At 40.8% G+C, this 144,179-nt stretch overlaps 1 protein-coding gene across 1 annotated transcript; it reads right to left on the bottom strand.

The window, feature by feature from the left end:
• Positions 1-37,665: 37,665 nt before the first annotated feature.
• LOC126249320 (uncharacterized) lies at positions 37,666-127,671 on the bottom strand. Its single transcript, XM_049950974.1, has 5 exons — positions 127,541-127,671; positions 92,785-92,869; positions 52,950-53,095; positions 52,336-52,549; positions 37,666-37,776 (listed from the first exon to the last, which is right to left on the bottom strand). The coding sequence occupies exons 1-5, from the start codon at positions 127,669-127,671 to the stop codon at positions 37,666-37,668; spliced, it is 687 nt and encodes a 228-aa protein (XP_049806931.1).
• Between the last annotated feature and the right edge of the window lie 16,508 nt (positions 127,672-144,179).

Here is a 144,179-nt window from a genome sequence, read left to right as displayed (position 1 = left end):
TATTACACTCTTTCCGACCCAATCGCTGACCATCGAGGCCAAAGGGGGTGTGACACCGTGCTGTTAAGTGGGCTGATAGTGTCCAATTCTTACTAAATTTGACTCGATACTGTAAGCAGTGAAATGAAATCACATATCCTCTCAGCCCGTAAAGTTTTATTTTGTTTTCTCTTTGCCTTCTGGCTGCTTCACTTTTTCTGTCAACCGGTATAATACGTAATTATCTCCAGATAAGATGATGGTTCCATAGACAATTTTTTACAAATAATTAGCGAATGTTCACAAGATATCTAGCTTTGTTAATTTGATGAAAGCCAAATCGGAATGAAAGAAACTTATTAGAGAATAAATTTAATACATTACAAGTATATTTACCAAAATATGAAGACAGGTATAATAAGCGTATCCGCATTGTGATTATGAATTTCTTACAATGCTAACTATTATGGAAGATGTGATTTTTGAAGAGGATAATTTATTGTCATACAGGTATGTGCAGTATCTTACATAATAATATAACGAACGCTGTCCACTATATGAAGTGAGCCTTAATAACGTCCCTTGAACTGACTAGTCACTACCCTGGATCAGGACCACATTTATGCGCAGGCTATGTAGATTGCATTCTATGGGACCGCATCACGAAGGCACCCACACGACAAACATATGAAACACAAAAACTGTCGTTGTAGAACGAATTTTCTCTCTGAAGCAAATTGCACACTCATTAGAAATTTCCTGCCATATTACAACTATGTGACATACCAGGATACGAATTAGTGGTTGTAAGTCGTTCTTGGGTAGCTAAGTTGGTGGTTCACCTGCCCACGAAAGGGAAAGGTCCCAGATTATAGTAACAGGTTGGTAATACCCTTCAATCAGCCAGTTAGTATTGTAAAAAAGTTCACGGTTTCACACTATGATGCGTGTATTCTTACAAACATAAAAGACGCAGAAGAAATTGCTTTATATGGAACTGTCCTTCTGAAATTTTCAATGGACAGCTGATACGAATTTAGTCAGCATTCATCCCCCGCACTCGCTGGTGTCAAATTCTAAGAAGCGGCTGGTCAAATGCGTAGCACTTAAGTCGGAAAAATCGACAAGACTTAAAGAGAAATGCTTAACGGGTGTTTTACAGTTTCAGGTGAGTAAGATCTTGCAGATAGCCGACTTCTTCCGTACCTCATTTCAATCACCCAAACCTATCTGCACAGGCCTCGGAGCACCCAACGGTACCGACAGACCGCCATGACATCCTGAGCCTATATGCGTTCAAATGGCTCTGAGCACTATGGGACTCAACTGCTGTGGTCATAAGTCCCCTAGAACTTAGAACTACTTAAACCTAACTAACCTAAGGACATCACACACATCAATGCCCGAGGCAGGATTCGAACCTGCGGCCGTAGCGGTCGTGCGGTTCCAGACTGAAGCGCCTTTAACCGCGCGGCCACTCCGGCCGGCCCGATATGCGTCACTGGAAGTAGATATGGTAAGTATGCGGTCAGCACACCGACCGCTCTCCTAGCCGTTGTCAGTTTTCCTGACTGGAGCCGCTACTACTCAATCGAGTAGCTCCTCAATTTGGCTCGGTCGCTCTGAGTGCGTTCCTCTTGCCATCAACGCTCGGCAGACCTGAACGGTAATCCATTCAAACGCTAGCAAAACCTGACACCACTTAACTCCGGTGATCTGATGGGAACCGGTGTTACCACTGCGTCAAGGTCGTTGGCTAACGAGTCGACGGCACCCGATATTGTACAAGGTCCGGCAGAAAAACCTCCCCTTTAAGGAAAGCTAATAAAAACAAAACCAAATAAGGTAGAACAATTTTATTTATACTAAATAAAAGTACATATTATGCCATTTTAGAAAATACTCTTATGGTCTTACTTTTTAAATAAAACATCCCTTAAATGGCTTCCTGCACTGTCGACACACTGATTGAGTCTTTCCCTGAAGTTATTCATTACTCTTTGAGTCATTTCAGGTGGAATAGCTTCAACCTCTTGTGTAATTGCTTCTTTCAGGGCTCGTAAAGATTGTGGACGTTGTTCATAAACTTTTGCTTTTAAATAGCCCCAAAGAAAGAAATCACAGGGCGTTAAGTCTGGCGATCGTGGGGGCCAGCCAATGTCTCCACGCAACGAGATCACATGTCCAGGAAACATTTCCTTCACCAATGCCAGTGACTGCCGCGCTGTGTGGGCTGTAGCACCATCTTGCTGGAACCACACGTTCTCTATTTCACCAAAAAGCTCCCTTAGTTGCGGTTGGAGAAAGTCGCGGAGCATGGCACAATAGCGTTCACTGTTGACGGTTAAATTCCTGTCATTTTCTTCGAAAAAGTAAGGACCGATCACTCCGGAATTGTAAAAAGCACACCATACTGTTACTTTAGGGCTATGAAGTGGTCGTTGATGAAGTTCTTGGGGATTGTGTTCACACCAGTACCTGCAATTTTGGCTGTTCACTGTTCCGGCAAGGTGAAAGTGTGCTTCATCAGAAAAAATCACAATATCGTTGGGACGAATGTTCCGAAGAAGGTCTTGGCACAAACTTACACGGACACCACAGTCTCGTTCACTCAGTTCCTGCGTAGTTACAATTTTGTAAGGATGCATTTTAAGATCTCGATGCAAGATTCTTCTCACACTTCGATCAGATATCCGTAATGCTGCCGCATGCTTTTTAGCGGATCGTCGAGGAGATTGTTGAACTGAAGCTCTAACTGCATCAACATTTCCGGGGCCTGTTGCAGTCCGTGGTCGTCCAGGTGGTTTCCTTTTTAATGCGGAACCTGTCTCACGAAAGTTAGCAACCCAAGAATAAATTGTTTTCTTATCGGGAACAGGGTCCCGTCGTCCGAGCGCAAAGCGAACGCGAAAAGCACGTTGAGTATTAATAGGCGATTCGCCATTTCGAATAAAATCTTCCACTACGAAGGCACGATGTTCACCAGACCACGCCATGGCGTACACTGAAAACGGCACGTAGGCAGCTACTTAACGACGCGCCCTCCACCACTCTGCTCCTTCTACTGTCCGCTGCACGTTACTTTGTAATCGGGGAGTTTTTTTATGCCGGACCTTGTACTTCCCATCACCAGACGTGGATTCTTGAGCTCTTAAAGCTGGTGAAAAGTGTATCCACAAAATTTAATTCGTTAACGAGATATTGCGGGAAATGTACGAAACGAGACGCCTTAAGAACCCAGTCTGTCATCACCAGATGGGATACTGACTCGTTGCGACATAATGCGACAACCGTGAGTGTTTTAACACGAATTTCGAAAGTAAAATAAGAAAACTCGTTTTTTAAATTTAAATCCATTGTTACAAAAATAATTAGTATTGGAGGGCAGCGTGGAGGGTAAAATTCGTAAAGGGAGACCAAGAGATGAATACACCAAGCAGATTCAGAAGGATGTAGGTTGCAGTAGGTACTGGGAGATGAAGAAGCTTGCACAGGATAGAGTAGCATGGAGAGCTGCATCAAACCAGTCTGAGGACTGAAGACCACAACAACAACAACAATTATACTACAACCAACTGAGAACAGTTCCAAAAATTTACCAAAATCCATATTACAGCATTATGAGTGCTGTACCAGACATAGTAAGCGAATAACAACAATCTAACTGGGAAGATTAGATATCACTGTAATAACACATTTGGTACATCGTTCAGTGCAATTTGTTATTTTGGACCACCATAAAGTAAAAATCATTCGCTATGAAGCTAAGAGCGACTCAAAAACAGAAATGTCCAATGAAATTACTTGTCGTTTCTATTCAGTGCTCTCAAAAATTAATTACATTATAAATTTTGCATTAAAATTTTATAAATTAATTAATAAACCTCAGATGATGTTTTACAATCTTTCAACTCGCAAAATACGCTGAAACGCTATTTTTTGTGATTTGTCACAGTATATCCTCTGGGAGGGTCCACACTACAGATTGAGGCTAGGGATCTATAGATTCTAAATATGGCCCTGCCCGGAATCCCTCCTACTTTTTTAGCCTTATTACAATTGAAAACTACAAAAATTAATAAGCACATGCGTTACAGATTTAGAGTGACTGATATGGTGGTCTACAGTAAAGAATTGCTGCTGCTTTGTTCCTGATAAGATGAATTAATCACACGTAAAAACTGACATATTTCATTTTAAGTTACAGATAGAAATGGAATTACAGGACTCACTTTTTGACAATTGTGTACTCTTGATTGCAGGAAAATGTTCATTGTGCTAAAGAAATAATATAATTTCCTAAAATTATGCTAGTAAATGTGGTTAGTTTACACAAATACGACTAAATGAAAATATGGTAAACTCCTAAGATTGGGTGCCTTACATAACTTACATACAGATTATTACTCATTGAATGAATGTTGCTATCTAGCTATCTGTTACATCTTGGCACTACAGCACAGCTTAAAGGAAATGAGTAATACAGATTACTTAAAAAATAAAAATTTCTTCTATCATATCTTATCTTTGTACTTTGTGGGGTATTCAACACTCTATATCATTGCACCAGTTCACTTCGGAAATAGAAGTTTAAGAGCGAATAATGTAAAACTACCATTTACCTGCAAATATTACGTTACCCACTGCAAGTATCATAATGATATGTTCAGTCTGTGTTTCAGATAAAAAATTGTGTGAAAGGGAAATAGTATGGTCCCTTATCAAAGGGAGAACTTAACGAATATGCCCTTATAAAGATGCTGTTACTGTACTACTAATCTCATCAAATTCCTTCAGCCCAGTAGCTTCATTAACTATTCTTTTGTCTTACAGCAAAATTTATGGTCTGTACAGGATATGTAAGAACACGCCATTTTATAATAGAACGTTTCTAATTCTGCTAACACATTTTAGCAAAATGTCAATAGTAATGTACAGTAGTTGTACACATATGAGTAATAGATCTAAATAATACGTATTTCATCTGACAAAAACAATTTTATGGATATCTACAACTTAATGCAGCAAAGTGATGTGCATATTATGTTTCCTTGTTCCATCTTCTTATTCAAGTGTCAGAAATTTGTGAGCCCAAATACGCAATACCAGGTTCTTAACTATTCTCAGTTTGCACCTCTCATGAATGCTATTGAATTCTATGGCAAAATGGTGTTTTTACTTCTCTTTTGCTGTTAATAACACATACATTTTAGAGAGATTTAGCAGGTCACAACTTAACATCGGTTTTTCCCTCATGTCACAACTTAACTTCGGTTTTTCCCTCATGTTTTTCGGTCTTCCTCAGTAACCTCCAACGAAACGAAATTTGTCTAGTGAATTTGGAGCTGCATCTATTCCAGCCAGGGAAAACGTAAACCTTAACAAAGATGTGGAAGAGAGGAAAGTTAATATTAATTATATAAAAATGTGAGCTTTAATGAATACAGCCTTTCTTCTGGATAGAGGAAACAAAACTACACAAAGAAAGACCTCAAAGATTTATACGATTCAATGTATTGTGTGAGTAATTTTATAACTATCTCAAGAAAATTGAAGGCAGTGAATATGTTGTTGACCAAATTGATTTTAAATACAAATAGAAGTCTTTATCAAAACTGACAAAGCTAGAATTATGTGTATGGCCATGTACTCCATATCTGCTTGTACTAAGACACAAAGTATCTCTATGTTGACGGCTTTTTTCTTTGAAAAATCAATTTACAATCTACAATGAATCTTATGTATAGTCTTTATCAAAATTGACAAAGCTAGAATTATGTGTATGGCCATGTACTCCATATCTGCTTGTACTAAGACACAAAGTATCTCTATGTTGATGGCTTTTTTCTTTGAAAAATCAATTTACAATCTACAATGAATCTAATGTATAGTCTTTATCAAAACTGACAAAGCTAGAATTATGTGTATGGCCATGTACTCCGTATCAGCTTGTACTAAGACACAAAGTATCTCTATGTTGATGGCTTTTTTCTTTGAAAAATCAGTATACAATCTACAATCAATCTAATGTATCTTTAAACGTTTCGGTTCCTTATTGACAAAACGCTTTATAGCCACATCGATAAAAATGTATCAGAACATCTAATATTCTGAGTGTATAATGCTCTAGCAAGAAAACGGTTTTGTTATTGAGGAAACAATAATTTGTGTGCTGCATACTAAGAGCACAGATCAGGCCATAAATTATTCAATTAACTCATGTAACTGAAATCACTTTTCAGAGCTCAGATAACAACACAGTTTTTAGCCATTATTCTCCACAGAAATAAACGTATTTCAGTGTATCTATAAATCAGCTGCCCATCTCCAACATCCAGTGTTTGAAAAGAACTCTTTCATTGTACAAAAATGGTAATAAATGTTCCTCAGCTAATATCATTTCACCATGAAAGCACTGATCCTCCAACAAAACGTTACTAGCTTGCATTTAGCCTTGACATTACTTCAACTACTAAAGTAGCTGCACTTTTTCCTCAGTAACAATGTTGACATCTGTCACTTACATATGCCTCTATTTAACAATTAATCACATTCTGTCTACCAGTTTCTTATTATAATCAAGAAAATCGTGCATATTCTGTTCACAGAAGAGACTCTTGGTCCCAAATCAAGCACTCTCACATCACAGCATTCTAAGTGGCTACCATCTGAATTAGCATAGCTTACTCCATTCCCTATTCTTTTCACTCTTGAAATTTAGATTCACCTCTAACTAATCAACCAACGACAGGTGCAGCTTGAAATCCTTTGCCTGTATGAACTATCCCAGAAAAAAGCAATTTGTTGACCTACCTAATCCCCTCTATTTGTTATGCTAGTGTCACATATGTCTACACATAGAGAAGACATTGAGCGCCATACTTTGTCATTTGAAACAAGACTGTTGGTTATTATTCAGCTTTTATCTTTCATCACACACACACACACACATACACACACACACTACGCACAACTCACTTACTCATGGCCACTGCCATCTCTGGGCGCTGTGACCCCACTGCAGTGAGTCAAATGAAGGGGGTAGCAACGGTGTGCCAGCCATTAGTTTTTCATCTGGAACAGTTATGTAGATAAGCATGGGTGTCCACAGAAATTTATCCAGGAGGGGACAAGATTCAAAAACTGCCGTCTTTATGTAACTGAGTCCTGAATTGGAGAATGTATTAAATCGCAAGAATTAAAGTTGGTAGGATGAACACAGCAGTTTCATCTGTTTGAATCAAGGATCTGGAATTACCTACTTCTTATAATAAGGTCCAGGGTCTTAAACTAGTTACACTAGTAAGCATTTTTATTCACAGAAAATTAAAAATTTTATCTACAAAGTAAGTTAGGATGACAGAGAAATTCGTGATGGACCGGAAGAAAGATAATACGCAAAAAAAAAAAAAAACGTTAATACTTAAACATAGTCGACTACAGGGCAGCTCTTTGTGCCAAGAAAACTGCATTTTTCCATGAACAGAGTGACAACCAAACAAACACAACTTATATGTATATTGTTACTGAGGCTACACAACTGCCTAAAGTTTTCCGAAATGCTAATCTGTGGTCTAATAAATTCGCAGAAAATCAGTTATAGAAATGGAGAAAAAATTTTGTAAAGAATATGAAGTCAATCTCCTCCCTCCCTCCCCACTTGCAGATGCCTATGTAGATAAGTGACAGTAGAATGTACTAGGCCAATACCTTAATTTAACGCTTTTTATAAAACTATATGGGAAAGTAACAGTTTTATGTTTTGACAAGGTAAACTGTAATTTCGATTGTACAAATGTTAACAGTGTAACACTGTTTACTAAACAGTTTTTGGACTACGAAAGTTGGTTAAGGAGTTCTTCGTTTACATAGATGAATAGGGAAATTGTCCTGTGCAGAACTTTACTTCTGAATGTTGGTGTCATGAATAATTACGTGAGAACATTTGAGTTCCATGGTGTGTGACCAATTTAGAAAGATGGAGTCAAACAGTAAAATGGCATATAAAATGGGTTTTTGCCAGTTATCATGAGTATTACGTATGTGGATAAATTGAGAATTGAAGTCATTGTTTTCGTGGATGAAATGGGTATAATTTAGTAAATGAAAATCCTGACCAAAGAAAGCCATCAGTATACATACAGTCTATGGAATAACTGTTACAGATCGCTGGCAGTTTTGAAAAACAGTAGTATGTGTGGTAAATTACTTTGTGAACTGAAGACTAGCCGATAGTAGGTGGCAAAATGCACTTATATTTTCTTAATAAAATTTATATGTGTAACAGCTTGTGATCTGTGTCGCTAGTATTGGTTAAATGAAAAAGTATTAAATCCTTGTTCTGTGAATCAGATCCTAACAGTTTATCTGCCGTATACTAGCTGAAGTTACTTTCAGCAAAACTGGATATGTCAAAAGGATCTCATTTAAACAAAATTTTGGGTAGGACAGCTACCATGATATAACGAAAGAGAAAAAACGATTGAGCTGAATGTTTTTCGCTGCCAGCACAAGTATTGTCATACGCATTTATAACTACTGGGTGAAGACTGTGTGAGTGAATAACGATGACAAACACAAGAAGCTTTAAAATATAGATTGTAGCTTTTCTCAAGACTCATCCATTAAGTGTGCTTAGCAGCTGCATAGTTGAGAACCTATCAATATGTAAAGGACATGTGTAGAGTCTCTAGCTCGACTTAAAGTTAAGGCATAGTGCTGCATATTAATTTTACTACAGGCACTAATTTTACAGATTGTTGCAGATGTTTTTCTTCACGATGTGAAGATCGTGGGAAATGTAGTATGCTGACGACCAGATTGTAAAGACTGAAGAGTTTTCTTGTGTTAAAGTCATATATGTATCATGTGATAAGACATTTATGTGTATAGATGACTAGGTACACTTATGGACTATGTTACCAGGATTTAGTAACTGTGTCACATTTTTGGTAACCAGCAGAAGTATGAATGAGCTGTGATGAAGGCCTGTATAAAACGTAGGTAGTTACACATGCTCATCTTATTATAACACTCAAAATTATTGGTCTCAAATGTGAATTCTCTATTTGTTGCCATTAGTGTTAACTTTAAACGTTCAGTTTCTCTTTGTGCCTTCATTGGGCTGTGTGAACCTTAGTAATGTTAGCAAACCCTACAATATCAACATACATTAGGCTATATACGATCAGTTGCTACCATTGGTAGTTGCACTCTTACAGTAGTTTCTAAGGTCAGCGAGAAATAGCTTTCTCTTGCATTTTGATTGGTTTCCACATATGCATCAAAACTATGAAAACTTAGTAACTCTAAGGTGATCACTAAGTGACAGTTTTGTTTGTATTTCCTTAATCTTAACTACTATTATTTTCAGTCAAGCACATTTTTCTGAAAGCTGTGCAAGGGTAAGCATATAAGCATAACACGGTGTTCTATTGAAACAGGACATGTCACACTGTATTTGAGTAAGGACGACCTTTCTAATTGAGATAATTATTGTTGTTAGAGAGAAAATAATTAACATGTAAATGAAAAACTTATGAAACAGATAATGGAAGGAGACAGTTGTGGATTAGGGGAGGGTACAGAGACCAAAATGAACCACAGGTGATAAATTCGGGAGAAAGTTACTACAATACCTGAGATAAGCAGCATGTTTAATTTACTGTTATCTGAATTCAGAATATGACAGAGTGATTTAAGCAATAAAATAGAAACAAGACACAACTGTTGAGAAGTGGGGTTAAAGAATTTGGGAACAGGATAGAATACCTTATAAAGGTGACAAAGTGATTTAGAGCACAAAATTAATGAAACTGAAGAGAAACTGGAACAAAATTTTATAGAGGTAAAGCAGAAATGTACTGCAAGACAATGGCAATTGGAACAGGTCTCTGAGGAATCAGAAAGCTTGAGTAATAAAATAAAGGTTCACGCAGAGATTTGTAGGAAAAATAGGGGAAAAGGTGCGAGTACATAGTTTTGCAGTGAATTTATTGAAGAACATTAGTGCCAGGGAAATAAGTGTGTGAAAGATATTCATGAATCAAGAGAGGTTACAAATGAAGTAAAAGACATGGTAGGCAAACTAGAAAGGAAAGTACGGGTATAAGTAATTTACATAATACCACAAATCATTGCAATTAGAGAAAACAATTTTAATACCTGTTGACATGCAGCTTCTGATCTGTGAGTCGGACAGTAAGTGTGCGTAGATGGCTGAGATGATTAAAACTACTAGTCTATAAAAGTGGAACATGTTATTGTGGGGGAAGTCCTGGCCAACCAAAAATTTTTAACCTTCACTATCGATCTGTTTCAGTGTCTATAGGCAGCTGAAATTCTGATTTCTCTCAATAAATTTTTAAAATCTTGAATATGATCTTACATGCAATTTGCACACCATAGCTTTTGAGGATGGTTTACAAAGTTGGTTTACTACAGAATAAATGGAAAGGTACAAGATAAGACAAGCAAGGAATTCACTGAAAGGTGACAGAATAGAACAAGGATACGATATATTAGAAAATGACACATTTTTGGAAAAATAACGAACTGAACAAAAATAGAAAGATGTAAGAATGGCATATATGAGGGTTCTCAAGTTTGAAGATAAAAGGCAAAGAATATGAAACAGTTTTATGTGGACATAACTAAGGGATTAAAGTATTTACACAATATCCTTGAGTATGGTCATATTACTGAAAACATATTGCCGAAGTAACCAGCAGGTGAGACGTGATTAATACTGTCAAATAATAAACAGTGGCAGGAGTTAGCTGATGGGAGATTCATAATACTAGATATGACCCTAGTACTGGTGTAGTAAATCAGGATTACCGAGGACTGACAAACCAAATGAATCGAGTTAGTGACAGAGCTAAGAGCAGAGTTAAAGTATATTTTAGAGAAAATAATCATTTTAGGAAATAAATAATCATTTCAGGAAAATGAAATTCCACATCAGTGAAGAGAGTGCTGAGGTAAGGTTTAACTCAGGTTCCAACTATTTAGTCTACAAAAAAATGGTCAAAATGATAATGGAAGACACAGTATTTTAGTACAGTAAGAGGGTATGTTAGTGGCAAACAGTGTGCAATGTACCTCATGTTATATGCAGGGAAGATGGGGTAAATATTGTTAAGGAGTATTTTGAGTAATTATGTGCCGTGCATGAAGGATTACAGAAATAAGAACATAAAAGGAAGATATGTGAAGAACGTGGAAATGCAGAAAGTAGAGAGAACATTAATAGTCAATAAAGTGGAAGTACAGAGTGTGCGGTAAACAGTAGTAACAGTAAGTTTAGAGGAGAGGATTCTGAAGGGAGTCACGATGAGAAGAACGTGGCAGAGGATACTTCACGTGAAAGATGACTGGAAACAACAAATGATGTTCACCTCTGCATAATTGTATGGGAAGTGTTGTAGGTGAGGAAGTTAATGTAGTTTTTTTCAGAAAGGCACTGAAGAGAGTATAAGTTAGGAAAATGAAGTTCATTTAGCAGAATCAAATGCAATAAGAAGGGGAAACGTTTGGGAAATATTAATCAAAGGAAACTGTGGACTCAGGGTACTACAGAAAGGGACTTGTTCGAAGAAGATGATCTGGATGTTGCACACTGAAGTACATGGTTTTAAATTAAAGGGGTTACCAGACACAAGAATTAAAGTGTCACTAATTGCCAAAACTGTATTTTAACCAAATAAAAATATTAACGATTTAGTTCAAATTCCTTTATTGGAATGAAAGTTGTAGGGTAACAGGTAAAGCGAGTAAATAGATTAAAAGGCAAGTATAATCGTTTTTTTTAATTGGATTTGTATTCTGATACTAGAGTGTGATTTTTCTGGTTTTTCTAATTTTTGCTTACACATGATATTGAGACTGGATTAGATGATTAAATGTGAAGTTTAAATAAATTGTAAATTGAATTATTTGACTAAGTAACATGAAGCATTAGTGATGAGTTTTAGGTTTGATGAAATGTAATTAGTGTAGGAACTATTAGTGCATAAATAAAAAATAAGTTTCAATATTCGATAGGGATGACATACAGAATTTGGGAAAAGTATGTGAAATTAACCAGCCAGGGGAAGACATTGTGAGTAATAAACAAAAATTAAACAAAGTAACTAAAGTACAGAGGATTACTGAAGATAAAAGAGAACAACAAAAACAGATTTTGTGGAACAGTAAAGCATTTTTGAAGAAGCTAGCAGAGATACTAAATTTTGACTGTAAATTGGTGGTGAAATCTCACACAACTTTTGCTTCAGAATCTAACCCTATACCATTGTTTAGGAGGGTTGGCTTGGCCAGGGAAATTGTATGATGGAGTAACATTTGTGGCTGATTCTAGGAAATTAAACACCTTTATAAGAGCACAGGCAGGTATGCCTGAAGATTAATAAAAAGAGGAAGGAACTCCATGATGCATAGTACAAATCCATCTGATGCATACTGACAAGTTCCTCTAGCTAAATAATTCTGGAATAATAATGTTTTTTGTGTAAGGGACATCATAACAATATAAAGTAGTATATATAGACTCAGTGAATTTTGGTCCGAATTTGTAATGTCTCTAACCAGATACTAGTGGAACTTCAAAATTAACAAATTATGTACCCTATCTTTTGTTTGCAACTAGTCACTGGGAAGAATATACTCAGATTTTTCATGATGTTTTTAAATCTGTACAGAACGGAGATATGATATTGAGATTGAAGAAGTCAGAATCTGTATAAAGTAAATGACATTTTGGGACACATAATTTGCACACGCGAGGTTAAAGAAGATCTTGAAAAATAAAATCTGTTCAGAAGTGTCTATCTCTCAAGAATGAGAGGCAGTTGAAATCGTTTGTAGGATTTTGTAGCTTTAATTGAAAATTTATGAAAGGGTAGTGTTTTAAAGAACTGTATTCAACAAATTTGTTAGAGTCTGAAGTTAGTTATGTTTAGGATGAAAACTGTCTAAAAGCTTTTAGGAACTGAGACGCGATTAATCTGAGAATGAAATTTTGAGAAATCCAGATTTAAAATATTATTTCTTTCCGGGCCAGATAGTAGTAGATATGGAATCAGGGAAAATTAGTTAAAAATTTAAGAATGAATGACAAGAACGATTTTTAGACTATTGCTTTTACCAGAATATTTTCTAGAAAATTTGAAAAGAATTAAGTATTTCAGATAAAAGAGGCTCTTGCAACAGTAGGAAGATTTATTACATTTAAAAATTGCCCACAGGGTACCTCATAAGTGTTCATACTGAACACAAATCGCTGAATATTATCGAAAACTATATGTTGCTACAAGGTACATTAACGTGTTGAGCTTTGTTCCTCCAGAAATTTCAATTTTGCGTTAAATAATTGAAAGGAGTTACATTAATAAACCTGATGCATTTCTAAGATTACCGTTTGAGGCAGGAGGGCATACTGAAATACAAAATGAGGACGAACACATTTCATTATTTTATGGAACAGGAATGCAAAGGGAAAGTGAAACTGAGAAAATATAAAAAAATGTGAGAAGAGAGTGATGTCAAAATCTGATAACGGATAAAACAAATTTATGATGATTTAGCAGAAAGTTACCTAATTTTTTAAAAAAGTCTGTAGAGTGGTAATTTTCAAAATGACAGATGGAAACTCAGCTGACTGGAAAGTGTGTTATCCCAAAAAGCATGCAGACAAAATATCTGATTATATACACTTTAGTTATGCTCATTTCAGTCCTAAAACATGCTTCGAAAAACTTAAAAAATGTGTTTACTTCGATACCAGGTCAAGAATCGTTTATAATAGAATAAAACATGTGACAAATGTCAGTGGGTTTACTTTAGCTACAAAAGCAGTAGACTACCAATACAGAATGTAAATACCAATGACTTTACAAAAGTAGGATTGGTAAGTGGACATTTGTATGGTTCACTGCCAAAACCAACAGAAAATGTTAGTTACGTCTCTGTGTTTCTTAAAATTATATAGAAATTTATGAGATTGTACCCTGAATGAAAACCAAATCGAAATCTTTGTTTAATCATTAGCAGAAATAGTATTTTGTCAAACATTGGTTCACAGTTCCCTCCAGAAACATGGAAACAAGGGAAGGAATCATACTGGGCAACTGTTGTTCATATATTATAATACATGCCAACTAGTAACCCATCAGTAAGATGCATAAGGGAAATCAACAGGTAATATGGGACCTATTCCTATAAAAACCACACCACTTTGATAAAATTTGTAAATTGTACAATAGTACCAACTTTACACCTTATGAGATAATGACTGCTAGAAAAACCAACTCATTTTCTTCAGGGAGAGATTTAGATGTAAATGAAAAATGAAAATAGTAAGAGACCACTGGGACAAAAAATTTTGGGAATGGGAATGAAACATGGAGACGAATGAAAAGTGACTGAAATCAAAGTAGAAGATACACTTTTAGTAAAAACACAAGTCTAACCTAAATATTTAAACTGACAACTTCCTAAATTTTATAATTTATGCTATGGGCATTTTAGGTTAGTCAATGTACCACATCCCAATGCTTATTTTCCTGTATACCCTAAATCGAAGAAAATGTTTGAGCTTGGAAGTGTTGTAGATCCTACACCTTACAAACACAGATTTGACAGAAGAAGTAATGTTTTGTTAAAACAGAAGTAATGTTTTGTTCAAACAGAATACTGACGAGGGAATCATGTATAGGACCAAGGAAAGCAGGAACTCCTATTATGCAGATAAGTCTAATAATAAGAGGCCGATGCTGGTACTAGTGGCAATAATACTAATAATGGTTCAAATGGCTCTGAGCACTATGGGACTCAACATCTTAGGTCATAAGTCCCCTAGAACTTAGAACTACTTAAACCTAACTAACCTAAGGACACCACACACACACATGCCCGAGGCAGGATTCGAACCTGCGACCGTAGCAGTCCCGCGGTTCCGGACTGCAGCGCCAGAACCGCACAGCCACCGCGGCCAGCGATAATAATACTAATAATAACAAGAAACTATGACTACTGAAACTATTTGCTTAAATTCAAGTAAGAAATATGGAAAACCACAAAATTATATTAAATACATGATGTATGATTATTGCAAATTTAGGAACTAATTTTGTTATAATCCATTTCTGAGTGTGACAACTACACCACCTGGTCAAAAGCACTGGGACACTGGTTAATGGTCAATAAAACTCAATATCTACGCAAGACTGCCTTAGCTCTGCTTGGAACACTTTCAGTAAGGAGTCTGAATATCTGTAGAGAAATTACAGCCCAGTTCTTCCTCAAGAGCTGAATCCAGAGAGACTAGTGATGTAGAAAACAGGTTTTGAGTGATGTACTGAAATCCATGTTCTAGTACTTTCGAGTTGACAAGTGATTCTTTTTGGTTATTTCATATGATTTTTTAAAATGACCCTCTGCAATATTCAACATTCACTGTCTGTTAGTACATGAGCTCTCCCTGTACTTGGTTTAGTTGAGATTTTACTTTGCATTTCCATTTCACAGTCACATCACCGATAGTTGATATGGACAACTTTATAAATGTTGAAATGTTCATGGTACACTTGTTGCTCAGGTGACAACCAGTGACTCGCCTTGTTCTAACTCACTGAGCTCGCCTGACCAACTCTTTTTGCTGTTACTGTTTGTGTACTGACAAAACAGTATTCCTCATCTCATTTTATACTGGCAGTTTCACTTTTCATGACATTGAGTGGTCAATTCCTTTCCACAGGCAATAGAGATACTTTTCATCCGATAGTGTACTTTTGCATATTGTCCTGAATTATGAAAAAGCACATACTTTACAAGAATAAGAATTTCAGTATACTTTAAAGATATAAGGTTTTCAATTTCTTTAAAAAATATATTGAAGGCATCACTTTAGAAATAATATTAAGGAATTTTTTGTTTCTAAGGACAATTATTTTTGTCTCATGTTATAAGGATAATATTCATACTTGTGATTATGCTACATCCATTTAATGTCTCTCTGGATGTTTTCCATTTTGTTTAAATTGATGTTTTGTGTTAATTATCTTTTCATTTCATTTATGTACAGTGTTAACTAAGAAACCTAAATTTTAAGAAATTTAATGCCAGTTATGGACAGTAGGTTGCTTTTAAAATATTTTCATATTTATATGATCTGAGGTGTGGTTCTTATGTTTGTGCCTGTAGTATTGAATGCGGATATTTTCTTTTTGATATTTAATGCTTAAAATTGCAATATGGGTGAAATGTTGATGACAACAGCATAGGTTCCAAAATTAATTTTTTCAATCTGCAGCAGAGTGTGTGTTGATATGAAACCAAAAAGATTGAAACTATGTGACAGATGAAGACTCGAACCCAGAACCTTTGCCTTTAGCCGGCCGGTGTGGCCGAGCGGTTCTAGGCACTTCAGTTTGGAACCACGCGACTGCTACAGTCTCAGGTTCCAATCCTGCCTCAGGCATGGATGTCTGTGATGTCCTTAGGTTAATTAGGTTTAAGTAGTCTTAAGTTCTAGGGGACTGATGACCTCAAATGTTAAGTCCCATAGTGATCAGAGCCATTTGAACCATTTTTGAACCTTTGCCTTTGGTGAGCAAGTGCTCTTAGTAAGGTTGGAGATGAGTTACTGACAGAAGCAAAGCTGTGAAGACATGTCATGAGATGTGCTCAGGTAGCTGAGCTTGTAGAGCACTTGCCCGTGAAGGCAAAAATGGTTCAAGTTTCAGTCTTGGACACAATTTTTACCCGCCATGAAGTTTCAGTGGCATGAGTCCTTCAACTTAATAAGTGTTCAAGCGTGTGAAGACATACACTTAATAAATTAGGAGTTTCATGTAATATATCAGGACACCAAAACACAAATGGAGTGATAAAAGGATGCCAGAGCTATCTAGAACAACTATATAGCTAAGTGACACTGGCGTTTTCCAGGCGAAATCACGAGTAATTTTTTAGAATATATTAATTTATTGGCTTCCATAGATGACTTTCATAACAGTAACTGTCTCAAGTTTTGAGAAATTTAGTTGTATATTTGGCTCTACAAAGGTTAATGTAGTTATTCTGTTTCGAGAACTGATTTTGGACAGACAGAGACAAAGCTGGTGAAAGAAATTCGGCTTATGAAACTGAAAACCAGCTGTGTCCCTTGCTCAGGTGAATGTTGGTAATACGAATAATTATGGTAGGTCATTTGCATTTCAAGATGTGTGAGCGATTTAGAAAGATGGACCACAAACAGTAAAATGGCACATAAAATGGATTAATCTGTTATTGTTAGTATTCAGTAAGTGACTAACTGGGTATTTGAAGTTAATGCTTTGGTCGGAAAAAATGGTCATAATTAGGTAAAGGGAAAATCTGAGCAAATAAAGCCATCAGTAAATCTACATTCTATGTACTAACTACTTATAGATTATTTGCAATTTCACAGATACAGCAATATGTGCAGTACATTCATTTATGAAGGAAAGTAAAGGAAGAATCACCAGTAGTGCATTAGGTTACAAAAAGGAGTCTTCTTTTAAATTACGATTTAACATATACAAAAAATTGCTCTGAGCACTATGGGACTTAACATCTGTGGTCATCAGTCCCCTAGAAGTTAGAACTACTTAAACCTAACTAACCTACGGACATCACACACACCCATGCCCGAGGCAGGATTCGAACCTGCGACTGGAGCAGTCACGCGGTTCCAGACTGAGGCGCCTAGACTGCACGGCCACACCGGCCGGCTTAACATATAAAAGCTTGTTATCTCACTCGCTAAAATTGGTTAAATGCAAAAGTAATAAATCTTTGTTTTGTGAATCAGATTCTGACAGTTTTACACTAAGTGAAGTTACTTCCAGCTTACCTGCAGATGTTGAAATGCTCTCATTTAAATATAATTTTAGGAAGGACAGCTGCATTGAGATAACGGAAGACAAGAATCAAAAGGTCTTACTATTTACTCTGCAAGAACAGTGTTTGTGACACATATATCCATTTTCTGGATGAAGAGTGTGTGAGTGAATTGCGATGACAAACACAAGGAGCTTTAAAATAGAGGTTGTTGCTTGTATCAAGACTTATCCATTAAGTTTGCTAAGTAGTTCCATATTATAGAACCTATCAATATGTTAAGAACATGTGTATAGTCTCTAATTCAACTTCAAGTTAAGGCATAATGTTGAATATTAACATTACTACAAATACACATTTTACAGATTCTTACAAATGTCTTTCTACACTATGTGAAAATCTTGAGAAATTAAGTAGGCAAATGATCAGATTGTGAAGACAGAGCAGTTATCTAGTGTTCAAGTCAAATTTAAGTAATGTGATATGGCATTCATGTGTGTAGATTAGTAGGTACACTTATGGACCATATCATCAGGTCTAATGACTGTGTTAGAAGTTTGACAACCAGCAGCAATGTGACTTACCTACGATACGGGCCTGTATGAAACAGGGGATGTTGCACATGGTTCATCATATTACAACACTTGATGTCATTATTCTAAAAAGTGAACTCGTAATTGACATTTTCTGTGTTTACTATTAACTATTTTATGTTTATGGCAACCACAGCTCAGATTAAAAACTTTTTCTGTAAAGAAAGTTCCAAAATTCTCCAAAAAAGATCTTAAAAATACTTTACTTTTTTTTTTAATTAAGGAAAACTCGTGATGGCCGCATTAGCTATGTACTGGTTCTTTCATTAGGTGACACCACCGGTTTCACACAACTATAGGGGTATCTTCAGGTGATAACTCTCTATATCATAAGTGTAGGGAGAAAGTAAGATGTCCCAGGATTAAAGTTGTAAACCGATTAATTCTATAGCCTCTTAAAAGGTTGATCATTGAATGGCTGAACTTTTATTTATACACTGTAAGCTGAACGTCAACAGCATCAAACATTATGCTCCAAACAATTTATTGTAGAACCTCTCAGTGACCTCTTCTACTGGGTGACTGTGACAGCAGCCATCCGTAAGGATGTCACACAAGATGGACTCTGAATAGCCTGGTGCTGGAATCTATCACCAAATGATCACTTTAAACTTTTGTAGCTCCTCCACAGTTGTCTTAGGTCAGTTTTATTGGTGATCCAAATGAACTAGGGTTTTATCCACTTGGCAGAGATATTGCATGTGTTAACTGTATTCCTCTTTTGATGCAATTGCATTTAAAGTTTACATTTAATAACGAGTCAATGTTTTAGACACTGAGTTTGTTGCAACATGGCTTTGGTATTTCATTGGAACAAGACTTCTGATGTTTCACATTCACGTTACAGAGTCTAAATTCCAAGTTTTGCATTCTGGTAATAAAACTTCTAAGATTTATTCTATTAATCGGTTTACCTCTTGAAAATTAGGACATCATACATTCCTGCTAGTCTTATGGAGTGAAAAGTTATTTTCACCTGAAGGTGCACCTATAATAGGGTGAAACTGGTCATGTTGCTTGATAAAGGAAACTGTGTATAGCTAATAAAGGCATGAAGAATTTCGATCCACTTTAAAAATAATTTTAAAGGGTTTTTAAGATTATTTTGTAGAATTTTCAAATTTTATTTACAGTAACAATATATAATACTAACAATGAAGTTCTATTTGAGCCATAATTGAGCAGTTTGCACCTTAGTAATGCTACTAATTCCCACAACTTCAACATGCTTTAGGTTCCGTGTGGGCAGTTACTACCCACAGTACTTGCATTCCTACAGTGATTTCTGTGTCAGATAACAGCAGCTACTTCACGCATATTCTGTGAATTCCATGCCCAGACCCAAAATCCCTAAGAGATGTAGAGGTTATTTATTTATTTCATTAATTTTAATTGCTAATCTTATCAGCCAAATACATTTTTAAAGAAGAGTGAGTACGTGTAACAGCAGTGTGTGTGTGCATATATCTGTATATTTCTTCATCAACTGAAATATCTAACAGTTTTACTTTCAGTGCGCCTGTCAGCAGCTCAATAACGCCTATGTGTGGAAGTAGCATCCTATTCCAGTTCATATTGATACTGTTAATTCATTCAGCTTTTATGTTGCTAGAGTACATCAATGATTTTGGAAGAATTAGCATAATACTTCGCTTGTATCACTTTAAGAAACAGTATTTGAAAAATGTACATCAGGGTGATAAAATTTGTAATTTCTGTGAGTGGTACTGTTTTATAAGAAGAGGAAATTTTTTTAATGAGTTTCTGGTGACCAAAAGGTAACATGGTAAGGATGAATTTTTTTATTTGTTAATATTGTGACCAGGTAATTAATCTCATTAATAGAAGCAGAAACTGAATTAACAGTGACACATGAATTAATTTACAGTTAGACTTTCAGAATTATAAAAAAATACTGCACTGTTTTATGATAGAAGTGGGATGATGTACTTCAATGCGAACAGACATACTGTACTTTCAACACAGATGCCGTACAGGAATAGAATAACAAACTGATTTTCTGTGAGGGATAGCATTATTTACCAAACGAATTTATTACCAACATTAACTTAATCCATGTCTAAATTTTTAAATTTCCCATTATGTTCTTAACGAATGTAGTGATTCTCTGTGATACTTTTTCATTAATAATATCGAAAACTTCAAAGCTATGTTTGAATTCTTCTGTAAAATAGGTGAATTACACATGTAGGGACCTATAAACTGAAGTGGTATGTTCCAATGCTGTGGCATGAGGATATATGCTATTGTAGATATATAACATATGAAATATGGACATGTAGTATGTGTAGAGAAATGCCTTTCACGGACTGCCACACAAATTAGTAAGATTAATCAATCTGTTACATAGCTTAAAATAATGTAATTTTAGTGATATAACTCCTTCCTCCTCAAAATAAAAATAAAAATTATTTTTGAAGACATTCTTCAATATATATCTGCTGATAATTACATTAAGTTCACAGGAGAAAATAAAGATATTGCTGATAAAATTTCTATATAATTGTTCTAAAGCACGTGTAAATAAATACAGCAGTGGTATATTTAATAATCATGAAAACATCAAATGTAGTCATCACAAAATGACAGAGCACATATCCTGAACTGTGGCTTTGGATCTGAAGGACTGTTATTTTTAATCAAGAAGGGAGAAAACTAAAAGAAAATGATGTTTTCTCTTTGGAAATACAATGTATGTATCAGGATCCATACAAGATGCACAATAATGGAAAAGATGGCTGTTTATCACTGAAATTTCAGAAAAAAATTATAATATATTACAGGTATAAGTATGATATCCATTAGGCTGAAAGAATCCATTCATCTTAAATCTAATAAATACTTCATGAATTTCACTGTTATGGAGTTTATTTTATCCACCAATTTAAACATACACTTAGACACAGCAAATTCGTCACACAATAATAAGTATATCAATATAATAGTCATGCATGTACATGTACATTTAAACATTAATGTTATATTAAAAACATCATTTCTCAAAAGTAAGATATTTTACCTACACATCATTTCTTCAAGATTTTGTATCCAGTTTATGGACTGAGGGAATATGAGATGACTGGAAAATCTGTGTGCCAGGTACTGTTCAATACATACTCATATGCAAATTATGACTGAATAGCTATTTTAACAACATTTCTAAACAAACATGGAAATACCTTATCACTGAGTAGATACAGATATGTAGAATACTTTAGTACATTGTGTAAACATTGCTTGTTTTGAGCAATGCTACATCTGACATACAAATCATATACAGAATTAGCACACAGTTTAATAAAGTCACAGATTATAAATTTGTCATTAAACAGGATGAGTGAAAATGCTAAATATTTCATGTTTGTGCTGTTGTATCAAGACCCAATGTACATTCACATTACTTCTATCTTCCTTATTTTTGATGTGTTGCGATCAGTTTGGTGCTACACGACATTTAATAGGACATCCAATAAATGAAAACATTACGAAATTTTCTGATGTTCCCGTTGAGAGAAGATAATATTGTATCAAACATGAGCACAGACACATACATGCAATCACACACACTGTGGATAGGGAATGGGAAAAGCAGAGAAAGAGAGAGAGAGAGAGGTGGGGGGTTGAGTACATGTGTATTGTGAAGAAAAACACAGAATTTGAGAGGTCAGCAGTGATTTGATGTGCCTGCTCTTTACTATGCAACATTTCAGCTATGTGGTGTTGCAATTTTTCTTTGTTTTAATGTCTGTATACCATTCAGAATATCGAACTTATATAAAAATAAAAGTCATATGAAACATGTACCATCAAAGTGTGCAGTTTTATAATATCTGTTTTCTGAGTCAAGTGAGTATAGTGAGATGGTCGCTGTTATAGTTTTTATTATCCTTGATTTTGGGCAGTCAGTTAAATATTTCATTTGTATACATTACTTACAGTTCATAGCGATTCCACAGAAAAAAAACTATAGTAACAGAAAAGGAAATTAGGAAAACCTTGAACGAATGCACTTGAGTTACTCAAAAGGGGTATGACAAGAAAAACCTTAATCCATATATGGGCTGAGTTATCTATAGAAACCTAACTGGTTTCATTGTTTAGGAATGTCCTGCTTGTAGCAGTTGTAAAACATATTATTTATTTTAATTTCCACTTCCGAAGTGCGACTTTTTGTCACATATAATATGATGAATATACTCTTGTCATATGCTCTCCTAATAAGACTTTATCAAACAAGATACTACTTTATAACGTTAATATCAAACAAAATCTTAGTGTAGGATATCGAATCTGGAACGTCACTACATTAGGTGGCATTCCATTATATCACGAGTTGGAGAAATATTTAAGTATAATTTATTCATGAATGTAATGATTTTCTAGATTTTTCTGGTATACAAGAACAACAGAAAGACAAACCAATAAATCTAATAATTTGATATTGAACTTACACCTAAGTGTAAAATTCAAGGACTCACATTATCATGTTATAACCAGATTTGATTAATACTTAATACTGTCGAAATTATGTAGAATTTAAACTACAATGTAAGCAACTATATAAAATTTTGTTGACATCATACGCATCACTTCGAAAATATGCTCAAAATGGTTGCTCTGTTCAGTAATTTCTAACTTGTTTTACCATGTTTGAGGTCACTGTGCGTCGTATGTTGATACAGATGTTTTAGTACCGTTTTGTGTACAGCCTGATTCGTTTGCCCTACCTTTGAGATGCCCCACAGGAAGGAGTATGGAGGCATTAAATGGGAAGAACGTGTGAGCCATACTCATTTAGACGTGATTGGGTCACAAACCAGTTCACTTAAGAAATGATCTATTTCATTTTTAACTGATATTTGCAATCATCTGGCCCAAGAAGAGAAATAGGCTGTCTAATAATGTCTTGGTAAACAACGCTGTTCACTGTAATTAAAAAAAAAAGCAGTGTCCACTGTCCATTGACGTGTATGGCACACCACATCCCAATTTTCTGACAGTTTTCTTGAAATAGATGTGGACTTTTGTTGACCAAATTCTTGTGTTTTGACGATTCACTTCTCCACTAAGGTGAAACCACGTCTCATCAGTGAGTAAAAGGTAGTTAATGTATTAAGGTATTAACGGTACACTAGCCACATTTATTTCCCCAGCGCCTTCGGTTCCTGAACACTATGAGCATGATATGCATCACTTTATAAGTACTAATATACGAAATCTGAAATTGGATCGGTAGTCTTGTCAAATTTTTGGAAGGTGAACTCTACACCACATCCCTCATCTCAGACAGTTTAGCATCCTGACTCCTGATTTTCTTTTTGTCTGCCAATGATCTGCATTCCTGGAAACGGCCGTTTTATCTTATTATTGTCGAATTGTTTGGTACTGTGACTCCTAGATATTTCCCACGAAACAAGTCTTCAATACGTCCACACAAACGACTGGCAAAATACTTTCGAGGGATCAAAACCTCTTTCTCTTGGGAAGGCAAAATAATTAGGAAGGAATAAACCGTGCAATACTTTTTAGTTGGTAATACATGTGGTGCTATCTACCTTTTATTGCTGATCAAACGAAAGCAATGCAATGATTATTTAGAGACGCGTTTGTTTTCATGTGTGATACTTTTTTGATCACACTGTATTATTCATTTCTACAATTATCAATATTTCCATTTTAATAACATATCTCATTCTTTCATATTACCTCCGCACTGTAGATATGCAGCTGCTGTGTGATGACTGTTATACTCGGAACTTTTAATGTACCTGTACTAGTGTTGAGAATGTATCACTGCTCTGTATATTCATGCAGTGCATGGGACAGTGCAGTCTGTAAAGAACAGGCTATGGACTGAGATAAGGAAAGGTGGCAGTCACACGTTCTTTAGAGAAAAATATATTAATTTTTAATACAATTTCTTAAACAATTTATCAATGCAACTATAATGATAAAGTTAATCTACGACTGTATAGATAAGTAATTTTAATTGTATCTTTCTCTCTCTCTCTCTCTCTCTCTCTCTCTCTATGTGTATGTATGTGTGTGTGTGTGTATGTGTGTGTGTGTATGTGTGTATGAGTATGTGTGTGCATGGGCACTTTAAGCTCATTCACATTTTTTCCATTACTGCTACTACAATGACATCTAACTGCTGAAATTTAGATATGAAACTGATTTTGGAAAGTTTTCGAAAGTACACTTCCAGAAAACAATTCTATTTTAGTTGAAAATGATGGAGAACGGCCCCCTTTTATCTCCAGGTTACAACATATGATACTGGTTTCAGAGTAGATATTACTTAACTAAAAAGGTCTACATGGTGAACATATTTACAGATATTACTGACAGTCACCACTAATATCACATATACAATGATTTTTACTTACATTCATTAATTTATGGTATATTTACATACTGAATTAATTATTAGACAAACATCTCAGAAAGGAAGAACTACATTCTACTAATCAAAGCTACTCACTCTTATTCCATTACACCACATCTTGTCAATCCACATTATTTGAATATTTCATATATCTTCAATGATCTCAAATATGCCCTTAGCTAAGTAACATCACACCAAAAATTAGATACAAGCACGTTATGCTATTTTCCTCTTGTGAGTGCATATACTGAAAGTCTTTCCTTGGAGTTAACAATGACTTATGGATTGAGAACTAAGTATGGCACCTTAAAAAGGTTCACAAAGAGGAACTAAAATCTTTTTCACATGCTCTTTCACTCAACACCCCCCTCACTAAACACTCATTCCCACAAACATACACCAGTCAATAAGACAAACAAAGAGAAATATTGTCATTGGAATATGTTTAAATTTTGGTTAACTTCTGAGCTCAAGTTTCAATGGAGTGACTCCAGGTAACTAACGATTTATAAACCATGCATTGAGAGCATGGAAACTCAATAAATACTGATGATTAACCGCCCTTCTGATGAGGAATGTATGATGTTTCTGCTCTTTCAATTATTCTTTGATCTTTCATTGTATGGAAACAGTATTATATTTACAAACCCTAAAATGTATGAGTATCTACAATTGAAAGCACATCAAAAATATAATACTGAAAAAGGAGCTCTGTTTGTTGAGCTTCATACAATAATTGTATCATATATTCTATTTTATGTTCTCCCTAGCTTACAACATTAAAGCCATTTTACTCATAGATGTACATTTAACTGTACACTGTTATCATAAACAGAATTGTGGAAGTCAGTTACCACTGCCAAATGGTCATCATATCTCTGAATGACGTCTATTATTGATCCTTAACTAAGATATTATCATAAAACTTAGGATGTGATGCTTTATAAAACAATGAGTGATAAAAGCCAAATACTCTTTAGGGCACAGTACTAGTAGTAGATTTATACAGTTCATTGTTAGCCGCAGTTGGCAAATTTCGTAAAACTTAACTCAGATTTAAACAAATTTCTTGGCTCTAAGAATTACACTGCAATTTGCCAGCAGAAAAGAGGCATTTGAAATAAAGCTTTGGAATGGTGCAAAGCTGAATGAGTAACAGTAGCTCCTAAAGTTCCTTAAGCAATTTATATTTGTTTGCTAAACATCATCTATTCAAACTTCAAAATTTGATTATCGTCCTCCAGTAATGTATTTGTCTAACCGTACCAATAATGAGATCACTTGGAATTCAAGAACATGAAACGAATCTTTCCTTCCTAAAATAGAAAATTTGGAAGAGAAGAGAAATGACAACAGAGCATTTTTAGAAGTCTTATTCTGCTATGGCTTGGATATGCAAAGTGAGTGACATTAATGTGACAGAGAAGTGCTAACAAAGTACTGTAGATAGGTTTATTGGTTAAATCTGCAATTTTATGCACAGTATCTATCTTAAAACGTTTCTGACGCAATTGCAGGTCTTAGAGAAGTTTATATGAATGCAATTGGCGTTCAAATGGTTGCAATAAATGGAAAAGTTAGTAACAAATGTAGAAGACAGATGGAAGCAGGACAGTCTGAAGAGGCTGGACCATATGTATCAAAATATAAACAAATTCTCCAGCATGAAAGTATGTTTCATAAGACTGTATAGAAACTCTGAACTGTTGAGTTTCAGTATCTGCAGTAACATCAGCATGCATAGTTGATGGGAGAGGAGCAAGTAGCATTGGAAAATATAAACCGTCATTAGATGTATTTGCAAGTCAGACAGTTTTGTCCAGAAATTTCAAATAGTTGAAAAGTAAAACTCACATTAACAACAATTATGAAAATACACCTTCACTCAATCATCTGTTAGTCACGTTGCAATTAAAATAATATCCAGTCAAATCTAGTCTGAATAAAGTAAGCTTTGAACACAGCCCTAAGTTTCACTGTAGGGAACAGAATGTGTGGCTGAAATGACTCAAATTTGATCCCAAAAATGTCTGCAGAAACAAAAGCAATACTTTGCAAAGATACAAGCTTCTTTCGCAAACTAATATGAGATCTAAAAGTTGCAGAATAATTCTAGATTTATGTCGTATTACTAAACGAAAATGTATCAAAATATCAGTCATTGAAAATTAAAACGTTGTTTCTCTGGGAGTATGCTCCCAGATTCCTATGCATTCCCATATCCCAATACAGAAATCTATGCTGTGGCTAACAGGTATCAAAAAATCCATATATCTAGAAGACGTTTAATTTTGTGAGCAAAGGTCTGAGAAACTTGTGCACCACCGGTTCACCTAGTGTCTCGAATAATAGACTGTTTTCCAGAGATTTGATAATTATTCCGCAGTCATTACAATGCAGTCTTGCTGGGACATGAAAATTCATAACCAACAAAACAGCTGGGTTCCATTGCAACACCCACTTTCCTATTGCATTATCTCTACTATATTACTCTTAGAGTTATATCTTGAAGTATCGAATACTTTACAGTGATATTTCTCGCATATTGCAATATAATTATTAAACACTCCCCATTTATAAAAATTATATTTTTTCAGATAGTGCCTTACAAATGGGACAGAGTATTTAATCATAAATTTTTATAGTATAAACTGTACAGCGTCACTGATTTACATAATTTCGTCACACGAATTTAAGAGATCACATCCCAGACACTCTCATTTACAGAAACAGAAAACTTCCATAACTAAGTAACAGCTTTTGCTAATCCTCTATAATGAAGCTTCCTTCCACGTTTCAGCTTATACTGAAAATCTATACTTGTAATAGCTAATTGGTCCACAAATATTTTTGAGATGCACTAAGAAGCTATTTGCCAGTTGAAAAGCCAATAAACGTTCACAATTGACATAAACAGATCATGTCCTATACCTAAATCATTCAATAGCTGCACAAAAAGTACTTAACGTGACATAAGAAAATAGAAAAACTGTTGGTGGTCTACTACTTTCTTCTACTGGAAACAGCACTGTTTTCAGCAATAATTCAGTCTCGCAAAGTATTCACAGTAAAAAATACGTAATATCAAAGGAATAAACCCTAATTATTCATAAATATAACTAGTTATTCTCATGATATTGAGGGAGATATGATAAACAAGATTTTCTTTTCAGAAAATGACGTTATGCTGCCGAGTGCGTAGACAGAGTACAACACAGTTTTTCCCAGAGTGAACATCAAATACGTACAACTGATTATGACAGCGATATTTTTTTTACTTTTTAGTTTTACGATCTTTGTTTAAAAATAACTTCACTCCTAACTATCAAATGCGTCTGTCAATTATAGTATAACATGTATTATAGATCAACATTTAAGACAACTTCTGCCATTATTTGTTAATGCAGTCCACTGATGTAATATCAGCTCAGTTTGATTTGTGTTCTTCGTGATAGGATTTGTGAGCAAAAATTTCTCCTGCAATGATAGCTTTTTTCCTCGTTTGAAAGTTGCGACTTGTGTATAGATTACTGCAGAGTTTTCGTCAATATACTTCTTAGCTTTCATGGATAACAGTGTGATTCACATACACCAAAACATTTGTTACATGCATTACATGAATGTTAACTTATCATGCAATGTCTTAAATATTAATATAATAGCACTCGACTGATCTTAAACAACTATATCATTCAACTGTGTTGTTTTATCATCTTTTGATGAAAAAATTAAGACTAATCCTCAAGAGCATTTCAAATTTCAACTTTTTAGCTTTGTCAAAATATGACCATCTTGCAGTGATAGTGAGGAATCTATAAACTTCGAAAATACGAAAGACTTTCCATTTTTTATACCAGAGCAGCAAATACGGTGGAAAAGTGGGAGGTTATGGAGTGAAGATTTACCAGAGACACGACTTGCATGATCTCTTAAGAACATACTCGTTGAAGGGAAATTTAAGAAATTGTAGCATGACTGTTCAATATAAATGGTCAATATTTTGACTTATTTACTAAATGTTGGTAGGTTCATTTAGTCTAGAATTTTTACATCATATTTGTGCTGATTACTTAAATTTGGTAATCACAATCACAGCCCTTGTGCAGTTTGCAGCAACTTGAGAAACATGAACAGCATTTTTTTTTCCTTTAATATTTTGTAGACTACTTAATCAGACTTTCCTTACAAAAAAATTTCCTTAACAGGAAGCTGACTTTCACTGGTTTTCATTCCACAAACTGTTCCGTGAAGTCTTTGGTAGAGCTCATTCGGACGAATTGTCTTCTCCTGCAAGTGCTGAAGAACACTCTGAGACATTTTCTTCGTTGGGAAAGGGAATCAATAATTTTGTTCCTAGTGGTGGTACATCCGTCAAATTACCGTCATTCTTTATAAACTTCCTTGGAGATACTCTTGGAGGGAGAGAGGGAGACTGGTTAGGAGCTACATTTCGGGTTCGAGTAGTGTGTCGACGAATACCAGTTCTGCGTCTCCGCGGAAAAATTTCACCTTTGCCCTTTTCGTACTGACTGAACTCGCGAAAGAGGGCATCCGACTTCCGATCTACACTGTAGTCCCGTCGGAAACTTCTCCCTGACGAGCACTGGCTAGAAAGCAGCTGGTGGTCGTCATCTTCTAGATTGGCTATTGCAGCCATAACACGGTACAATCCGAGTGCCCTATGCCTACCCGAAGATGGGCTGCATCTGAACCTGCTGTCCCACGCGGGACCCGCTTCACCTTCTGGGCGTTGCAGTGCGGCTGCACCTTCGGCCTCATCATCACTGCTTTCAATGTCCAAATGCTTGCAGCGAGTGGTAGCGGCACCGCGGTCCCCTGCGTTAGCGCCTGAAGTTGTTGGCTGCTGATCTCTTACCTCACTAGCAGATGGGGCCGATTTACTTTCGTTGTTGTCAGATCCTCGACGTGAAGCCATGGCTCCGCATTCACTCGTTACTGGTACAACGGTATCTTCGTATGTATCGGAACTAACAAACTCCTTCTCCTTATCATCATCCCCCACGAGAGGAAGTCCTTGACCAGCCTGAGATGAGGATTCATCGGCGCCATGACTATCCTCGGTACGGAAATAGCTTAATGAGAAATTAGACACTGGTGAGTAGTCCATACTACGGCAGGCACTCTCAGCACGTAGCTGATGTAGTGCAGATGCTTGACTTTCTTCGACAGTAGCTGTGGCTGCTAGTTCCTTTTCTATATTCCCCGAAGCCTGAAAATATACGAAAAAAATAACAGTGTGTGACAACGAAATGAAAGATATGAGTGTAACCTGGACAAGGTGAATGTTTCTTGGTCAGACGCAGAAGTAGGTACTATAAATTAGATTTGGTTTGTGTTGCATCGATACATACTGCAAAATAATATAAACTCAGAGCGAAGCGTTTTGTTTCTATCGCGTTTGTACGTACACTTGTTCTGTGAACTTTGTGGGAACCGAGAATTTCAAAGCCATACAGTTATAAAAATTTATATGCGACAGTGTGTCGACAATGAACATACTTAAAAAGCTGGTGTAGGCGTGCAAGGAGTCTCCTCCGTAATTTTCAATGGATAAGAAATAGGAATCTGAATTCAGCATAGCTGTGCTTTTCTAGAAGATGATTCGCACGAAGGACGTGGCACAACTGTAAACATACACCAAACATTGAGAAGATGCCTAATATGGGTAATATTTTTGCACAACGTGGGTGTCGCATTTGTTAAAGGCAAATGCAAAACTTGATTTCTCAGCAATGCTTAACCACTTTTAATTTGTGTTATTTGCTTAGAAAAAAACTGTTTTGTACTCACGTTTTTTACTACGATCAATTTCATGCCAGGAACAAACAATTAATCAAAGCACTGGGTGGAAGTCGATGTCCCTGTACTAGAAAAGAAGAAGTTGACTTAATCTGCCATTGCTTTCCAAAATACTAGACCGTCTTCTAATTGACTACCTTGCAAAGGCTAAAACGAATAGGCCCACTACGCAAATATTGTTTACAAACAGTATTTAAAATAACATATAAGAAGGGGACTGGGCAGGAAAAGAAACTTTCCTTGCAACGATGCTGTTACACGTGATTTGGCAGTGGAAAAATACAAGTATTCGAGGTGTCAGTTGTTGTGTTGTGCGCCTTATTCATTAAATGCCTTATGACCCGAATTCCACCTAAACCCATACCTGAAGAAATTGTTAGTGGGTAAATGTTTTGAGTTCAGTGGAGAAGCCCGGTAGTCAGGTATTTTGCAAACCATCCAGAACTGTACGTCAGAGCTCAGAATCCGATGAAATGCATTAACCGAGCGAGTGCTACCTCGAAAAGTAAGTTCATTTTCATCCCTGAAACACAGTACTCTCTTACCAGATTGGGAAATTTTCACCTTGCCTTAGTGTTCATCTCATGTGATGAGTCAGTAAAACAGATATTCTCCGACATCTGACGGAATAGTACTAACCTGCAGCTCAAATGCTCCTTGAGCCTCACTGTCGGGTTCAGCAGGGCTGGCCTGATTACCCCTGTGTTGTGGTCGTCCTGGAAATTAAAATTTATGTTTTAAGATACTTCAAACATTAAAGTCAACGATAAAGAACGGTCTAGAAGAGATACCTACGGGTTAGTCTCAGAGGTGGTACTGATGCACGGGACGGCCAGCAGCTGAAAGAAGACCTACATCTTGGCAAAGTTTCATCATGTTCATACGCAGTCTCCGTTTCTGAAAAAAAAAAAAAATTATGATCACTGATACTGACAATTTAAACAAAAGAATGAAAACGAAGTACTTGACAGAATAAACACAATAAAACGCTGAATGATTAGAAAATAGTTAAAAAATTTCTTCGGGCGTTGAAAAAGTACCTGAAAGTATTTCTCATAGATCAACTTTACCTAAAGCTTTTGTTCTCTAGTTGCACGTTAATCTTCGATGTTAAACACCAGGAAAGGTCGAAGTTATTCATTAAATTAAGTAAAAAATTAAAATTCAGTTATCTAAATACAGAATATAATCTAACTTATATCACTGTGTAAAAAGATAAGATAAAACGTCCGTATAATGTTATATTCCTCCTAGCAACAAGTAATTGTAAACTAAGGTTTAAAAATGCACACGTAATACAGCTAAATTGGTATCTGTATTTAAAAAATATCTTGCAGATTACAGTGTTCATTAAATATCGTTTTCCACGAGTAGTTCTAAATTACAATTACGCTCCTTGTGCAAAACGTCATCCAAAGAAAATCAAAACATAGGCATTGGTAGACAAGTCAGGAAAATTCCTGAGCCTGATAGAGTTTTTGTGTAGGTCTTAGTCTTAAGTAACAGCTGTCAGTTTCCTCGCTGAAAATACTTTTCTTTTAAACAGATCTGAAGTATCATTTATCTCCTTAGAGTAACGACGTTCCATGGAACTTTTAACACGTATGACCATCAGTTTTATAGTTCATAGACCCCGTTTACTTCTGAAAGCGTGAAAAATAAATATCAGTTGTCGCACACTGCAGTAAACACCTTTAAAATTACTTTCTCGGCCACATTATCCCTTAAGGAATTGTAAGTCCGTGGCTCTTGAGTTTTTCATAATCTGCAAGGATGTGCGATCAGAAAGGTTGTAAACAATATCTATTCCATCACACAATGTCAGATTAGGTATTCAAGTCCTATCAACGAACAGGTTGACCGTCCACTCGAATATGATTTCAGTGCCTGACTAATTTCGCCTTCACCCTGTGGCTGGCGGAGTACATATGCTGATGAGCCAAAACATTACTACTACCTGCTTAATAATGTGTTTGTCCATCTTTCGAACAAAATATATCACAGACTTTGCGTATCAGGGATCCTACAGTTCGTTGCTACGTTTGTGGAGGAATGTGGCATTAGACGTCTACGCACAGGTCATGTAATTCGCGTAAATAATGGGCCGATGATTTGCGTAAGCGATGGTGGTGCCTGATAGCGACCCAGATGGGTGCCACAGGATTTACATCAGGTGAATTTGGCCACCGAGACTTCAATGTGAAGTCACTATAATGCTCCTTAAACCACTGTAGCAGGACAAGGACAAGGACAATTGTACTGCTGAAAGATGACACTGCAATCGGGTAAGACATCAAGCAAGAAAGGATGCAGGTGGTTCGCAGCTGTAAGTGTGTCTTCGATTACTACCACAGGTCCCATAGCATAATGTTGCTCTCGTCAGTCTCTGTCCGTGGTGCGCTACATATTTCGAACAGGCTTTCACCTCGATGACGGCGTTTATGGAGACGACCATAGATCTAGCGTAGCCAAAATATGCTTCACCCGAAGAGCCAGCACATTTGCACTGATCGACGGTCGAATCATGATGGTCCCGTGTCCACTGTCATAGTAACGGCGACGTTGTTGGGTCAACATGTGAACACGAAGGGGTGGTCTGCTGTGGAGCTCCATGCTGAACAATGTACGATGAACGGTGTGGTCCGAAGCATTTGTGCGTACCCCAGGTCTGTGATCTTTCGGCAGAGATGCCACAGACCACCATCTATCCTCCTTTACAGAGTAGACAAGCCTCCGAAGCCCGCGTTCTGTGAAGAGCTGTAGACGTCCAGCCATTTAGTGTCTAGTGTCTAGTGGTGTCGTTGTACCTCTTCCCGTAGATGATCAGGACAGTAGCCCGTAAATATTCCAATAGCTGCGCCATTATCGACATACTCGTTCACAAGCTCTGCGTAATAATAATCTGCCGTCTGCCATAGAAGCTTATCTCACTAGATTTCCAATTTGCGGCCCATACCTTCGGTAGGCTGATACACCGTCTGTGTCTGCTCCACTTACATATTTTTGTTACAGTGTCAAGTGCCCGCAACGCCACCAGGCTGCATCCCACATCGCGGTGGGCAGTGGTGATAATGCTCTGCCTTTTCGGTGTACGAGTGAAGAAATCGCCAGTAAGAGAGGGTGCTTGCTGCTCATATCAAAATTCCTATTTCATGTGTTTACGGGTTGCGGAGAGTGCTTAATAAACAAAGTTTTAATAAGGAACCCATGATCGTGAAAGTACCATTTTTAAATTCCTCTCTTCACAGCACACATACAGCGGACACAAGGAGCTCTGACCTGTGTATTCTACAGGAGCCCATGACATGGTCACTGTTTCGAGTCCTCGTTGCCGGGTTCTCTTCTACATGACGAATGACGTCCTCTTCCAAATCAATACTACAGAGTGACGGTGGAGCCTCACAGTCAAGCATCTCAGTTGCGAACGTACCACTTTCATGCAGCTGTTCCTGTAACCTGTCGAAAATGGTATGTGATGTCATACTTATAACAGGGACTGACGACGATGCCCACTTCTCACTTTATATGGCTTTGGTGAAACGGGAGTTCTGAACGTGATACGATCTTCACAATTATCTTATATCAACAAGATGCAATTTCGGACATGGGTTTCTGGCCAAGACTATCTACTACGTTCCCTCTCCTGACCCTAGCTGCCTGTAATAGGAATTTGAAACACTCGGTATATACTATATCATAACTCCCGAATAAAAAAGAAACCAGCTATCAGGCACTGTTTTAAAATGAACTACGAATAAATTGTTCGAAAAACACGGACGTAGAAGTACATGGTTAATTCCCGACGTCGGTTGAGCTCGGTCCTGTAAGACACATATGATGTAATGCCGTGAGGATCGTCGTATGAGTACCTCGCTGTGCATTTGAGAGATTGGGCAACAATAGTGGCTACACCTGATTAAACTGTTACCGTAGGTTGCAACTTCGATCTGTTTGCTTGCCACTACACAAATGTTCACAGAAATTGTAACAGCAGGAAACATACATTTGGCTGAAATGAACCGTGTATGACAGATTAGGTACATGATGTTACGCCAATGAACAGGAGTAAAGAACTATACGTTACGTATGATGTATGGCGTTCAACCACGACGTTGCAGTCAGAGTCTCCGAACGTTTTGGCATGGAATAAATGAAGTCCTGTATATAGTGGGGAACCTTCTCCAAGAGGTTTATAGGCGAACCCTTTAAGCAGAGATTTGGCTGTATGACGAATCCTTTTTTCAGAGCTCTATCACTGTCCCGTTCGAACTCATTGTCACTCATATATTGCACATCTCGTTACTGACGGGGTAACCTGCAACTCTCGTTCACGATTCTGAACCACTTCGTTTGGAAGCTATTAAGTGACAGTGCTTTGCATACAACAGAACTTTCCGGTCACATAGCTGCTATACTGCTTTACACGTCGTTTGAGGTTAAATTCATTCGTAGCATTTACTTTGTATATTTCAATCTGTACGTACGTTAGTGTATTCTGAGAGCTGCTGAGAGGCAACTGGTGCTTGTAGAATTGCATCTAACACGCAGCACGAAATGTCCCATAACACATTCAAGCGTTGGTCAGTAGCGCAAAAGAAGCAGGCTAACTGAATGTGGTTTAGAATATTGGGACTACATATTTAACAAAACACGTATATTTCTCTTACCTGGGGACTGAACAGGTGAAGGGTTATACAAATTGAGTGGTTTCGGCAGCGGAGAGACGAGATGTTCAAGCTCCTCGTCCTCTTCGAGCGTTGCTCTTAGTTCCCAGATCTTTCTGTACTGCGGCTATGCATAAAAAGAAAACAAATAAATATGTGTCACTAAGGTATTAGGCATCTTAAACAATTATTTAATCATGTGCTAATAATAAGAATAAACTGAGAATAATAGGTGCTGAAATATCGGAATGTTCTTAGTGAATAGCTATTTTGGTTTATAACACATTGCAGATAAATGAACTAAAGATTAGATATCTCAAAGGCCTTTTGGTCTGGCGCGTTTTATTAGTGCATCATTTATAGCTTGCTACTTTCTTTACTCAAGAAATGAGGATTAGAATATTTTGAAGGAAAAAAACAATGATTAGCTTTTAAAATCCCTTAGAGCACGAGGTTACCAGAGATGCAGCGTAAGTTCAGACTGAACAAGGATGGGGAACGAATTACGCGTGAAAGATTTACGAAATTCCCTGAAAACCTAAATCCTCGTTTTACTCATCTTGATTCATAAATATGGCTCCATGAATACGCCACAAAATTTCTGTCTTTGTCGTGAATCGAAGGCTATGAAATAACTTACAGTTGTCTTCCTGCGACGTCAATGAAATTCGAAACTATTAGCGCTTAGCCGGACGATGTGGTTGAGCGGTTCTAGGCGCTTCAGTCGGGAACCGCGCGAGCGCTACGGTCGCAGGTTTGAATCCTGCCTCGGGTATGGATGTGTGTGATGTCCTTAGGTTAGTTAGGTATAAGTAGTTCTAAGTTCTAGGGGACTGATGACCTCAGATGTTAAGTCTCATAGTGCTCAGAGCCACTTTCTTATTAGCGCTCATTTCGCTCCGATTCTCTTGTGTATTTTCTCACGCTCATGCCAAGCAACAGTTCTTGTACGATACAGTGTGTGAGAAAGACAGTCTAGACTGTACACTTCTAATTTAGAAAGCTATTGTGTGTTTTTTTGTTTTGATTCCTTATGTCACTGCATTCTTGTTAAGTATATTAAGTATGATCGGTATCTTCTTTAACTAGGCTGTGATTTTTGGGAACTGTACGTGTTTCTGGTAACTTACAGACTATTGTAAACTTGTTGATAGTTGTCTACTAACATGGCGTCTGCCATGAAAACTATATTTCTGTTATTTCCGCCAGCACAACGACCATAGAGTCTAGCTGCTCATGGTACTGTTAATGTTCCTGTAACGCTTCCATCTGATGATAAGCCTACGAGACTTGAAAACCAGTTGATGGTACTGAAAATATCGTATCAAAATTTAAGAAAAGTGACTAGTTGCACGTTTTACCTAGATAAATCACTACTATTTTTTAAAAAAATTATTAATAATTAATGTAAATATTTAGTACTATTTTTATTTAAATGTAAGACATATTTGTTGGAAAAAAGAACATACTTGTCTCTGCATTTTGCGCTGCAAGTAAATTAGAACCCTGTAAAAAATTTTGGCATTAAAACATTATCTCTATTAGAGATGTAATGGCAGTGTACAGGGTGGGGCAAATAAAAGTGGTCCGGACAAGTGGATACGATTGGACCTAAATGTATGCCTATAACCACAATCCCGTTACTTCCAAATGAAAGGAGCAACTACCTAAACAGCGTGCCGAACGTTGGAGCACGTTTGCACAATCTTCACGCCTGACAGAGTTCTTAGCAGAGGTCAGTGTTGTCGCGGCCCTAGCTGGCCACCCAGGTCACCTGATCTGTCAGTGTGCGATTACAATGTGTGGGGAGTCCTCAGGTCTAAGGCGTGTCGCAACAACCCTCGTAGTGTTCAAGAACTGCAGCAGAACATTTGGGATGAGACTGCAGCAATTCCAGCAGTCCAGCTTCGATCCGTCTTCAGCAACTTGCTGACACGGGCCAAACGTGCCAAGAGATGAATGGAGGTCACTTTCAACATCAGCTATAGTCACGTTAGTACTGTATTTACTTTCCCCTGCTTTGTATCTTTGTACCGTGGAACTCTGTTCTCCAGGTCGCTTTTATTTGTCCCACTGTGTATATTTCATAAAGTCGCTTGTTACCATTCCTGTTTCGAAACGAAAGTAATTAGTTACAGTCAATGGGTACCAAATTGAAATATATTTTAAAAAATGAGACTCAGTGTAGACTAAATGAGAAGCCCAAGTAATAAGCATATTAATTATCGATATTCATTTACCTATGTGAACCATAATCATTGTTATCTGATCTTTCTAGCATTTTTAAAACTAGAGAAACGATTTATTTAGTGTGTGTTGAATAACATAAAAAGCGTTACAATGCAATTAAATGCCATGTGGTGCGCACCTTTATCACCTCCTTTTCCTCTCCTGTTTCGTCACCTTTTTCTTCCTCGGATGATTCCACACATTTGTCAGTATTAACCTGCAACATGGGATGTTTATCACTGCAGTACATACGTCACGAACGACATGGTATACAGGTCGTCCCTCGTAGGAGTCACCATGCACATTTTCTCTGAAGTATTGACAGATATTTTCAATTAGGTTTTAGCAGTGTGTAGCTGGAGTCAGGCCAAACAAATACTACTCATCGGGTCTTCCACTGTCGACCGAAAGCGTTGGCTTGTTTCCCGTTATAAACAAAATGACTCTTAAAGCGGAAGCTCACGTGCATATTCGATAGAAGGTTCCCACATTAGCCTTGTGCGATATTCGTTTTATCGATATGTATTAACAGGGGCAGTAAAACACGAAGAATAGCCGGTACGCCAGCAGCGATGGCACCGTCCTCGCCGACGCTGACTGCTACCTCCAGGCAGGAGTGCTGCTCAGTCGCTGTTGGAGTACTCGTTACTTTGCGTGTTTTGCTGTCACTACTAACACATATCGCTAAAACGTATATCTCACTATACTAATTTGGAACCACTGTATCGAATGGTCACGGAAAATTCCTATTTAATATTTTGTTCATAACGGGTAACACATTAACGCATTCCGTCGACACTGTGCGTTGCATGAAAGGCATGATTAGCAGTACTGTATGGGCTTACTCCAGCTACACATTGCAAAAATGAGACTGAAAATATATATATTACCGAAACTTTGAGGAAATGCACCTGACGACTCTTAGGAGGGACACCCAGTAGAATCCAAACCACATTTCCTCCTTAAACTAACCGATAATTAATTATTAAGCAGCATCGTAGAACAATGTTTGCAACACACAAAATAGGTATGTCTTAAAACTATATGTTACTTACATATTGAAATCGAAATTTTATATTGCAACGAAGTTTCTTCCTTTTATGTCAGGTTAACTTATTTAGTCTTCAAATTACTTTTACTTCTACATAGCTAATAGTGTTTTCTTTCTGTTGTTTCATGAAATGGTACGTCAAAATCTCCTTAGTCTCACTCATCGACTCAAAAAAAATTTTCTGTCAAAGCGTATTGTAGTTTAGGGAATAGCCACCAGACTGAACTTCGCGTTTATATTTCTTCTGTAATAAGTCTAGTGGCAGCCTATATTGGAGGCGGTGAGTTTCACTTCTAATAAGAAATCTCCATACCACCTGGACAGTGCTGCTATATCGCTGCGACCTCTGTGATGAACAGGGACTGCCAAAAATAATAGTTGCCATTTTTTTCTATTACAGGTTAACGTTTCCACTTACGAATGGTGAGTCATTGGCTTCAAACAGACTTGCTGTAACCTAGGTTCCAGATAACCGCCGACAAGATCTTTGTAACATTATCTATTAAGTAACATTTTAATATTTTGCTACTAAATATAACTATATAAAACACAGTACAAGTTTTATGTTTTCTTACGGTGTGAAAGTTTACTGTGTGGCCTTCTCCCTACGTCTGGATTCCGACGCTGTACTAAACGTAGGTCCGGCAGCACCGTGTGTGGTTACGAACGTCTGTGTTACGTCAAGTTCACGCAGCGAGAAGCGTCACACGAATGAATGCCGTGGTGGGAAAGAACAAACCACGACGTTTATTTACTTTGATTTTTTTCTTTTCATAACCTGCTTCAGTACTCTTGTTTATCTTGACTTCACTTTACCACAAGGTTAGATAGCTTCACGATCTGGAACAAAAGGTACTTTGGACGACTTGCAGACTGCTGGAGTCAATGCTGACTATATTTCTTGCAGAAAGGGTAGGTAAATGGATCGGGACGTGCTAAGCGAAAACGCATAAAACAACTAGAACGAAACTGGTACTTAACATGGACCTCAAACCTCGCTGTACCCGAGCCTTACGATGAGTGTGAACAGGTAGTCGACTTTTGAAACATTTGCCTCCTCAGTCAGCAGGAACGAATATTCCAGAACATGCGAGAAACTGTTCACGAGATGAAAAGAAAAGGACCACGGTTATAATTAACAGGCGGGGTAGATACAACCCTTCATGAAGTTATCAGCTTCGAGCGGCGTAGGAAATGTTTTCAAGTCATGCAATCATTCAAAGTCTGTCCGTCCTCCTCAGCCAGCAGAGTAGCTTTCAACTGCCAATAACGTCGTAATCCACATTCGCTTAATGTAACAGCTCTCAAGTGTTGAATAAATAGTAATATTACCGGAAAACACGAGATTAAAGAAAACAACATTGCAACTGAGTCAGCCCCGGAAGGAAACTAGCATTGGTTCCGAAAATAATGCTATATGAGAACGCCAGCAGTTTTATGGAAACTAACGATATGACCATCAGACCGATTTCCCAATCATTAGTAGACACTCACTGTGCACTGAGTATTTTGCATGTTTCTTTACCTTACCAGACACCTTATAGACACAGCTATAAACTGAACAAGTTGTTAACCAACTCCATAAGGAACTGTTGCACACAGCGACCGTACACCATAAGGAAGGAGCGGCACACACCTAGCAGACGTTGTTTCCTTCTGCCTATACTCCAGTAAGATCGTATGGTGAAATGTACTGCCACGAGTTGGTTGGATTGTAAATCAAATGAACTGAAGATGGCTATTTATAACCGAAATCTAGATACGCAAGAGTAATAAAAACTAACTGGGTTGGCTCTGATTGCTGTGTGTCTCTCCTTCCTCAAACAAGTAATGTTATATTTCTTGTTGCCTGGATTGGAAGCAGTGAGTACTACTTGTCTGAATCTGTGAATATAGAGAAGAGTATTGATGCAACTGTAGGCAGTCTACTAGAGCAGTCTGGCGGCAACACTGCTATTTCACTGGTGACTTTGTAACTACAGAGGGAATTTATGGCTTATTATTCAGTGGCACTGAAGCCTCCTCAACGGCAAAGTCAAGTTGTATTGTAGGGAACTGGGGACCCAGAAACGACGGAGAGGCTTCGTCTCCACCGTAGCCCTCAGTGGTTCACAACCCCACAACAGGCTACAGCAGTCTACTCACCCTACCGCCGCCCCACATCGATTCTAGGGTTATTGTACGGGTTCGGCCCCCAGTGGACCCGATGATTTGCGTAAGCGATAATGGCACCAGATAACGACCCAAACGGGTTCCTTAGGATTTACATCAGGACTTTGGTCGCCGAGACATCAGCATGAGTTCACTATAATGCTCCTCCTCAAACCACTGTAGCACAGTTCTGGCTCCGAGACACGGACAATTACACTGCTGATGGTTCGAGGCTGTCAGCATGTCTTCGGTTTCTACCGCAGGTCCCATACAGGCGCAGGAGAATGTCTTCCATAGTGTACTACTGCTAGCACCAGCCTGTGGCCGTGGCGCGCTACTTGCTTCGAGCCGTCGTTCACCTCAATGACGGCGGTTATAGAGACGACCAAAGCCTAGTGTAGCAAAAATATGATTCCCCCGAAGAGCCAACACGTTTCCACTGATTGACGGTCGAATCATGATGGTCCCCTGCCTACTGCCATAGTAACTGACGACGTTGTTGGATCAACATGTGAACACGTAGGAGTGGTCTGTTATGGAGCTCCATGCTCAACAACATACGACGAACGGTGTGCTCCGAAACACTTGTGCGTGCATCTCTTTCGGCAGAGATGCCACAGATCACCATCTGTCCTACAGATGCAGACAAGGTTCCTAACCCCACGTTCTGCGAAGAGTAGTAGACAGCCAATCATTTAGCGCCTAGTGGTAGTTTCACTGTCCTTCTGCCTCCTTCCATAGATGATGAAGACAGTAGCACGTAAACATTCGACAAGTTTCGCCGTTTTCGAGTTAATCGTTCACAAGCTCGGAGTGATAACGATCTGCCATTTGTCAGAGGCGCTTATCTCAATGAATTTCCCCATTTGCAGCCCATATCTTTGCTAGGGTGATCCGCTGTCCGTGTCTGCTCCGCTTACATACTTTTGTTAACATGTCACGTGTCGGTAACGCCTCCAAGCGGCATGCAGCGTTGCGTTGGGCAGTGGTCATAGTGTTTTCGCTCATCAATGCATGTGTTAACTAGCTGAGTACCCAGTGTTGCCCGTATATGTATTTATTGGAGTTCTAATAGTCTATCTTCTCCCCCCCCCCCCGATCCCCCCTGTCTCTGTCCATATACCCCTATGCCCTCTCCTTGTCCACATGCTTCTCTGAACTCTCTCTGTCAGTCTCGTCCTCTCTCCTCTTTCTATCCACGTCCTTTTTCTGCCCATTTCCTCTCTCCCCACACTCATTCTCCATCTCCTCTTCCTCTGTATCTCTGTACATTTCCCTCTCCTCTTCTTTCTCTCTATCTCTTCTTTCCCCCTCTCTGTCTGTCCATCTGCTCCTCCCCCTTCTCGCTATACGTTAAGACCGCCCACACCACAAAGGAAGATGCTGGTTCTTACATTACAATATTTCTTTGCAGAAAGGAAGTAACATGTGTGCCAAGTTTGGCAGTAATCAATCCAGCGGTTCAGGAACAGCTCTTAATGCACCGCCTTGTCCGCATACCCATATGTCACACATATTTAACAAATTTCAAACATATTTGTACACACATTTCACCAGTATCTCTTGTAAATTTCGCACTGTAGTTTCGTTTTCAGTCTGTTCAGTGTTTATGACGTCACATCTTCTGAACTGTCTCGTACGATGATATAGTTTGGCAATACATCCAGCGGTATATCTGGATACCTTCTAGGAGATATGCTGCTGATAGAGTTACCAGTAAAGTAGTAATAAATTAAAACGTCATGCATGGTGCGGCAGTTTTTCAAGCATCGTAGTAGTTATGAAGTCGTATCTCCTGAATTGCGCGTCGTACAGTGATATATTTTTCGAGTACATTCACTGTTATTCATAAATAAGTTGTGCAAAATTCTCGCTAATATAGTAAAGGAATAATAAATTAGAGTCCTGCCTGATGCGGAAGTTCTACTGCATGAACAGTGAAGTGGGTGTCAGCGACAAAAATTCTCGAAAATGTTTGAAATGATGTGTTAAGTTAGTCGAGAGTTACTAAGTGCTCTTATTCTCAAACAGTCGATGAATATAGTCTGGCTATTTGCGTGTCACGAGCTACGCTTCTTTTCCAGCCACACGACAACCCGTTGAGAGGTAGCTGGTTCTTACACTCATAGTTTATCATTCAAGCCAGTAAGTGATATGTGTACAAACTTTGGTTGAAATAGTTACAGTGGTTTAGGAGGAGATATGGAAGATACATTCATACATACGCTTCTATATTACATACTAATAGTAAAACTGTAAAACCGTCATGTCTGTTCGTCCGTTGCAATACGCTAATCTCCAAATAATAAAAGATGAATTTTCATGCGGTTTTCACATGTAACTTGAGCATAGCTTGGGGAAACATACAGGCTTTATTTGAACAAAATCTGATTCTTAATATAAGGTGACATAAGGAAACATATTTACTCTTTGAAAAAAGGTGTTTATTCTTGGATGCTGTAACTGTATCATACTCGTGAAAATGCTTTTATTGGATGACTGGCGTTTTGCCTGTGAATTCAGCACGGTATACATTCGACACTTATACTGAACATATCTCCTCCTCCCCTTCTCTGCGTCCACCTCTTCCTCCCTTTGTCTCTCGACTTCATCCTCCCATCTTTACCTTCCTATCTTCCCCTCCCCACTCTCTCTAACTGTCCATCTTCTCCTCCCCACTCTTAGTCCACTTCCTCGACCCCCTCTCTCTGACCAAATGTTCCCTCCCCCATTCTGACCATATCCTCCTGCCGCACTCTCTTTCCATTTCCGCTTCCCCATCTTCCTTTTCCACCTGCCCACTACACCTTCGACCTACCTTACACGTATCCCCCTCCTCCCCTACGACTGTCCATTTTCTTCTCCCCTCACTCTGTCCATGCCCTCCTCTGTCCATCTCAGCCTGTTCTGAGTCATGCTCATTGGCACATGTTGCCTCTGCAAAAAAGTTGAATAAAGCAGACTGATACTACTCTCACACCATTCATGTCATGCAGGGCAGGGTACACATCTGGGGCTTGATAATCATTTATTTGTCCCTGAATTACAGCAGTCGAATACTACTCCAGCACAACATGCCTTTCGTGCAGGGCAGCCTAAATGTTGGGGGCCAGGAAAACAGTTTCTTGCCCATGACGTGTAGGCTGTCCTGTAAAGCAGATTGATTTGGCAGGCTGATACAGTTTCCACACAGTAGAGGCTGAAAAAAAAGCATGTTCTTGCCCAATCTCTGCTCGTACTGCAGATACTTATGAGACCTGCTGTTTCTCTGCTAAATCCGGCTTAAATCGATCCAGGGCTTTGAGAGACGATTCCTAACATACACACAAATGTGCACTACTTGATACAGGATGACTCAGCTGCCCCTGCCTATGGGTTTTATGCTACCTGAGGTGCTTTCAAATACAATGTGCAAGATTTTCATATTCTCTCAGTGACTGTTTGCAGCCTGTTACGCCCACAGCAGAAATAAAAGGACATTTTTATAGGAAATTTAATGTAGTTAAATTTTGTTCTGGGACACATATTCGCTATAGCCAGCAGTTTTCGAATTAACCAAGTAAAACGTATGAAAGTGACCTTCAAACGCGATTCTCTCGAATAACTCGAAAACTATCTACATAATACGATAAATGTACTGAATAGAGTGCTTCTGCAATCTCTATTTGTTTAGTTGATACTTCCATACTAACACTGTTAAAACGACTCAGTTACTGAATCGATTTCGATGATATCTGGTATAGAGATAGCTGGGATCTGCGGAATAATGTAGGATACTTTAGAAAGTGGACACAAGATTACAAAACGGTACCTAAGAATGTTTAATAGTGGATGGGACATGTCTTTTTTACATCAGTGAACATAAATTATATAAAAACTTACTAAGCAGCAACAATGCTCATGCCACGTCATCCGTTGGGGCAGTGGGGCCCTGGGTGGGTGGAAAAAGGGAGGTGCACATCACTATCTGACCATCAATGCTAATTAGGACAGGTAGATACGTGAGGGCAGTTGACACTTTTGTACATACAACAGCTTACGTACTCATGTTTAGTTATCAGAATAGAACTACTGATATGCGAGCATAGCCATGGGTAACTGCTAGTTTATAATATACTCTAAGAAAAAAAAAAGGTTACACCATGAAGTAATTATCCGAATGGGATGGAGATCAGTAAATGTGATGTACATAAACTGAAAAACAAATGCTACAATTTTAGAAAAAATGGATGTTTTATTCAGGAGAAAGAGCTTCACAAATCAAGCAAGAGAATAACACCTTGGTCCACCTCTGGCCCTTATGCATGCAATTACCCGGCTTGGCACTGATTCGTAGCTGTGTTGGATGTCCTCCTGAAGCATATAGTGCCAAATTATGTCCAACTGGCGTATTAGATCCTTAAAATCCCGAGACTGTTGGATGGCTCAGCCCACAATTCTCGAGAAGTTCAGAAATGGAGACAGATCCGGGACCTCGTTGGCCAAGGTAGGCTTTGGCAATCACGAAGACAAGTAGTAGAAACTCTCGCCGTGTGCAGGTGGGGATTATCTTGCTGGAATGTAGGCCCAGGACGGCTTGCCATGAAGGGCAACAAAACGGACCGTAGAAAACGTATGGACCAGATTATGCGTACAGATATAACAATGACAAAAGGGCAAGTCCCATTCTTCTGGAAATACTAAACTTTCTATGTTACGAGTCAGTTCATTGTTGGAAACTTGCACTTATGAATAAAGGAGACACATGGTTGTCTTTTGCTATTAACTGTCTTGATATTCAGATTTCCTCACATCTTATCCGTCAGTTGTTTCCTATCTATCTGTGTTCGTCACTCGTAAGGATGAAATACTTCACTGCTGCTTCTGAAGAGAGGACATAGGCACAGCTAGCGATGCTCTCTAAACGTACTTATTCGTTAGACACAATTCAATATTGCACATGTTTTATTGCACTATTAATATCAGAATTGATCGTTTGTGTAGGATAAAGATGATATCCTACTTAAACCTTCCCAATCCAAGCTTGTGCTTCGCCTCTATTGACCGAGCCGCCGACGGGACGTTGCTGCGTAGCCTTCTTTCTTTTCCTTCCTTAAATTTTTACCATTTATTTACCAAGTCATAAGCGCAGTTGTTACAGATTCAAGCAAAATATTGAATAACAACACAAATAACGCATCGGGGGAATCAGTCCATGGTTCATTACTGATAGGATTTCTTTCAACTGAAATAAAACTCAGGATATCCATCTTCTCACAAATTCCTTACAGTATGACTTGTGTTACTGAGGATTGATGATAATCTTCAATGTCAATCATCTGCTGCGGAAGCAGAACACAGCTACAATTACGTTCAGAATTTTATCCGCCATCGGGACGTGTGACACACTGGTGGAGTTGTTGGGATATGGAGTAACATTGCTGGAACAATCATCACACACCAAAAGGATGTTTTTAAGCCAAAAGTGTTGTATTCGTGTTATCGAGATATTAATATGAATCTCATGTAATACCCCATTGAATAAGGTGGGAATTGTTATACTGATTTCGCAGTACATCTCATTGAACTTGCTTTCAACGTCATGCAGTTTTTTTGAATGAAGAAAAAAATGCATCAATTGGCTGAAGACAGCAGAAAAAACTATTTTAATGTGGGGAGCTCTTCCGTATCCATCGTTCAGGGGAGTACATAACAACATGCGGCCTAAATTTTCTGTAGTGTTATGTTGTAATTGAAGGGGTCTGGCCGGCCGGAGTGGCCGAGCGGTTCTAGGCGCTTCAGTCTGGAACCGCGCGACCGCTACGGTCGCAGGTTCGAATCCTGCCTCGGGCATGGATGTGTGTGATGTCCTTAGGTTAGTTAGGTTTAAGTAGTTCTAAGTTCTAGGGGACTCATGACCTCAGAAGTTAAGTCCCAGAGTGCTCAGAGCCATTTGAAGGGGTCTGCCCCAGCCAACGCGAAGACCTGAAAGTCACCACGCTTATGTTTAATTTAGAACTCAGAAAGGAATTTAACTCCGCGATCAGGCCATGAGGACGCGATTTCAAGCGACTGCCGTGCGATTCTCTGCCACGTGGCGTCATGCCGACCTAGCGTGGAGAGGCAATGTATCAGCAAACCGCTCTCCCATCCCGTGTTGACATTTCAGACCCTGAGGCAGCTACTTCTTATTCAAGTAGCTACTCAGCTGGCATCACGAGCTTGAGTGCACACCGTTACAGTCCTCCCACCATCCCTGGCAGTACCAGGATACACTAGGTCCTCCACATTAAAGTTAGACGCACTGACCTCTCGCCTATTTATAATCACAGAATAGTAGTACTTTCTATATGAATATCGTAGCAAAGGAAGGGCATGTATTGCTTGTAGAACCAATCATCAGGATGAAGAACACGAATTCCACTACAGAAATGTGATATATTACACAGACCACTTACTATGGTTAACAATATTTCTATAACATCTCTACTTCCTAAATTTTGCCTACGAAATTTTTTATCAAGAACATTCATAAAAGCGATACTGGAATTATACACATCAAAAATTAATTGCGAAGGTCGTGGAGATTATTATCCAAAGGCCATATATATGAAAATTGGTGGGTGACGAGAATTTATACCACAAAATGATCTCTATTAGGAGAGATGCATGGGAAGCACCAGTGCAACTCTGACACGAAAATATGCTATCGATGGATGACAAGTAGAAATTATATATCTGATAAGGGTCGTTCCAGATCCTAAGTGGAGGAGAATATCCAAAGGTTCTATGTGGAATGTAATTTTCTGTAGCTTTCATGTGTCGTGCGGGTTATCACAAAACTTAAGTTATACAATAAAATTGAAGACATTATTGATTACAGAAGCCAAAAAGCTGCAAGGTTCGACTAGTTTTACTTGCTGGACAGAAATTTTCTTCAGATTTGTAAATTAGGGTAATATGGAATTTGAAATTAGTACGCTATGACGGATATTATTCTTCTTATTATTAATATTAATATAATTAATTGTATTTTATTATTATTAAGTTACTCTTTTGGTGTTGCATTAACAAATGAAAATTTTATAATGGCCCTAAAGAAATAGATAAAAAATCCATGTGGCTTATTACTTACAGGCTAGCTTAGAACACGGCAGAGTCCAGTTCGAATAGCAGAAGACTTGTTCTTACTGGGAATAACCTCCTTACGCTTGAGTTCTAGTGACTTCTACTTAAAATACGATAAAATGTGTTTCTGGCAACTTTATTGCTACGTCTGTGTTGTTGTTAGAGACTAAAGAATAAGAAAACAGAGGATAAATACATGTGATGAGACGTAATCTATTCCTACCATCCAGCAACTCTGAGCAGTTTCAGTAAACGTATATAAATGAAGGACGGGTTCTTATGAACGGGGTTACATACCTTTAATATATACAGGGTGAGTCACCTAACGTTACCGCTGGATGTATTTCGTAAACCACATCAAATACTGACGAACCGATTCCACAGACCGAACGTGAGGAGAGGGGCTAGTGTAATTGTTTAATACAAACCATACAAAAATGCACGAAAGTATGTTTTTTTAACACAAACCTACGTTTTTTTAAATGGAACCCCATTAGTTTTGTTAGCACATCTGAACATATAAACAAATACGTAATCAGTGCCGTTTGTTGTATTGTAAAATGTTAATTACATCCGGAGATATTGTAACCTAAAGTTGACGCTTGAGTACCACTCCTCCGCTGTTCGATCGTGTGTATCGGAGAGCACCGAATTACGTAGGGATCCAAAGGGAACGTTGTTGGACTTTAGGTACAGAAGAGACTGGAACAGCACATTACGTCCACATGCTAACACCTTTTTATTGGTCTTTTTCACTCACGCACATGTACATTACCATGAGGGGTGAGGTAATTGCGGAATGAGCAGGTGCACCATCATGCTGATACCACATACGTCGACGCGTTTCCAGTGGGACATTTTCGAGCAACGTTGGCAGATCATTCTGTAATTGAAAACGGAAACCACGTGTGTACGTGTACCTCACCCTTCATGGTAATGTACATGTGCGTCAGTGAAAAAGACCAATAAAAAGGTGTTAGCATGTGGATGTAATGTGCTGTTCCAGTCTCTTCTGTACCTAAGGTCCATCACCGTTCCCTTTGGATCCCTACGTTATTCGGTGCTCTCCGATACACACGATCGAACAGCGGAGGATTGGTACTCGAGCGTCAACTTTAGGTTACAATATCTCCGGATGTAATTAACAGTTTACAATGCAACAAACGGCACTGATTACGTATTTGTTTATATGTTCAGATGTGCTAACAAAACTAAAGTGGTTCCATTTAAAAAAACGTAGGTTTGTGTTAAAAAACATACTTCCGTGCATTTTTGTATGGTTTGTATTAAACAATTACACTAGCCCCTCTCCTCATGTTCGGTCTGTGGAATCGGTTCGTCAGTATTTAATGTGGTTTACGAAGTATATCCAGCGGTAACGTTAGGTGACTCACCCTGTATACTCAGCTAGGAGTGTCCTAATTTAATCAGGTCATCACCGTAGGATCAAGTGTTTAGAAAATGCATCCACATGTGTCGTGTTGCTGGTCAAGTACCGGATGATCAAAAAGTCAGTATAAATTTGAAAACTTAATAAACCGCGGAATAATGTAGATAGAGAGGTAAAAATTGACGCACATGCTATGAATGACATGGGGTTTTATTAGAACCAAAAAAAAAAAACAAAGTTCACAAAATGTCTGACAGATGGTGCTGTAGAGCAAAACGTCAGTGACTGCGCATGACAATCGTGTATAAAAGGAGCTGTAATGAGAGAGAGAATCAGAGGCGCCAGCAGTCGCAGCATGTTGACGTTACCTGAAAAGCCACTTTTAGTGAAGCTGTATTATAACAATCTAATCTGTTCAGGCTGCTTTTTCTTTTAGCATTTCTCAAATAATTAAAGGTGCACTCTTTTATATAAGAGACACTTTCATCCCACCATCCACACAGGATATCTGCTGTTCTATTCATACTTATCGAAGTACGGGGCCAATTCCAGCTTTACCATATGGAATGATAATTCCCATTAGGTTCCTTCATTGAAATTTTATTTCTCCTTTTCTATTTACGTCTTCGCTGTTTTAAACACTTTTGGTGACATCGTGGTCAGATATGATTTTGTAGTCAGAACTGTTGTTCTATAGTGAACATTCCCCGTAGATCTCATGATGCCCTCTGCAGGTATTCATCAATTCTTTACTCAATGTACGCGACGGGCAGTCCCCTTTGCATTTCCTCCTGTGGTTCTTGATGGTTACTTACTCGAACATAATATTTTAAACCTTGGTTATTCGAAGAACTTCATCAATACTGAATGATCTAGCATTGGTTGTTGTTGTCGTATCCAGTCCTCATAGTTGTTTTATGCAGCTCTCCACGCTAGTATATCTGTACCAGTCTCTTAATCTCTGCATAACTACTGCAAGTGGCATCCATTAGATCGTGCTTACTGTATCCAAGTCGTGGTCTCCCAGTACAATTTTTACTCTCCACACTTCCCTCCATTGTCAAACTGACGGTTTCTTGATGCCTCAAGAATGTGTCCCGTCACCGATCCGTTCTTTTAGTCAAGTTGTGCCTAAAACTTCTTTTTTCCTCTGTTCGATTCAGAGCCTCCTCATTACTGATACGAGCGCCCAATCTAATTCTTCTTCAGTACCACATTTCAAAGGATTCCATTCTCTTCTTTTGTGAACTGCTTATCGTCCACGTTTCACGTTTCACGAGGCTACTCAAATGATTAGAGCTGGTAAGAGGCACAGATAATCGTGTGAAATTGTTCTAAATGTCTTATCACAAAACTGCTTTGAGCATTTAATCAGAGAAAAGTCTCGTGAAGATAACATCTGAGACCTAATAGTGACAGAGACCGGAATCAATTATCATTAGACCGTTACAGCTTCACTGTTTACGGCTATAAATAGAAGTACAAAGAAAGCCGGAAAATCTAACTGCTTAGCAAGAGTGACAAGAAACCGATTTCAGATTACCTAAGCGGCACGATCCTATCGCCACAGGAAGGGGATTCGAACGGGTAAAGGTCCGTTGACAAATGCAGCTGTGGCGAGAATGATTTCGAAGTTCGAAGCCGCGGGTTGTTTAGACGATAGACCACGTAGTGGCCGACCGAGCACAAGGCGCAATGCTGCTGAGACAGTTCAGGAAGAAATGGAGACTGTAGCGGGTTCGTCTATGCACGGGGAAGTCAGCGCTCGTGCAGTCGCACGTCGCACCGGCATTCCATACACTACTGCTTGGTTGGCACTTAGGCGTACCCTCCGATGCTATCCGTACAAAATCCATCGGCATCATGAACTGTTACCTGGCGATTTAGTGAAGCGGAGGGCATTTGCGGTGTGGGCGTTTCAAAAGATGGCGGAAGATCACGACTGGTTGAGTAAAGTGTTGTGGACCGACGAAGCTCATTTCACGCTCCGAAGGTCTGTCAACGCCCACAACTGCAGAATTTGGGAAACTCCATTGCACGACGAGAAACTCACGGTATGGGTTGGATTTACCATATCTACCGTTATCGGGCCTTTTTTCTTAGAGGAAATGCGTGATTCTGGTTTTGTAACTGCTACCGTGGCGGGTTAGAGGTTCGCCGATATGTTACAGAAACGCATTATTTCCAGCCTGGCTGATAAACACCTGCTGGAACGTACGATGTTTATGCAGGATGGCGCTCCATTCCATATTGCTAGACGCGTGAAAGATCTCTTGCGCGCGTCGATTGGTGATGATCGTGTGCTCAGCCGCCACTTTCGTCATGCTTGGCCTCCCAGGTCCCCAGACATCAGTCCGAGCGTTTTTGGTTTTGGGGTTACCTGAAGTAGCAAGTGTATCGTGATAGACCGACATCTCTAGGGATGCTGAAAGACAACATCCGACGCCAATGCCTCACCATAACTCCGGATATGCTTTACAGTGCTGTTCACAACATTATTCCTCGACTACAGCTATTGTTGAGGAATGATGGTGGACATATTGAGCATTTCCTGTAAAGAACATCGTCTTTGCTTTGTCTTACTTCGTTATGTTAATTATTGCTATTCTGATCAGATGAAGCGCCATCTGTCGGAGATTTTTTGAACTTTTGTATTTTTTTGGTTCTAATAAAGCCCCATGTCATTCCAAGCATGAGTGTCAATTTGTACCTCTCTATCTACATTATTCCGTGATTTATTAAGTTTTCAAATTGATACTAACTTTTTGATCACCCAGTATATATAGTGAATTGACTATTTAGCTTTGGCATTCTAAACGGCTAACTCAATATCATAACGATTTAGAGGCCTCTGATATCAAAAGTTAAGCTACTTAATTATTGTATTACGATTTCTGGGAGCTCTAGAGGGATTCGTAAATCGAAAGATATATAGAAACAGTGAGATGTCACGGAATACATTTAGGATGATAACAATCGGTTGATTACCTGTGTATATAACTTCTAGTCCTGCCATCATCTTTACAGTTCGATAACTATTTTTCAAAATTGAGAAATGAAGAACCAAAATCATTTACCTCTTCCCTGCTGCCAAAATCGGGACAACGAGAACTCTCGTCCGTTTCTTCTTCGTATTCTCTCGCACATACGTTGTGCTCTCTGTTCCAGTAGTGAAGCCTAGACTCCAGTTCTGTCCGTTCAGTTCTCGACTCTACAGAAAGTGTTTCCTCATATCCGTGATCCCCTGCTGCTTCCGAGTCTAGACCCTCTCCAAAAGACGAAGAGGAATTCCTGAAATTATTCCGCAGAAAACAATTTTAATATTCGGCGCGATTTAATTGGAAGAAAAGATTTGCAAAGTTTTCTCAAGTAAAACTGAGATTTCCCGTTGCTGTAGCAAAAGTAGAAGTGAATTAAAAATTTTGCCTGTAAATTTTACAAACATATATTTGAGAAATAATTTTTAAGAAGTAATACTTGACTGCCGATTTTAATAGAAATACCTATCACAAAACACAAGATTAGACCGCAAACAGTGCTAAAGTACGTCAGTTTATTTAGAGTGTGATTCTGATCAAAATTCTTGTAAAAGCTCATGTTATTTTTAGATTTATGTATTTAATATGAAAATACTAAACTACAACTACTAAAAGGGTAACTAATTTCACAGGTAAATTATAGTGGGTATTACCTAGACATGGCTCTGCCCGGATGAGATGATCCTGATAGAGGACTTTCACTTCTGCTAACGGTTGGAAGAGCCATACAACCTCCAGAAGATCTCGGAGACTCATTGACCACGTCCAGCGCCTTACTCACAGTTGCTGTTATCTCGAACTGAAACAACATGAAACCGAAGATACACTATCGACATTCATAAAGGAAAGAAAAAAAATTTAAGACGATGTTACATAGGACGGATAAATGATCAACACTAAAAATGAATTTGCTAGAAGCTGGTTTTCCCAGAATTTTTTTTTAAATAAATAGCAACAGCAACCTAAGTATTACATATTTTACTGACACACTTACTTCACTTTATATCACCAAAAGCATAATTTATCTAAGATTTAAAGTTATTCTATTCCACTCAGCTGCTGCACAGTGAAGCAGGTGTCAATAAGATCTTCTGAATACTGTTATTTATATGGCATTTAAAGCACTCGTGTTGTGCGTGTTTCTTTCAAGTTTAAAGTGGAAAAAGGATGGCTTTAAAAAATTAGCTATTTTTTACGTTAAGAAGTCAAAGGGAATTCATGAAATATTGGTGAATGTTCGTAAGAAGTTTGCTCCTTCATTCTCACCATTTAAGAAATGGGGCTGCACCAAAATGTTACCGTACATATCTTGAAGGTGTCCCACATGAAGGACATCCGGAAACTGCACTTACAAATGTAAACATTAGCGCTTAAAATGTTTAAAGTAGCTGTTGCCATACATGTATGAGAAGAAAGAATACGATATGGTGTGCTTTAGTCAGTAATTACGGGAAAGGTTTGTGGAGTGTGGTTGGGGAGTTTATCAGAACTGTTTTGAAAGTAATAACTTTATTTGGTGCACCAGTTTCGCCTCACCGCTTCACGCCGGAAACGGAACTGTAATCAATGCAGCGGGTTGGAGTCCTATGTATCTAAAATATTAAAATTCGTATTTTTGCTATTAATAACTTTGCAAAGAGTGGAAGACTATATGGGAAATCCTATGCAAGGACAGTCCAAGAGGATGCATATGTACGCGGCAAGAGGTCTGTATTGAAAAAAAAAAAAAGTGGATAATGCTCTTTTTAAGGAAGGTGTTATGAAAATCAAAGAATTGAGTTTAAAACATAAATTGTTAGAATATTCCCTATTCAATCCGTCCGAAACACGCTGACTTCCACTTACTCGAACATCTAAAGTAATTAGTGACCAACAATAGTTTTAGGCCCAGTAGAATGTATGCCAATCATACTCATTACTCGTGGCTGATTAAGCTACCAAGTCCCGTACGAGTTCAGGCATAGTGTGTGCATTCGCACAAGAAGGTCAATGGCTGGGAAGCCATATTTTAACTATATGCGACGGTAGTATCTGTTCCCGAAAGAACATTTACCGTAGATGACCATGTAGCTCTAGATCACTATTGTTCCGATCAGGCTCACATTTCCAATATGAAATACATTCAGTGTAAAATCTATGTACGAAGTGTATAGACCTAAAGAAAGATTACATTGCACAATAAAGGCTCGCTTGCCAGCATAAGGTTTTCTGGAATGATCAGTTCAGCAAGTCCACTGTCAGTTTATTCTAGCACACTCGTCTAACTGCCATTGTGCTCTGTCTTTAACAATCTCGATATACACAAGAACTTGAATTCTAAACTTCCTCCTTTAGTTGAGGATATCATCGGGTGACCCATCAAGGATTATCAGTGAGACCAGTCCATCTCACGCACGTAGTCAATCACGGCTGATGTGGACCACGACTGATTAAAGACCAGGAAATATGCTCTTAACATAATCATTTCTGTGGATTTCTATTCACGTACTTACCGAAAGATAATAAATGCGTCAAAGTTCTGTTGCACGCGCATCTGATATCTGCTTTATTAATTGCTGATGTCACATTAGAGGTGTTTTGTTGACAGCATGGCAGGAATTTTGCTAGTATTGGTTGAAGTAGTAGCAGTAGTAGTAGCGACCGCGAAATATCTGTCCAACGTCGTCAGCTAGAGGGTGGAAATTTCGTTGCTCTGTCCTCAATGATGCATGACAACATGACACGAAGCATAAAAAAACGGCCACACAGTATCAGATATTGCTTCACTTATCAATGTATCTCGTTCTATAATTTCGCATTCAAACCTAGCTCTTTTACAATCTTTACGAATCAAATTTTTTATATGTGACGGTAGTATCTTTTCCCGGAAGAACGGTTACCGTAGATGACCATGCAGCTTTGCTAGAAATGAAATGATGATTAAATGGACACCCTAGCTGCAAACAGGCATTGATGTACTTCATTGGGGAATGTTGAAAATGTGTGCCCCGACCGAGATGCGAACCCTGGATCTCCTGCTTACATGGCAGACGCTCTATTCATCTGAGCCACCGAGGGCACAGAGGGTAGTGAGCCTGCAGAGACTTATCCCTTGCACGCTTCCCGTACTTGAAGATTAGACGATATTGTTCTGAAATCTGCCATACATGTTTGATATTAACATAAAAAAGAGCAATTCAGCTGTTAGCAAATTGACTTTCATTGCAATGAATACATCGTTGATCATATATACGACATCAGCTGCGAGTTTCTCCTCAAAAGTTAGAAAATGCAATGCACCACCTATAGCAAGTGTTTGTAAAACTTTGCTAAGATTTGTCAGTTGTTTAAGTGACACAAGAACACTGTAAAACGTAACATTTGTGTTATCCTGAGCATAATTTCACTTAAGCTTTGATTTGCATTCCCTTTTCGGAATAATGCTTCAAAATTTCTTTCGACAGCATAAAAATGGAAGACTGCACTTTAGAGCTTTCAGCTGGATTAAGATTAAACCACGGAATGCATACCATACTTACATATGATGTTAAGTATTTTATTATACCTCCCAACAGACGTTACATAGGATTTGTTGCGGTAGTTTGAAATCAAACATGAACCGATTGAATATTTTAGTAACAGATTTGGTACTTCAGATAATCGGAAGATTGCTGGTAAATTCAAAATTTGTAGGGTGAACCGGAACTCCAAGTAAAAACTTTCAGAGATATTAGTTTGGATCAAAACAAGAAAGAAAAGTCCAGCAAACATGGGCTCTAACAAGCATACCTTAAGGGTTATAAACACTTCATCATCTTAGATTCTTCGATACTGTGAAACACAGTCTCTTTGGTTCCCATCTTTTGAGAGGAGGTACTATGGATCAAAACAAGAAGAAAATGTTGGGTAAAAATGGGCTCTAAAATGTATACCTTACGGAGCTATGAGAACTTGATCAGTTGAAGAGATGTGTTTCACAATAGCGAAGATGTACAAGCGCTCATAGCTCTTTAGGCGTCAATTTCATAACACATTTTTACTAAACTTCTATTCTTGTTTTGGTCTATACTGACACTTTTAAAAGCTTGTCGATGGATTTATCATTCACTCTCTATAATTTACGTTGTCGCTAAGTAGATTTTAAATAAAACCGACACGATTTACTAAGCCATCGCGTGAGACGAAAGCTCACTCTGATACAAGCTATGGCTGGATGAATGCGACTTAAGCTGCGGCCACTGTGCTGTTCACGTCAACGCACGCTGCAAAAGGACGAATACCCTTGCCGCAGCGCCACGTGTCAAGTGCATTGCCAATACACGAACTGCAGTGGCACTCGCAACAGAAGTTATGGAAAGCACGAAAACTGAGAGAACAGCGGCTACTAAACGCTGATAAAAACTCACAGACCAGTAAATCCATACTTGTGTAGTGAAGAAAATAAGTAGCCTAAAAGTGGACGAAGGTTGGGAGAAAATTTTTCGTCCTGACAGTGAGCTGGTACAGATATCAGGGATGTCGTATCGTGTTGGTACATGTTGCGTAGTAATTGAAAGCACTTGTGACCTTTAACTGTGAATTGTGAAAAAAAAATACATTTCATCTGGACAGTGCAGCTTCGCACAACAACGGTTTGGAAATGGAAAAACGCTGAAATCTGAATCACAGATCGCTGTAATATCTTATTTGTTCAAAGAAGTTGACACCCTCAGACTACCATCTACGTCCACATCTAAAGACGTTTTTGACTGGGAAACGTTTTTAATCCGATAATGGTACCTATAGATGCGTTGCTTACATGTGTTCAAGTATCATCACGACAGGAACGGCACGTGTTATTTGGAAAAAAAGATAAATGAAGTATACTGAACATCGAAAGACACACTTATTCACTGCTAGGCTGACAAGTATTTAAATAATTTCTTTTTGTGGTAAAAAATCAATTATAACTGAAAAATATTGTCTTTTGAGATGAGAATTTCACGAAAGTAATCATCCGGCGTGTATTCCGAGAACCGTATAATGATATTGTAAATATAGTGATTTCAAACGAACAGCAACTATGTGTGTGTGTGTGTGTGTGTGTGTGTGTGTGTGTGTGTGTGTGTTGTCCTTAGCGCAGGTTAGTTTAAGTTAGATTAAGTAGTGTGTAAGCCTAGGGACCGATGACATCAGCAATTTCGTCTCATAATAACTTATCACAAATTTCCAAACAACAACTCACATCAACGACAAACCAGTAACCTCTACAGGAAATTTAGTCGCACATTCGACCATGTCGCAAAATGAAAATCAATCTTTAAAACCCTGAACTTGTAAGGGGTCCGCAGGCCCTTACTACTAAGTTTGCGCTCACACAGGTCGACAGGGCAACTATCGAGTAGTGTGTGTGCAGGTCGCGAGAGCTAGAGGGGTTCACCGGAGTGCCGAGTGCTGCTTGGGTAAATTCCCGCGAGGCGGGAAGAACTGGGCGGAGTCAGTTAGAGTTGAGATGTGCTGAAGTCAGGGTGTGGTAGGTTCCCGCGAGGCGGGCAGAGATGTGCAGAAGCCAGCAGTTGAATTAATGCAAAGTATCGACAAAGGGAGTGGCCATCGCCGCGGTTTAACCCCTTTGTGTTAGTATTATACGGGAAAGTGAGAAAGTTTAATTACAGAGTGATTTCAGTGATATTAAGTGCCGTTATTGAACTTCCGCGTCTACCGCGCCGGCATTACTTGGATTACAGTGATTGGATGTTGCGTGTGACGATTAAGAATAACTAAAGAAACCTGTGCTGAGATTAGCCGTCATTAACAGTGTATTGACGAAGGCAGTGGCTGTCTCCTTATTTTGTGCTTTTGCTAAGAATATAGATCTTGTTTGTGAAACTGTGTTGGGTCCTTCTTACCACCAAACAGTACGTATTACAGTTTGCGAAGGACAATACGGAATGTAACATCTCCTGAGCAGTCCAATCCGATTGCCAGCCCATTAGGTACACGGTCACGTTAATAAATTATCAAAGTTTGGGCTGCTATTCAGATCCGCGAACGAGCGGATAAATAAAAAGGGTCTGTTACAAACTGCAGCAGCAGAACTCGTCTGAAATAAGCTACAAACCCATCCCATGTGAAGTACTATGGGGCGATATTTAGAGGCAGGCTGATTAAGGATAGTAGATGAAAAATGCAATAAAGACAGATCATTCAGCTGTAATGAAATATTCAGGAACAGACCGCGGCCTATCTACAGAACTTACCTTATGATTCCCCTGAACCGATCTTGCTAAATAATTAAAACTGAAGGCAGCGTGTCACTAGGAGAATTTTGAAATGGAAACATAAGGCCTTCAACAGACATGATGAAATGGGGAAGATGTAGCTCCCGCGGTAAGGATGAAGACCTGATACTGTCAGAACCTGGGTGAGAGCTGGACTTAATACGTTTGAGGCAGCAACTCTGCAACACACTAAAACCTCCAACCAAAATGCGGGCGGTACCCATGGGCAGGGCACTGACAACAACCCATAGCATTGTACGTTTCCTCGTCATCTGATCCGTCAGGGTTATCTGCCGGCTTTGCGTCAAGTCTTGCAGGTTTTCAGTTTTTCGTATCCGGTAGGTTCTTGGGGAGGTAGTTCACACTGTTTTATCAGAAACATTTATCTTTATTTTTCTACGTGCCAAGAGGATTTATTATTCTTTATTAAAAACTTGAATACACAATATTAATGTTCCACGATATTATTAACTTGGTAGTTCGTTACGAACCGGCTTTTGGCTTCATAGGCCATCGTCAGGTAACTTAAGTGAGAGTTCATAGCTGTGCGAAGAGACCAGAAGAATAATTTAATACCCAAAGAGAATCTTTTTATATGGTGACAGAAAAATAAAGAGGGAGAAATTTAAATTGCGATTTTCTTCCATTAATATTAAACTAGAAATGTTAAACTTTGGAATGGATGTTACTTAAACGTTAAGTTAAATGTTAATTTGGTTCACAAAGATGAATTTCCTCTTAGTTTAGAGTGCCTTTATATGGATCGAAGCTTACAGGACAGTCCAGCTATGCCTATGTTTAACACGTTTACTTGCTTGCTGTAGGTTCGAGTCGTAATGATCGAATGGTCTTGATACGAAGCTGTAGCCTTCGCACTCCGCACCGCTGCTGTTGCACGCCGCTTTCCTGAAAAGCTTATTTAAGTTTATTTCTCACGTTAGACATGCGCAGCCATCTACACTCGTAGAAAACTCTGGAATGTATTTTCCGGGGAAGAAAATATTAGTAAATTACAATTCCTATGCAAAGGTGGCCTATTGAGACGGAACCGGAGCGTCTGGAGGCCTAAACTAATACTCATAAAGCCGCACAGACGAACGTAAACTTCAAGCACAAATTTCGAAAGTTTTTAAAATACAATTTCTCACCATTGAATAAATACTTATTATACGATAGTTCAGGTTAACAAAACAACTACTTTCGTGTGTCTGTTCACAAGATATTACGCTTCAGCGTTTAAATAAGCTGAATTTTCTAACTAATTCCGTAATGACTGGCGTATAACAATACCATTCGATTCGCTGCGACCACACCTCTTTCTCTTCCATTATCTCAAGCCATAGTAAAACTTATTGTTAATGCAGTGTCAAGGATGCTATATCACAAAGATTAGCATCGTCTACACAGACTTTATTCCTGCAGTCACTTCTTTCCCTGCCGCAATATCACTGAGTTCCTTTAACTACAGTCCGTGTGTGAAACCCCTGTCAGCACAGCTGATATACACAATCTATCTCAGAATTACCACTATTTTCATCTCTTTAGTCGATTTGTGTGATTACACTCTAAACAAATACATCTTAAATAGCACTATATTGAAACATCAAAATTATGTGAACGTATAAACCGTAAATCTTTTACAAGTGAGTAATGGCAGAGCATACTGTGTTACATGATGGTATTATGGACAAACTGGTGAATGTGATGAACAAGCTGAAGAAACGAGAGAGCAGGGTGTACAGGACTGTAACCATGGCTGTATGCTATTTTTTATCTATTTTCAACTCACTTTCAAATAATTTTCAATTTGAAAATAATTAAATAAATAGCATACAGCAGTGGTATAGTACTGACCCTCTCCCTTCCTCCTCCTTTCTTCGGCCTCTTCATCAAATTCACCAGTTCCTCCATATACCATAGTAGTTTGTGCCATTACTTACATGTACAACTTATTTGGATAAACACATTCACATACTTTTAATCTTTGAATATATTGCAATATAGGATTTATTGTTCAGACTCTCTGTGTGAATTAAATAGCTCTTGTGTTCTGTATCAATATTCGTAAAAATCACATATCTTTGTACAGCAACCTTTGTACAACTATGAACGCTGACTGAAGTTGTGTGGACTATCCGTTTAGTATTAAGTTACCTGACGATGCTCCAGGAAGCCGAAAGCCGGTAGATAACGAACTATTAAATAAATGTTATTGTGGCACATTAATACTGTGTATTCAGTTTTTAATATGTCTGTTCCTTCAACAACCGACGGAATATACCATTAATATACTGACAAAAAGAAAAAAAGATCTGAACCGCAAGAAAGAGCTGTGCGACACCAAAGATAGTTGGTGAGCATGTCTCTGCATCTGTGCATCTGAAAGATGCTGTATATTCACATTTCGCGCCAGCAGCATAAAAGTGGCGCTAGTAGCGCCACTATGAAAGTGCGAATCAGGTTTGCTTTAGATATAACGGTCGTCAGCGTTAGTTACCTTTGAGGTGGAACGTAGGGAGTTAATGTTAGTCAAGAAAGCCTTTTAAGCGACAAAGACACTATTATCAACACCTGAGTATGACCGAGGTCGTGTAATAGGGCTACAAGAAGCTGAATGTTCCTCCTGCGATATTACGGAAAGATTTGACAGGAATGTAGCCGCTGTACATGGCTGCTGGCGACGGTGGCCACGAGAATGTACGGTCGCAAGAAGACCGGGCTCCGGACGGCCACGTGACACTTCCAAACGGGAAGACCATCGTGTTCAGCATATGGCGCTAGCGCATCGTACTGCTGCAGCAGCAGTCGGCACCACAATGAGACAACGAACTGTTACAAATCAGATAGTTCAAGGACAACTCCGAGGCAGAAGCCATGTAGCGTGCATTCGACTGACCCCAAAACACCGCCATTGGTGGTTAGAAGAAAACCAGTAGGGGGGCTGCAACCAACCTGTCTGCGTGCTTGACACATTGGATCTACACTTGGACTTATGATATGGGCTGCGATTTCATATGACAGCAGAAGCACTCTCGTGATTCGACCTGTTGTGCTGCCATTCACGAACAGCATCCTAGGGGATGTTTTCCAACAGGATAACGCTCCGCAACATATCTCTGTTGTAGCCCAACATGCTCTACAGAGCGTCGATATGTTTCCTTGGCCTGCTCGATCACCAGATCTGTCTTCAATCAAGCACATATGAGACATCATCAGACGACAATTCCAGCGTCACCCACATACAGCATTAACCGTATCCATAATGAGCGATAGGCATGGAACTCCATCCCACAAACTGACATCTGGTACCCGATTTACACAATGTATGCACGTGTGGATGCTTACATTCAACTTTCTGTCGGTTACTCTGGTTATTAGCGTACCAACATTTCAGGTTTGCAACGGCTTACCTCGCGCATATTTTCACGTGCGATCTTGCAATGTTAATCACTTAAACATGTTACCTGGACAAATGTATTCCTGAAAGCTGAAATTTCATTATTCTATATTAAGTATTCTTTGGTGTTGCTATCTTTTTCCCGTCAGTGTATTTATTATTGTTCTCGGAAACTCTTCCTGTAGCCCCTATTGGGTCTGCTGCATGTATACTTATTAGTTTAGCCAATGGCTCATGTTTGAAGCTACATTCAGTGACTCAGGTGGTTGTGCTTTGATCACCTGTCAATATCTGTGTGCCAACACTAGTCTTTCGTACAGACAGCTTCGTTGCTGAGGCGAATGATAGGTTGCTGTGTAACCTTAAATACCTTCTACATTTCAGAGTATGAAATACGTATTTTTCTCATAGATTTTTGTCTCCACTACCAGTAATTGACATTCTCTGTTACATCCTCGATGAAAATGGAAGCAATTGACACACACTGGCGAAACAGTGAATTGACTAATTGATTCGTGATTATCTGAACTGTATCCTGTTCTTTGTATATCGTAGTAATGTGCCCAAAAAACAGATGAAACCGGCAGGAATATATCGGGTAAGTTTCGTACAAAGAATGTCAGAATAAAATCTGCTACCTTTCCTAGTTCACTATTTGGCCGCTATATGATATTTTTTACTTCAGTGAAGCCTTCACCTTCCCAATTTTGTTACAGTTCTTTGGTATCAATATTAAATATGTCCCAGCATTTAACAACACTTTTACTGTAATTTTATGTGATGGTGTACTCTCCAATTTATGTGCCATTTATCTGTTATATTATTTGGTAAGACATTGCTGAATCGTACAGGAGTTTTCCGTTACGCAGCGTCTTGATGGATAGGAGTGTCCGTACAGGTCTCTCCAACGCTTTATGTCTATCTTAAAGTGAATAGTTTTCAACTGTTCCTTCTACACTTTTACGCTATTCACTGCAGAATGTGGTGTGTTAGTAGCAGTGCTGTTTCTCCCACTGGCTTACAATTTCGATGTGCTAGTCAGGTGAGGTCTGTTACTGTTTGGGTGTTATTTTTGTCCAACGGACTGATGGGTGTGTTTGCAATGTATGCAGGATCGTTTCTCTTCCACGAACATGTACATATCTAAGAATCCTCCCAGAAGGAAGCCCCGCTTGCCTGAGTAAACCTTATACAACTTTGGAGCGGCCGTTCCACGGAATTTTCCAACTAAAACAACCTTTCACCCCATCGACAAGAAGTACATATTGAGGTTGTAGATTCTTTTTATAGAGGTTTGTACCACCATCGTATTAGGTGAATACTACAAGATCTCTACTCCCTGTGACACACAATGTTACACCATCGTGTAGCACAATGTTCGCCGATGTATGCAAAAATTTTACGTATGGTCACTATCGTACGATACATTAACCAATATCCAAAGAAGAACTATGCATTTTGTTACAGGTTCATTTACTACGCACGAAAACGCATCGGTGATGATCAACCAACTCCAGTGGCAGATACTGCAAGAGAGACGTTCTGCATCCTCCTGTGGTTTACTGTTTAAGTTTCGAGTGCGTCCGTTTTAGAAGAGTCAGCTAATATATTGCTTCCTCCCACGTACATATCGACAAAAGACCATGAAGATAAAATTATAAATGTTCGAGCTCACACGGAGGCTTACTGACAATCGTTCCTCCTATCGCCCACTTGCGACTGATAAAGGAAAGTGGGGAAGTAGAGTGGTGCACAATGTACACACAGTAATGTGGCTTGCGGAGTATAGACGTAGATATATTGTAGGCACATACTCACGGGCTAGTAATGAATCTTCACTCCGCAGTAGAGTGCACCCTGAAATGAAACTTCCTCGCAGATCAAAATTGTGTAGCGAACCGTGACTAGAACTTTAGGCCCTTCCCTTTCTTGGCCAGGTGCCCTAACGACTGAGGTACCAACCACGACTCACGATCCTCATTCACAGCTTAACTTCCGCCAGTACCTAATTCCTACTTTCCAAGTATCGCAGAAGCTCTCCTGCATATGTTGCGGGATTGGAATGTCTAGAAAAGAAGATGTTGCGGTGCCATGACCTAGCCACAGCCTGAGGGATGTTCTCAGAACGAATTTCCACTCCGCAGCGGCGTGTGTGCTGATTTTAAAATTTCTGATGAGTCAAAACTGTGTATTGGTTCACTTATAATGCAACACAGATGATTGTAAATTTATCAAAGTAATATATCTGCCGGTCATTTTAGAACTGGATTAGAAGTATGTGGTGAAAACTAAGTGGACTGGAGACTGCTTGTGTGGCCTCCAAAGTCAGTTGACCTCATTCTTTGTGAACACGCTTGGGACGCTGCCGAGAGAGATGTGCGCGGCTAGGAATGAGTTCCGCGCAATGTCCGTGTGCAGTGGGCTCAAGTTTTATAAGGTCATGTGTAGCAGTTATTCCACAAAACTTCTGGTGTCCTGTGGAGATTAGGTCATGACACGTTGACACCGTCATCAGGGCGAAAGTGGTGCTACACAATACTACGCACGTCTACCTAATACAAGTTCTCATGCTTATACGAGCAGGTAAATATAGAGATTCACTGCTCTTTTCCGACATTGGATAAGGAGTTTTATGCAAAATTAGCTTCGTCAGGTATGTGAGGCAGCAACGTTATTCTGATCACGGCAGTAATGATGCGTCAATAAAATTTGAAGAAATGTTCTCACATCCAAATGACATTAAAGTTCGGCCATCTTATGTGCATAGTTGTGAAGTGAATGTGTCAAAACGAATTAAGGAGACGAGAGAATAGAATAAATAGTGCAGTAATTGGCAACGGGGTAGCTATAATTTTAATGATACAATTAATCGTTTTCTAAGTGAGTTAATGATAGTAAACTAGGCAGTTTACAATACGTAGGAGCGTAGTAAAACTTAAGATTGAAATAGGAATAATTTCAACATTAGGTCTGACAAATTTATCAAATTCATTGTCTTTATCAGTCGTTGAACAATGGTAGGCTAACAGTAATCAGAAGATGATATAGTGAAACTGAAACTTTCTGTCTGGGACGTCATTGACAATATTGGGCCAAATGTGAATAATAGCTTAATAATAGCCATGGTCCTTGGCGTCGGTGGGGAGGCTTCCGTGCGTCAGTCGTACCGTAGTTGCAACCACATCAGAGAGGTATTTGATGAGAGGACAGAAAATCGTGTGGCTCCTGATGAGGTACTGCAGCCTTTTCAGTAGTTGCAGGGGCAGGTCACTAATCTAGCCCTGTAACGTCAACCATAACGGCTCGCCTGTACTGGTACTGCGAACGGCTGAAAGAAAAGGGAAACTACAGCCGTAATTTTTCCCGAGGGCATGCAGGTCTCCTGTATGGTTAAATGATGATGGCGTTCCCCTGGGTAAAATATTACGGACGGAATCCTCATTCGTATCTCCGGGCGAGGACTACTCAGGAGGATGTCGATGTCAGAAGAAACTAAACTTGCGTTCTACGGATCGGAGCGTGGAACGTCAGATCCCTTAATCGGGCAGGTAGATCAGAAAATTTAAAAAGGGAAACGGACTGATTAAATTTAGATATAGTGGGTGTTAGTGAAATTCGGTGGCAGGAGGAACAGGTCATCAGGTAATGAAGGAGAAGGTTTAATAATGAATTAAAAATAGGAACGCCGATAAACTACAATGAATAGCATACTGAACACATTATTATAGCCAAGATAAACACGAAGCCCACACTCACCACAGTAGTATAAGTTTATATGCCAACTAGCTTTGCATATGATGAAGAGACTGAAAATGTGTATGATAAGATAAAAGAAATTATTTAGATAGTTAAGGCAGACGAAAATTTAATGGTTCCTGGCGCACTGGAATTCGAAGAGAAGGAAAAATAGTAGGTGAATATGGACTGGGAGAAAGGAATCAAAGAGGAATCCGCCAGGTAGAACTTTGCAAAGAGCATAATTTAATCATAGCTAACATTTAGTTTAAGAATCATGAAAGCAGGGAGTACACATGGAAGAGACCTGGAGCCACCGGGAGGTTTCAGATTGATTATATAATGGTAAGACAGAGATTTAGGAAGCAGATTTTATATTGTAAGACGTTTCCAGGGGCAGATGTGGACTCTGACCACAATTTATTGATTATGAACTGTAAATTAAAACTGAATAAACTGGAAAAGTCTAGGAAATTAAGGAGATGGGATCTGAATAAACTGAAAGAACCAGAGATTGTAGAGAGTTTCAGAGGGAGCATTGGGGAACGATTGACAAGAACAGGGTAGAGGGATACAGTAGAAGAAGAATGGGTAGCTTTGAGAGATGAAATAGTGAAGGTAGCAGATGATCAAGTAGATAAAGAGACAAGGGCTAGTAGAAATCCTTGGGTAACACAAGAGATACTGAATTTAACTGATCAAAGGCGAAAATACAAAAATTTAATAGATGAAGCTGACGAAAGGGAATACATACGCCTAAAAACTGGGATTGACAGGAAGTACAAAACGGCTAAGTAGGAATGGCTAGAGGACAAATGTAAGGATTTAGAAGCATATCTCACTATGGAAAAGATAGAAGCCGCATACAGGAACGTTAAAGAGATGTTTGGAGGAAACCTGTATGAACATCAAGGGCTCAGATGGAAAACCATTTCTAAGTAAAGAAGGGAAAGCAGAAAGTTGGAAGTAGTATATAGAGCACCTACACAAAAGAAATGTATTTGAGGGCAATATTATGGAAATGGAAGAGAACGTAGATGAAGATGAGACGGGACATAAGATACCGCGTGCAGGATTTGGCAGAGAACTGAAAGACCTACGTCGAAACAAGCCCCCGGAAGTAGACAGCATTCCGTTACGACTACTGATATCCTTGCGAGAGCCAGTTATGACCAAGAACCGTCTATCTGGTGTACAAAATGTATGAGGCAGGCGAAATACCCTCTGACTTCAAGAAGAATGTAATAATTCCAATTCCAAAGAGAGCAGTTGCTGACAGGTGTAAAAGTTACCGAACTATGAGTTTAATAAGTCATGGTCGCAAAATGCCAACTCGAATTCTTTTCAGAATAATGGAAAAGCTGGTAGAAGCCGACTTTCGGGAAGATCAGTTTGGATTTCGGAGATATGTAGGAACAAACGAGGCAGTACTGACCCTACGACTTCTCATAGAAGATAGGTAATGGAAAGCCAAACCTGCGTTTATAGCATTTTCAGACTAAGAGAAACCTTTATACAATGTCGATTGGAATATTCTCTTTAAAATTATAAAAGTGGCAGGGGTACAATACAGGGAGCGAATCGTTTACAATTTGTATAGAAATCAGATGACAGTTAAGAGTCGAGGGGCATGAGTGGGAGGCAGTGGTTGAGAAGGGAGTGAGACAGGGTTGTAACCTATCCCCGCTGTTATTCAATCTGTATATTGGTCAAGCAGTAAAGGAAACAAAAGAAAAGTAAGGAGTAGGAATTAAAGTCCAGGGAGAAGATATAACAACTTTGAGGTTTGCCGATGACACTGTAATTCTGTCAGAGACAGAAAAGGACTTTGAAGAGCAGTTGAATGCAATCGACATTGTCTTGAAAGGAGGATATAAGATGAACATCAAGAAAAGGGAAAAGAGGCTAATCGAATGTGGTCGAATTAAATCACTTGATGTGGAGTGAATTAAATTAGGAAATAAGACACTTAAAGTAGTAGATATGAGTGTTGATATTTGGTCGGCAAAATAACATGTGATGGTCGGAGCAGAGAGGATATAAAATATAGACTGGCAATGGCAAGAAAAGTATTTCTGAAGAAGAGAAATTTGTCAACATCGAGTATAGATTTAAGTGTTAGGTAGCGTTTTGTACTGAGCGTATCCATCTATGGTAGTGAAAAATGGACGATAAAAAAATTAGACAAGAAGAGAATAGAAGATTTTTACAATGTATTGCTACAGAAGAATGCTGAAGATTAAATGGGTAGATCACGTAACTAACGAGGAGGTACAGAATAGAATTGGAGAGAAGAATAGAATTGACTAGAAGAAGGGATGGGTTGGTAGGACACATTCTGAGACATGAAAGAACTACCAGTTTAGTATTAGAGGGATGCATGGGGGGTAAAAAGTGTAGAGGGAGATCAAGAGATGAACAAAGTAAGTAGATTCAGAAGGAGGTAGGTTGCAGTAGTTACTCGGAGATGAAAAGGCTTGTACACGAAAGATTAGCATGGAGAGCTGCAGCAAACCAGTCTTTGGACTGAAGACCACAACAACAACAACAAAGGAAATCGTACTTTTACAGCATTGGTTAATTTAGATAAAGCTTCTGACAGTGTCGATTAGAATGCACTCTTTGAAATTCTGAAGGTAATGGGGTACAATAAAGTGAGCGAAACGTTTTCTACAACTTTTACAGAAACCAGACAGCAGTTAAACGAGTCTAGGCATATGAAAGGGAAGCAGTAGTAGAGTAGGCAGTGAGATATGCTGTAGCCACTCTAAATCTACGCCTATTCTGTGCAAGATACCTTACGGTGCACGACTGACGGGTGATACTTTGTGTACCACTTGACTTCCCCCTTTTCCTGCTCCAGTCGCTAATGGTTCGAGGTAAGAACGATTGCTGGTAAGTCTCTGTGTAGGCTCGAATCTCCCTCATTATATCTATAGAGTCTTTTCGAAATATATACGGGGGAGAAGCAATATACTGGTTGATTGTTCTTGGAACGTAGGCTGTTGGCACTATGATAGTAAACCACTCAGTGATACAGAACGCCTCTCTTACAGCGTCTGCCACTGGAGTTGGCTGAGCAACTCCGACACGCTTTCGCGGTTTTATAATGAACCTACAATGAAAGATCTTGCTTTTCTCTAGCCCTTCTTTATTTATTTTATAAATTTAAGTATTGGTCGAACGAGGGTGTCGCAAGTTACCTGCTTTGCTGATGGGCTACTTGTCCTTAGGTGTCTTCCAATGAATCTCAGGCTGCTACTTTACCTGCGATTAACTTTTCTTGTTCGTTCCAGTTTAAATCACTCCGTATGCATACTCCTTCATATTTTGTCGAAGTAACTGCATCGAGTCGTTGTTCTGCAACCTTGTAACCATACAATAACTAATCTTTCTGTCTATGTATACGACACAGATTACATTTGTTTATGCTGAGCATCCATTGCCATTCTCTGCAACAAACGTCGATCCTCTTCATGTCTTACTGCGTTTCGCTACAATTTCCTAACGTTCCTGCTGTCTGTATATTACAGCATCATCCACCTAAAGCCTCTGGAACATGCGGACATTATCTACTAGGTTATTTGTATATATTGTGTAAATTAGTGGTCCCTTGCGGCACGCCCGAAATTAATTTAAAGTCTGAAGACTTCTCTCCAATGCGAAAGACAGCCTGTGTTCTGTTTGGTAGAAGCTCTTCAGTCCAAACACACAGTTGGTCTGATATTCAGGATACTCTTATTTATTTCACTAGGCGTCAGAGCGCAACTGTATCGAACGTCTTCCGGAACTCAAGGAACACGCCATCTACCTGACCACCTTTATCTACTGCTTTGTGCGTCTCGTAGCCAAAAAGAGCGATCTTGGTTTCACCAGATCGTTATATTCGGAACCCGTGCTGATTCTTATACAGAAGATTTTGGGTCTCCAGAGACGTCACAATGTGCGAGCTTGAAACTTGTTCCAAAATTCTACAACAGACCGAAGTCAGAGATACATGCTTACAGTTTTGTGCGTTTGTTCGACAGCCTTTCTAGAAAACGGGAAAGACCTGGGCTTTCTTCCACTCATTATGCACGCTTCGCTCCTCCAATGACCTACGGTGCATTACTGCTAGAAGAGGGTAAAGGTATTTGATATACTGCTCGGAGAATCGTATTAGGTCCAGTCGCCTTTCCTCCTGTGTTTGAGCGATTTCAGTAGCTTTGCTAATCCAAGATCACTTAATTTTCTGTATCTGCTATTTTGTCGTTTGTGAGACGGTTTAATGGGGGTACAACAGTGCGATCTTCCTGTATGAAACAGTTTCCTAAAAGGAATTTATTATTTCGGCCTTTTCCGTGTCATCTTTCCTTTCAGTGCCATTATGGTCACATAGTGTCTGGACAGATGGCGTCGATCCTTTTACTGATTTAACATAATAAGAAAGTTTCTTAAGATTTCCTGTAAAGTTGGTTCATAGAATTTTGCTTTCGAAATCTCTGAATGCTTCACGCATGGCTCTCCTTGCGTAATTTTGGCTTCGTTTAATTTTTTTTTTTTTTTTTTTTTTTTTTTTTTTTTTTTTTGCCTGTTAGGTTTTGGCTATGTCTAAATTTGCAGCCAATCTCTCTTTGTTTTCGTAGCAGCTTCCTAACATAGTTGTCGAACCGCGGCGGGTGTTTTCCATCCATACGACTTTGCTCGACATGTATCTGTCTAGCGCGTATTGTACGATGCTCCGGAAATTTGCCCATTGATACTCAACATAGAGTTGCAGATGAAATTTTCGTGCCGCTTAGGTAATCTGAAATCGGTTTATTGTCACTCTTGCTAAGCAGTTAGATTTTACGGCTTTCTTTGTACTCCTATTTATAGCCGTAAACAGTGAAGCTGTAACGGTCTAATGATAATTGATTCGGGTCTCTGTCACTATTAGGTCTCAGATGTTATCTTCACGAGACTTTTCTCTGATTAAATGCTCAAAGCAGTTTTGTGATAAGGCATTTAGAACAATTTCACACGATTATCTGTGCCTCTTACCAGCTCTAATCATTTGAGTAGCCTCGTGAGACGTGAAACGTGGACGATAAGCAGTTCACAAAAGAAGAGAATGCAATCCTTTGAAATGTGGTACTGGAGAAGAATTAGATTGGGCGCTCGTATCAGTAATGAGGAGGCTCTGAATCGAACAGAGGAAAAAAGAAGTTTTAGGCACAACTTGACTAAAAGAACGGATCGGTGACGGGACACATCTTGAGGCATCAAGAAATCGTCAGTTTGACAATGGATGGAAGTGTGGAGAGTAAAAATTGTACTGGGAGACCACGACTTGGATACAGTAAGCACGATCTAATGGATGCCACTTGCAGTAGTTATGCAGAGATTAAGAGACTTGTACAGATATACTAGCGTGGGGAGCTGCATAAAACAACTATGAGGACTGGATACGACAACAACAACCAATGCCAGATCATTCAGTATTGATGAAGTTCTTCGAATAACCAAGGTTTAAAATATTATGTTCGAGTAAGTAACCATCAAGAACCACAGGAGGAAATGCAAAGGGGACTGCCCGTCGCGTACATTGAGTAAAGAATTGATGAATACCTGCAGAGGGTATCATGAGATCTACGGGGAATGTTCACTATAGAACAACAGTTCTGACTACAAAATCATATCTGACCACGATGTCACCAACAGTGTTTAAAACAGCGAAGACGTAAATAGAAAAGGAGAAATAAAATTTCAATGAAGGAACCTAATGAAAATTATCATTCCATATGGTAAAGCTGGAATTGGCCCCGTACTAAGATAAGTATGAATAGAACAGCAGATATCCTGTGTGGATGGTGGGATGAAAGTGTCTCTTATATAAAAGAGTGTAGCTTTAATTATTTGAGAAATGCTAAAAGAAAAAGCAGCCTGAACAGATTAGATTCAAAAGGATGTTCTACAATCTTTGAACGGTAAATCTTACAAAATCAATAAACAATGTTCCTTCCACACAAGTCTAAACCACCTTTACTTTGGAGGAATAATCTCCGTGCCATCAACGTTAACTATGAAACTTCTAGTTTACTCTAGCCGTCCAATTTCAAATACTGACATCATATAAATGAAAATAATTTGCATTTCAGTGCCACCACACTAAGTACGTAGAAGTAGCGTCATCTGGACTAATCGAAAAAAAATAAATAAATAAACTGGAGCACCCAGAACGGGAGGAGGAAACGAAATAAAAACTTCACAGGTTGGCAAGGTATGTGATGATCTTTCAGCAATTACAAAATCGAGACAAATTTGCAAAGAATTTGGCAGTATGACCCGACTTACCAGCATCACGTGGCACTCATTCGGCCACGGATACATACACTGATTTGGTTGAGAAGGATCTCATATAGACGCTGTATTATCTCCTGAGGCAAGCTTACACACAAATTTGGCACGTAACTGGTCCTTCATATAGTGAGGTGATCAAAGTCAGGGTATAGCGATAAACACATTTACAGATGGCGGTAGTATCGCGTACACAAGGTATAAAAGGGCAGATCATTGGCAGAGCCGTCATTTGTATTCAGGGGATACATGTGAAAGGTTTCCGACGTGATTATGGACACAAAACGGGAATAAACAAGGAATGGTAGTTGGAGCTAGAAGCATGGGACATTGCATTTCCAAAATTATTAGGAAGTGCAGTATTCCTAAATACACAGGGTCAAGAATGTGCCGAGAATACCACATTTCAGGCATTACCTCTCACCACCGACAACACACTGATCGACAGCGTCCACATAACTACCAAGAGCAGCGACGTTTGCGTAGAATTGTCAGTGCTGACAGACAAGAAACACTGCGTAAAATAACCGCATATATCATTGTGTGATCTACTACGAACGTATCCACGAGGAGAGCGTATCGAAATTTTGTGTTAATGGGCTATGACAGCAGACGACCAATGCGAGTGCCTTTGCTAACAGCATGACATCGCCTGCAGCACCTCTCCTGGACCCGTGGCCGTATTGGTTGGACCCTAGACGACTGGAAATCTGTGGTCTTGTCAGATGAGTCCTGATTTCGGTTGGTCAGAGCTGATTGTAGGATTCGAGTGTGTCACAGACCCCACGAAGCCATGGATGGTTCAAATGGCTCTGAGCACTATGGGACTTAACATCTGTGGTCATGAGTCCCCTAGAACTTAGAACTACTTAAACCTAACTAACCTAGGGACATGACTCACATCCATGTCCGAGGCAGGATTCGAACCTGCGATCGTAGCGGTCACGCGGTACCAGACTGAAGCGCCTAGAACCGCACGGCCACACCGGCCGGCTGAAGCCATGGACCCTAGCCATCAACAATGCACTGTGCAAACTGGTAGTAGCACCATAAAGGTGTGGGCCGTGTTTACATGGAATTGACTGGATCCTCTGGTCTAACTGAACCGATTATTGACTGGCATTGGTCATGTTTGGCTACTTGGATACCATTTTCAGCCATTGATGGACTTCACGTTCCCCAACAACGATGTCGTGCCATCGGGCCACAAACATTCGCGACTGTTTTGCAAAAACTCCGTTTGAACAGGCCTTGGAAGGCCCAACCGCACCTGCCGGCCGCCGTGTCATCCTCAGCCCACAGGCGTCACTGGATGCGGGTATGGAGGGGCACCTTCTCAGCACACCGCTCTCCCGGCCGTATGTCAGTTTACGAGACCGGAGCCGCTACTTCTCAGTCATGCAGCTCCTCAGTTTGCCTCACACGGGCTGAGTGCATCCCGCTTGCCAATAGCTTTCGACAGACCGGGTGGTTACCCATCCAAGTGCTAGCCCAGCCCGTCACCGCTTAACTTCGGTGATCTGACGGGAACCGGTGTTACCACTGCGGCAAGGCTTTTGCCATTGGTTTGAAAAACATTCTGAACAATTCGAGCGAACAATCTGACCACCCAGATCGTCCGACATGAATCGTATCGAACATTTCTAGGACGTAACAGAGAAATCAGCTCGTGTACAACATCCGGCACTGACAGCACTTTCGCAATTATGGACGGCTATAGAGGTTAGCATGAATCAATATTTCTGCAGGGGACTTCCAACGACTTGTTGAGTCGATATCACGTCGATTTTCTGCACTACGCAGGGAAAAAGGAGTTTCGACACGCTATCCCATGACTTTTGTTTCCGCAGTGTAGTGGAAACTAGAATTGAGGCACATTTCAAGTCCGAGTTGGTTCCACGTATGTTCTATCGGCGACAGATCTGAGAATCATTGAGACACGCATTGTGTGTGGTCGAGTATTGTCCTGTTGAAAAGCGACCACAGTACTGTTGCATGAGGACGCAAGATATCCGTGACTTACCAATGTGCAATCACAGTTGCTTCAGTCACTATTACCTGTGAAATATCCGTGACTTACCATTGTGCAATCAGGGCTATTTCAGTCACTACCATCTGTGACCTTAAGTCATATCCGATGGCTCACAGTACCATTACACCAGGAGTAACACAGCTGTGCCTCTGCAGAACATTGGAAGAATCGAACCTCTCCACAGGAAGCCACCAAATTCACTGACGATGGTTATGCGTGGTTCTGCAGAAGCGCGATTCATCGCTTAATAGAAGGTAATGCCATTTATCAGCAGTCTATACTCTCCAGTCACGGCACTACTCCCATTGCAATCGGTTGCGTTGTGGTGTAAACGGCAGCCTACACTTGGGACTATAATTCCCCATCTGTCTGCAGCTAGTCTTTGACCACTAGTGCAGGATGACACGTTATGTTGCTGGATATCCATTACTCGTTCTCGGACGGCAGGCCTACATATGATGGGGTAACAATGTGCCTGGCTGCACAATACAGTGACCCACCGTTGTGGTGGTCAGACGTTGTCGACCAGAACCTTGACGACGAGCATGCCCTCACGTTCCCATGCTGTTCAACATCGAGCCAGTGTCACATCCGAATGCCTCCCAAATGTGGATATTGCACGATTCGACCAACGAACCAAATAGGAACATACAATGAGACCTATTTCGAACTGTCAGGTGCTCATAACACTGTCTCATATGAGTACAGGGCATCTCTGTGTCATCCACAGTGACAACTCAACGTCTGACGCTGTTCGCGCTCCTTATACAGAGTGGTCAGAAACAGTCTGGAAGGCTTGTAAGGGTATTGCAGAGCAGGTTGTGCTATAGAATAACTGTTCAGAAAATAAATCGACACTTTACGGCACTTAAGCGTTAATGAGCACTGAAGTTAGCCAACCAAGTCGTAGCGCCTACAAATTCAAACGGTCCGCCAGATACAATTAGTGTTGTTCTCATCGCGAAGATGATAGTGCAGGAGACTCCTCAATTTTTGACACTGGTTCGATCCTTTCTACCGTCCCATGTTCAGTTTTTCTATTGCACTCCTGTTCGGTTCTAGGAAACCTAACCAAAAACATGTTTGACGAAACAGTTACTGGCGGGCAACTTGAATTTGCGCAGACAACTGGCTGACTGGCTAACTTCAGTGTGAATTCACTCGGAAACAGTGAAACTTATCGAATTCTATTCGTAACAATTATTTCTCAGCATTATCTACCCAGAAACACCCTTAGAAGCTTTTCAGACTGTTTCTGGTCACCCCGTATATACTACTAGGCTGGTAACAACATTAAACACGTACAACGCAGATCCACTCTGGTGGCCGTCCTACCTGTCGATATTTGTAACTCTAAAGCGTACTTACCTGTCGATGGTGTGTACGTGTATGAAGTTACATTGACATCCGACCATATCTACTGGGTGCTTCACTTTTTCGTTAGGCAGTGTACATGCTTCCAGAATGAGATTTTCACTCTGCAGCGGAGTGTGCGCTGATATGAAACTTCCTGGCAGATTAAAACTGTGTACCCGACCGAGACTCGAACTCGGGACCTTTGCCTTTCGCGGGCAAGTGCTCTACCATCTGAGCTACCGAAGCACGACTCACGCCCGGTACTCACAGCTTTACTTCTGCCAGTATCTCGTCTCCTACCTTCCAATCTTTACAGAAGGTCCCGAGTTCGAGTCTCGGTCGGGCACACAGTTTTAATCTGCCAGGAAGTTTCAGTGTACATGCTGTTTACAAGGAAGCAAATTTGTGGTTCCTGCTTCAGAATTCGCATATGAATGATAATTGTTTGTGAGAAGAGAGTATTATGACTCGTGTTAGATGAAGATACATCTACCAGCACGTGTAGCAACAGTGCGCTGAACGAACAAACTTTACACGGCAGTGACACCACGTCGTCTTCATACGAGTACAACAGCACCTTGTAAGTGTCATTGTAAGAAAGATCCGTGGAGAGAGAACATTGCAAAATAGCATTCCTGATCGTCATAAAAGCCGAGCACCTGATCATCTGATCTGTCATCCTCTCGCCCCTGTTCAAAACGTCAAATCTGCGTACCTGGACGTACCATTCTTACTACTTTAGTCGAGTGTAGTGACATGGTTTCGGTTGCTGCTGTAACGTCCGTCCCTTGTGCCCTTGCTTTTCTAGATTTTGATAAGGCACTTGATCTTGTTAATCACAACTTGTTGCTTCGGATTCTGTAGGCAATTGATTTTACTGTTGACACACGACGAGTGCTCCCCAATCTCTTTACGGGCATTTCAGCTTCGGTGGTTGTTAATGACCAGGTGACGCCCCAGATAAATAACCGTCGGGGAGTACCTCAAGGAAGCCCACTGTCAACGACTTTGTTTATGTTGTCTCTGGAGCCCCTATTTCGGATGATAGCATCACAGCTGAAAGGTTGGAGACTTTCCCGAAGGATTATAGATGTTCGTGCATAGGCGGATGACGTGATGGTTCTACTCCGCGATCCTGCATAGATACCTCGGCTGAAGGCTGTAATCGATGCTTATCATGGGAGCTCAGGTGCACTACTTGAAGAAGGTAAATGCAAGCATCCTACTTTGCGAGGTTTTGATGACGCGGTTGTTGCATGGGCTATTGCAGTGAGTTGACATATGTCTCTCGGTATCATCATTGATCATTGTACACTCAAAATGTCGACGCTCAACTGGACGTCTGTTACGGAAAAAATTCAGGGAGTGATACTAGAACATTGCCGATGAGCCTGGTGTACTCATGGTATAAGGTGGTAGATAACTTAATTCCAACGAATGAGCGATTTTTCCGTGTTGGGCTTAGCGACACAGATTTACGTAGTCGTTGTACGTCTACAGATACGATACGACATCACTTTACTTGTGGAGGTCATATGGCAAATTGGTCTTGTATTAGGACACTATTGGCCTTCCTTCCTCGACTTCCTGAGACTGTATGCACTACGGACATCAAATTGTGCTCAGATTCTTCCTTCTTTCCACGGTCGAAAATCCATGCCGTTATGTGGTTGCTGGAACATCTCTTGCATTATGTTGTAGAAGGGGAGGTGGAAGATTACATGGACTTCATTCAGTACTTGATCATGGCCTACTGGACATATTTTCGAATGCCTCTATATCGGGACCTCTTCGCCAACATGTTGAATCTTAACGCTATTTTGTCGAAAGTCGACATGTTGAGAAACGTGGCTGTTGTACTTAAGGTTTATAATTTATATAAAAAACAGCTACCAGCCACATGTGGCTGGTAGCTGTTTCTTATATAAATTATAAACCTTAATGTTGAATCTTGTTTCCCGTCGGCAATGTGTTGGTTAATTTCATTTTTCTGATAACAGGTGTTTTCTTTGCTATGCATTCCCATGTGACTTGCTTCGTCTTGTTCTCTTCTAGTTTCCCTATCGTTTTGTTTTGTGTTCTGAGACAGTATCGCTTCAGTTATGTTGTAAAATAAGTATAGATGAAGTATATATACACATGAGTGTATACAATCCTTGGAATCGGATACGAATTTTTCTTAGTTTGCTATTTAGAAATAAATCTCATTTCGTTATCTTTCTGCTTTCAGATTCTAAATAAAAACTAAAAAAATACAAAAAATACAAAATAAATAAAAAATTTTAAAAATTAATAAAATATAAGAAAACTATGTAAAAATTGTTGACACATATAATGTGAGCTAGGTGGAGGTTTGTCGGCAATATTCTCGTTTTTTTTCCTTTCTCTTTTTAATTATTTCTTGTTTTCATAATTAATTTTTCTCCCATTTGGAGCTTATATTACATGACGATTTGACTATGGTCTACTGATGTTTCATGATAGTACGAAGCCACTCTGATAAAAAAAAAAAGCGTAGCCGTGGTCGCTAACGCACGCCTACGCCGTGGCGCTCGACTCGGAGGTAAACTATTTCGAATTCCGATGGTGTATAAAATTTTCACCGGCAGTATAAGATCAGCAAGGGGAGGAGAGGTGATGGTGTAAAGTCTCTGATCACCAAGCTTCGCGCCAATGTCCTGGATTAAATTCCAAACCTCTCCGCAGCATCTCATGAACTGAGGGCATGTGACCCTGTTTCATAGTGATCCGTTCGTCGGACGGGAACGTTAAGCTCGTCGGCCCCCATAACAACACAAACCATACAGTACACTGAAACTTTATAAAATTCCGAAAGAATGCAACGGCAAAGCACATCCAAAGGAGCTTGCCATGAGCTTCGGTGCAGGGTGCCTCTATCTGCTCCCCCTACGCTCATTCCCTGAGTATGGGACTGTTTAATATTATTATCATCTATCGTCCAAGCTGTGTTTCAATCGATGCACAACCAGTTTACAGCCATTGTTGTTGCCAGAGGTGGCAGTTCTGTGTACTAAAATTCGTAACTTTTATACCCCAAATTCACCTAAAATATAATCAAGTTTTCTTCCAACTATTCTGAATACGCCCACTACGTAAAATACCGTTATTTCTATCGATATTGATGTTAGGAATTTAGTGGTTAACAGTGTATTTTCACATCTGTGAACCTTTTTCACGTCACCTGCTACGCCTGATTCAAAGTTTATCCTTACACTTGCTTTCTAGGAATTTCCAGTCATAACCTTCAGTGGCAATGGTGATTCTTACATATGGCTACTGCAATACGAACAGGGGATGGGCAAAAGCATAAATCATCAAAAGCACTATAAATTATCATGCCTAGTACGGTGTAGGAAAACCGTTGGCTTTTGAAACAGCTTCGAGTCATTTCGAAATGGGGAAGCACATGGCCTGTGTGGTTTTCAAGGGAATCTTATACCATTCTTCCAGTAGAGTAGTGGAACGTTCAGGTAGGGATGATGGAGGTAAATAGCGATCAAGCACCATTGTCTCCGAAATTGACCGCAAAGGTGGCTGTGGTAGGCAGGGGCGATGCGAGAGTTCATCCTCGTACTCATAAAACCACTGCTGGCCGGCGAGAGCTGTGTGAACAAGGGATCATGCCGTCTTGGAACACAGTGTCTCATCTCGAGAACAACAATGGTAATATGTGACGAAGGTGATCAGCCGGAATGGTCACATAATGGTTGGCTGTGGAGTGACTTGGCAAAGTAACCACGAGGTCCATGAATACCGTGATATGACTGCACAAATTATCACCGAACCTCCCCCATGTTTCACTCTTGGAACGTAAACTTGGCCAGACGTTGAAAACAGCTGAAACAAGGTTCATCTGACAAAATGAATGACTTCCATTGCTGCATAGTCCAGATGTTATGGATTTTGTATTTTCCGATTACGGGTATTTGTATCAGTGACGAATGGTTTTACGAGTGCGAGAGCCAGCTCGGCAGTGACGTTTGCAGCTGTCGTTTTCTTACGTTTCGTCACAATCCTCTTCAACGACTGTATGTCAAGATCACTCAACACATGCTTCCGCTCGCTTTGTTACTTAGCGGCTGATGTTTGTCAGTTTGTCAACGCCAAACATTTGGCTCCTTGGTTAGAGAAGCAACCGCCATGTGAGCACCAACAATTTGCCCGCGTCGTATTTCACTTAGCTCAGACATAATGCACTCACAGCTACAAGGAACATTGTTCTGATCTCGACCGACACTTGCACTGTATTTAGCACAATTAGCAGATGCCTTTCATGGTCAAATACAACAGCGCAACCTGCAGACTTGTCTAACATCTGCATTTATGTTCAAGCGTCAATTTCCCTCGGTGTTTCCATATTTTTGCCACCCCCTATACGCAGAAACACGAATAAAAGAATGCAATAAATGCGGAGTTTAATAAGTGAAAGAAGCGATCATTTTAGCAGTGATTACGGCAAAATTCCAATGAAAGGCTGCAGATAGCTACCCTCGTCATCAGAAACACGTATGCCTAGCCTCCGGTAAATAACGTCGACAAAAATGACGAAATATAAATGTTGCACTCATTTTAAACGTCAAGTGTATCAGTCTATTTTGAGTCAAGCGTATCAGTCTTTGCAAAGCGGAGTCGTATGAAGCTTCTGTTGACGCAGCAATGGTATTTAGAGAGAGGTGCAAATGTTAACTGGCAATATTTTTTGCATGGTATTAATTACTAGATAATTAATTAAGTTCGTTATTGTTGCCCATAAACTGGCTGTCTTTAACTGATGTCTAGTAGCATATTTTCTCCCAGTTGCTAGAAACGGCTTCTTTTGTCAAAAAATCACGTAAGCAACAAAAATCTGACGCAAAATCCGATAGGAATGTGTTTACATTCTTTTAGTATTATTATAACTCTCGTAATGCATACGCTTATTGGCAGCTGAAATATAGACGTGTACCTAGAAATGTGAATATCCGCTTTCGCCTTGATGGCCACGATTTGATGTGTCACAGACACAACAAAAGTGTTTAGACAACCGTTCTGATCCATGAATGCTTAACGGATGACTTCCTCAAGCCGTTTAGACACACTTTGTGGATAATAAGTTGTTGCACTGTCTTGCTGAAAACAAAGATCACTTGTGTGCTGCTGTAGGTTAGATAACGAAAGTATGGCAACATATCCGCGACCTCAATTCATTTTTTTAAGCATCCCCAGCGGAGAATACCTCCACCTGCTAAATGAACGGTGCCATATTAGCGAGTAGACTGTAGCATCTTATGTGCTTTACCACGTACTATTACCCTGCCAACCACATGTATTAACATGCATCGTGACTCGTCAGCTCGGGGAAATACATTGCTCTTCGTCCACCCATTGTCGGCGTGCCTGCGCTCACTAACTTCTTCGCTCTGTGACGAATGGTGAGGGCAGATGCAGCAGTTGGGTGGTCGTTCTGTAACCCACAGCGAGAATGTTATTCTGGATAGTATGGCTACCTGCTTGTCTATTATGGCCTGCAATAAACTGGCAAGTGGTTTCTAGCAAAGTGACGCATCTACCCGCTGCTACAACTCCAACAGAACGAAAATGATTTTCTTGATGGTATGGCTGCCTTCATGTCCATTGTGCCCTGCAATGAATTGGCAAGTGGTTTCTTTCAGTATGACACGGCTATCGTTTGCTACAACCCGCCATATCGATGGCCAATCTTGTCATGTGGACGTTGCTTCCAAAGGCAGGTAGTTCTGGCTGCGACGATTTCCTCCGAATAGAAATACTCACTCTACGCCCTTGACACGGTGGCGCTTGGAGACCCAAATTCCAGCGCGACCTCAGAAATGGAGTGTCCTATGTACCAGACACCTATGACGTGGGTGTCATAAGATGTGCTTTTTACGCGTGGCGTATTAAAACGGGTATCCAACGTCTCGTCGACACCCTGTATCACATGATTCGCCGATCTAGCCCATTCGCCGGGGCCTCTTTTCAGTACGGTAGCTATCTGTAATGTAGTTGCCCAAGAGCGTAGTCCCCAAGGTTTTCAGCGGCTACGGAATTACAAATAACCTTATCAACGAATATCAGTCGGAAATCTGCAGATATAATTAGTCTAATAAAGATGATAGATGACTTGAAACTGACTTTAGACTAATAAGAGGTGAATGTTATAATATTCTGTAGCTCAGCAATGCTTATAATACTTGTAGTTTCGGTATAATCTATAAAAGGTTTTAATTTTTATTTTCTGATAGGGATTCACTGTTCTGCGTAGGACGTTCGTTTTGTTTGGAAGAAACAGTTCATTTCATTACTCAGCAATTATCTAGTTTCGCCACCTTGTAGATTATCAGGCTATACCACAATAAAAATTGTTATTCTTACAGCCTGATACAAACCACTATGTGTGTGGAACGAGCAACGTGTTATGTCGTCCAAATAAGGATTTATAAAACCACATGAGGTGCGGGCGCAGCTGTCGTAGATGTGAACTCAATATGTAAAATGGGAAAAAGTGTATGTCTTATACGGTTCATGTCTCTGTACCGTCATATATAACAGTTAAACTACGTTTGCGCAACCGTTGAAATGAAAATAAATAAATAAATAAATTTTGAATTTCAAGGTGTATACACTGCTTTCGGTGCATTTGGAGAAGGAAATTTTGATGTATACCATGAACTGCACTTCAATCGTATTTATTTGCCAGAGCGGTATCCAGATGTATGGCCCATCATCAGTGGTATGAACTACCCAAGGCTACGTAAACCGATGTGCCTGCGAAATATAAAATCATCATACTGCAAATAAATACTTTCGAAATACTATCAAGACGTTCTTTATCAAATACGTACAAGCTGCTGAACATCCTACAAACTAGAGTTTCATTGCACTTCATATTTTGACATCAAAGATTAATGTTCACAAAAACTAAGTTAAAATCGAAAGTTGTGCAATTAGGTATTCGAAAAGGTTCAGTATAAGCCAATTACTGTCTGTTATGGTTACGCGTAATTCTAGTGTTATTTGCCCAGCCGGTCAGGAAGGATTAAACAAGCGCTGTTTTCGTTCCTTTACACATACGTGCAAGGCAACACTAGAGCTGATTGTTCACTGCATTATGATAGCATAAAATGTAGATTAAAACTAACTTCTCCCTAAACTACGTCAACCGTTATCACTCATTCTGATCGTACTAGTCGTTAAACGCAGGAATTGTGTCCACTTGCCGGCCGAAGTGGCCGTGCGGTTAAAGGCGCTGCAGTCTGGAACCGCAAGACCGCTACGGTCGCAGGTTCGAATCCTGCCTCGGGCATGGATGTTTGTGATGTCCTTAGGTTAGTTAGGTTTAACAAGTTCTAAGTTCTAGGGGACTAATGACCTCAGCAGTTGAGTCCCATAGTGCTCAGAGCCATTTTTTTGTGTCCACTTTTCTTTCTTACAAGAAACAGATAACTGCTTGAAACTTCCTGGCAGATTAAAACTGTGTGCCCGACCGAGACTCGAACTCGGGACCTTTGCCTTTCGCGGGCAAGTGCTCTACCAACTGAGCTACCGAAGCACGACTCACGCCCGGTACTCACAGCTTTACTTCTGCCAGTACCTCGTCTCCTACCTTCCAAACTTTACAGAAGCTCTCCTGCGAACCATGCAGAACTAGCACTCCTGAAAGAAAGGATATTGCGGAGACATGGCTTAGCCACAGCCTGGGGGATGTTTCCAGAATGAGATTTTCACTCTGCAGCGGAGTGTGCGCTGATATGAAACTTCCTGGCAGATTAAAACTGTGTGCCCGACCGAGACTCGAACTCGGGACCTTTGCCTTTCGCGGGCAAGTGCTCTACCAACTGAGCTACCGAAGCACGACTCACGCCCGGTACTCACAGCTTTACTTCTGCCAGTACCTCGTCTCCTACCTTCCAAACTTTACAGAAGCTCTCCTGCGAACCATATCAGCGCACACTCCGCTGCAGAGTGAAAATCTCATTCTGGAAACATCCCCCAGGCTGTGGCTAAGCCATGTCTCCGCAATATCCTTTCTTTCAGGAGTGCTAGTTCTGCATGGTTCGCAGGAGAGCTTCTGTAAAGTTTGGAAGGTAGGAGACGAGGTACTGGCAGAAGTAAAGCTGTGAGTACCGGGCGTGAGTCGTGCTTCGGTAGCTCAGTTGGTAGAGCACTTGCCCGCGAAAGGCAAAGGTCCCGAGTTCGAGTCTCGGTCGGGCACACAGTTTTAATCTGCCAGGAAGTTTCATATCAGCGCACACTCCGCTGCAGAGTGAAAATCTCATTCTGGAAACATCCCCCAGGCTGTGGCTAAGCCATGTCTCCGCAATATCCTTTCTTTCAGGAGTGCTAGTTCTGCATGGTTCGCAGGAGAGCTTCTGTAAAGTTTGGAAGGTAGGAGACGAGGTACTGGCAGAAGTAAAGCTGTGAGTACCGGGCGTGAGTCGTGCTTCGGTAGCTCAGTTGGTAGAGCACTTGCCCGCGAAAGGCAAAGGTCCCGAGTTCGAGTCTCGGTCGGGCACACAGTTTTAATCTGCCAGGAAGTTTCATATCAGCGCACACTCCGCTGCAGAGTGAAAATCTCATTCTAGATAACTGCTTATTATTTTCATTTGTTTAGCGCTGGTTCTGTCGCATTTGTAGTTTTTGCTCCGTTTAATACATATATCCAAAATTATGTGGCAAGTACTGTTTAGATTAGCTCTAAAAATCATCTTCCCTTATTTTAATAACAGGATAGTCTTTAACATTCACAGTGGTAGCCATTACTCTGCAAGAGCGTTGAGAGAAGAGCTGAGGACCGCTGGAGCTGGGATGAGCTCCCGCCTGCGGAACGTCTGTGACGTTCGTCTCATCGACCACGTTGCCCCATCCTACGAACAGTTATTTTGGTTCGGCTCCGGCAGATGCCGAGGTTTCCATAGTATCTACAGCCCGTGTAAAACGTATTCGGGAGTGTCGATATTTTGACTTCATACACTATCCGAGTATGAATAGTTACGTTACCATGCACAAGCAAAAAGCAAAAGATTTCATTGGATGCATTATTTATTCCTTATTCAAGGATCGTAAAATGCGATGAAAGAAAATAGAAATAGAAAATTAAAGCACGGTGCTTCTCACGTGGAACGTAAAAGGTATCTTCATGTGAACTATTCCTCTCAATTTTGCACCATGGCTTCACGAAATCTGCTCCGTACGACAATTCGATCATCAGATCGGGAGAATGTCACGAACGTATGTCGTATTTTTCGTGTTCCGACTGCGAGAGACGGCTCGGTGGGTAAGATGCTAAGCTCCTATGCAGGGAGAATTGTGTTCGAATCTTCGGACAGACATTCGGATGTAAATTTTATGAAGTATTCCTGCGTCATTTCACGACAAGATAAATAGCTTAAAAATTCCATCTCTTTACTCTGAACGCTTTACTGTCTAAAATGGCGTAATACCTTCAATGACCTCACGGCCAAGAGACGCAGTCGTCGCACACAATGAATTGATGGCTCTGAGCACTATGGGACTTAACTGCTGTGGTCATCAGTCCCCTAGAACTTAGAACTACTTAAACCTAACTAACCTAAGGATATCACACACATCCATGCCCGAGGCAGGATTCGAACCTGCGACCGTAGCAGTCGCGCGGTTCCGGACTGAGCGCCTGAACCGCTAGACCACCGCGGCCGGCCACAATGAATTCAGAAATCTTTTCGAGTTACTGTGATGTTAACGTAGGGACTTCGGATTATGTTTCTCTTGGATGGATTGGCGTGTGGGATTTATGCCCAGTTACTCCGAAGTTAAATGATGATATATTAACCTGAGCCTTGTCAAAACCAACACGTATTTGTTGATAGAAGCCGCTGGTTATGATCATGAGTTAGGCGCGTTGAGCAATCCCGGAGTATGGATTTTCTTTCAGTACATAATCGCGTGATGCAGGTGGCAAGCAGAGGAATATTAAATATACCGCACTGTTAAGGGAAGCAGTAGAATGTGCTTTCCGCCTGTCATTCACTAGCGTGTTACGTCCAAACTCCAAACATTCACATTTTGCTATTACCAGCGCAAAATAACCATGGTATCCGACTCGGTGTCTAACAGGAGTTCGTTACTGCCCACTAATGCATTGACACAGGGTCCTGAGATAGCCACGTAAGTGCTCTGTTGGTGGAAGAAGTTTTCATCATTAATATTTTATGGGAAATGTAATGAAAGGTACTCGGAACCAGATAGCGCACCAAAAATCTGGGTTAAATAGTAAACATCTCTCCTGTGCCTCATCGAATAGGAGCATGTCACAGTGCACAACGTTAACGGCTATCTGCACATCGGATGAGGGCTGTAAAGTTCCGCTACTACCTTGTTGCTAATCGAGAGGAACAGACTACTCTTCTACAATGACATTAACACCACAACACTAAACTGCAAGATCACTAATAACAGCCTTCCTCACCACATAGTCATTTTTCACTTAACTCTCCGTTAGTGTGGCACGGTCTCGCAGATCGAATGACTTAACATTTTTGATTATTTCTTTTCTACCAGCATAGTACGAGAGCTGTATTATTGTGTCCTTTTCTCATTCACGTTGGTATGATTTAGTCAGTTTGGTAGGGGCTGCTTATCTTGAGAACTGCATGTTCGGTCCCCTGGACCGACCACACCAACTTTGTAGTACTAAAATATTGTTGGCTGTTAGTTAAAAGGTATGACTAATGCATTTAATGGACATTTTTATGGTGTTATATAGTCATAAGGTCACATATTTGTAATGAATTACGTAGGTGTGCTCATTTTAAGCCTGCATTTTTAAAGTTTAAATTAAATAATGGACTACGAGAGAAAATGTGAATGCCGTACATGTACTTCAGAACAAAACAGGACAACGAAGTATCACAGCAGAAATTGCAGTAAGTACACATGTGTTGAAGATATTGAAGTTTTGTGAAAGGATTAGGAATAAGCGGAAACTGTGAAATAATTAGTAACTGCATAAGCAATTTTTCTGTTTTCTTAAAAGAGTATTAATAGCTTGCATATAATTATTTGACCAAAGAGTTGCATAACATTCGTGTAATATTTACCGCAACATTTACTTATATAAAGTACATAAGATAAAGGAAAATGACTGAAGAATAGTTCTATTCTTGCCTGTAATTGATATACTAATAAATACTATGTTCATTCATTTGTTTATTGTGTTGGTCTGAGATACAAGGGTCACCAAACTTGGGACATAAAGTCGCCACACTAGCGAAGGGTTAATAGGTAGTACGTGATTGAAGAGGATGGTGAACTACGCGCTCATGACCTCAGCAATGACTACGGTTGGGTTTCCCACATTTCCTTAACTCTCATGCGACCTAGTACGCGACACAGTTTGAAGGTTGACCACAGTGAGTGATTATAACAAAATCGGAACGATAATTACAACAGCAAGCTGGTGAAAGGCAAATAAACTTAATGGCGTCTCATTCCTAAGACTATACTACGTCTCTTTCGCTATCAGAGGAGGGCACACTTTAGGTTCACATCTGGTAGCAGAAAGTCAAAATACGCAGCTGGCGGAAATCACGTTTATCTCAGAAACTGCTGAAATCAGCGTGACAGTCACTATGCAGGTTGCTGTGTCGCGAGAATGACATTCATCGTGAATTGCTAATGCTAATTTTCAAAATCACAGTTTACATAACCCATCAACGGACTTCACAAGCGGGTCGTTCTGCCATATCTAAACACTACTTTTATCTCGTTGTGGTACTTATAGAAGAGGCCAGCGCAAGCCGCTTTAGACAAAAGGTGTGGAGGTGCCAGAGCCATGTACATTCCACTGCACTGTATGATAGTATCTAAATGGTTCAAATGGCTCTGAGCACTATGGGACTTAACATCTGAGGTCATCTGTCCCCTAGAACTTAGAACTACTTAAACCTAAATAACCTAACGACATCACACACATTCATGCCCGAGGCAGGATTCGAACCTGCGACCGTAGCGGTCACGCGGTACCAAACTGATGCGCCTAGAACCGCTCGGCCACACCGGCCGGCTATGATAGTATCTGCAATTATATAAAATTCAGATTGAGGTTAAACGAAGGCAAGATTAATCTGTTCTGGTCTTACTGTTGCTTACTTCTGAAGAAAATAATGAAGTTGTAGGGCGCAAACAGTCGGGAGATCTCAGTAGCACTATCAGTCTAAAAGAGTGCCGAATCTAGACACATGAACCACTTTGTGGACCATTCATCTCTTCCACAGTATGATGACAACCTGCTATTACGGGACGGTGACACTTGCAGTACCACATAGAGATGTATGAGGGACGAATGAAAAGTTGCTAATTACACCATTAACAGTTTATTTTCGTTTGAGGGTCACAAAACGTTTCAAAATCTTTATCGGTGTCGACCTGCAATGGCCATCGACAGAACTATATAACGAAAGAAAAATATGGTGATCACAGCGACACGTAATTCTTCGGCATATGACATGTTGTGATCACCGTTTGCTGATTTCTTTTAACGACTTTGCCGATGGCCGGTGGAGGCCGATACCGGCAAATGATGAGAAGCGTTTTGTGAATGTATAAATTAAAAATAAAGTGTTAAAAATTTAATGAATCACTTTCTACGACGACAAAATAACATTCCCTCAAGATTAAACGGTATTTGATGCTCTTGTGCTATTAATGCCATTAGGAGTATTCACCTGGACCCTAACGTACGTCACACTATCAATGCCCATTTCAATTCATTCCTTGACGCTAAATGTTATGTATAACTTTGAACTCATCATCTGTGGTGACTAAGTGACCACGTTCTTTGAAATGTACTGTCTCCTAATCGATGTAATCACTGGGTTTCAAAACAGGATTTATAGACAATATCGGCACTCTTCTTCGTACAATGATTCGAAATGTAACGTTACTAACTCTTATACAAATCCCATTTCTGCGTATAATGACAAGATAGTACGAAGCAGGCACACTTGCAGTTGATAAAGTTCCCAGTTATTCTTAACAAACATTTTATGGTACCTGTTTTTGCTACCACGGCTCTGGTTTAGATTTTGTCGGTGCAACCAAACTGGATAGAACAATTTATTCCTAAACAGAATTAATAAATACAGACTGAAATACAGTAGTGACATATCTTCAGTCCACACTATTTACTACAGCGGGTTTAACGTAGTTTATGACGAGTGCATCAAAGTAGAAAAAACGAGAAATATGTAATGGTCACACACCTAATATGGTGAATAGGCACCTTCCAGATTCACAAGAAGTGTGACTCCACTGAGGATAGATGCATATAAATGCTGGGCAGTGATCAGTTGTATTCTACAACTCTCCTAAAACAAGAGAAATGAAATAAAACAAATGTACCAAGTCTTCGAGAGATACCATATGATTTTAATAGGCTCTTAACTGATTTTGCATAACAGACAACAATGGCTGTTTAATATTCACATTCGATCTCTATGAAGTTCAACAAAGAGTCGCAGGTTTCCCTTACGTTCATGAAGAAAAATTTCCACATAAATTGCCAAGTAAATCAATCATCTCGGATCATTAAATATCCTGCTAAAACTAATTTCTGCATAACATAACACACGTTGTCATCTGAAACTGACTTTACCTGTTCGTTTCCTTTTCTATGTAACCACAGCAGCCACTGGGAACGACGATATGACCTCCTCAGTCATTGGAGAGCTTTCACTACGCTTCACGGCTGGAAGACAGTCAGGATAGGAGCTTCCCAGTTGTTCACCAAATGTAAACACAGTACGCAGTAGTGTAAAAGTAATTCCAACGACACGACAGTATATGTTTCCAGTCGTTGGGATACTTACTTTGATGATATTAACACCTCTGAACCTCATTTTCGTTGCCAAATGGTCTCAAGGTGCATTTAATGTTCAGCAGTAAATTATGCCATGAATTCTACATAACCTATGGCACTACATACGGTATCTCTAGATACACTTAATAGGTTTACGATTGTTATTATATTTGCACGAACTTTAAGGGTGCCAGCAGCTTGTCTTTGTTTGACGGCTATGAAGTCGGACGTGATGTTATATCAACGCAACACCTTTATGATTACTGACACTTCCAGACAGATATCAGTAGGTGTAAAAAAGAAAAAAAAAAAAACAACGCTAGTTCTTAGGTACGTGAAAACAGTGACAGGTATATAACGCGGTATTCATAGTTTATTTACAATCTATGTAACTCTTTCCAGAAGTGTAATGGTAAATTCAGTCATGAGCTCACACCTACTGCGTATCTAGATCTAGATCTGCCTGCAAATATACAGGAGACGTGTGCCCAAAAAATTAAACCTAATAGTTTTGCTTCACCGATAATATAGTCCTTGGAGAGGGAATCATCCTATAGTATCACTGACATTCCTGAATCGCCGCTTCAGTAGGCGATACACTAAAAAAGTGTAAAACAGGCTGGTGAAACATGAAATAATCCTTTTATTATTACTGAAGAACAGCTCTATTCAGGGTACTGTCTCTTCACGTCATTGTCGGATGGGATTAGTGAATGTTTCAATTAGATAAAGTAGTATTGGTATATACTGTAAATAGAGCGGAGCAATTAATATAAACTAGGATTTAGATTTTATCTTACAAATTGAGTAGTTCTCCTAATTATCTGTGTCACTAATGAGACTACCTAGAGAAAAACCCACTTTTGTAGGCAAATGTCTGGATAAAAGGAGCAAAATTCGACTTGTTGAAGTGTCAAACCAGCCCTTTTTTTGAAAACACCTGCAGTATGGTACACATATAAAATTTGAATATTCATAAACACTTTTTGGAAGGTATAGCATGAAAAAAATTGTAGGAAGACGTGCTTGAATTCCGTTCTTCGAATTATCCAGATTTCGTAACTACTAGGGATGTTACAACATGCATTTTCGCACCTCTTTCATGTTTTAATCTGACACTTTGTAAGATGTGTTTGCAGCCCTTTATACGTGTTAGTGACATTTAAATCATTTTATTTCAATAGAAAAGGTTTTTATTCAATTCGTTGAAATCAGTGCTACATATACTACCGCCGATTGTGATATGTGAGAATAACGAAACGCTATTCTCTACTCTTTTAGTCACTTCTTTATAATAGCTTGTTCCCTACATATTCAAAGCAAAATCACCAAGTATTTTGTATACTGAATATAAATAACAAGATTCTGCAACAGAATTTATTGATATAACTCCGTACCACACCTGTACGAAGTCACGCTGTTAACCATCGTCCCTGTGCCGGCCTGTGTAGCCGTGCGGTTCTAGGCGCTTCAGTCTGGAACCGCGTGACCGCTACGGTCACAGGTTCGAATCCTGCCTCGGGCATGGATGTGTGTGATGTCCTTAGGTTAGTTAGGTTTAAGTAGTTCTAAGTTCTAGGGGACTGATGACCACAGATGTTAAGGCCCATAGTGCTCAGGGCCATTTGAACCATTTGAACCATCGTCCCTGTCATCCTCTGGTGAATGCTGTGTGGAGAGGCATGTGGACAGCACACAGCTCTCTCAGCCGTTATTAGCTTTCTGGACCTCAGAGCCATTGTGTTCTCTCGGGCGTGATAGATAATTGGTGTCGGAGATGTCCGAACGAGCAGACCCCATTTTGATCCTGCACCCACTATGAATCAAGACATAAGTAAATTAAAGACATTAGCAGCCAGTGGGCATTGATTTGTATAAATGGGTGAAGTTGAAAATTTGTGCCAGGCCAGGACTCGAACCCGGGTCTCATGTTTAATAGGCAGATGTGCTAACCACTACGCCATCCATACAAACTCACACGGACAACACTAGCACACTTCCTGTCAGACTCCCATTCTCTACTTACACCACACAGTACTGGTTTTGTGCCCCTGCTTATTAGACTCATTACTGACGGCATCTCAACGATTCTCTCCGTCATCGCCTTAATTATATATGTGTGGTGTCTGTTCTTTCGCATAGACCATGACGGCCAATAATCCCATCAGTGTAGATGCACACCAAGTTCAAAGTTTTACGGGAATTGGCGAGATGCTGCGAGTAATGAGGCTAATGAGGAAGGGCACTATATCAGTGGCATGTGGTATAAGTTCAGTATTTGGATCAGACGGAAAGCGTGCTAGGGTAGCCCGTATTGGTATGGTCACCACTGTCTACGGGGTCAAGGCATTTACCTGGTCAGAAGGAGACCCGGATCCTGGTCCGGCAGATACAACCAAGTTGCCCCACTGATATGAATAAATGTCCACTGGCAGCTAATGACTTTAATTTCTGTGTGTATTCCCTGGTGTACAGCTGAGTTGTTTACGTGTCTGCGCAATAGTTGGACGAAAGACCCAGCAGCCTTCTTCATGTTCTGAGAACTATGGTGTTATGTGTACTCTTGCCTGGGGTGGTTGGATAGGCATCAGGTACACACAACAGCACAGCTCGTAGAACCGGAAGAAGACAGCTGGATCGGTCACGAAACTTTGTGCAAGAATGGAAACAAAAACTCGGCTACATCCGGAAAGATATCACTACGAATAGCCACTATTTCTCATTAGCGTACTCCACAATTACGCTCGTGAGGCTCAGTGTAACTGGATACCACCTTACTTCCAGGAAAGGATCCCTGGGAGTACCAGGAATTGAAGCCGCGTCTTCTATAGGGCAGTAAGACGCGCTGAAAGCTTAGCTACGGAGACCATCAAAATAGAATCAAGATTCCATTTTCACTTCTTTCCTCATATAAAATACATAAGTATTTTTCTGTTAGTACGAATGCAACATAGTTTCTTCTATTGTAAATTATTACTCTGTTTTGATCTTTAATGTTGTTGAGTCATGCTGCAATAAGCAAAGCGGAAACTGTAGTGGGGCTAAAAATCTGTTTTAACTGCCATGGGGGACTGTAATAAAAATATATTTCGCCTCTAGGTTCACTGGCACCTCGTCCTTGTTCATAGAATCTCATAAACATAATAGTACGTGGCTACATATAAACCGATGAGAACCACATTAAGCACGGAGAGTTAAATATAGCAACATTTGTTATATTGTTTCTGTGCACAGTTATTATGAAAGTATAAGTTTAAAACTAATATGGATCTATTTCTAAGTCGCTATCTCATTAGAGTATACGGGCTTGAAATGGGTCTGGCATGAAGTTTCTAAGTGACACAATCAGTTTCATGTTATACTCAGCGGTAGAATTTTGGTATTTCCGCATCAGGACCGTATCAGGTAGATACGCAAAAATATCCAAAAGGAAAAGAACTTCTTGTTTACTCTAGAAAACAAATTTCATAGTACTTCATTACTATTACTGCATAGACAGTGTTACTCACTTGCGTAAATAAGATAAATATGGGCAGCGTGTCTTGCGCTCACTTACCGAAGAGGTAGATGGGGACGCGCAAGATTGGTCTTCTCCATCAACACCCTCCAGATAAACGTTGGGCCTCACATCATCGCTTGAGCTGCAAAGAAATTTCACGACTATGTTAGGGTGTATATTGTACATGAATACATAAGAAAGTGCGCACACGCACACGCACACGCACACGCACACGCACACGCACACGCACACGCACACGCACACGCACACGCACACGCACACGCACACGCACACACACACACACACAACGGCACAATTTATTTCTGCGTCAAAATGTTCTTGGAAATACGATTCATAATTGTAATCGCAAAGTATAAAAGGACCACGTTAGTCAAATGAAAACCGAACACTAGCTATAATACACGGACGGCGCCACATGTGACCCCACTGTTGCGACGTTTCGATACTGCCACCGCTGTCGTACCAAATCAGAGGTGTACGAAGTTATTGGGTTATGACCTTGGTTGATGTCGGGCTGGAGTAGTGTGATCGTCCTACTGTCATAGTGTCTTACGGCTAACGCCTACGATTCGACTACCATTTACACAGGTGTGTAGCAGACGCGGCCTGCATTCTTCGCCCGCTCGCAACACGGATTCCAGTGATTACATGATAATAAGTGGAAACAAGTCCCTTAGGCGTGGAACCATAGTTGCTCGAAGGCTGCGCTTCAGAAATTTGGCTAGGAAACACGCAATATCCTCCGTATAGCCCATAAATTTCACTGTGTGGTTTTCTCATATATGGTGGCCTGAAGAAAGAAATGTGTGGACGGCGGTTTCTGTCGAACCAAGGAGTCAAAGAGTGGGTGTCATTGTGAATCCGTCAGCGACCGACTACTTTCTATCTACGAAACAGGAATTTATCGTCTTGGTTCTAAGCGGGATAATTGTCTTAAAGCGTGTGGAGATTACTTTTGAAGGAAATCATTCCATGGTCCCGTTGTGGCGGGTATTCGGTTTTCATTTGACTGCCCCTGATAGACTACCCACTGTCCTGTGTCGTATATCTGGAGAAAAAAACAATCTTTTCTGTAGCTACAGTATCCTGTAAAACATTGTTAATTATTTCTATGTTTAAATCTGTAATCCGCAAGCCACCACGGGGTGGAGATGTACCCGCACGTGTTATGTAACGCGAAAGCACGCAAATCTGACACCTGAGATTTTAAATCAATCCATCATCAAAAAGCATCTGACGCCGAAGCACAACTACGTCATCTGTAATGTTTCTTATGACTTATAGTAAAGGATTTTCATCCATCCTGATTTAGTTTTTCCACGGTTTTTCACAATATATTCAAGTGATTGCCAGTATGATTCCCTTAACAAGATGACATTCCCTCCCCCACTTGATGTAGCGCTCCATCTCCAGTGACTATGATCTTGACAATATGCTAAACTCTAGCCATCATTCCTTACCTCAAAAAGTTATTTGCGTAATTTTGTGTCTTCAGACATAAATAAGTCACTAGAGGGAGAGAGAACTCACATCACGTTGAAGAGACGTACAGTTGTTCCTTATTCTAACGCATTAGGTGGAATGTATCACGAATAGTTCGCTTTGGATGGGGATTCGAGGTAGTTAAATGTGTCTTTTCCCAGTTCTGACAAAGAAGTTGTATAAAAATGCCTGCATATGATTTAAATAAAAGCACCGTCATTTTTCTAAGGAGGTATGGGCATGCAGAGAAAATTTGAAATATAGAGAACAAACAGTAGTCCAAATGGAAACTTCTTGGGTAATGAATACATTTTATTTCTGTCCCACGTTACTTTTTCTGAAAAGTCAAATTAAGCCATGGGTGTGAGTAGATCTGTACTTCAACAACGCACTGCTTAGCAGAATAGCTGGGGTTGTTAGGCCAGTAGCTTGACCTCTTCAAAGCTTCAGGCTAATAATGAAGGGCTTCAACCTTTTTCCCACTGAAGACACTACTTTGCAATTTCCTGTTAGTACTGTTCATACCGAAAATAATGAGGTAAGAGAAATCTATAATATAGCTTCAGTCGCTGGATGCACTTTAACTTCTGTAGAAAAGGTTAACAAAAAAGTCAATTTTTGTTAATATGTTGTATCCGGCGACATCAGTTGAGGAGAGAAGAATATAAGCCACACACAAACATAGATCTCTGGCGTTTCTGGGACGCTCCTCTACCTATTCGCGTTTACCAACGATATTTCACATTGATAGAGATGAATGCGGCTGTAATTTATACAGCAAAATACAGAATGTGGACGACGAATCCTACGACAAATATTCAACGAGCGAGTTCCAATGGAAGAACCTAAACAAATAAGACATATTATGAAATAGAGAAAAGATACAAACCGTCCAGTTGTCATCTGCTAATACTGTAGCTAAGATTTCCAGAACGCATTACACGAATACTAAATATTAAAGCGTCTCTGAAGAGCGATCACTGCGCGCCTAAACAACATTAAGTGGCTATTTTAATAACGCAAGCTCCCCATCCCTGCAATTTAGAGTGCCTGAGAATATATGAAAAGAAGAGTAGGAAAAATTTATTTAACATTGCTGTGGACAACTTTCTTTAATGACTTGGATATCAGTGGTTCATTAAATAGCTTCTTTTCGCTTCATCCTCCTACGGACACACCATTAAATGGTTTCAGGAACATGAATTTTGGTGAATTTGAAAACAACAGAAGTCGATGTTATTGATGGTCTTCGTCTAATAACTAGCAGATTGACGAAACTCCCTTCGAGGGCTTGTTGACATCATCTTTGTTTGACAACTAAACTGCAGCCCAAATGTGAGAAAATTCTTACTTATTAACATTTGGTCACTTACCTAATGATAGCACACTGCGCAAGAAAGTAAAGGCTCACTTTTTCGGAAGCCCGAAATTATTTCCCATTGCGACGTCAGTCTCGGGATGTGTGACGCTTCAAATAGCAAGATGTCACCAGATGCGGGAAAAAGGTCACAGTTGAGAAATTACTGTGAGGCCTAAGGTGGGATAATGATTGCACACTGCACCAAATTTCACCACAGTTCTACCCAACACCACCGCGGACACGTCACTCGATGAGAAGGTTCGTAGTGACGCGGTTTTGTTACGTCCGGTGGAGGAAAACGTTCCAGAATCGGCTCGAAAAGGTCTCAGGTGGTGGCATAATGGCGTCAATGAAATCACCCCTTCCATTCAGGCACTGATGAATAGCAGAACGATGTTCTTGACAATTTTTACACAGCTGACACGCCACAGCGGCTTCAATACTTCTCTAAGGATATCGTGAGCTAACAGCCCCACTGAACATGATGAATTTTTGCTCTGGTGTACAATGTGAAACCACAAGGAACAGCTGAAAACCAGTCGACGAAATTTAATCGCAGTCTGAAGCAGCATGGGGTGCTTATACTTTTTCAGCCCTCATGTTTTCACTCTCCTGTGGTATGATTACAGGGGGAGGGGGGGGGGGCTGCGAAATTAACGCATGTGAGAACAAAACGGCAAATGGTCCTTCTAAGACGCCCCCAGTTTGACAGTACTGTCAGTGCCACCCGCCTAGGTTTGATGAGCGCTTTAAAAATATACCTCCGCAGTGAAAACCAATGAGACCGTCCTGGGTGGCTGCTAGTAGCCATGCCATAAAGGAGCAGTTTCAAGTAGCTGCCTAACTGCAGGCACCTAGGACTCTCGTCATGGTTTTTTTTTTTGTACACGTACATTTTGAAAGTGCTCAAGAAACGTGGGCGGGTGGCATTGAGGGTATTCACATACGTTCAGTGCTGCACCGATGCATGATTACACCCCCGGAAGGAGTGAAACATTGGGACTAAAACAGCGTAAACACCCTTTGATGTTTCGGATCACGTTCAGACTTCGTCGAATGGTTATGAACTGTCCCTTGTGGTTCCACACTGTACACCAGATCAAAAACTGCGGTCGCACTGCACTCCAAAGTGGTGCGATCACGTTTAATGGAGTTGCTGGCCAACGATGTCCTTAGGTAAAAGCGTCCGTGGGCTGTCAGCTGTGTCAAGGATTGTCAAGAACTCCATCTTGTTGCTTATTGCATTGTGAAGTGTCGTTTTCGACCGCAAAATGTGTAGGAATCAACGCCTTAAGGTAAGTGGTTCTTTCAATCTGATAGGTGATGTGTCAGTAATGTTTCCCTCGGCCACGCATAAGCAAATCGTGTGATTTCAACGCTGGGCGTCGCTGTTCTAATCTCCATCTCAGAGCTGTCGAAAAAATGTGTAAAAAGGGGTAAGATGGGGTTCGACGTCCTTCCCATTGTGTAACGGTGGCGTGGGGCTGAACTTTGGTGAAATTTTCTGCCAGTGTGACATCATCGACCCTCACACGAACTTCTGAGCTCTGCCCCCGCCCCCCCTCTTTTTTTTTTTTTTTTTTTTTTTTTGCATGTATAGGCACGTTGCTGTTTGAAGCGTCGCCGAGCCCATGGGTGACGTCTCAGGGCGCAACGCTTTTCCTTCATTACAGAGGAAGAATGTAGGTAGGTTTGACAACAAAAGCAAAACGAGGATAATGGAATGTAGTCGAATTAAATCGGGTGATGCTGAGGGAATTAGATTAGGAAATGAAACACTTAAAGTAGTAAAGGAATTTTGCTATTTGGGGAGCAAAATAACTGATGATGGTCGAAGTCGAGAGGATATAAAACGTAGACTGGCAATGGCAAGGAAAGCGTTTCTGAAGAAGAGAAATTTGTTAACATCTAGTATAGATTTAAGTGTCAGGAAGTCGTTTCTGAAAGTATTTGTATGGAGTGTAGCCATGTATGGAAGTGAAACATGGACGATAAACAGTTTGGACAAGAATAGAATAGAAGCTTTTGAAATGTGGTGCTACAGAAGAATGCTGAAGATTAGATGGGTAGATCACATAACTAATGAGGAAGTATTGAATAGGATTGGGGAGAAGAGAAGTTTGTGGCACAACTTGACTAGAAGAAGGAATCGGTTGGTAGGACATGTGTTGAGGCATCAAGGGATCACCAATTCAGTATTGGGGGGCAGCGTGGAGGGTAAAAATCGTAGAGGGAGACCAAGAGATTAATACACTAAGCAGATTCAGAAGGATGTAGGTTGCAATAGGTACTGGGAGATTATGAAGCTTGCACAGGATAGAGTAGCATGGAGAGCTGCATCAAACCAGTCTCAGGACTGAAGACCACAACAACAACAACAACAACATCTCAATGGGAAATAATTATGGGGTTTCGAAAAAGTGATCCATAAATTCTGATGTGCAGTGTATATGCCTGTGAGAGTGCAATGCTAAATATAAAGAAGTAAGTTACAAACAATGTCTGCAGACAATTTCTTTCTTTCTAAATAAAAGTGTTCATTTAGAAACATAAAGTTCTTTTGGAGCAGAGGTATTATTTACTTCTACTAATACAATGAGTATTCGTTTATATTAAGCGAACTCATCTACAACAGTCAGTATGTAGCATTATTTTAAAAGAAAATGAATTAAAGACATTTAAGCAGAATGGTTCTACACCTACATATACATGTACGCTCCGCAAGTCACCGTACTGTGCGTGGCGGAGAGTACCTTGTGCCACTACTTATCATTCCCTTTCCTATTCCAGTCGCAAACAGAGCGAGGGAAAATCGGCTGTATAAATGCCTCCTTAAGAGCTTTGATTTCTCTTATCCTTGTGGTCCTGACGCGAAATGTACCTTGGCGGCCGTAGAATCACTCTTCAGTCAGCTTCTGGTGCCGCTTCTCTAAGTTTTCTGAACAGTGTTCCTCGAAAAGAACTTCGCATTCCCCTCAGAGATTCCCATTTGAGTTGCCAAAGCATCTCAGTAATACTTGCGTGTTGATCGAACCTACCGGTAACAAATCTGGCAGCCCGCCTGTGAATTGCTTCGATGTCTTCCTTTACTCCGACCTATTTGGGTCCAATACACTCGAGCATTATTCAAGAATGGATCGCACTATTGTTCGACACGGTGTCTCCTTTATAGATGATCCATATTTTGCTAAAACTCTTCGAATAATCCGAAGTCGACAATTTACCTTCCCTGTTACAGCCCTTCCGTGCTCCACAGCATTACGTTAACTTCTAAGGTTGATAAATGTAACATGTAAGTATCTGACATAGTGGTAATCAACATATTTCTTAGTTCATAAGACGTTTAAAATTAACTATACGAAATCTTTCTATTTGTAACTTGTAGTGTCATATATCGTTAACATTTAAGCGCAGTTGTACATCTGTGGGAGCCCAACAGTGTAGTGACAGTCCTTCGACAACCACAGAAGTGACAAATTTCAATAATTTGGAGCAGTTGTGGGAAAAAAAAGGCACCTTTTTTAACTATGAGAGAGCATAATGTTACTTTTATTTAGATTCTGAATCAACTACCAGCCATTGCAGCACAGACCAACTGTCTATAATGTCTTCTAGATTGATCTAAATAACCTTAAAAAGTATCAGAAAGCTGCCGACATTGTCTCTTAAATTACTGAATAATCCTCAGCCGTACCATTTTTTATGTATGATGTTGCACGTCAAGCTGAGTTTATGAAGGTCCCCTGTCATTTAAAAGAAAATATAAAACATTCGAGTCGCCTCTGTATTTTCGCTCCAAGAATATGTCTTCAGTGAAATGACATTATCATGAATGATATGGCAGAATGCTATCATATGTTTTTTCGGTGTTCAAGACATACTGAATGCGTTACTATCAAGGTGTGTGTGTAGTGAAGGAATAAAGCTGTGACAGTGTCGCAAAATAATAAATTTGTATCAGTACCACGCTTCTTTTTAAAAATGTGTTGTTTTAGACTAATGAAATCCACATACTCACTCATAAAATATTTCTTCGAATTATCAAGGAATTTTAAGTAGGTTTCATTTGATCGTTTCCAGAAACAAAAATTATGCCCAGTCGCTTAGATTTACCGCTGTAGGACCATAGGGTTTTATTATTTATCCTGTCAATTTGCATCCATAATTTTATTAGGTATTCAGCCTCAGTTCTTGAGGATAATATTCTCGAAATATAGTCTTCATATAGCGATTTCTCTCAGTCTGTAGTTCAAAGTACTTTAATAGTTGATATATATATTATTTTATGACTTTTTGAAAACTGCTATAATACTTTGTGTTAATTGTGAACGGGATCAGTGGAACAAGTAGCTAATTAACTGTGTCATTTAATAGCTTTAAGTTTCCATAACGTAAGGACCAGATCAAGGTAGAAGTCTCCCTAAGAAAGGAAGAGCTAGGATGAATTGTGTAGGACACGTCAAAAAATGCTCCTTGGTGTCTGAATATGGACAGAACTGATCAATGCGAGAAGGTGTCTGCGCTTAGTTGATATGTATGAGCGTGTCACATAATGCAATGACTCATACTTGTTAGCTATTACATCCCAAAGCAGCAAGCACAACACACACACATGCAATTTAAACAGTGGGTGAACGTGTTATACAAGTTTTCAAAAATTCGTAAAATTGTAACTTAGACTATGAAAAGTTAATTTACTTTTAGCAACGACATGAGAGAAAACTCTACATGAAGACTATATTTAGAGAATATTTTTCAAACATCTGTGGCTGAATATTTAATAAACTTATTGATCAAATTGTTATGGTCAGTAACAAAACATGATGTTCTTATAATGGTAACTCGAATCGAGTGTGCACAATTTTTGTTTCTTAAAACGGTCAGACGAAATGTATTGAAAATTAATTAGTAATTTGCAGAAGTGTTTTATGAGTAAATGCGTATATTTCCTTAATCTAAAACAACTGGTTTTTGAAAATAAGAATATTAGTTATACAAATGTATTATTTTGTGACACTGCTTCTACTTTATTCTTCTCTACACTCACACGCCAGTACGTAACGCTTTCAAAATATACGAAAAATTATTTATATGGCTACATGTTGCCCATTTACAATTTTATTCATAAAAATGACTAATTATTTCTATTCAAGAGATCCTGTATGGTGCACGAGCTATTAAGGTGAAACATCCTTATTTACAATTGAAATCATTTCTGTTATCTGTGAGACACTTTATTTCCATGAGTGTGTTGTCAAAGAGTGTTAAGGCTGCATATTTCACCCCTATCTGTGCCAAAGTTAGATTCTTTAAAGGGTAATGCTGATCAGTTTTATTACAGTGTTGTTCCTGCGAATATCTCTATTGCTTTTAAACTCAGACTGACATTTGATAACAGATTTCATAAATGAATGAATGTATTGTGAGGGAGTGGGCAATATTCCCATCTGATTAAAGTGATGTGTGCAAGATGTGTGTGCATAAACCCCAAAGATAATCCAATTGCTTTCTTTTGTGTAATGAATACTTTTTAGGTAGGTGAGGAGTTCCCAAGAATATTGCCCCATAAGACATCAGTGAATGAAAATATTCAAAATCCATCAACTTTCTGTCCTCTATATTCCCAAATTTGGCTACACATTCTCACGGGAGATGTGACCATCCCTAAACGTTTTAGCAGGTCTACTGTATGCTTGTTTCCAGTTTACGTTTTCATCCGTATGTCCACCTAAAATCTTGACAATTCTACCTTGTTTATTATCTTTTGTTGATATATTTAATTACTAGGAGGTGGGATTTTTTTAGTGTACAAAACTGGATGAGCTGTGCTTCCTAAAGTTTAAAGGTTACACATTTGCACAGAGCCAGTCAGTAACTTTCACAAAAGCATCGTTAAGGATTTTCTCTATTGATACTTCTTTCACTGGCCTCACAGTAATGCTTTTATTATTTGCTAACATGAATAATTCTGCAAGATAAGTTTCCTTTAATTTACGTCTATGGTCACAATCGTTTTGTTTAACAGATTACAGGTTTCGGTCTTTAATGACCATCATCAGATCTGCAGCAAAAATGGGAAAAAATATAAATACACTCGCAAACTGTATACAGCTTAAGAACAATACTTAGGCCATAATAAAAAGTAGTACTGACAAAATTTAAATTTGTGCGCTTTAAATATGAAGAGGCATACCTCCCTATGGAATGACCAGCATCAGACAAATGCTGTCCCAAAGCCGTTTTGTTTCGTGGCTGTGAGTGTTCTTTAAACCTTAATTTAAAAGAGCGGCCTGTTTGACCGATATAATATTTGTCACAATTACTGCAGTCAATCCTGTATACTCCAGAGCCATCAAATTTATCATAGTTCCCTCTCAATTTATGTTTTATCCGTAGTTTTGCGGTGTTATTAACCTGAAAGCCACATCCTACATCAGACTTTTTAAAACATTTTTCTATTTGCAGGAACATTTTGCCGTTAAATTTCATAGGATTAGTTTCCATTCTATCTTTGCCGGTTCTCTTTTGTGTGTGGGTGTGTGTGTGCCTGTTGTTTGTTAAAAGTTTCTTTAGCCTATTGTAGGGGCGCAGACAGTCCGTGTGTTCTGTGGAAAGGTGGGACAACCCCACAGTCGGCTCACGGGTGCTCTGGGGCACCAACAAATCCACCGGCGGACAACTCGTTGGCCGCACCTGTTGCGGTAGTAATACTCCCCGGACGAGCGTGACGACCAACCCCATCTCACCTCACTATATGTCCGTTGGTTCGGATCACTGGCCCTGTTTATACTGATAACAGTGACACTTCGGTGTTTATTGTCAGCATACGCGTTGACAATGAAGTGTCGCTACGACACAATACACTGGAGAGCACACATACAAAAACACACACACACATTTTACAGAAGGAGCACATTGCTTTATTACAGCTTATCACTCCAACCTAAGGGGCAGGGTGCAGGTATTGAGTATGATGAAGGGGAAATTAATGACAACACAAGCCCACCTCATGGAAAAACTGCTAATATGTTGGTCTGGCGGCGTCGATGGAAACGAGACGAGAACGACTGACCTTATAAGAAGGAGATGCTGGTGGCTTTTTAGCTTCACAGCTAAATGTTTACATTGAGGAGGTCTCTCACCATCTGTCTCCAGATACCAACTAAACGGGGAGTGACCTGAAGCAACCGCCTCCGACTCTCCACTCGCATAGGCTTCACACACTCAGCGAGACGAGGGTACATAATGACGAAAGCAGTGGACGAGTAATCAGCGCTGAACTCTTAGTACTAGGCTGTCACCGATTTTGCTATTCCTCCGCCTAAAGGCCAAAACTGGCACCTGTTTTTGCAACACCAAGGCTTTCGAAGCAGCTTTCGTGCTCTTATTTACAACATTATTGTTAATATAAATAAATGTACTGCCGATGTCGCACATAGTGGGACGAGAGTACAAACGAGAGATATTCTAGTTGCGAGGAGTGTCCAGAAGGTACGCTCCCATCGGTCGTGTAATGGGAACTACAGCGAAAATCCCATTAAGCTTTGCACAAATGTGTTGGGTAGTATCTCTTGCATTCCCGTCGATCGCGTCACGTTGCACTTTGAAATTCTGAGCGCATAGTGACGAAAATAGTGTATCCCACCAAGTATGGGCGCCTGCCGAGAGATTTCGCCTAATTTAAAGCAACCCCACGTAACTGTTGTGATTTCTCTCTTCATGACAGTTCTCGGCCGCACAATGCGTGGGCGATGGGGTGTGTTACATCACCCACTATACACCCCGGAAGTAGCTCACTCTGATTTTCATCTCTACTCACATGACCCATTACCTATGAGGACAGTATTTTTCACAGACAACGAGTTGCAGACCAGCATAGAGAACTGGCGGAAAGCAAAGGCGGTTGCCTTATACGACGATGATATTGGAAATTTGGTACGACGCTACGACAAATGTCCAAGTCGGAGCGGCTACTATCTAGAGAAGTAGATGGAAGGTGCAGCTAACTGTTGCAAATGAAACCCATCTGATTTTCATTGCGCTTCGCATTTCGAGACCGATAGGAAGTTACTTTTTCGACAACCCTCGTAGATCATTAGCTGTTCTGGCAATTTACAGGTATTAAGTTTAATAGACCGATTAAAGGTTCGTACTCTAAGGATAAGACATTATTAGTTATTTATTTCCCATTAATAGATCCGTTATTTGCTACTCATTCGTTCCTCCAGTGAGCAATACCCTAATAACTCCTTTGTTTCCGCTATATCTTTTTAAAGAGAGGACGCAGGAGCAGACGCTCGCACCTGTTTTGGAAGCGACATGCTACCGTCTTCATAGTACATGTTAATTAATAAAGGAATTAGATTTACTGGTGGGAAATGGTTTGGTGGTTGCTTCAGAGACAGGCAGCGCACAGTACTGAAAGCGACGTCGTGTGAACTGATATCCTGGCTGATGTTCCTCTCCTACACCAACAGACATAGAAAAGAATTACTACGAGGAAGAAAGTAATTTCATTTATTTTCATTTTCACTGATGATGTACAAGTTGGGGTAGTATACAGAGCAAATCGAAGCACTGACAGATATAATCTTATATATCATGTATAGTGGAACGATGTGGAGTGCATCAGCTACACGCCGTCGATGGGAGGTGCACCCTTGGAGAACATATTGCATGCATGTAAAGTTGTTGCATTAGATATAAAGTAATTAAAATGCTGCTACTGAAAATCTGAATAGTTCTTTTCTGGTGAACCCACTTCAGATAAGTTCTTTTCTAGTAACCCCCCTGTACACAGATTTAATGAAGTATTGATTACCTGTGTCGATATTAAAACATGAAGAGGTGGTCGATGATTAGTCTCCGCCACATTTAGTGGCACCGAGTACCATGAAACTTAGCTTACATGACACATAGCTGTGATTTCAGGCGACTATCTTCCCACTTTCCACATAAAAAGTGACTTCTTCGAGAAAGTCAACGATTACTACTTAGTACAAAGGCAACTCTTTTCATTCCTTTCAACTTTCTGCTGTCTAAGATATCGCGTAAATGTAATTCAAGTCCAGAGATAAGAAGTGCAAAGGGCCACAACATCATCGAAGTCAAAAATGAAGTTAATTTCATTCTAACGTTGTTCATCCTAAGGGCTGGAAGTAGCAGGTGTGAAGATGATCGTTACAATTACTTTACCATAAAACGACAACGTCCTCAGCAATGCATTTCGGGAATCAAGCTCCCATCATCTCGCTGTCTGTGTTAACCCTACACAAATATGCATTTAACATGTAAACAAAGTCAAAAAATAAAATCAAATAAAGTTAGTAGGACATGAAGTGCTCGTGTTACTTTAAAAAACGGTAGTACTAAATTCACTGCTCCACTTATCCATGTTACTGTCCATGCACCAAGCACTTCTTTTGAATCGTCACATCAGTCAGCTAGAAGCGTCATTACCTGCTTGTCCGTGCACCGTATAGTTTTGTAAACATTTGCACGGTACCAGCAGACTACATTGGGTCATGAGCCGAACCATAGCATTCCAAATATGTGTAGGGGTCGCCCGCTACCGGGCTGGAGACCCCTACTGTTTTGTCAGAACGCAGACCGTAGACCTGTGTGGCGTCGTTAGTCGTAATAAAATAATATTCAAGATTATTCCGTTTACAGGTATTACTCAGAATACAAGTCATTGCTGCGTCCTCTGCGGCGGCTGCTGTGTACGCAATTCGGAAAAGGATAATCTGAATCCAAAAGCGCACTCACGACTGCCGAGGACGCTGCATCAGCTCGGAGCGGAAGTCAGTTATCCCTGCTTGCTAATAGCGGTGACCGCGACGTATGTGCTTGATACATACGCCATTTCTGGGAATACTCGAGCCCTCCCAGATCACAGGCCGTGTTGTCCCCTCAAGTGGACCGCAATGTCGGGCGACGTTATGTCCTGTTGAATCCTGAACCTGGTGGACCGCCAAACTCGTGCGATGCTGAAGTTTTAGGGTAGCTTCTGCCCCGGACCTGAGCCGTATTGGTAGACTCCTGTCCCACACATCACTGCTACTGCTGTGTTGATTTCATTACTGGATGCTGGGCTTCATTATCCACGGCTACGAATCACAAATCTTCTCGTGAGGCGGCAAGTGTATGATCAATACTAGAACAATCGCTCACACAAGACGTTAGCATACCATAACCAGAGAACCGAGTGCGAATGACATGAACGTCATTGATCCTACTGATCGAGTGCTCCAAGCTAGTGGGGGTGGAGTATTTATGTAGTCGAGATGAGGCTCCCTTCTACGACATTATTTGTAAGGATAGAATCGGTTCTGCTCTTCTAGAGTTGTCAGCGGTCTTTATTTCCGCTACATTTGCTTAACGAACTCGATCCTCTGACGGGGTGAGCCGTGCGAACTGTTGCAAGGCGCCCTAGACAACGCGGCTACCCCGCGCGGCCGCGTAACTGAGTAACGCCGGCTGTTCGAACTTAGAAAATTTTACTCTTCAGTTTCCTTACTAATTTATCGCGTAACGGATGCTCGGATGCTACAATGGACATGGAAAGACAACATATACCAATTTAAAAAAAAGAAAAAAACAAGTGCGAGGAAGACTCGCGGCGCGGGATTAGCCGAGCGATCTAAGGCGCTGCAGTCATGGACTGTGCGGCTGGTCCCGGCGGAGGTTCGAGTCCTCCCTCGGGCGTGGGTGTGTGTGTTTGTCCTTAGAATAATTTAGGTTAAGTAATGTGTAAGCTTAGGGACTGATGACCTTAGCAGTTAAGTCCCACAAGATTTCACAAACATTTGAACATTTTTTGACGACTCGTGCATTGAGGGTCATGTACAAACTTAATTAGTATATAGCTAGTTCATCTATACATTTCGATGAGTGAGTTTGGGAATATCAATCGCTTCCCACGCCCGGGTTCCCGGGTTCGATTCCCGGCGGAATCAGGGATTTTCTCTGCCTCGTGATGGCTGGGTGTTGTGTGCTGTCCTTAGGTTAGTTAGGTTTAAGTAGTTCTAAGTTCTAGGAGACTGATGACCATAGATGTTAAGTCCCATAGTGCTCAGAGCCATTTTGAATATCAAAATTTGTGACATAAATGGGCGTATCTCTTGACTGCTCTGACTGAAAAGCGTTTTTAGCGGAGCACAGACACTGTCGAACTTAGTATTAAATATAAACTTCAGTTTGATACCTCTGCCTGTTCCTGAGAAAAAGTTATCTTAACAGACAGACAGATTCTATAAGGATTCCGTTTTTACCGATGGAGGTACAGAACCAAAAACCAATGATGATAGCACTACCATTCTCGCCCGTATGTACAATGGGTACATTATTTAAACTAAACTGGTAAACTGGTATTTCAAGTTACCTGAGTAGGTCAAGTTTCTTTCCTTTCTAACCTATCTGCATTACCTCTAAATTCTCTCTCTCTCTCTCTCTCTCTCTCTCTCTCTCTCTCTCTCTCTTGCGCGCGCGCGCGCACACACACACACACACACACACACACACACACACAGAGAGAGAGAGAGAGAGAGAGAGGGAGAGAGAGAGAGAGAGAGAGAGAGAGAGAGAGAGAGAGAGAGAGACGCACACACTCTGTGGGTGATTCGTTGAACATTATACTACCCAATTATTGTGAATCATAAGTAATGCTCCCACGAAGACTTTACATTCTTTTAAGTGATACTGGCGGCTTGGCAAACGTTTAGTTTTTTTTTACTGGAATGATTTTAGCTGCCACATCTTTCATACTGAAGTACCTTAGTCCAATTATATGAATAATGGTGTGAATGGTTTAACTGTCTTAGCCTCAAGCACCATATCACGTAGGTCGTTCACTACAAATGCCTTTCCTCTATAGCGCAGAAATACCATCAGTCAGTTTTTATTTTTATTTTTATTTTGTGTATCACAAATATCATTCCACGTGACACTACAGTTCACTGCAGTTCGGCGGTTGTAATGGAAAATGTTAGAAACATCACTAAGTATAGCTCTTTTGATACATAAGGCTGCTTAGCAGTTTGCACCTTTCCAATGCCATGTCTATTTGGTTTATACAGTAATGCAACCAGTTATAGCTTAACTGAATGTCATGCGTGACTGTTTACGAGTTCATTGATGTACAGTGCTGCTTTGCGAAGAGAAAGAGGTGAACTGTTTGGTCAGTAAGGACAAAAGGTTAGTAGAACGTATATTATACTTTACTCCTCTCTAGCCACGCAACTGAAAAGAATACGTTACTTTGACTCTCTGAGATTTTTGGACCTGATGCCATTCCAAAACGTTTAGCTTAGTTCAGGACACTCACTTTAGTTTTTCAGAATACATTTGAGCGTGATCGTCATCATCAATATCTATTTACTTATATGAGTACTACGCTCCTTAACAAACTCACGGATGGCAATTTATGCAAAGACATTGACAAAAGCGATTCATATATCGGTGAATTTTAATACCTTCCTTGAATCAGACAACGTGACGCATACTTTCTCTTGTGACGGGGCGTCTAGAAGAATCAGAAAGCAAGATATCGCAAAATTGTTGTTTCAAAACGTGCGCACCAGGCGCCTGTGTGGCACGAATGGGGACGACAGCGCAGTTAATTGGATGTCGAAGGTGCTCCGTGTCGTCCTCGAGGCGCACCGCAACCTAACACAAGGATATTGACGTCAAATTAGCCAGTCTCGCTGGGGCCAAGGCGCCTTCACAAGGAACACGGAGGCGCTTCCTGAGATGTCCAAAAACTGCGCTGGGAGGCCAAGGTACGAGGCTGTCACAGAGATGACGTTGACATCAACGAAATTTTGTTTTTGTAAGGATCAATGAAACGAAAACGAGACGTATGGAAAAAGTAAGTAAAGCATTCATTGTTTCAAAAGTAATCGCCGTAACAGTTAATACATTTATGCCTCTGTGAGACAAGATGGTCATTGCCTTCATGGAAAAATATTTGCCGTTGCTTATGCAACCAGGATTGTACCCAGGCGTGCACCTCTCCGTCTGAAGGAAAATAACAGCCACAAATGGCTTTCTTCAGGGTTTCAATAACATGGAAACAGTACGGAGAGGTATCAGGACAGTAAGAAAGATGTGTAAGGTCTTCCCAACGGAACTTCTGTAGCGTAGTCTAAACAACCTTGGCAATATGTGGGCGTATATGTTCAATATAAATATACCCCGGTACTCTTCTTTATATGAGGTCACGAATATTTTGAGAAAACATGTTGTTCTTTTGCAGTACATAGACTCTTCAGAATCTTGGTGCATAACAAATTTGTTATTATTATTATTAAGAATCTATGAAAATATTCGCTAATGTTACATCAGTCATTTCTCTAAAATCTAATTTCAGAAACAACAATAATTTTTGTATCATAATGATTTCCTATGTAATGCAAGAACTGTTCCTGCAATTCTTGGCCGGCCAGGATGGCCGAGCGGCTCTAGGTGCTACAGTCTGGAACCGCGCGACCGCAACGGTCACAGGTTCGAATACTGCCTCGGGCATGGATGTCTGTGATGTCCTTAGGTTAGTTACGTTTAAGTAGTTCTACGTTCTAGGGGACTGATGACCTCAGATGTTAAGTCCCATAGTGCTCAGAGCCATCTGAACCATTTTTTTTTGCAGTTCTTGGTACACAGTCATTTTAACAAACAGAAGCAATAAAAGGTAAAATAACTTTACGGTCGCATATCATAGTCATGATCGCTATAGTGACTGAAGAATTTTAAGGGTTTAAATTGTCAAGTTGTATGAAAATGGATTTAGCTTTTCCGATTTTATTGTACGTCAATATAACTTCTAACAAGTTTTCTCACTTGCTGTGTGAGTAGCCATTGAAATGAACTTCGCACACAGCTTGTGGTCTTTATATGCTGATTCTGATTACTTAAAAAGTCTACCACAAATGAAATTTTCCCGCAGCAATGTATGTTTCCATTGGTGCCTTTTTACGGAAACTTAGCGACTGCAGGCGAGGATCCGTCGTGGCCTGTCAGTACTGCTTGCATCCGCCTCGTACCGCCCCATGCTCCTGACACTTGGGTGCAGTGGTGAGATATTTAAAAGCAGCTTAAATTTTAAATCGCCTTTTCGCGTATTTTTCCTACTTTGTCTGCGTACACTAACCCTCTATTATCAAATGACTTATCATACTTGTAGTATCACAGCAGAGCTGTTTTACACAAACCTATTATAATACGGTGGTATTGTACATGTCTTCTAGCTTTCTAATCTGTTCGAAGCAGCGGCTAGCATGGAGAACTCGCCCCGCCTGTAGACTATGTCAATGAAATTCTTCCATCGTTTCATACGTAATTACCGCATTATTTATGGAGACTGCTCAGAATAAACATCAACTAGGTTTTTAAAAAAATACAAGTATTTCGACAGAAGTACACTTTTCCAGTGACACATGAGAGTACTGTGTGAAGATGAGGTTAATTTAAGAAGTCAAAGACTGAGCACGTAAAATACTGAGAGCGTAGCATACACCCTATATACCAAAATCCCTTATAGTCAATTAAGCATGGTAAAATTTGATTCCGTGATGAAAGTTGAGAAGAAAGTAGTAGACAACTGGAATCACCCTCGTTTGGAACTCTGTTTGTTTGCGGAAACTACCTGTTTCCTAGAGTTAAAATGGTTCAAATTGCTATGAGCACTATGGGACTTAACTTCTGAGGTCATCAGTCCCCTATAACTTAGAACTACTTAAACCTAACTAACCTAAGGACGTCACACACATCCATGCCCGAGGCAGGATTCAAACCTGCGACCGTAGCAGTCGCGCGGTTCCAGACTGTAGCGTCTAGAGCCGCTCGGCCACTCCGGCCGGTTTCTAGCTTTCATTCTGTCATACGAAGTACACTATTGTCACAATTTGCCAAATTTATGTTCTTTTAACTTTGTGGCCTGATGCTCTTCTTACCATCACAGTCGTTAGTTAACTTGTCTGCGAAGCGTATTAACATTGTTCTGTGTGTTATCGTACATAAATTGTTTCTATATTGCTTGTCCGAGGCAGAGATTAGAACCAGCCCAGAATCTGGCTGAACGAATTTGAAAAACCTATCAAAAGCCACCCTGAGGCTTACCGGTGTAGTTGACCAATTGTCAAAAATCCTCGCGGATTTCATCCATGTTTGGCTCACCTTCCTGACACCCAAGTGCAAGTGCGTTAAGTTATGCGAACATGTATGTTAGTGGACTTTACTAGCATTAGCGTACATTTATTTTAACGATAGGAAAGTTTTTAGAAAATGTTTTATTCGTCATTTGAATTAGCCTAGTCATGTGCATATCAGTTTTAAATCTTTGCATTATCTATAGGACAGAGAGAACAACGAAAGTTTTAGAATGAAGAGATACTACTAAATAGAATGTTACAATTGGTGGTTTTGCAGCTGAAAATACATTTCATACCTCTTTTTTCGCGAACCGCTATGGCGTGTTCAACGGGGTTCAACATTAAGATGTGCGTGGTTGAAATGGGGAAGGGTCCCTCTAAGACCTCCCAGTTCGGAAGCACCCCGTGTACCACCCACGCACCATAGTTGATCACGCTACAAATGTATGTGTCTACAGCCTAGTGTCTGCTCTAGCGCCTGAAGGATAGGCACCACCTTCGACACCTCTCAATCGATGTTTGCTTGCCTTCAGGTGCTAGAGACGCCACGTAGCTGAATGTGTGTCGAAGTTTCAGACAGATGCATTTGTAACGTGCTAATGTAATGTACGTGGGTGGTACCCGGGGTATCACCGAACTGAGAAGTCTTAGAGGGACTCTTTGCCATTTTATCGTCTTCATGACGATCTTTCCTGACACAGATCACGTTCAAGATTCGTCGGTCAGTTTTAAACGGTACCTTGTGGTTCCAACCCGTACACGAGAGCGAAAATTGCAGTCGTCCTGCCCTCCAAAGGTTTCAGATCATGTTTAATGAGGACGCAGGTCTTAAATGTCTTTAGAGCAAGACTGAAACGTCCGAGGGACACAGAAGTCTCAAAGGTTGTCTAGAACGTCTTCCTGCTGCTCGTCTCATGGCTAACAGTCAGTTTGGACCGAGAAATATGTGGATATCAACGCCCCAGGCAAAGTGGTGATTTCATTGACGCTCTTTATGCCAATCATTAGTTCCTTTTGGTGCCGAATAAGAGCGACGGTGTGTCTGAAATGTTTTCCACGGCTATTTATAAGAAAACAGCTTGATTTCTGGGCTGAGTGTCACGGTTCTAATCTACATAGTAGAGGCGTCAAAAGAAGAAGTGAACGGTAGGTAACAGGGGCTATAACGACCTTTCCATCATGTTACACGTCCACAGTAGTGTTGGGCAGAATTGTGAGAGTTGTGGTGTAGTTTGACCCATGCGTGACGTCATTAAACCACCTTACACGTCACATAAACTTCTAAGCTGCGGCCTTTGTGTCGATAGGTTGCCGTTAGAAGCGTCGTCGAGCACAAGGGTCAGGTCGCAGGGCATCACGTTTTGCACCATTACAGAGGAAAGTAGTATGCATGTTTGAGGCAAATTTCAAAGTTATTCATCGCAGTAGGAGATAATTACTGATTTTCGAAAAAGTGATTCTTTAATTCTATTGCGCAGTGCAGTTCACTACCTCTCTACAGACAAACAGGTGAGTATTCGGCGTTGCTCGGGTATTTCTTTATTCCAGTCCTGGTAGCACATCTCCTTCGTTCCCCTCTCCTCCGCCTTCCTGTACACCCTTCTCCTTCCCATTCTCTCTTTCCACCTCCTCCACCCTCACCTCCTATCTCCTCCCTCCCCTCTTTCTATATCCACGTCTTCCTCCCCATTCTCTCTCTCCATCTCCTCCTCCCCCTTCTCTGTCAGTCTCCTCTTTTTCCATCTCTTCCTATCTCCTTCGTCCCTCGCTCTCGGTCCATCTCCTCTTCCCTATCTCTATCCATTTCCTCTTTCTTGTCAATTTGTCCACGTTCTCCTCTTCCCTCTCTCAGTCCCTGTCCTCTTTCCCTTTCACTCTATCGATTCCCTTCTCTTTTCTTCCTCTGTCTGTCTCCTCCTCCCCTCTATCTCTTTTCCAGCCCTTCCTCCCACACATCTGTGCCTGTGTCCTCCTGTGCGATCTCGTATCATAATAACAATTTTTTAGGTACATTAAGCGGCATATGTAGATACTGTCTGTGAAATGTGTTGCAAAGTCCTTTGTTCGGATGACAGCTGTCTGTGGTTATCACACCCCTTAATAGGAATCACGTCCCGCCGTTAGCAGTGTCCATAGGACCATCGTCAGTCGCGGGGACTTCGGACTTCGGTGTAGTTATCGTCTTTAAATAAAAACGTCATTTCTGTTGATGACATTGTGCAATTTTTTCAGTTACTTTCCATTCTATACTACAGCAGTTCTTCCTGCGTAAGGTCAAAGCTTCATCCAGCTATGTTACTTAGAGGGACACATCATGCCGAAGTTACTTTCAACCTTACGTTTGGAATACCAATGTATGAAAATTAATTGTACTGTATAATATTTGTCTTCTCTAGGCTTATTTAATGGGTGATGACGAGAGTTAATTGGCACCTGATGATGACTTAAATAGTATGTTAAGAAAAATCTTGTTTTATTCTTTTAGCGATATTAGTCGAAAATCGATGATGATGATTGCAAAAGCCGAGATCCGACTCACGCTGTACGTAAACGACACTAGAGGCATCGGTGCCATGTTTTCATATATGACAGTGAAATGCTACTATTACTACAACTAAACACACTGCGCAACAGAATTAAAGCGACAATTCATCCTTGTGCTCACAAAACCATTTCTCGTAGGTCTTGGAACACAGCTTTACCATTGGGGAACAAACATTGTACCATGGAATGGAACTCATCAGCCGGAATGAACACACAATCCTTGACAGTACGGCGACATTGCAGAGCAACCATGGGAGTTAATTGAAACCACGATAAGGCAACCCAAATCCTAACCGAACTCTCGCCATGTTTCACTCTTGGGGCATAAACTCCGCCACAGGTTGGAAACAGTGTGAAATAAGACTCCCTCATGGACAGAGAGATGAGTAGAGGGGGGAGGAAGAGGACATGGACAGAGAGATGGGGGAGGAGGAGATGGATACACAGACAGGGCCAGGGAGAGATAGAATGTGTGGAATGTGTGGGGTGGAGGTGGAGGTGGGGGACATAGAGCGGCGGAAAAAGGTGAAGGACAAAGAGAAGGGCGACGGGGATGGAGAGAGAGAGAGAGAGAGAGAGAGAGAGAGAGAGAGAAAGTAGGAAATGTACTAACAGAACTGGAATAACTATATATTCTTGCAATGCGGAGTACTTAGCTATCTACCTGTAAAGAAAATTAATGAAATAAACTGCGCAACAGAATTAAAGAATAACTTTTTCGAAAACCAGTACTTGTCTCCCACTGCGACGAATACCTTTGACATTTTCCTCAAAGCTGCGTATGACCTTCCCCTCTAACGGTGTAGAATCGTGGCGTCCTGCGATGTCACCCTTGGGCTCGACGATGCTTCAGACAGTAAACTGTCGACACAGAGGCCACAGCTCAAAAGTTATGTCAGATGCGAGGTAGAATAATGATGCCACATTGGCACCAAACGTTACTGCAACTATGCCCGACGCCACCGTGGACGTGTCACACGATAGGAAGGTACTCACTGCTCTTTTTACGCACATTTCATCCACTCTTTTGACGCCTTTGCGATGGTGGTTAGAATCGCGACGCCCCGCGTTCTAATCACGTTATTTTGTTATGAGTGGCCGACGAATACATTCAAGACACACCGCCACTACCATCCCTGTTGCGCTTTAGCCTTTGAAAACGAGAGTTACGATCCCGCTACCTTCCAAACATGTCAGATGACGTTTAATGGGGATGCAGCGCCTAAACGTCGCTATAGACGGTTTGGAACATCCTATGGCGGCATTAGTGTCAAAGGTTGCCCAGAACGTCTTCCTGCTGCTCGTCGCCCTGCTAACAGTCATTGTGACCCGAAATGTGTGACCATCAACGTCCCAAGGAAAGTGATGATTTCATTGACGCACTTTACACCAGACCAAGACTCACCAAATTTGAGCGACGACGTGTCTGTAATGTTTTACTGGATTACTCATAAGGAAAACGCGCGATTTCAAAGCTGATTGTCGCGGTTCTAACTTCTATAGGAGAGGAGTGAAACAAAGGGGTGAAATGTGTATAAGAGGGGCTATAACGACCCTCGCATCGTGTGACATGTCCACAGTAGCGTTGGGTGGAACTATGGTGACGTTTGGTGCCTATGTGACATCATTAAACTACCTTATACATCATATGAACTTCTTGGCTGTGGCATTTGTGTCGATACTTTGCTGTTTAAAGCGTCGTTGAGCCCAAGGATCACGTAGATGGGCGCAACGCTTTTTCTCTATTAGACAGGAAAATGGTATGCGCTTGGAGGCTTACTTCAAACTTATTCGTCGCAATGGGAGACAATTACTGGTCTTCGAAAAAGTCATCCTTCAATTCTGTTGCTCAATATAGTTCATTATCTCTCTTTATAGATAAACAGCCAAGTACTCTGCGTTTCACGGGTATGTATTTATTCTAATTCTATTATTACATCTCCTCCTTGCTCTCTCATTGTTAATCTCTTCCCTCGCTTCCCTGTCCATCACCTACTCTTCCTCTCTCTTCCCATGCCCTCCGTACGTCGCTCTCTGTCGATCTTCTCTTCCTTTTCTCAGTCCATTTCCTCCTCCCTGCATCATTGTCCATTTCCGCCTGCACCTTCAGTCCACCTCTTCCTCTCCCTTTTCTCTATCCATGCCTTCATCTTTTCTTTCACTCTCCATCTCCTCCTCACCTCTCTCTGTCCAGGTCCTCTTCCCTCATAGGTGTCCATCTCCTCCTGTCCCCTCTCTGTTTTAACAACATTCTAGGTATGTTTAGCGGCATATGTAGATACTGTCTAGGAAATGAGTTGCGAAATTCTTTGGTGGGATGAGTCTTCCTTCACACTGTTTCGGGTTTCGGTGACGTTTTGGGGAAACTTATCGTGTTTTCCATGGCCACCCATAGTTACTCTGTAGTGTCGATGTACTGACAAGTATCATTTGAACATTTTGGCTGATCAGGTCCATCCAGTGGTACAATCTTTGGTCAGCAGTGGTGATGCTGTGTTTCAAGATGACAGGTTGTCCGTTCTCACAACACCCCCCGTCGTCGAGAACTAGTTTTGTGAGCACGAGGATGAATTATCGCTTTAATTCTGTTCCGCAGTGTATTTCGTTGTTGTGTTAGAATGATTTAATACCCATAAATGAAAACATGGCATTGATTTCTCCAGTGCCTTTTCCTTATGGCGTGAGTAGGATTCATGCATTTGAGATTAATACCAGTGACGTTCGACTAACCTCGCTAAAAGAACCAACAGCGATATTTTTTGATATACCGGGTGATCAAAAAGTCAGTATAAATTTGAAAACTGAATAAATCACGGAATAATGTAGATAGAGAGGTACAAATTGACACACATGCTTGGAATGACATGGGGTTTTATTAGAACAAAAAAAATACAAAAGTTCACAAAATGTCCGACATATGGCGCTTCATCTGGTCAGAATACCAATAATTAGCATAACAAAGTAAGACAAAGCAAAGATGATGTTCTTTACAGGAAATGCTCAATATGTCCACCGTCATTCCTCAACAATAGCTGTAGTCGAGGAATAAAGTTGTGAACAGCACTGTTAAGCATGTCCGGAGTTATGGTGAGACATTGGCGTCAGATGTTGTCTTTCAGCGTCCCTAGAGATGTCGGTCGATCACGATACACTTGCGACTTCAGGTAACCCCAAAGCCAATAATCGCACGGACTGAGGTCTGGGGACCTGGGAGGCCAAGCATGACGAAAATGGCAGCTGAGCACACGATCATCACCAAACGACGCACGCAAGAGATCTTTCACACGTCTAGCAATATGGGGTGTTTTTTCTTTTTGTTCTAATAAAATCCCATGCCATTCCAAGCATGTGTGTCAATTTTTACCACTCTATCTACATTATTCCGTGGTTTATTAAGTTTTCAAATTTATACCGACTTTTTCATCAGCCGGTCTTACGTAAGTTGGCCTCAGGTGGCAGTTGACTCTCTTAACCACGCATAAAATAATCCTGGAAAAGACACATATTTTACAATACAATTAGTGTTCACACAATGGTGTTCCAAACATAAGGACGAAAGTAACTTCTGCATGATATGTCTCTACTAAGTAACATAGCTCAATGAAACTAGGACCTTACGTAGAAAGAACTGCTACAGTATAGAACGGAGGGTAGCTGAAAGAATTACACGTCATCAGCAGAAATGACACTTTCATTCAAAGATAGTAATTACACTGAAGTCACTGCGATTTATGATGGTCCCCAGAACATTACTACAGGCGGGATATGGTGCCCAGTATGGAGTGTGATCACCGCGGACGGGAGTTCATACTTTACAATGAGCTGCCATACCGGCCCTAAGCTTCATAAGGAATTCTCGTGGCCGGGCATTCCATTTCTCCACCAGCGCGGTTGAACACTGCTGGATGGTCGATGGTGCATGCGGACGTGCTTCAGTACGTGTCCCCAACGCATTCCACACGTGCTCCATGGGACTTAAGTCGGCGGTGCAGACAAGCCAGTCCATTCGCCGAATATCATCTCATTCCTAGAGCTCTTCCACCAGCGCTGTTCGTTGCAGTCGCCCACCGTTATCCATAAAATTGAAGTCACGGCCGAATACACCTCTGAAAAGTTGCACGTAGAAAAGGACTGCAGTTTCACATTACCGTTGACCAGTGATTATATCGAGTTCAATGATTTGGAGACAAGTACGCCAATACAACATTATGCTTCCCCACACCATAATACCTAGCCCGCCACAACAAAGTACAAGAAACAATGGAGAATAGGCGTACTCACCCCCATATCTTTGAACACGGTACATTCACTGGTAACCGATCTTGTGACCCTCTGATCCTTAAGCATGTGCGTCGTTTCAGCGATCAATTCGACACTGACTTCATTTTTATAGATGACAGATCATGACAGCTTAGAACAGCGCAGGTGAAAAGTGTTCTTTGGACTCTGAGGATAATCGACCAATGGACTGTCCTTCCAGTTCATGGATTTTAAGTCCCATCAAGCACGTGTGAGATGACTTGGAAAGACTTATCACAGCACTTTCACATGTAAAAAAGACCGTCCAGCAGGAGTCAACCGCACTTATACGGGAATGGAATTCCCTATCAAAATAACTGCTTACTAACGTGGTGGCCGGCATGAAAGCACGCTGCAAAGCGTACATTACCGTCATGGTGATCACACGCCGCATTAAGATCCATGTTCGCCCTATTTTAACGTCAATATCACCACCAGAAATCGCTGTGACTTAAGAGCACTTATTGTCTTCTAATAAATATGTCATTTCTTTTTGGTGACATTGTGTAGCTCTTTCATTTATCTTCCGTTCTATACTATAGCAATTCTTTCAACATAAGTTCCAAGTTCCATCGAGGTATGTTACTCAGCAGACACACATCATACGAAAGTTACTTTCGTCCTTACATTTGGAACACCAGATTATGAACAGAAATTATACTAAATTATGTTCGTCTCCTCTATGGTTACTTCATGTTTGATTACGAGGGTTAATTGCCACGTAATGATGACTTAATTAGTATGTCAAGATAATATCTTTGTCTTTTCCTATAGGCCGGCCAGTGTGGCCGAGCGGTTCTAGGCGCTTCAGTCTGGAACCGCGCGACCGCTACGGTCGCAGGTTTGAATCCTGCCTCGGGCATGGATGTGTGTGATGTCCTTAGGTTAGTTAGGTTTAAGTAGTTCTAAGTTCTAGGGAACTCATGACCTCAGATGTTAAGTCCCATAGTGCTCAGAGCCATTTGAACCATTTTTTTTCTTTTAGACATATTAGTCGTAAACGACTGATGATGATCTCAAATGCCGAAATCTGACTCAGTCCATAAGGAAATGGCACTAGAGAAATCACTGCAGTGTTCCCATGTATGAGTATGAAATATCTCTACCACATCAACGAAATGCTCTACATGACAGAATCAAAGTGACAGTCCATCCTCGTCCTCACAAAGCCAGTTCTCAAAGACGGGAGTTGCTGTGAGAAGAGAAACCCCGTTGTCTTGGAACACTGCACCAACTATGGGCAACAAACATTGTACTATGGAATAGACCTGATCAGCCAAAATGATCACATAATCCTTGGTAGTACAGCGACCTTGTAGAGTAGCCATGGAGGCTTGGAAACCACTATAAGCCTGCCCAAATCGTAACGAACTCCCTCCGTGTTTCACTCTTTGGACATAAACTCGGCCTCAAGTTGGAAACAGTGTGAAATAAGACTCGTCCGACCAAAGGACTTTGCAACACATTTCACAGACGATATTTACATATGACGCCGAGTATATTTAATTAATTGTTATTCATACAGAGAGAGTGGGGAGGAGAAGCTGGACGGGGGATGGATAGACAGAAAGGAGTGAAGGAGGTGGACTGATAGAGGGTGGAAGAAGAGATGAACAAACGGGGTCAAGGAGGAAACGGACAGAGAAAGGGGAGAGGAACAGACAGAGAGCAAGGAGTGAGATGATGGAAAGAGACAGGTTCCAGAAAGAGAAGAAATGTGAGAGGGATGAGGAGGAGGTGGTCAGAAGGACGGGGAGTAGGAAATGGACAGAGAAAGGGAAGAGGAGATCAACCGAGAGCGGAGGATGGAGGAGATAGAGAGGGAGGAAGAGATGGGCGGAGAAAGGGGACGGAGAGAGGGGAGGGGGGGGGGAGGCAGAGATTGACAAAGAGGGAATGGTGGATATAGAGAGTGGGAGTGGAGAATATAGACAGAGAGAGGCGGAACAATGAGAACGGCAGAGAGATAGACGGAGGAGACGGAGGGAGAAAGAGAGAGGGAAGGAGGAGATGCTCGAACAGAACTGGAATGAATGCATATTCGAGTAACACCGAGTACTGAGCTGTTTATACACAAAGAGAGATAATGAGCTACAGTGCGGAACAGAATTAAAGGATCACTTTTTCGCAAACATGTAATTATCTCACATTACGACGAGGAAATTCGAAATGTGCCTCAAAGTGAGTACCACTTGCATCTGTAATGGCACAAAAGCGTGGCGCCCTGCGAGCTGACCTTTGGGCAAAACGACGCTTCAAACAGGAAAGTGCTGACTCGAATGCAATTCTTAGTAGTTCATGTGAGGTGTGAAACGGGTTAATGATGTCACACTGGCCCCAAATTTCAATACAAGTCAGCCCAACGCCGCCGAGAACTTGGTACACGATGGGAAGGTCGTCGTATCAACTCTTGCCTACATTTTACCCTTCCTTTTGACGCCTCTGTGATGGAAGTTGTAACAGTGACGCCCAGCGTTGAAATCACGTGGTTCTCTTATGTGTGATGCATCGCCTCAGAATCGACACGGAATGGCCTAAGGAGGTAGCATAGAGGAGAGTCAATGAAACCACCACTTTCCGTGGGTCGTCGATACCCACACATTTTGCGATGTAAAACGAGAGATCGCGGTGGGGTGAGCAAGATGAAGGTGTTCTTGAAACCATTGACACTGCTGACTCCGTCGGACGCTTCAACCATTCTCTAAGGACATTAGTGGAGGCATCCCTATTAAACGTGATCTGACCCCTTTGAAGGACAGAGGATTTTGCTGTCGTTTACAGATTAGAACCACTAGGGAACGTTCAAAGCCACTCGACAGAATTTGAACGTGATCCGTGGCAGGAAAGGGCCCTTACGCGTTTTCAGCCGTATGCTTTCGCGCGCTCTAATTGCGTGATCCCCAGGAAGGGGCAGGGGGGAGGGGGTGAAACATAAGGATCTGCCTGAATAAAAAGGCAAAGGGTTCCTCTGAGACGTCCCCTTGCGCAACAGCCTGGGTACCACCTACGCTCCTAGCTAATCACGTTACAAATGTACCTGTCTGAAACTTCAAATACATTAAACCTTGTAGTTGCTCTAGCGCCTGAGGGCTCTGCAACCCTTTCGACGTCTCTTAGGCCTTGGTTGCTTTCCTTCAGGCGCTTGAGCATCCACAAGTTTCAGGCTGGTACATTTGCTACGTGCTCTGCTATGGTGCGTGAATGGTACGCAGGGTAATGCCGAAGTGGTAGTTCTCAGAGGGAACATTTTCCATTTTATTCAAGCATATCTTAACGTTGAAACTCCGTAATCAAAGCACAGAAGGGGCAAAAAAGGAGAGATGAAAATGCACACTAGGCTTTTCTGTGACAGATAACGATCAGATTTGATCGAATGGTCTTGAACTGCCTCTAGTGGTTCCAAATTGTACACGCGAACCAAAATTACTGTCGCGCTGCTCTACAAACTTATCATATCCCGATTAATTTGGATGCGACCCTTATATGATGTTCGAGTAGAATTGAAATTTCCGAGGAGAGACAGCAGTGTCAAAGGTCGTCAAGGCGGTCTTCATGTTGTTCATCGCACGATATGTTTGGGTATCATCGCCCCAGGGAAAGTGGTAGTTTCATTGACGCGCTTTATACCAACCCCTGAGGCTTTCTCGTGCCGACTATCACCGGCGTAGTGTCTGGAATGTATTCCTTAGGCACTCATAACAAAACCACATGATTTTAAAGCTTGGCGTCTCAGTTTCAACCTCCAACGCAGTGGCATCAAAATAAGTGCTGAAATGTGTGTAAGAGGGTGACAAGTCTACACTAGCATTGGGTAGAATTGTGGTGACATTTGGTGCTTATGTGACATCATTAAACTACCTTAAATATCACACGAACTTCTGGGCTGTGGCCTTTGTGTCGATACTTTGCTGTTTTAAGCGTCGTCGAGCCCAAGTGTCACTTCAGCGGGCGCCACGCTTTTTTAGAGAGAAAAGTGGTGTCCACCTTTGAAGCTAATTTCAATTTTAAATGCCGTAAATTGGAGGCAGTAGCTGGTTACGAAAAAGTGGACCTTTAATTGCGCAGTGTAGTTCATTTCCCCTCTTGACAGATAAACAGCTAAGTACTCTGTGTTTCCCGTGCATACAATTATTCCAATTCTATTAGCATACCTCCTCGTTCCCTCTCTATCCATCCCCGCCGCCTTCCTCTCTGTCCCCCTTGTTCCCTCTCTCTCTATCCACATCCTTCACTCCCTCCCTCCATCTCCACCTGTCCCCCTCTCTGTGTTCATCCCCTCCTCCCCCTCTCTCTGTCTCTCTCCTCCTCCCCCTCTTTCCGTCTCCTCTGTCCCTCTCCCTCTGTCCATCTCCTCTTCCCATTCTCTGTTCATTTCCTCCTACCTGCCCTCTGTTCATCTCCTAACTCACCTTGTCAGTCTGGAACCGCGCGACCGTTACGGTCGCAGGTTCGAATCCTGCATCGGGCATGGATGTGTGTGATGTCCTTAGGTTAGTTAGGTTTAAGTAGTTCTAAGTTCTAGGGGACTGAAGACCTTAGCAGTTAAGTCCCATGGTGCTCAGAGCCATTTGAATCTTCGTCTGTCCATCTCCTACGCCCATATCTCTGTATCTAGCCTCTTCTCCTCATATGTGTGTCCATATCCACAATCTCCCCTTTTTAACTTAATAGCAACTTTTACGTACATACGTACACTGAGGCATATGTACATACTGTCTGTGAAATTTGTTCAAAAAATGGTTCAAATGGCTCTGAGCACTATGGAACTTAACGTCTGAGGTCATCAGTCCCCTAGAACTTAGAACTACTTAAACCTAACTAACTTAAGGACATCACACACATCCATGCCCTATGCAGGATTCGAACCTGCGAACGTAGCAGTCACGCGGTTCCTGACTGAAGCGCCTAGAACCGCTCGGTCACCGCGGCTGGCGTGAAATGTGTTGCAAAGTACTTTGGTCGGATGTGTCTTGTGTCATACTGTATCCACCTTCTGGTCAAGTTAATGTCTCAAGAGTGAAATAAGACGAGAGTTCGGTTACTTTTTGAGCAGACTTATAGTGGTTTAGATTTCCTTCTAGAGTTACTCCGCAACGTCGCTCTACTAGCAAGAATCAGGTACATTCCGTAGTACAATTTATGTTGCACAACGTTGATGCCGTGTTCCAAAACGAGAGGGTCTTTGTTCTTGCAGCGCCTCCCGTCGTCGGCAACCAGTTCATTGACCACGAAGTTGAACTGTCGCCTTAATTCCGTCACGTAGAATATTTCGTTGATGCGGTAGAGACATTTCATACTCATACATGGACACAAATCTATGATTTTTCTAGAGCCACTTCCTTGTGGCATGAGTCAGATTTCGGTATTTGAGATCATCATCAGTGGTTTTCGACTAATATGTCTAAAAGAATAAACAAAGATATTTTGTTGATGTATTACTTAAGTCATCATTACGTGCTAATTGTAGCTCGTAATCAAACCCGAAATAACCATAGAGGAGAGAAATATTATATAGTGTAATTACTGTTGATACACTGGTGTTCCAAACATAACGATGAAAGTAATTTTCGAATGACGTGCCTCTCGTGAGTAATATATCTTGACTTGACCTTATAAAGAAACAGTTGCTACAATATAGAATGGAAGGTAAATGAATGAGTTACACTATGTTACCAACAGAAATAACGTATTTGTTAAAAGACAATAATGACTCTGAAGTCACAGCGATTTATGATGGTCCTCTGGACTGCTCAGGGGCTGGGTGTTGTGTTGTCTTCATTATCATCATCGACACGCAAGTCGCCGAAATGGTGTTATCTCAAAAGACTTGCACCAGGCGACCGTTCTACCCGACGAGAGGCCCTAGCCACACGAAATTTCATTTCATTTCATCATAAATCCCTGTGACTTCAGTGGAATTATTGTCTTTGAATGAAAGTGTAATTTCTGTTAGTTACATTATATAATGCTTTCAGTTACCTGCTGTACTATACTGTAGCTGTTGTGTTTATGTATGGTCCATGTTTCATCGAGCTGCATCACTTAGCAATCACATATCATATGGAAGTTCCTTTCGACCTAGTGTTTTGTGCAGCACTGTATATAAACACTCCATCTGCACTTTATGGAGCACAAGCTCGAAATTGGAGGGGCGGGTATAAAATCGAGCATGTCCATTTCAAAGGATCCATCCAGAAATTTGTCTTGAGTGGTTTAGGGAAACCATCGACAACCTTAATATTGATGGTCGGTGTTCCAAATTCGATTCAATATCCAACCACTGAGTATATTTTTCCGTTTCTACCTCACTATCCAATGTGAAGAAAAACAGTACTAGCATTATCAGTATGTCACTCCATCCATCAGTACGTCACTCCAGTCTCAAAAAGATGTTGGTCGAATGAGTAATTCAACGGTTGTGGGGAGTAAACTGCAGTACTGTGTACCCTTAGATGTGACTATGGTTAGTGGTTACCGATGTTTTGAAGTAGGTAATATGGCAACAAACCTATAATGTGTACAGTATTCTTCATTAATTCGTTCTAGATGTGCACGATGCGTTACACCGATCGATTTTAAGCAGTCTCCGTGGAAGGTAAAAGGGACATACTCATAAAAAAGAGCACTCCAAGAAAGAAAAATTGACGCGCCACGAATAAATTATCCGAATGTGGCGGAAATCAGTAGGTATGATGTACATGTAAAGACAAGCAAATGACTACAGTTCCTGAAATTAGGATGGTTTATTCAAGAGAAAGGATTTCACCAATTCAACTATTCAAAAATGTTCAAATGTGTGTGAAATATTATGGGACTTAACTGCTATGGTCATCAGTCCTTAAGCCTACACACTATTTAACCTAAATTGTCCTAAGGACAAACACACGCACCCATGCCCGAGTGAGGACTCGAACCTCCGTCGGGTTCAACTAGTCAGTAACACGTTGGCCCACCTCTCGTCTTTAGGCAAGCAGTTATTCGGCTTGGTATTGATTGATAGAGCTGTTCCATGTCTTCCTCAGTGATACCGTGCCAAATTATGTCTAGATGGTGCGTTAGATGGACAAAATTCCGAGATGGTTGAACGGCCCTGCCCATCATTCTCCAAACGACCTTAAATCGGGACAGATCCGGCTTCCTAGCTGGCCAAGGTAGGGTTAGACAAGCACGAAGACAAGCAGCAGGAACTCTTCCAGCCAGCCGCGGTGGCCGTGCGGTTCTAGGCGCTGCAGTCCGGAGCCGCGGGACTGCTACGGTCGCAGGTTCGAATCCTGCCTCGGGCATGGATGTGTGTGATGTCTTTAGGTTAGTTAGGTTTAAGTAGTTCTAAGTTCTAGGGGACTGATGACCACAGATGTTAAGTCCCATAGTGCTCAGAGCCATTTGAACCATTTGAACTCTTCCCATGCCCGGGCGGGCGTTATGTTGCTGAAATGTGAGCCCAGGATGGCTTACCATGAAGGATGAAAAACGGGGCGTAGAATATCGTGGACGTATCACTGTGCCGTAAGGGTGCCGCAGATGACAAACAAAAGGGTCTAGCTATGAAACAAAAGGGCACACCTGGTTGTCGGGCCGTATGGCGGGCGATAGTCATGTTGGTATCCCACCGCTGTCCGAGGCGTCTCCACACACGTCTTTGGTCTGAAATCTAATTGGCTGGAGTAGAAATGTCTTCAGTGATGAGTCCTACTTCGATCTGAGCCCCTGCGACCAGCGAAGACGTGTCAGGAGACGCTATGGACAGTGGTGGGTTACTAGCCTCACTCGCCCGTCATATGACCGGGCAACCAGGAGTAATTGTATGGGGTACCATTCCATTTCATAGCAGGATGCCTTTGGTTGTCATCCGCAGCACCCTTACTGCACAGCGGTAGATCGGCGATATTCTACATCCCGTTTCATTGCTCGTCATGGGAAGCCATCCTGGCGTTCCATTTCAGCAACATAATGCGCACTCGCCCACGGTGAGACTTTCTACAGCTTGTCTTCGTACTTGGCAAACCCTGTCTTGGCCAGAAGGGTCGCCGAAACTCTCTTCTATTGAAAACGTTCGGAGGGATATGGACGCGGCCCTAAATAGCTCGGGATTTTGACAATTTAACGTGCCAATTGGAAAGAAGGACATCCAACAACTGTTTCAATCAGTACCAAGTCACTTAACTGCTTGTATAAGGGCCAGAGGAGGAACAAAACATTACTGAATTGCTCAATTTGTGAATCCTTTTCACTTGAATAAATCATCCAATTTTTCTGAAATTGTAATAATTTGTTTGTCTTTAGATATAAATCAAGTCGCCCGATATCTGTCCCATTTGTATAATTCCTTCGGGGTGTATGACCTTTTCTTGTTTTAGTGTGTATTTTTAAAGTAAAATAGCACGTTTTATGCAGTTACTTACAGAAAGTTTTATATTTCGGCACGTAGCATTGTAGACGTTCGACAACATACGATTGTTACAAACATGGCCACGCTTTCTTTTCCGCATGGACTGGACCAAATCAGATTTATCTCCAGTGATCCATGCCAGTGCGCAAGGCCTGTTTCTAAAACTGTGTATACAATTCTTTTTGTTGTTGTTTTTGGGGTGTACCGGCGGTTATCAGCGCCCTTACAAATATTAAAAGGAACGAATATGGTTAAAAGGGCTAAAAACGTTGGTGCACTCACTCACTCACTCACTTACTCATTATATTTACAGATGTCGTTTTGCAGCAGTATACTGGGAACGCTCATATGTTACTCTAAATCCCTCTTACCGAAATGCGTGATAAGAATGTAGATAAGACGTTCTTTACTTCACTCTGGCATGCAGTGAAGTCTGAGGACGCTAGAGCAAATAAATAGTATGGTCGGCATTGTCTTATCAACTGCTGAATCTTGCAGCGAATAATTTTTGTCGGACAGACCTACTTTAGGGATGAATATTGTCTTCTTTACCGTTAATAATATGAGAACTGGTGGACTGTATTTGGCGTAGGTTCTGTGGGCGTAAATATGACGTGCCTCGCGGAGAAACTTAAAGCTACGACTACAGCACAGACGCGAAAGGTCAGAGCGGCATGCGCTGGCTCGTCTCTCTTTAAGGTTGCTTGCCTCTCAGCAAACCGCCGCTTCTAAGAAACGCGGGGGCGTTCATTAAGAGCAACTGCCGTGTGCCAATATATCTGCAGCGGCTACTGTCTAGCGCGCAACAATCGCCGTACGTTATAAACACTAGGATTACCTAGAGATTCTCTCCACTCCCAGCGGCACGTATACAGCAGTTTCGAATTTTTCGTCGTAGCTCACACTGCAAAATCTGAAGTCTATTCCTGGGAATGTATTTCTTTGTTTCCATTTAATCCAAACGAGTTGACGCAACTGAAAAGTTCATTCACTGAGGTCAGAGTAAATGCTCAATTTACGTAAATTATTAGTTAAGAATTTCTTAATTATTTTTATGTTGGTCGTGGGCTGAGGAATGAGTATCAGTGTGGTTGTGCCGTCAAAATTTTACGGTCTCTTCAGTAGCAGAGATATACTGCTCTCTTGATAATGAATGAAAGGATAACTACCATGACAATACTGAAGCAACATGACAATACTGAGGAGAAAAGAAAATATTGCTGCAAGATATCTTCTTTATCGTAAGGAACAACAGCAAACAGAAGAAGTTACTCATTCCTTCGTACAGACCACATAATTCCCTTATCGAATAAAATAACGATGCTACGGGACACATGCTCGACTGTAATTCTCTATTACCGTCAGTGAAATACTCTGAATTGAACAGAACTATTAATTTGATTACAAGATAGGAAGCACAATGCAAAGCGTCTTGCAGTGTTTTAATTTACAGTAGAGTATGCCATTATCTCGACAAATCAAGACGCACTACATTGTAGAACCAGAATTAAGTAGTAAAAAGATGAAAACGACAATACTGGCCTCCGAAGCTCGCAAAAACGTGAAACTTACCCGCTGTCAGCGAATTTGGTTGGTGACGTTGGCGTAGCTGCTTTTGTCGGGTGCACGACCTGACTCCAAGCCTTCCACACGTCGAACTGCCCAAGACAAGTGCAGTGCCACAGCTGGCAACAGAACCACATGTCTGGCGTGCCTTGCTCTACTCGGCCATGTGTAAGCCTGTGCCTCCGACCTAAGCCACTGCGCCTCCACTTCCCCTGCGGCGCCGCGCCTAGCGCGCCCCCACCACGCCGCCATCCCCTCCACCGCCACAGAGGGCTTGCTGAATGAAGCTCGAGCTGCGTGACGTCAGCGACCAATCAATGTTTCTGCCCACGCTGGCTGGCGCAATGTTTCTTGGGACTGGGCCAATTTCTGCACCCTTAGGCACGCCACTACAACGCGAAAAGTGCCGGGAAAAGGCTGGTTTCATGCTGTATTGCCTGTTTCTCATTAACCGACAGAGACACGAGTCTGATTTATAGAAAACGCCACGTAAATGAAAGAAAAACATTGCCCTCGTCAGACTGGTTAACGTGAATGGGTGTAAATCTATAATACACGATGTGTACCAATAAGAAATATAACGGCGTTATTAATTATACTATGAATCCAGTTTAACGTCGACACTTATTTTATGAAAAACAGTACTGTCTAATATTTCTGTTCATAGACTGCAGAGAAATGGGAGAATATACAGAAAAAGGTATACATACGCCTAAGGCAACAACAATATTTCTCTGATTGGCACAGTAAGTTATCCATATCATTACAAATTATAAAAATAGATGTATGTATCTATGTATGTTCCACATCTCCTACTAAACCACTGGACCCATTTCAAGCAATCTTCGTACGCATATCACTTACTGTCTCGAAATAGTCACTGGAAGGGTAATAACCACCTATCAATGAAAGGGGTGGGGGTGGGATATGAAAAATTAGTATGACCCATAACACGTGAAAACCTGTAAATTACTCATTCAGTGTTTGAGAGTGGAACACTTTCAGACTTGCAACAAACTTTACACATTATTTCAAACTTTTACGAAGCTTTTTCTCACTGACGACCACCACAAAATGATGAAAGGAAAAAAGTTTATCGCTTACTAGATTTTCGCTGTTCATGGTGTGAAAGTGCCGCATGAAGTATGACGTTTTAATTTATTACTTCTTTCCTGATAATAGTATTCATGAAACATTTTGCAGTCAGAATTTACATATGCCACTGAATGTACCAGAAAAACTACATCACTATACGCCACTTAGTTCAGGAGATACGTCGTCATAAACACCGAAATACATGAAAAACTACCGTATCATGTAAGATATTTAAATTTATTACCTCATTGCTACTAACTCTATTCACTACACTTTTCGCAGACAGAAGCCATATACACTCCTGGAAATGGAAAAAAGAACACATTGACACCGGTGTGTCAGACCCACCATACTTGCTCCGGACACTGCGAGAGGACTGTACAAGCAATGATCACACGCACGGCACAGCGGACACACCAGGAACCGCCTTGTTGGCCGTCGAATGGCGCTAGCTGCGCAGCATTTGTGCACCGCCGCCGTCAGTGTCAGCCAGTTTGCCGTGGCATACGGAGCTCCATCGCAGTCTTTAACACTGGTAGCATGCCGCGACAGCGTGGACGTGAACCGTATGTGCAGTTGACGGACTTTGAGCGAGGGCGTATAGTGGGCATGCGGGAGGCCGGGTGGACGTACCGCCGAATTGCTCAACACGTGGGGCGTGAGGTCTCCACAGTACATCGATGTTGTCGCCAGTGGTCGGCGGAAGGTGCACGTGCCCGTCGACCTGGGACCGGACCGCAGCGACGCACGGATGCACGCCAAGACCGTAGGTTCCTACGCAGTGCCGTAGGGGACCGCACCGCCACTTCCCAGCAAATTAGGGACACTGTTGCTCCTGGGGTATCGGCGAGGACCATTCGCAACCGTCTCCATGAAGCTGGGCTACGGTCCCGCACACCGTTAGGCCGTCTTCCGCTCACGCCCCAACATCGTGCAGCCCGCCTCCAGTGGTGTCGCGACAGGCGTGAATGGAGGGACGAATGGAGACGTGTCGTCTTCAGCGATGAGAGTCGCTTCTGCCTTGGTGCCAATGATGGTCGTATGCGTGTTTGGCGCCGTGCAGGTGAGCGCCACAATCAGGACTGCATACGACCGAGGCACACAGGGCCAACACCCGGCATCATGGTGTGGGGAGCGATCTCCTACACTGGCCGTACACCACCGGTGATCGTCGAGGGGACACTGAATAGTGCACGGTACATCCAAACCGTCATCGAACCCATCGTTCTACCATTCCTAGACCGGCAAGGGAACTTGCTGTTCCAACAGGACAATGCACGTCCGCATGTATCCCGTGCCACCCAACGTGCTCTAGAAGGTGTAAGTCAACTACCCTGGCCAGCAAGATCTCCGGATCTGTCCCCCATTGAGCATGTTTGGGACTGGATGAAGCGTCGTCTCACGCGGTCTGCACGTCCAGCACGAACGCTGGTCCAACTGAGGCGCCAGGTGGAAATGGCATGGCAAGCCGTTCCACAGGACTACATCCAGCATCTCTACGATCGTCTCCATGGGAGAATAGCAGCCTGCATTGCTGCGAAAGGTGGATATACACTGTACTAGTGCCGACATTGTGCATGCTCTGTTGCCTGTGTCTATGTGCCTGTGGTTCTGTCAGTGTGATCATGTGATGTATCTGACCCCAGGAATGTGTCAATAAAGTTTCCCCTTCCTGGGACAATGAATTCACGGTGTTCTTATTTCAATTTCCAGGAGTGTATAACACTAGCTGTACATGCAAATTTATGTCATTGTACGTCGCATAGTTCAGGAGATACGACTTCATAAACATTGAGCTGCCTGAAAAGGAAACTGCAGGGTGACATTCGCTACACATTGAGATGAAGTATGCTGTACAAATATGCGTGAAATATGTTAAATATGTGTGAAACATATTTGAAATGTGCGTATCCGGGCAAAGCCACGGGTAAAAAGCTTATCCTTAATCGCTGGAACCATTTCAATAAAATTTGGTGCCCATATTAGACGCATCTACATCTACATCTACATCCATACTCCGCAAGCCACCTGACGGGTTGTGGCGGAGGGTACCTCTATCGGTTCTCCCTTCTCTTCCATTCCCGTATTGTTCGTGGAAAGAAAGATTGTCGGTATGCCTCTGTGTGGGCTTTAATCCCTCTGATTTTATCATCATGGTCTCTTCGCGAAATATACGTAGGATGGAGCAATATACTGCTTGACTCCTCGGTGAATGTATGTTATCGAAACTTCAATAAAAGCCCGTACCGAGCTACTGAGCGTCTCTCTTGCAGAGTCTTCCAAAAGAGTCTATCTATCATCTCCGTAACGCTTTCGCGATTACTACACGATCCTGTAACGAAGCGCGCTGCTCTCCGTTGGATCTTCTCTACCTCTTCTATCAACCGAGTCCAGTACGGATCCCACACCGGTGAGCAGTATTCAAGCAGTGGGCAAACCAGTGTACTGTAACCTACTTCCTTTGTTTTCGGGCTGCATTTCCCTAGGATTCTTCCAATGAATCTCAGTCTGGCATCTGCTTTACTGACGATTAATTTTATATGGTCATTCCATTTTAAATCACTCTTAATGCCTACTTCCAGATAGTTTATGGAATTAACTGCTTCCAGTTGCTGACCTGCTATATTGTAACTAAATGATAAAGGATCTTTCTTTCTATGTATTCGCAGCACATTACACTTGTCTACATTGAGATTCAATTGCCATTCCCTGCACCATGCGTCAATTCGTTGCGGGTCCTCCTGCACTTCAGTACAATTTTCACTTATTACAGCCTTTCGACATACTACATCATTATCCGCAAAAAGCCTCAGTGAACTTCCGACGTTATCCACAAGGTCACATATATATATTGTGAATAGCAACGGTCCTACGACACTCCCCTGCGGCACACCTGAAATCATTCTTACTTCCAAAGACTTCTCTCCATTGAGAATGACATGCTGCGTTCTGTTATCTAGGAACTCTTCAATCCAATCACACAAATGGTCTGATACTCCATATGCTCTTACTTTGTTCATTAAACGACTGTGGCCGGCCGCGGTGGTCTAGCGGTTCTAGGCGCTCAGTCCGGAACCGCACGACTGCTACGGTCGCAGGTTCGAATCCTGCCTCGGGCATGGATGTGTGTGATGGCCTTAGGTTAGTTGGGTTTAAGTAGTTCTAAGTTCTAGGGAACTGATGACCACAGATGTTAAGTCCCCTAGTGCTCAGAGCCATTTGAACGATTTAAACGACTGTGGGGAACTGTATCAAACGCCTTGCGGAAGTCAAGAAACACGGCATCTACCTGGGAACCCGTGTCTATGGCCCTCTGAGTCTTATGGACGAATAGCGCGAGCTGGGTTTCACACGATCGTCTTTTTCGAAACCCATGCTGATCCCTACATAGTAGATTTCTAGTCTCCAGAAAAGTCATTATACCCGGACATAATACGTGTTCCAAAATTCTACAACTGATCGACGTTAGAGATATAGGTCTATAGTTCTGCACATCTGTTCGACGTCCCTTCTCGAAAATGGGGATGACCTGTGCCCTTTTCCAATCTTTTGGAACGCTACGCTCTTCTAGAGACCTACTGTACACCGCTGCAAGAAGAGGGGCAAGTTCCTTCACGTACTCTGTGTAAAATCGAACTGGTATCCCATCTGGTTCAGCGGCCTTTCCTCTTTTGATCGATTTTAATTGTTTTTCTAGCCCTCTGTCATCTATTTCGACATCTACCATTTTGTGATCTGTGCTACAATCTAGAGAAGGAACTACAGTGCAGTCTTCCTCTGTAAAACAGCTTTGGAAAAAGACATTTGGTATTTCGGCCTTTAGTCTGTCATCCTCTATTTCAGTACCATTTTGGTCACAGTGTCTAGACATTTTGTTTTGATCCACCTACCGCTTTAACATAAGACCAAAATTTCGCAAGATTTTCTGCCAAGTCAGTACATAGAACTTTACTTTCGAATTCGTTGACACCTCTCGCATAGCCCTCATCACACTACATTTCGCTCCGTGTAATTTTTGTTTGTCTGCTAGACTTCGGCTATGTTTATGTTTGCTGTGAAGTTCCGTTTGCTTCCGTACTATTCTTTCTTGTGATGTGCATATGTAGAAAGTAACAGAAGAAAAAGTAAACAATCTGGAAATAAATACTATAAGGGTAAGAAGTACCAGCCTCCTATAGGGATGAGTGTGATAATGTTAAAAGAGAAGGGAGGACGAGGGGATGGACAGCCAACAAGGAGAATAGAGGAGATGGACTAATAGAAGCTTGGAACAAATAAATTCCCGAACAATGCTGGGTGCAAATTTTTTGATAGTCGCTTCTCTGTTTTGTCCGACGACTGTAAAGTGAGTAATTTTCATCGTTGACTCAGTGACGTAAGTGAAACTTTCATTTTCGATAACCATAAGCTCTTAACGGATTAAAAATTCCTGAAGTCGCAAAATTGGAAGTCAGAGAATTCCAAATCTGAATGAAATTTGATGCACTTCTCACGGAGCTGATGTCCTTTGATAACGCCTTTGTGGTCGAAGCTGAAAAATAACTGAAAAGTGGATTGATTCTTTATCAATCCGTGCCTCTTGTTCCGTATTTTTTCATGCTGTTGATGCAGAGGAGTTACGTAGCGCTCAACTGTTATTTTTCACTATGACCAAGGAAGTTTACAAGGTAAATCCTATCTATAGCGCAGAAAACGTTAGCAATAGTGGTTCGGGCATATGAATTGGACTTGTCGTTTTATGGCACAGGCTAACGAAGGTTTCTCATAGTTAGACAGAGTTGTAAAATACACTTTGTGATCAAAAGTATCCGGACACCTGGCTGAAAATGACTTACAAGTTCGTGGCGCCCTCCATTGGTAATGCTGGAATTCAATATGGGGTTGGCCCACCCTTAGCGTTGATGACAGCTTCCAGTCTCGCAGGCATACGTTGAATCAGGAGCTGGAAGGTTTCATGGGGAATGGCAGCCATTTCTTCATGCAGTGCTGCACTGAGGAGAGGTCTCGATGTCAGTCTGTGAGGCCTGGGACGAAGTCGGCGTTCCAAAACATCCCAAAGGTGTTCTATAGGATTCAGGTCAGGACTCTGTGCGGGCCAGTCGATTACAGGGATGTTATTGTCGTGTAACCACTCCGTCACAGACCGTGTATTACGAACAGGTGCTCGATCGTGTTGAAAGATGCAGTCTCCATTCCGAATTGCTTAAAACGTCAATGTAGGCCTGTGCTGTAATAGTGCCACGCGAAACAACAAGGGTTCAAATGGTTCAAATGGCTCTGAGCACTATGGGACTCAACTGCTGTGGTCATAAGTCCCCTAGAACTTAGAACTACTTAAACCTAACTAACCTAAGGACAGCACACAACACCCAGCCATCACGAGGCAGAGAAAATCCCTGACCCCGCCGGGAATCGAACCCGGGAACCCGGGCGTGGGAAGCGAGAACGCTACCGCACGACCACGAGATGCGGGCCAACAAGGGGTGCAAGCGCCCCCATGAAAAACACGAACACGCCATAACACCACCGCCAGTTTGTCAAGCGTGGTTCTACTATTTCCTGAATTCGCACTGACAGCAGCTAAGGAAATTTCTGACCTGTAGTATCCACAGCAGGCTACAATTTACCATGCACTCCGACATCTTCCCTACAGAGCTCGTTACGGTGATGCTTCGATAGCTATCAGGAAATGTTTGGTTCTTCTGTGGTTTGAAGAAAGGGTCCAAAAAAACTTATTCTCACATACCGTGAAAACGTCCCACCTTCCTTAGTTTTTCAAGAAGATCTAGAAGGGTTATCTACGATTTCATTCCCGTTTACCATTGCATTCTGTGCCTCATTCGGTGGTGAATAGACGTAAAATCACGACCCTCAGAGAGTGCCGAATCCGGTTGCAACATAAAGAAGAGAGAGTTGTAGGACTCAGTGTCATCTGAACTAAAGTACAGCCCACCGCTTTCCACAGTCATATGGTGGCCTCATGGTGCCGAATGCAGGCTTGACAGTAGCACTAGTACTGGTGAAATGCCGCACCATTATCAGTGCAACTGGCTGTTATTTGGAGTAACCTGTTTCAGTAAAGCTTGTAATTGTGGCCTGCGGTGTTTTCCAGTAAAACTTCTGCTGGTCTCGCATAGCTGAACGGTGCTGGTGGAACACTTTAATGAATTCATGAAGTGATGCCTTAATTTCTATTTACTCTCCTCAATAATATGGCAGCATTTGGCTAACGCTCCCACACCCAGTTGTATAGGAAAATCATCTGCACAGAGCCGCTTACTTGACCCTAATTGCAGAGCGGCAGTGTTGAATCCAGCAGTACGCAGGCCGTCGTTGTCGATGGCGTAAACCCTTTGAGACGGAAGAATTGGCGGCTTGGTGGATCACTCTATCAATATAGACTACTCATTTCTTGATCCTGTTTCGATGCTCAAACACATTCAGGTAGAAAATCCAGTTAGCCTTACTGCACATTCACTTCGACGGGCACTGCTTGGTCTGTCAGCTATATCCAGATATGGAAGAGGTAACTAGAGTATAAATCGCCAAATATTTCTCACTGAACTGTTTCGATGATGGGAGGAGAGAATATGCACAGATCAATGACTGGGAAGGATCTCGTAACATTGTCGAAGTGGATTATTTTCCCTGTGTCAAGGAGGCATCATATTATGGAAAATGTGAGTCTCCCAATACCTCTACAGCGGGGAGAGGGCGCATTACGTGCATTAAAGCTTCAAAAAGAAGTAACAGGCGGTGGAGCTGAGAAACAATGCTTCTAAGTGACTTCTTGCAAATTGTTATCCACTGTGAAATCGTCTTCCTTGTAGAGTCTTTATCCTCTTAACTCAGGGATCTCACTATCTTTACTGTTTACACTTGGAGATATAGGCATAGAGGCCTTACCTGTGACAATATTTCCACCTCTTCCACATGTGCCATGGAATTATTCAGGTTCCACTGAGGCGTGGGATTAATTTTATGTATGGAGTTTTCACACATCTGCCTTTATATCTTGTTGCCTAGATCGCTAACAAAAGGCTGTTGAGAGTTTAGAAGACAGACTTGTCGGTTGTCTTCAGCAGACTTCATATTCCATAACTTCCACGTAGGTGGAAGTATAAGATGATTCGGTGCGTGAACAGACACCACACATTCATATAATTAATTTCGCCTGGAAGCGTTACGATGAAAATTTCGCCTGGATGGGTATTGGATCCACGTTCTTCAGTGCGGATACACGAGTACGTCCGACCTTCTGCAGGAATCTCAGAGTGGCGAGTATGGAGAAAATGAACAGGGACTGCAGATAGGTGTGGGAGTCTGGGTCGCCACTGACGCGTTCCGAGATATTCCGCCCATTTGAAGCAGACACTTTGTCCCGTGTGGTGCAGTGGTTATCGCACCTGCCTATTAAGCAGGAGAACCCAGGTTCGAATCCCGGTACTGTTCACATTTTCACTCGTCGCCGCTGATGCCGCACAAATTCCTGATACAGCTGGTATCACTAATCCGTTCCTTTTCCATTCCTTTCTGCTTACGCCTTCAATTAAATCATCTTTTTTTATTTATTTATTGCTGTACTATCTTATTTAGCTTTACCATATTAGGATGCTCAGCGCACCTCTCGCTAACGTTCTCCGTCTCTCTCTCTCTGTCCCTCCCCCCTCTCTCTCCCCACCCCCCCTCTAAAAGTCGTTCAGATGGCTCTGAGCACTATGGGACTTAACAGCGCCTAGAACCGCTCGGCCACACTGGCCGCCCCCCCTCCCCCTCTCTCTCTTTTACGTCGGATGAGGGAATATGCGTATCAAAAATTATTACTTTCTCTATTTCTATGTGTACTTGTGGTTCAGTTAAGTACATCTGAGCTGTTATCATAGAGATAATTATAACTACCAAGAAAAATAATAAATAATAATACACTACTGGCCATTAAAATTGCTACACCACGAAGATGACGTGCAACGGACGCGAAATTTAACCGACATTAAGAAGATGCTGTGATTTGCAAATGATTAGATTTTCAGAGCATTCACACAAGGTTGGCGCCGGTAGTGACACCTACAACGCGCTGACATTAGCAGCATCATGATGGTCGCATCCGTGTCTGGCGACATCGCGGTGAACGAACACTGAAAGCGTGTATTCTTCATCGCCATACTGGCGTATCACCCGGCGTGATGGTATGGAGTACCATTGGTTACAAGTCTAGGGCACCTCTTGTTCGCATTGACGGCACTTTGAACAGTGGACGTTACTTTTCAGAAGTGTTACGACCCATGGCTCTACTTTTCATTCGATCCCTGCGAAACTTTACATTTCAGCAGGATAACGCACGACCGCAAGTTGCAGGTCCTGTACGGGCCTTTCTGGATACAGATACGACTGCTGCCCTGGCCAGCACATTCTCCAGATCTCTCAGCAATTGAAAACGTCTGGTCAATGGTGGCCGAGCAACTGGCTCGTCACAATATGCCAGTCATTACTCTTGATGAACTGTGGTATCGTGCTGAAGCTGCATGGGCAGCTGTACCTGTACACTCCATCCAAGCTCTGTTTGACGCAATGCCCAGGCGTATCAAGGCCGTTATTACGGCCAGAGGTGGTTGTTCTGGGTACTGATTTCTCTGGATCTATGCACCCTAATTGCGTGAAAATGTAAACACATGTCAGTTCTAGTATAGTATATTTGTCCAATGAATACCCGATAATCATCTGCATTTCTTCTTGGTGTAGCAATTTTAATGGCCAGTACTGTAATAAAAATAACAACTACTACTACAACAACAGTAAATATTAAAAATAAAAATAATATTTATCACTTTAGCAAATTTGAGGAAGTGTTTGAAATCATGATCCACAAAAGGGATATTGACAGGAGAGAACATTGAGCTGCAGGTTCAGTGACAACTAAGAAGGAGTAAACTGCCTGAATAGAATTCCCCTGATAAATCAGATGAATTTGAGAACGTGTCTGTGTCGTGTAGTGCTATAAGGAGGATTTTGCTTTGTTGAAAGCGAGTATTAATGCTCTTCTGTCGAGCCAGAAGTGCCAGAGTTATTATAAAATAGAGAGAGGGAAAGCAAACAAAGGGTTCGGTAGGCTCTACGCTTATATGGACGTAGGTATGATAAATATTCGTAACTGGACGTGATGTGGTCAAAGAACGAACGTTACAGATGTAGCGCACACATCGCGTTCGTCACCAGTTCCGTGAGCTCTCATACGGAAGTCCTCGAAGAAAAGCGTCAACACAATCAAGAATTGGGAGGACTAGCGATTCCACAGGTTTCTTTTTAAGTTCAAGAGAAAATAGTTTATTCTTTTTCCGATGAATGAAGAGGCTCAGAAATCATCTTCCACATCGAAATCGTGCATTCAATCAACTCTAAGCGATGAGCCAGGATTATTTGCCGGATCTTTTTAAAGGAAGAAAAAATTATTTCTGTACCTTTTAGAATTAGAGATAACGAGTACCTAAAATTGCTTTCGTTTCAGATGGATTACTTTTCAGTCATATTATGTGTCCATTGTAATAAGGCAGGTACGTCAGCGATCACAAGCTGCATGGCGGTGTTTAGATTTTCTGGAATTGCACATGTATCTCTTCTGCTTCTGCCTATTTATGTGGCGTTTTCCTTTCAATGATGACTTACGCGGTCACAGCGCTTTTGTGTGCTGCTTACTGTCGTTTGTAACACTACTGAGGTACTATATTTGTGGCAGTATGTAACCGTATCTATGTTGTTGATCTGCTTCCGAATAGATATGTCAACTTTGGCAACTGCTGTCCTGTCCACTGACGCGAAGCATGTCTACCTCTGAGCGGCTGCAACGAGTTGTGTAGCTTTCTGCCTCAGCGTAAGGAACTGGATTTGTGACTTCAATTATTTGCACCTTCTTCTCCTCGTGAAATATTTTACAGTTTCGATTTCATGTGGCGTGATCATTGGAGCAGTTGTTGCTGAATTCAACATGTGCCTCCTGCTTCGTGAGTTGCCTTCCCACATCGACCACATGTTACACTCGTTTTGTATGCAAGCATAGCATGGCCATATCGCTGGCCATTCAAACAAAATAGGCCCTTTACGACAAAAGGCTGCACTTTTAATTGGAGGAAACCACCTTGATTGCTGCAGAAAGTTCAGAGAGTTGAAAGTGTCAGTAAAAGCAGCTCTGTTCTCAAGTTACTCTAGCCCTCCACGTAATGTTTCTAACGTTACAGATTCATGACACCAGTTCTTCAGCAATTCCTTTGCATCAGTGTTCATTATACAGTGACCAGAGATGCAGTCTGTGCTTGAATAAAGGAAATTTGGTATGTACATCACAACAAAGAATTTCCAGAATTTTGCATTTGAATAGCTGTTCACCTTGTTCGTCTCTAGTCGTTTCAATGTTTAGCACCACATTCGTCAGCCGTTTTAATGATTTTTAGGGTTATTATTATGTACTGTAACACATTTTGGACATAAAGAAATGATACCTTAGCGAATTTCCATTGTTCTCCGTTAACGATAATAAATATTCACGTACTATGATTCCACTCACTGTGTTACTGTTAGATGATGATTTCTCTGGAGGACTAGCCTGAAATGCATTCTTAGTTAGTAGGGTGTTAGAATCTAATTCACCTAGTGAAGACTTTTGGGTATGGATAATCAAGATTTTGGTCCTAGAGACTCTACGAATTAAATATGCTTCCAAAAAGAGACCCGCGTGCTAGGGTAGGCCTTATATAGCCGAAGTTCAGCAAATATCTCAGAGGTTTCTTGCTGACGATTCTTTCACCTCAACAGCTATCCACCTCATCGGTAGACAGTGCTCATTGAGGTTGAGTTTTTTATTTTTTATAGAGGTTTCTTCCATTCACGTTATCCAAGCTCTTGCGCCGCTCCCTGTGACACAAAACATTCCGCTGCCTCTCCGCAAGGTGGTCACTATAGCATACAAGAAGCTTACAGTCACGGATGATTGCCGGCACTGACCAATCCATAGCTCGTCAACCTCTGGTTCACCAATCCTTTACTTATCCTATAACGTGCTGCGTTTCTTCAGGTGTTCGCCATTGGACCCACGAGGCATATATAACTTATAGGATACCACGGCCATGACGTTACCGAACCACAATCTTCCCTGGCTGCACACGGGGCGCTGATTGACATTTCTATGGGTCTGGTAATAAGATTTAGGATAAAATAATCATTTGATGGAGAATATATCATACAATTAATATAATGAAGCATTATGATGCTAATAATACCGTCTGATCTCTGAAGCAAGCAGTCGAGAGATAATTAAACAGCTTTCAGATATCGCTTAAAATAGATCTCGTTAGAGTGTGCAAGGTACATATGAAAAGTGCGATGAATGGTTTCAAAAAATAAAGTAAAGAAGAGTTAAAGAAAATACCTTTACTGGCCCTCAACGTAGACACCATTAACTACAACATATGCCTGACATCGGTTGTAAAGCTGTTGAAAACTGCAAATGCTTTTCACGGATTCGCTTGAAGCACTGTAGTCGCTTGACACGTCGGCGAAGCTGAAGCCTTATAGTGCTAATTTAAGATGGATAAAGAAAAAATAAGTCTACGGCTAACAGATCTGGAGAATGAGTGTGCTGAAGATCAGTCACCTTGAGTTGAGCGAAAAAGTTGAGCAAGCAGGGGTCGCGGATATTCGACATCGCGCGACCGAGTTGCTTTCAGCGATTCCACAGGAAGCGTTAGTTGACATTTTCTAACAGCTTTCAGACGATGGCAGAAGTGTATTGTAGCTAATGGTGATTACTTTGAAAACCAGTCAAAGTATTTTGTTTGTAGCTCTCGTAGCTCTTGTTGTCTTTATTGACTGAGACTATTCATTGAACTTAACAGACACACCTTGTATAAAAATTTACTGTAAGATATTCCAGTAGGTCGATCGAAGTGAAATCATGAAGTTATATAACTAAAGAGAAAGAATGGTTCACTTTCGCTAGTGTAAGGGAAATTTATGACAGGCAGTGGGTAAACATCTCATTCTCCCAGCCATGGAACAAAGAGAGAGTAATGTAGGTGGTGTAACACTGTCATGACTTAGGATAGCAACGGTTAATCCACGGAAGTTAAGCATCAAAATATTTCAGCAAGGCATCACTGTTATTACAAAATATCTCTTGTGGAGTATCTTTTCCAAAATCCATTTCAACCGTTGTGTTTTTGTAAAAAAGGTAGAACAAAATATCGAGAATTTAATTATTGGTTGTCGATAAAGATAGTCCACTTTTGAACGTAAGATGGGAATAAAATATGTACAGCATTCGTAAGAAGGACATCTGTAGCTGGACCTGTTACCTCTCAAAGTGCTTAAAACCATAGAAAATAAACATAGTTATTAGAACACAACTGAAGATTTTAAGGTAAAATAAGGTAAATATTTACATATATATTTTCGGGAACTTGAACTTCCATGGCATGCACAAGGTGTCAGTATTGTAAATATTGTGGTTAAATTTGAGTAACTAGCTTTATTGAATTGAACACCTTTTCTGGAAGTGTTCAGCGAAGTGCTGGTATTTTTTTCCTGTTGAAAGAGGTTTCTATAATTCCAAAATTAGTTGCAATTATAATTTAGCGGCATTACAGCTGACACGGCAAAGTTTTACAAAATCATTAACAAAAGTGGACATAATGTCTATAGTCATCCTCATCTTTGGTTTTCTACGGCAGTTCACGTTTTGCTTGTGCCTTGACTCTACGTGTTTTCTCTAATTTTTCAACAGTTCGTTGTTAGTAACTACGTGGAATCATTTCAACAATGATCAGGAATTATAAAGGAAAACTCAGTGTGGAAGAGATCTGGGAAATTCAGGAAACTAATGATATATCTCATCTTGAAGAACTTCAGTATGCTGACAATTTTTCCTCAGTAGCAGACAGAAGCGATTAACTCTCCCAGGCAATAGATTATCTCGAGGTGGAAGATTTAGATCAAGTTAATCATGATGGTCAGCCTGCTTTTGATGTGGTGTTGCAGACATAAAGGAAAATTAACCACGATGCTTTATAGAGGAGTTTATCAGCAGTTATGGTGCTGTAATCCTCACAAAGTAGTTTGACAACAGCTCAGTCACTTCGGGCTCAAACATCAAAGGTATTGGAACCAAGGAATCTGTAGGAAAAATGTTCCGAGACATGATGTTGTGAAATAGTGGGACACTGCCATGGGTGGTGTTGGCCAGTACGACTTTTTGATTTCAAGTTATAGAAGATTTACTCTACCACGAATAGGACACAGTATATGTTTATTGAGGACATTGAGATGGCTGCAACTATTTCATGGGAGAAGTACATGCATGAGCCAAAATGTCTTGGGCTTCCTGAAAAGCAGAATTAGGACCTACGCAGTTTTCATCAGTATATTGCAAACTCGTGAAATATGACACGAAAACAGACTATAAAGAGGAGAGGCAGACATTCACATGAAGCTACTCCAGTATACGTATGTGCCTGTAAAGCTCTGAAACGAACTGCAACCGGTAGAGGATATCATAGAAAATTCTGTGGACCACTTACCATACTTTTATCGCCAGAAACTGGCATATAAACGCAAAAATCCTTGGCCCACGCAGTGAACTAAACGCAAGCTCCTTCTCTGTATTGAAAAGGGTGAAAACTGCTTACCACAAATCCATACGCAGTAACTTTGCATGAAAAAACAGCGTCTCCAGCATCATTTCACTTTTTTAAAGCTTTTTCTAATAAATTTCCATAAATATTTTACAATAATATTATTTAAATGTTCCATTAAAAACAGATGTCACAATGCGTTTAGAGATTAAAAGACAGAATAAAAACTTCTAAAAACTATGAAAAATTATACATTTAATTCACCGTGTTATCTATAGTGGACGAACAGTAACTTGGATATGAATAGTCCAGTTTTGGTTTCTGGTATACGAAAAATTTTCTAAAAATAAGTTATGCCTGGAAACATGTTGTGAACACAGTTATCAGTATAGAGGTAATAAATCAAAACATCGTACATGATGCCGCAGTTTTTCACGCATCTCAGTATTTGACGTCGTATCTTCTGAACTCTGGGTCGAACAACGATATAATTTTGGTGATACATTCAGTGGCATATGTGAATAATGTGTGAAAAGTGTGTCACACATACACTTAGTGGTAAGGAGGTAATAAATTAAAACATCAGACTTCATGCGGCAGTTTTACTACATGAACATCGAAAATATTGTAAGCCATAAACATTTTTCCTTCCATCATTTCGTGTGGGTTGTCAGCGAGAAAAAGTTCCATAAATGTTTGAAATGATATGTAATATTTGTTCCAAGTCACTAAGTGCTCTTATTCTCAAATACCGGTTGGCTAAATTATGGTTATACTAGAGTGGAAGGCTATACTGCTTGTTTACTACCATGCCTTCTTACCCTGACAGCGATGATTTCCATAATAGTAAGCGATGAGTGTTCGCAGTTTGACTAGAAGCGAGCCAGTTTAGTGGGAGGTGTGGAACACACCTAAATGCGTACATACATACGTATATAAATTTTTATAATATGCATGGATATCAGGAATCGTACTTACTAAATAAATGAAGGTAGATTAGGGTTTAACGTCCCGTCGATATCGATGTCATTAAAGGTGGATCACGAGCTCGGAATGTTTCATGTATGGGGAAGGAAATCGGTCGTTTTATTCCATAGGATCCATCCCCGCATTTGTCTGGAGCGATTTAGGGAAACCATGCAACACCTTAATCTCGATGGTCGGAGGCGGATTTGAACCGTTGTCTACCCGAATGGGAGTCCAGTGTGCTAACCACTGAGCCATCTCGCTCGATTTGCACTTATTAGTTTATTTCTATTAAAGATTTAAAACAGGCGTTTCATATAGTATTTGTTCTGTTGTTCGGTTATCTTCTGCCTCACATCTGTTAACTGTTAAATTTGAAGGAGCAAATTCCTTACATTTATTTCCTTTCATTTATTTCGGATGTATTTTTATTGGCTTTCAACCGAATTAAAGGATTTTGTGAGGAAACTACAACTTAGTTTAACAATTTGAAGGAAACGCATCCATCAAGATGACTTAAAAAGTTGAATAAAAGAAAAATAAAGGTAACCCTGTACGTAATTTACCCCAAAACAAAATAAAAACAGAATTTCATACATTCTGACATCATGTCTGTAACAAGCCAATAACGTATAGCCACTTGCTCATGAAGAGAGCTGAGTTATTTACCCAAAGCTATTTCCAACCCAGGACACAACAGTGTAAGCTGTATATGTCGCTAGTGTCATCATAACTTTCACCCCGTCAGCCTGAATTAGACACGTCGTACAGTGTTCCTGGTGAACCCAAGTCGTATACATATTTCCTTTAAGCGTTACGGTTTCCTATAACGTATTTAACTACCGATATGATAATCACATCCACAGGTCCTGACTGGAATACACTCTTTCAAATTCTGAAGGTGGCAGGGGTAAAAAACAGGGAGCAAAAGGCTATTTACAATTTGTACAGAAACCAGATGGCAGTTA

Source organism: Schistocerca nitens, chromosome 3, assembly GCF_023898315.1.
Source record: "Schistocerca nitens isolate TAMUIC-IGC-003100 chromosome 3, iqSchNite1.1, whole genome shotgun sequence".
NCBI lineage: Eukaryota > Metazoa > Arthropoda > Insecta > Orthoptera > Acrididae > Schistocerca > Schistocerca nitens.
This window is presented reverse-complemented; position numbering and strand designations above follow the sequence as displayed.

What these genes read in the sequence shown, in the direction of transcription:
- LOC126249320 (XM_049950974.1), bottom strand. Translation starts at nt 127,671, where the DNA reads ATGTGGTTCTGTTGCCAGCTGTGGCACTGCACTTGTCTTGGGCAGTTC. An exon ending in CGTCCCCATCTACCTCTTCG is followed by an intron (nt 53,096 to 92,784) that starts GTAAGTGAGCGC and finishes ATGTTGTTTCAG; the next exon opens with TTCGAGATAACAGCAACTGT. An exon ending in ATTTTGGCAGCAGGGAAGAG is followed by an intron (nt 37,777 to 52,335) that starts GTAAATGATTTT and finishes CCCATGTTGCAG; the next exon opens with GTTAATACTGACAAATGTGT.